The following is a 144,179-nucleotide window of genomic DNA, read 5'->3' as shown; positions in this document are numbered from 1 at the left end:
GGAATCAGAATCTGGTTTAATATTACTGGAAAATGTTGTGAAATTTGTTAATTTGGTGGCAGCAGTACGATGCAACACATGATTAATATAGAAAAAATAAATAAGTCAATTATGGTAAGTATGTGTATCTATATTAAATAGTTAAATAAAATATAGCAAAAAAACAGAAATAAAAAATTGGGAGAAAATGCCACAGAAGTACACAGTACAACAATAGTTTGAAACTGCTCGGCACCAGTCTCCTGTTCCAATTAAGTGGTACTGTATCTCAAATAAATGAAGGGAATTCCGGCTATTTTTTGAACTAGTTTTTGTTCTTAAAGAGTTGTCCCAAATAAGAGGCCGTCCTGATTAACTGATGGTTCAATTAACTGGAAACCTCTGTATTTACTTTGATTTAGCAACTAATTTAATCTAATTTCAGTTATTTGAAATATCTTGGGTTGTTCAAATGTATTAAATGAAATTAAAAGTACTGTAGAAATCCAAGTTGCTGTTGGTGTGATACAATCTGACTTGTTTTTCCTAAGTCATAAATTACACTCCTAATCTTTCCAATTTTGACAGTGAAAGCCACAGGTTAGAAATTATAACCATCTTCAGAAACAAAATGTTCAAACTCCTGGAGAGCTACTTTTCAATCCATCTCACTATTGATTATTTCTCCTTCTATGATCGAAATACAATGTAATTAGCTCTATCAGCTGGAGTATGTGCATTGGACACATTTATTACAAACTAAAATAATGGCAAACAGCAGTCTTCCGAGCAGGAGAGGGTTGTTTGGAATGGTGATTGGCATTTCTTCAGGAACCTCTGCTGAGAGAGAAGGAACACATAGACAAGTCCTCACATCAAAGCCTGAATGACATTTAAAGACTTCTCTTTGATCTGGATGAACAGTAGAATGGCTGTAATACAGGGCACCAGCACATTTGCTTTCTAATATTCCATGTCTTATAGACAGTGCAACATTGTGTGATTTGTAAGGGAAGAACTGACAGATCAAAGGAAAGGATTGTGGCAAGAAACGTTGTCATAAAGAATGCAAGACAAACAGGATTCAGGCACCTGGAGGCTACCATGCTCTTGTGGAAATCATCTTGGAATAAACTTTGTGGCATTTGATACAAGAATTTGGCACTTACGTCCCTGGTTTGTATCTGGTTTGTTCCTACAAACATAAACTAAAGTATTTTGATAAAAGAATCTCCCTAATAAAAAACTGTTTGAAGGTCTTCATTTTGCGAATTACAGTTATTCATTGCTACTCCTGATACTATTTTGCAAGCAGAAACAGAGGTGGCTACCCATGAAAATAATTTGTCAGATAGTTTCTCAAGAAAAGTATTTTCAATCACTATGCAATAACAGTGTGTCAGTAGACATGGTGGCTATGGAAAAAATTAGTAAGACAAAGAAGGTTTAAAGGAGCAAATAGCATGTTTGAATCAGTCTACAGAATCAATCCATTCATCAGCAGCCTTCTTTCCGTCAAATATTTTGATGTAAGAATATTGCGTTTGTTTTAATTTTACATCTAATGTTTTTTGGGAGCTTTTCTATTCTTCTTTTTCTTTACAACATTTAAGATGATTGTCAATACCTTCAAATTTGTCATGGTTCTTAACTTGTTGAAGTCGTGAAATTGTTTCATCTTCTCTCCGGACTGTTTCTGGCATCTCCAAACCTGAATGTTTGAAACCACAGTGAATAGAACAGTTCTGAACTGTCCTACTGCTTATTTCTCACCAACTATCAGAGACAAAAATCACTGCTGTTTGAACACAAACAGATGCACCTGATGCTCTTTAAAAACTATTTGCTCTAAGCACGGTGTAGTCTCTAATGGAATCAGAATCTGGTTTAATATCACTGGCAAATGTTGTGAAATTTGTTAACTTAGTGGCAGCTGTACAATCCAATATGTGATTAATATAGAAAAAAATAGGTAAGTCAACCAATTACAGTAGGTATATGTATGCATATTAAATAGTTAAATGAAAACCAGTGTAAAAACAGAAGTAATAAAAAAAGAGAAAGAAACTGACCACACAAGTGCACAGTATGATGATAGTTAGAAATTGTTCGGCAGCTGTCTTCTGACCCCATTAAACAGGACAGTGTCTCAAATAAACAAAGGGATTCTGGCTATTTTCTTAACTGGTTTTTGCTCTTAAAGAATTGTCCCAAATAAGAAGCTGTCCTGATTAACCGATGACCCAATTAACTGGAATCCCCTGTGTTTACTTTGATTTAGCAACTAATTTAATCTAATTTCAGTTATTTGAATACCTTGGGTTGTTTAAGTGTATTAAATGAAATTAAAGGTACTGTTAATACCCAAGTTGATGTTGGTGTGATACAATCTGACTTGCTTTTCCAAAGTCATAAGTCATAACAGTGAACACCACAGGTTAGAAATTATAACCAACTTCAGAAACAAAACGTTCAAACTCCTGGAGAGCTACTTTACAATCCATCTCGCTATTGATTATTTCTCCTTCTATGATCAAAATACAATGTAATTAGTTCCATCAGCTGGGGATGTGCATTGGACACATTTATTACAAATTAAGATAAAGGAGGTTTAAAGGAGAAAATAGCATGTTTGAATCAGTCTGCAGAATCAATCCATTTATCAGCGGCCTTCTATCCATCAAATAATTTTGAGTAGATTTAATGACAGTCTCAAAGTATTTTCAATTTACAACTTCCAGAAATGAAAATGCTGTAGTATTTGCTAACTAACCAGCATGCATGAAGGATGAGTAATAAATGCCATCTAGACTTAGACAATATACTTGCTCGGCTTAAGGAAGGACAGTTCACAGACACAGCAGTGTGGTGATAAACAGCAGTTCATGCTGCCGACTTACCTCAGCTGCTGTCCACACAGAGTTTGAACATTTTCCCTGTGTCCAGGCCTGTTTCTAACAGCTGATCAGCTTTCTGGTTCTCCTGAGCTATTAATTTAATTGGCCAATGATCTCTTCACGGAAGCAAGTGGCAAAAATAATTAAAGCAGAGCTGGTAGACATGTTACAGTGGAATGGGACTTACAGGATCGGTCTTCTAGGAGCGAGCATGCACATAGTGAGCAGACTGGCCTCTCATTTGTCATAATAATCAGCAAATAAACATTAACACTCAGACCTCCTCTACCTAATAAAGTGGCCATTGAGTGTATGCTTGTGATCTTCTGTTGCTGTAGCCCATCCACTTCAAGGTTTAACATGTTGTGCATTCGGAGATGCTCTTCTGCACACCGCTGTCCTAACACGTGGTTACTTGAGTTACCGCTGCCTTCAGGTCAGCTGGATTCAGTCTGGCCATTCTCCTCTGACCTCTCTGTCTAATATACGTTTTCCCCCTCAGAAATGCCGCTTACTGGGTGTTTATGTTGATTGTTCTTTCAGACTATTCTCTGTAAACCTTAGAGACTGTTGTGTGTGAAAATCCCAGGAAATCAGTAACTTCTGAGATACTAAACCACTGCATCTGGCCCCAACTGTCTGGTCAAAGTCACTTTGATCACACTTCTTCCCCATTCTGATGTTCACTCTGAACAACAGCTGAACCTTTTGACCATGCCTGCATGCTTTGAATCATTGAGTTGCTACCACGTGATTGGCTGATTAATTGTTTGCATTAACCAGCAGACGTACAGGAGTACCTAATAAACTGGCCACTCAGTGTACGCTTGCAAATTTAAAGTGTGAGTCATCATGGTCAACACAGTATAACACCTTAAGTGCATAAGACGTAGAAACCGTATTAGGCTACTCAGCCCATCGAGTCTGCTCTGACACTCCATTATAGCTGATTCATTATCCCACTCAACCCCATTCTCCTGCCTTCTCCCCATGACCTTTGGCACCTTTGCAAATCAAGAACCTATGAACCTCCACTTTAAATATACCCAATGATGGCCTCCACAGCCGTCTATGGCAAATTCCTCCTCTTGCGATTCAGCGCCGACCTGATTTCCCAATCTACCTGCAATTTGAAATTCCATATAGCCAATGTTCCCTCTAATTTGTAATAACCAGTGTGAGCAGAAATCTTGCGCTGTGCAATTTTTTGCCCTGTGACAACAGCATGTGTGCTCTGAATTTTATATATAGAGGTATTCATTTTAACAGCAAAGCACTGTCAGTAAACACTTTAATCTCCTCTGGGTTTGATCATTTTCCCTTTCGTTCATCTGCACTCTTGTAAAACATAGCCTGTAGCGAGTAATGAAGGATTTTCTCACCGGAGCTTTTGCATATCATTCATATGTGATTTGTTTGCTAAATTACACTTAAAAAATTAGTTTCCAAATATCACACCACTTTTTCCCAATTACAAATTCTTCAACAACTTTTCAATACACACGGCTTACACCTTTTTCTGTATTGTATATAAATATTTCTTGTAGTTGCACGTTCCTGACCTCATGAGCTTTTGGTGCAGCATTTTCCACTGTTTCATTAAACCATTCTGCTTTAAATGAACTAGCAGTTCTTTTGTGCTTCACGTTCTTTGCTCCTTTGAAATTTGACTTAGTGAAAGAGTAAATTCTTCAATAAAAACAGTATAAATGCTAGCTCTAAAATCTGCAGACAAATCATCACAAACTCCACATTGTCAACACTGACCGCATCAGAAACCGGAAAAGGAAATGTGATTGTGAAATATACTTATCATCCCAACAAGGTAGAGGGTGACAATCCTCTGTGCACAGTTTAACTTCCTTTGTGCATCAGTAGCAAAAGGTGTGTGTGCGCGCATTCACGCACACGCACACACCCCTTAGGGGGAACATTGCCCATGACTATTGTAACATTGCCCTTTCAAAATGGATTTTCTACTTCCCATTGTCATTTGTACCCCATATTCTGACTACTGTTCAGAAACATGTATATAATATAACATGGTTATATTATAGTTGGTCTTTGTGATTAATATAACACAGTTATATTATAGTTGGTATTTGTGATTAATGTTCTTCAGTATTATCCAAGGAAAGTAGATGGTGACATTGAGAAGTATCATAACTGATTTGATTGTATTATTTTCACTTTAGAGTTCAACGTTACAGCTGACACCTTTTCCTAACCTTGTACAGTTGAACAAGCTCTCAGCTGGCAAAATACATCCCTCCCACAAGAAAAACATAATTTAAAGAAGTCACCTTCTGCTTTCAGCTCAGTTGTTGATTGATTTTGTACTAGTGTTTGGCTCTTCCTGGATCTTATTAAGGTTGTCAGCACCTTGAGGGAGAGATATGAAGGATACATGACCTGACTACTTCTCATCAACACAAGCCAGTTATGAATTTTTGTTACATATTCCCCTTGGGGCCACCATATGATGAAAGCATCCAAGGTAGCTAAAGAGAGGAGAAAGCAATGGACATAGACGTTGAGAGAACAATTCTCCCACTTGAACCTCAGCAAGAAACATTATATTAAGCAATTGTGCTTTAGTGTGGACATCTCAATTTGAAATACATCCCTCACTAAAGCACAATTACAACTTTACAATATGTCAATAACACCAAAAGGCAGTGAAGGTGACCATGACCATGAACCCTCACCCATCAAAATTCCTCCAGGCTTTCAATGGAGATATTTCTGAGTGCCTCATAGTTTTACTGTCTATTGCTAAATGAAAGTGGTTGGTGTGATCACAAGTACATCATTTTGTAAGGCAGGCAGCAAGGACAAATAACTTATCAAGATTTTTAGCTCCTGCTAAGATTAGAATACAACTTAGTCCACGTAAGTAATTTTTAAATGGGCTTAAGAGGGATAATAAATCAGCCATGGTGGTATGGCAGAGCAGACGATGGGTCAAATGACCTAGTTCGGCTCCTATTGTCCAAAGGTGGCAGGTGTCATCTCTGAGATGCACAACACTCACTCAAGGTCCATCCGGTGCTTCCACTCACTCAAGGCCCATCTGATGTTTGCACCCACTCAGGGTCCATCTGCTGCTTGATCACACTCAAGGTCCAGCTGGTGCTTGATCACAAGCAACACCTGGAATCCAAGTGCGATCACAATCTCTTCATTCAGCAGCAGTACTCGGTATGCCTGCTGTCCATTTACATGTATGTTTATGTGGGTTGTGCACCAAAGTCATTATTCACTGTCATTCACAACCACTTGAGGCATCAGGACAATTCAAAGGGTGGCCTTTGAGGGAAACACAGAGAATAATAATTCTGCTGCACATCCCAAGCATTGATATCTACAGTGCCTATAAAATGCATTCACCCCCTTTGGAAGTTTTCATGTGTTATCGTTTTGCAATATTAAATCACAATGGATTTAATTTTTTTGACACTGATCAACAGAAAAAGGCTCTTTCGTCTCAAGTGAAAACAGATCTAAATTGACCTAAAGTGATCTAAATTAATTACAGATATAAAACACAAGATAATTGATTGCATAAGTGTTCAAACCCCTTTAATATGACACACCAAATATTCACTGGTGCAGCCAATTAGTATTAAAAGTCACATTAGCAGTGAAATGGAGATCTGTTTTTGGAGACCTGTTGCAGTCAAAGTGTTTAAACTGATTGTAGGAAAAATATACCTATATCTGGAAGGTCCAACTGTTGGCAAGTCAGTTTCCTGGCAAAAACTACACCATGAAGCCAAAAGAACACTCCAAGCAACTCTGCTGAAATGTTATTGAAAAGCACAAGTCAGGAAATGGATATAAGAAAATTTCCAAGACACTGAATATCCCTTGGAGTACAGTTAAGTCAATTATCAAGAAATGGAAAGAATATGACACCGCTGTAAATCTGCTTAGAGCAGGCCGTCCTCAAAAACTGAGGGGACTAGTAAGGAAGGCCATCAAGAAACCTATAACAACTCTGCAGGAGTTACAAGCTTCAGGGCTGAGATGGGAGAGACTGCATATACAACAACTGTTGCCTGGGTGCTTCACCAGTCGCAGCTTTATGGGAGAGTGGCAAAGAGAAAGCCACTGCTGGAAAAAAAAAACTGACATGAAATCTCAGCTAGAGTTTGCCAGAAAGCATGTGCAAGAGTCTGAAGTCAGCTGGAAGAAAGTTCTATGATCTGATGAACCCAAAATTGAGCTTTTTGACCACCATCAAAAACACACCATCCCTACCGTGAAGCATGGTGGTGGATGCATCATGCTGTGGGGATGTTTCACTGCAGCAGGCACTGGAAGGCTTGTGAAGGTAGAGCACAAAATCAATCCTGGTGCAGTCTGCAAGAGGACTGCAACATGGGTGAAGATTTGTTTTCCAGCAAGAAAATGACCTCAAGCGTAAAGCCAAAGCTGCATAGAAATGGCTTAAATACAGCAACAAAGTTAATGTCCTGGTGTGGCCAAGTCAGAATCTAAACCTTAATCTAATTAAGAATTTGTGGCTGGACTTGAAAAGGGCTGTTCACTCATGTTCCCCATGTAATCTGACAGAGATTGTGCAGTTTTGTAAAGAAGAGTGGGGAAAAATTACAGTGTCCTGATGTGCAAAGCTGATAGAGACCTATCCACACAGACTCAAGGCTATAATTGCTGCCAAAGGCACATCTACTAATCACTGACTTGAAGGAGGTGAGAAATTATGCAATAATTCATTTTGCATTTAATAATTATAATTTAGGCCAATCTGTAGAAACCTGTCTTCACTTTGACACGAAAGGGTCTTTTCTGTTGATCAGTGTCAGAAAAAGCCAAATTAAATCCACTGTGATTCAATATGAACCTTCTAAGGTGTGGGGTGAATACTCTTTATTGGCACTGTATATATGGGCAATATGAAAACAGACACCTCTCTGCTATCATATGAAATACAAATTGGTAACCATTGAATTGCGAAACCAATGATTCCAGCAATGGACTCCTCTTGCGAACCTCTAGATTACTGATTGAGTAGATGTCATGATTCTTGGTGGTCTGCTCTGATCTTCAAAAACATCAGCATTTGCATCAAAACACTATTCAACGCCATTACCTGCCTGTGCTGTATGATGTCCGCAGTCATCTGCTGTGAATGATGAACCCTTTTAGTAAGATGATATCTTGCACATCAAAAATATGCCCAGATATTTTGGTCCCTATTTTTGAATGGTAAAGCTCTTAAAGCAGGTAGGACAGTAATCAATTTCTCTGCCCGTTGTTAGGATACTTTGATTAAATTGCACAGCAGTCCCTTGAATAGGTTTTTGATTAATTTATAGAATTAGTATGAAAATTCTTGCAAACAAATGAAATGTAACTGCAATAAAGAAAGATTTGATATGATGAAAGGGCATGGTAAATAGCTGTAATTGCAGTTTCAAATGCTAATCTTTATAAACAGTGGTATAATTATTCTACTTAGTCTTTTCTTATCTACATAATGGAACACTGAACTGTGAAACTTGTGGGGAATCTCAGATGAATAAAGTTTTTTGTAGCTTGATAAAACTGAATGAGTTAGGCAAATAAATGTAAAATGTTTGGTGACATCTTGTATTGTGTAGTAAAATCAAATTATAACATTAAAATCAGTCGAGCAATTTCATGCAAACATTTGTTCCCATAAAATTCAGTTTATTTAAAGATGCAAAATCTTTTGTACATTTGCCAAGGTTTTTTTTCTGAATCTAAGTGCCTGCTGAAATTGATTTCCCGAGGTGAGTTAGCTTGATGGTTCAAAGAATTCTGTCTAATTTACACTAAATGAGAAAATGAATCAAACCCTCCAGCTGCATCAGTGTGGGCAACAGTTCAAATTCTGGCTGTTTTAATTAACAAAGTACAAATTCCTGTGTGCTTTATTCCATGTGGTATGACCATGGGATGATTGCTTTCTTTCCCTCATTGACTAGAAAGACAAGAGTCGAAGTATATCCCACTCCCGATAATGCAATTCACCAACACCAACCGGAACAAAGGAAACAAGAGATAGCTGACTAAAATCTCCCTACAACCCATTTCAAAACAGTTACTTATGAGATACCAGCGTATTAAAAGAGTGACAGAAATGTTCCTCTTTGACTGTTTTATTTTATATTTAAAGATACTTATTTATATTGAGGGACTTACTGGAGCATTAGGAATACCCCTTTGTGACTGTGAAGGACTTATATCACTTCTTCAGTTGTCTACACCCACTTTCTCTCACCCACTCACAAAAAAAACAATACTTAAAGAAATTCCAAACTTTTGGTTGGGATTCCCAGCCTGGACTGGCAGTCCGTGTAACCTGAGATTATAAAGTTCATTTTGAACTTTACATGAAATGGGATTAGCCAACACTTAAACACTCCATCTGATTTTCCTTCTGTTGATTTCAGTACAAAAGATAATTGGGCAGGATGTAGGATAAGCAATCAATTTCCTGAATTCATACTGCTCCTATAGTGAGTGCACCAAATGCCGACCTCTGCCTAGCTCTATACCTATGTCATTCTCTGGCTAACACACTGGGCACACAACCTGTTCCCAGATTCCTGCCAACTTTTTTTTTTGGTCAGGGAGATGTGTAAGCCTGGTCCTAGATGACCTGTCTGCCCTGTTCCCTCCACTCTCATTAAAATGGAAACATATAGTCCTTTGAAGGTCTAAGATACAGGCTGTAGCAGCGTAGAATTCTGTATTGATACATCATTGGCAATCCAGAACTTAGACCTTTTTTTAATTAGCTGGATCTATCTTGGCTACAAATGTAATGCTAATTGACATCTCATTAACGCTGCTGGCAAAGGTAATGCTGAGGTATGCCTTGAATGTTCCAGGAAATGCTTTCATTATTGTTCTGCCAGAAATATACACAGATTGAGTTTTGTGTGTATTATTTAGAGAACAAGGAAAGATGCTTTGCAGTATCTGTTCCTATTTCATTAAGTGGAAACCAGCCGTGAGGTGAAACTACAAACAATGTCTCAGATACTGGAACAGGTTCAAACTTCCTCCTGCAATCACAAGCAAACCTCTCCGCTTTAAATCACTGAAACACATCCAATGAGGAGTTGAGAGGAAAACAAACAGTGATTGATGGGACTGAGCAGCAGACTGATTAACAGCTCTTGACCTTTATTTGTAGCAACATCCCACAAACACGTCAAGATTCTTACTGACAGTTAAATGTAAGAAAAATATCTAAGCAGGAAAATGAACATGTTAGGCCTTGAATTTCTTCTACCATAATATCTACAAAATGTCAACTGTATAACGGCAGGTAGTGACAATACATTCCTTTATGATAGTCATGGGTCAGTGGCAGCGGTAGCACCTCAGTTGCGCTCCAGACCTTTGAATGGATGAACTTGGCTGCCAACCGAGTGCAGCAATCAGGGTTTGCTGACTGGAGACATGTCGTGTTTTAAAAAGGGCATTACATCATCTTCCTTCACAGGTCATGCTATAAGGTTCTTTGGCGTGATTTCAAAGAAGAAAAAAGTTGTTTTCTTTGGTGTCCCGATCAATATTTATCCTATAAATAACACATACACACAAAAGCACATCGTGTCGCTGTTATCACACCAGTGGATATCTCGCAATGCTGATTTTAGAACTGCATTTTCTATTTCACATTGGTGACTAAGATCAGAGATATTAATACACAATGAAGTACTTAAAGGCATCTGGAGTTGGTGAAAATAATATAAAGCTTTCTTTATATATTGATGCCCTAAAAATGTTGGAAGTTGTTCGGATTTTGGGTTGCTTTGTGAATCAGGTAATATTGATTCTGACTCCCATTATACTTCCTCCTGATTGTCATTTCTACTGACTTCAATCAATGCACAATTTTTATACTTTCACTCAAACTCAATATAACAAGTTGGTCTTAATCAGTAACTTGTATTTCTCTTATGCACAGGATTGCTAAGAGCAAAATGTAGGAGGAAAATCTGAAATTTAAAGGATCATACTGCAAAGACATTATTTCTGTAACTGAAATTGGTTGTTTGAAGCTGGGGGATAGTTTCAATGTGAGTAGACAGCTTCCACCTCCTCTACCAGTGTCGACTGAGTGTATGACATTTCATTTCTGAGTGACCAGCAGCTTCTCCTAACACATAATTGTCCTGACATTGCAAACTGGGCGTGGTCAGGGATCAAATGAAACTTTTAACTTGCCAAAGAATAACCATGCCAGTAAGGATACTGAAGTCAATGGAAATGAAGGGAAAATTTTATCAGGAAGATCAATGTGTTTTTTGGAAGTTATTGTTTTCTGTTCCAGGACACTAAGATTTGTAACACTGTAAGCATTGCTTGGATAGTCTCCTGTGCCCAACCATCTCTGGCTACTGCAAAGGTATCCTTCCCTTCAATAGAAGCCAAAAGCAAAGAAGTTTCCACATCTTACGGTTAGAACATAGAGCACAGAGCTCAGGGAAAGTCCCATCTGTCCACATCATCTGTGTCAAACATAATGCAAAATTAAACCAAGTCACTTCTGCCTCAATATGATCGTATCCCTCCATTCCATGCGTATCCCTGTGTTTATCCAAAATGATACTCTCATACCTGCCTCCACCATAACACCTGGCAGCCTGCTCCAGGCATGTAACCACGCACTGTTAAAAGCTTGCCCCCAAAACTTCCATTTAAATTTTCCCTGCTCGCTTTAAGTGCACATCGTTTAGTATTTCACAGCTCTCTCTTGGATAAAAGGATCTGACTATCTACTCTATATATGGCTCTTATATTTTTATAAACTTCAATCAGATCCCCCTCAGCCTCCAAAACTCTGGAGAAAACAAATCAAGTGTTTCCTACCTCGGCTCCTAGCTCATCCCAGTGCTTCCCAAGGTGAGCCATATCACCTCCCGGGGCAAGTCAGAGTTTCCAACCTTGGCTTCTAGCTCATCCCAGTGCTTCCCAAAGTGAATATTATCACCCCCGGAGCAAGTCAGAGTTTCAAACCTCGGATCTTTGCTCATCCCAGTGCGTCCCAAAGTGAGCCATATCACCCTCTGGGGCAAGTTAGAGTTTCTAAGCAGGCAATAAGGATAAAGTGGATGGTTGGGGGGGGAGCTTGGTAGCAAGGGGGGAGGCAGCTGAGGTATTACAGGCTTAATTTAAGAAATGAATTACTTGTTAGAAGCATTTGATTCTCAGTGCCTCATTATTAATTACAATGATCACGTAATCATCTCTGTTGCTAAGGCACCGTAACCTTAGAATTTGCCTGAAGCACGTTATAGTTGTTGAAAAGCAATATAGTTCTTCTGCATTTTTCATATCATGAGAAACTGCAATATTTCCCTGACCAGTCAGTGCATTATTGCCATTCACTACTGTAGTACAGTGTAAGTTAGTATGATTTCCACACGATCACTCAGTGACACAGTTCCTGTGAATTAGGGTATAGCATTTTATGAGGTAAAGCCCAGAATCTGTCCTTTCAAATGGTCTTGATCATATTGTTCTATCTCAGGGACCAACTGAGATATTGCTGCCCAACTTTATGTACATCCGGCAGAAAGTCAGGCTTTTCCTGAGCTATCCTGACATCATAACTTTCCCCTTTACCAATCACAGCGCTTGAGACTGATCTTCAACAACAGGTGGTTGACTGTGGTCATTAATCCATAACAAAAATGGCAGAAGCACACCAAATGAGAAAGAAGTGTAGACGGTATAGTGTGGTGTATCTGGAAAATGGAATTTTACCATCACCAAGCAATCAAAAACAAGCAATGTACCTGTTGTGTGAAACGTCCAAACTCCTTGAACATTTGAAGGGACACGCTGAGAAAAATCAAACAATAACTTGGCTTATTTTTAGTTATAAAAACTTTCAGAAATGGAAAAACACTCAGACACATGTTTCACAATGAAACAGTGATGGTTTGCGCGCTTCATGCAACATTTCATCGGTCTTTGCTAAATCTGGAAAGCCCCATGTAATTGAATTCTGGAAAGAGTAAGGGAGGCTCTGAGTATGGTTTTACATAAGTCGTCAGACCAAATAATAAAAGCAATTCCACTCAGCAGTAACTCTGTTCAAAGACGAATAGATGAAACATCCAAGAATATGGAAGACGTACAAAGTACCTAGGATAACCAAATTTGCTCTGCATTTGGATAAGTTAACTTTGCCAGGCAACAAATCTTTGCTTCTTGGTTATGTTCACTTCAGAAAAGATGGAAACATGGTTCAAACATCATTATTTGGAAGGGGGCTAGAAACAGAAATGAAGGAGGAGTCAATACATTGGGTTGTTGAGCAAGTTTTCAAAAGAGAAGGTTATTCCATTTACCAACATTCTTGCTTGTACAAATGATGGGGCATCATCAATTGCAGGACACTACCATGGGGTTATTTTTTGAGAAAAAAATAAAATCTAACCTATTAATCATTCACTGTATCATTCACAGATAACATGTTATCACAGAAAAAAAACAAGTGATTGGCTGCACAGATCACTAAGTACTGTTAACACAGCAGTAAATTAAATAAAATCCCATGCTCTCAATTCCCAACTATTTTGTGAGCTTTGTATTGAGAATGAAAAACAGCTTGAACACTTGCAGTTATACACAGAAGTCAGATGGCTCTCAAATAGAAACTGGCTGAGATGCTTTTATGTGCTTTTTGTGATAAAATTCTTTGAAGACTTAAATGCTTCATTCACTAATCAACTCAAGAATATTAAGCACGATATTGCTTAATTGTCAGAATTATTCAAAGCATTTAATGAAATCAGTCATCAATTGCAAGGAAATGATGTGAATCTTATAAAAGGCAAGTGAGTCATTTCCACATTTTTGTCCAATTTAACCCTATTTGAATGCAACATCGGCCGTCGCGATCTTTTCCAATTTCCGAGCCTCTCTGAGTTGGAAGAGAAAGAAAGAATACCAGATGATGAAATTCAAGTATATTGAGCCAACCTGAGGGAGCTGCAACAAGACATGTCAGGGAGATTTCAGGATCTTCTCTCAATCCATTTTCCAGATTGGGCAGTAACTCCATTCCAGAACACTTGTAATGTGGAATTAACAGGAAGGATGGAGGAAGAACTGATGTCGCTACAAAATGACTTTGAACTGAAGCCAGAGTGTTAACAATCATATAAGAACTTATGGTTGCAGAAAGAAATCTCTGAACAGTATTCCGCACTGTGGAAAAACATCAAGATGTTCTTCATTGCCTTTCCAACATCATGTTTAGAGAAGGGTGATTTCAGTGCAGGCACCCAACATCTTTCAAAGCAACAAGACAGAGTGCAAATTACTGAACGTGGGGATCTGAGTGACATTTAGGCTGATGTTGAGAAGCTGATTTCATTGCATCAAGTCCATCCATCTCACTGAGAGGTGAAAAAGAAATGAAGTATTAAATAGTTGGACTGCTAATGTACACTCTAAAATTGTTAATGGAAATTGTTCTTATTGTAATTAAATAAAGAAATAATTTTAATCGTAGCTTTAAATAGATTAGAATAATCTATGTGTAAGTAATTCTTCAGTTCTTCATTGTGTTTATGCAATGGCAGGAAAGGGAGAGGGGAGGCACTGGGGATCTGGAAGGCAAAGGGGCAGTGACCCAAAAAATATGGATTATACCCTTTTGAAATATCCTGGTATACTCATTCTCTTCCACACCTCCTCCCCACCCACCTTCTTATTCTGGCTTATTCCCCTTTTCTTTCCAGTCCTGGTCTTGGCCCAAAACATCGACTGTTTATTCATTTCCACAGATGCTGTCTGGTCTGCTGAGTTCCTCCAGTATTTTGTGTGTGTTGCTCTGGATTTCCAGCATCTGCAGAATCTCTTGTAGTTTTGACTTGTACCTACAGTTAACAGGTATGACAATTTTTAGTAAACTGGATCGAATCTACAATGCAGAAAAGGTAAGCCAGTCACTTCTACTTGACAGTGAATAAATGCTTGTCTGCTCATGAGAACAACTTATTAAGTAAAATCTTCTCCAAAGATTTTTCCAGCCATCATTGACTCGATGCTGCAAGATATTCACCCTTGGCTCTCCAATTAAGGTGATGTATTGTTCACTACAGTGACAAAGGAAGAAAACCTGTGAATGATCAGAGGTTTCATTGAGTTCCTTATACACAACATGAAGTTGAAACAAGAGTCCTTCTTCAGAGAAAGGTTGTGTACTGAAGCCAGAAATGGATAAGAACTGTCTGCCACTTACTGAGGAGAGACTAGCATAGTACTGAATTCTAAAAGGCTGAAGAATACAACACAGATCAGATCTTTTCTAGCTATCCTACAGCATTGTGCCATACCTTTATCACTCCTTGTAAACATAAACAACTTTCCAATAGCTACAAAGAAATAATGAACTACGACTTTGGAACAAAATTAACCAAGTGTTTGAACTGAAATGCGATACTTTGGACTATAAAGTGGAACAATCATCGCTCTTGCCATGGAATGTGCTCATGGGCAATTAGCTGCCTACATTTCACCACTGTGAAAAAGGATGATAGAATTACTTACAAATCAAAAGAGAGGCATATGCGTTGTCTTTGGGGTTTCACTCAATTTCTAAAACTTCAATTGAGGAAGTACTTTACATTTCTGACAGACTGTTTTAAATTGGATATCTAAGTATTCAGTTTCAGATTCATTTCTCTATCACGTTGAAACATACAGTGAAATTCATCGTTTGTGTTAGCAGCTAACTAAGGATGTACCCACATTCTGGTACCACGTTAGCAGAACACACAGGTAACATCAACGACAACAGAACAGCAACAATAAAGCAACAACAGCCAAATGAGCCCCTGACCTCCCTCCTACCCGGCTACCTGCACATGCATGTGCACATGCGGTCCCCTAACCACAGGACAGGCCATCTTCAGGCCTCCAGGGGAGTTGAACTCATGGGTGTTAGCACTTCAGCTTCCCCAGTGGACTCAGAAAGTTTCACAGACCCATGCTTCAGCCATCGGCCCTCAACTTCTGGACTTCCAATTGTCCTTTGTGCGTCCTGCCTGCATGGAACTCTGATCCCAGAACCGACAACGACTCACTGAACTGGGGGTGGGGGCGTCGGCGGCGGGGTTGACGTGGTGGTACCAGGTCCCGTACTTGCTGGTCTGCTGGCCCAACACCTGTCTGTGGATTATACTGATTGACTTGAAAAAGTCAAAAGTGAATTTTGATAATGGCAGTCAACCTTTTCACCCAACAACACGAACTGTCAATGAACCAATGAAGAGTCAGATGGGGACACCATGTAAACATTTCAAAATTCAAAGTTCAAAGTAAATTTATTATCAAAGTAGATACGTATATGTCACCGCATATAACCCTAAGATTCGTTTTCTTACAGGTGTACTCAATAAATCCATAATAGAATAATAACCATAATAGAATCAATGAAAGACCATTTGTCTTTTGTTCAACAACAAACTATGCAAATTAAAAAATAAATGAATAATAATAATAACAAATAAATAAACAATGAATATTGAGAACATGAGATGAAGAGTACTTTAAAGTGAGTCCACAGGTTGTGGGAACAGTTCAGTGATGGGGCAAGTGAAGTTGAGTGAAATTATCCCCTCTGGTTCAAGAGCTTGATAGTTGAAGGTAATAACTGTTCATGAACCTGGGGGTTTGGGTCCTGAACCTTCTGTACCTTCTTCCTGATGGCAGCAGTGAGAAGACAGCATGACCTGTGTGGAGGGGGTCCCTGAGATGGATGCTGCTTTCCTGCTACATCGTTTTGTGTAGATGTGCTCAGTGTTGGGGAGAGCTTTACCCGTGATGGACTGGGCCGTATCCACTACTTTTTGAAATATTTCCTGTTCAAGGGCATTGGTGTCTCCATACCAGACTGTGATGCAGCCAGTCAAAATACTCTGCACTACACACCTATCATCAATCACTTCCATCCAACTTCCAAGGCCTCTCAAAGGGGAGCTGTGTGCAGTGTAACTGGGACACATGAAAACACCAAACCTGTGCCTTTGTTTACTTGCATGGATCAGAGCAAGATGTTCAAGGTATAATTAACACATGTTCCTTTTGCCAGAATAGTGAAGTACTAACTTTCAGATAAGCAACATACTGACAACTTTATTTGAATCATATAGAGGTTAATGATAGCTTTGTCAATCCAGAAAGGAAAGGATAATGAATTGTGGCTAATATTCACAAAACTTAAGTTGCCAGAAATACTTCTGTTGATGAGGCTACAATTTTGTTCAGCACTATTGAATGATTTATGTCCACTAATGTTATAAAAACACACATTCACATCTTCATCCTAGCACGTCCCACGCAGGGAAGCAAGATGTTCTGTCGAGAAGACCCTCAAAAATGAAGAGAAGTATCCATGAAGCTCAGACTAAATACTTTCCTGTTAGCACACAGGAAATCACATCCAACCTTTGGTTAGACCCCAGGTGAGATGGAGGGGCAGATAGTACTGAGGAAGCAGAGAGGCTACAGCATACTCAGACAGATTAGGAAAATGGGCAAAGTGGCAGATGGAATATAGGGGTCAGGAAGTGCATGGTCATGCACTTTGGGAGAAGGAATAAGACCAAAGACTAGATAGAGAGAAACTTCAAAAATCTGCAGTGCAAAAGGACTTGGATGCAGGATTCCCTGAAGGTTAATTTGTAGATTGAGTTGGTGGTAAGCAAGGAATAAGCAATGGAAGCATTCACTTTGAGAGGATTGCAATATAAAAGCAAGGCCTGTACTCACTGCACTTCAGAAGGATGAGGGCGGATCTCATTGAAACCTATCGAATGTTGAAAGGCCTTGATAGAGTAGATTTAGAAAGGGTGCTTCCTATGGAGGGGGATTCTAAGACCAGATGACACAGCCTCAGAATAGAGGAATGTCCATTTAGAACGGAGATGAGGAAGAATTTCTTCAGCCAGAGAGTGGTGAATCTGTGGAATTCATTGCCACAGGCGGTTGTGGAGGCCAAGTCATTGGGTGTATTTAAGACTGACGTTGATGGATTATTGATTAGTCAGGAAATGAAGGGATATGGGGAGAAAACTATTGATTTGGACTGAGAGGGAATGGCAGAGCAGATTCAATGGGACAAACCACCTAATTTTGCTCCTATATCTTATTTCTCATGAGCGGTAGTTTCAAAGCAAGGCTGAACAAATGCAAATAGCCTTCAAAATGGAAAAGAAGTTGAACAAAATTAACCAAAAAGTTTTGAAGTGTGTGACAAGACTTGAGTATTCAAACCTCCCTACAAGGTGCAGACAACACATGAAATCTGGAAGTAGTCACAGATTTTTACAGAGTTAAGATCTACGTTGTAAGAATGGATGGAAGCTCAAGAAAGTTCATATATGTCACCTACAGCTTGTGCATGATTTTCAATATCTGAAAATTAAGACAAATAGAGCTGTAGGATGGAAGCTGGAAAATAGAGGATAGAAATAATTAACTTTCTGAATGATTTCACCCTGGCGAATACTGCAGCAGATGATCATATGTCAACATCCAGCAAAAACAAAGAAGCTTCTCCAACCTCACCAATAAGCTCCCAGAAAGCTAAGAAATTAATGGAGCAGGTGGACTTGTAAATCTTGCAAGTATATAAAGTTACATCCAATGGTAATTTTTCCTCTTTATCTCTGACAATGAAAGCAAACGAGGGAAGTAAATAGTGCAAATAAGTAAGTATAATGCCATACAACATGTGCAGCTGTGAGTTAGAAGGACACATTGAACTTCAAAGTGTTTGAACTCCAAAGTCCTGCGTTTTCTCAGGAGTGCAGATCATTATTGTTTCATTATGTTTCACATGGAATCAGAAAGAACATTAAAGGGGCTGCCCTTTCCTGTAATGGGACAGCACTGGGTATTAGAACAGAAAGGAGTGCTGGAACTGTAGGGTTAGTCACAGAAAGTCAGGAAAGGTGCAGAGGAGATGCTCGAGCATGCTGTTGTTTTTGTTGAAGAGAAAGATTGGTTAGCTTGACATTGTTTTGGTTGAAACAAATGAGAATAATAAAAGATTTAAATGAGGTGTACAAAATCATGAAAGATCCAGCAAATGGATAGTAAAACTATGTTTCTCTGAACTGACATCAGCAACTAAATTTCAGAAGCTTTCTGAAGGCAACTGTCAAAATGTACATGAGAAAATAGGATGTATTAAAAGGGTACATTGGATAGGGGTGTAGGGAGTGTCCAGCGAAGAGTAGCTCCTCTGGTGAAGGGTCTTATCGTGCCCATTCTGGGGCTCCAAGAAGTTGTTTGCATGTGACAGCGGCCACAACCTGATACATCACTATGACAGGTGGGTTAAAGCAGGTTAGGGTAGCCGATGGCCTCAGTCCCTGGTGAGATAGGGACATGCCTGTCCTAGCGTGAGAAATCAGCTCTGGCGGACTGGGCAGATGAGATCTATGATGAGATCCAATGGCCAGGAAAATGGTTCTGCAGCACTCCATGGAGAGTGAAGGGCATGACAAGACACAGGAGACTTCATGGTCATCCACTGCAACCAGGTGAGACTCCAGTTTCTGATGCTTGTTCGTACTGCTAGACTCGGACTTCTAAGGTTGTGGGAGTGGAACTGCCCCAGTGCAATGGCTTTTCCACTTTAAAAACTCTCCTGCACAAGTTTCCTGTCATTGTTGGCCACAGGGAACAACCACCACAAAGGAAAGGAGAGTAGGCGTACAATATATGTTTATTAACATTGAAATCAATGAAAGAATAGAATTAGAAAGAACCATTGAGACTTATATGTGGCTTCTTCCAGAAACTGCCTTAGAATAACAGAATTCCAAAGCGTACACACTTGACCACTGCTACATCACCATCAAAAACTCTCACTGTACCATTCCATGGCCACACTTTGGAAAGTCTGGTCACCCGGCTGTACTTCTACTCCCAGCAGACGGACAGAGACTAAGGAGTGCAATGGTGATAAGCAAGAAGGTATAGTCAAGGAAGCAGAGGAGTGGCTTGAGATGGTGGACCCGACAATATTCAAAGATTCATCTTCTAATCTGAATGAACATGCCACAGTTATCAGCGACTCCATCAAGACCTGTGTGGGTGAGTGTCCGCCTATGATAACATACCAGACTTACCCAAACCAAGGGGCTGCGATGAACCAGGACGTTTATAGACTGCTGAGGACTAGATCTGTGGCATTCAAGACCAGTGATCCAGACATACAAAGAGTCCAGATATGACTTGTGGAAGGCTATTTTAGGAGCCAAAAAGCAACTCTGATTGAAGTATCAGAAGCATGTCAGCTCTGGCAGGGTCTGCAGGCTATTACATCCTACAAGCCAAAACCTAACATCATGAGTGACTATGATGCTTCATTCATAGGTGAGCTCAATGCCTGTTGTGCACACTTTAAATGGGAGAGTAAAACTACACCTGTGCAAATCTCTGCAGCCTTAGGTTGATGCATAAGAACCCATAAGAGGGAAATCAGGGGGCTAAAAGAAGGCATAAGGTTGCTCTGACAGACAAGGTGAAGGAGAATCCCAAGGCTTTCTACAGATACAGTACTGTACATTAAGAAATGAAGGATTGCAAGGGACAAAATTGGTCCATTTGAAGGTCTCTCTGTTTATATATGCATGGAGCCAAAAGAGATGGAGGAGACCTTAAATTTATCTTTTGCAAATGCATTTACTTAGGAGGGAGACGCAGAGTCTATAGAACTGAATCAAACCAGTAGTGAGGTCATGGACCAGATACGGATTGCAGAAGAGGAGGTGTTTGCTACCTCGAGGCAAACTAGAGTGAATAATTCTCCGGGGCCTGACAAGGTGTCCCATCACACCATGTAGGAGGTTACTGCAGAAATTTCATGGGCCATAAGAGAGGTATTTATAAAGTATTTAAAAAGCTCCTGGATGAGGTGCTGGAGGACTGGAGGATAGCTAATACTGTTCGGTTGTTCAAGAAAAGCTCTAAGAATAAATTCAGAAATTATAGGCCAGTGAACCTGAAGTCAGCAGTGGGTAAATTAATGGAAGGCGTTCTAAGGGACAGGATATCAGTATTATGGTGGAGTAAAGGGAATAACAGGGTCATGAGGGAGGAGCTGGCCAAAATTGATTTGAAGGGGACATTAGCAGCAATGATGGCAGAACAGGAATGGCTGTAGCTTCTGGGAGCAATTAGGAAGTAGCAGGATAAATAAAGAAGAAAACATACTCTAAAGGGAGGATGGGGCAACTGTGTCTGACAAGGGAAGTCAAAGAGAGGGAATATAATATAGCAAAAATGAGTGGAAAGCTATAAGATTGAGAAACTTTTAAAAACCAACAAAAGCCATAAGGAGAGAAAAGATGAAATGAACTTGGCAATAGAAAAGAGGAGTGTAAAATAGAGACGAGAGTGGATATCAAACCGCTGGAAAATGACACTGGAGAAGTAGTAATGTGGTCAAGAAATTGTGGACAAGCTTAATACTGTAAGTATTTTGCATCAGTCTTCACTGTGGGAGACACTAGCACTACGCCAGAAACTCAAGGGTGTCAGGGAGCAGGAGTGAGTGTCACTGCTGTTACTAAGGAGAAGGTGCCTGGGAAGCTGAAAGATCTGGAAACTGACTGCATCTCCACTTTTTAAGAACGGAAGGAAGGAAAAAGGAAATTACATGCCAGTTAGCTTGAGCTCAGATGTCACGACATATGCCAATGATATCAAACCTGATTCTGATTCTGATTCAATGGTTGTGAAGGAGTTGGAGTCCGTTATTAAGGATCAGGTTTCAGGGTACTTGGAGGCACATGATAAAATAGGCCAAATTCAGCATAGTTTCCTTAAGGGGAAATCTTTCTTGATGAATCTGTTGGAACTCTTTGAGGAAATAACAGGCAGGATAGACAAAGGAGAGCCATTGGATGGTGTTTACTTGGTTTTCAGAAGGCCTTTGACAAGGTGCCACACATGAGGCTGCTTAGCATGGTAAAAGTCTGAGGTATTACAGAAAAGACACCGGCATGGATGGAAGATGTCTGACTGGCAGGTGACAAAGACTGGGAATAGAGGAGGCCTGTCTAGTTGGCTACCAGTGAGTAGTGGAATTCTGCAGAGACTGGTGTAGGGACCGCTTCTTTTCATCTTGTATGATAATGATTTGGATGACAGAATTGATAGCTCTGTGTCCAAGTTTGTGGATGATATGAAAATAGGTGGAGGGGCAGGTAATATTGAGGAAGCAGGGAGGCTGCAGAAGAATTTAGACAGATTAGGAGAAAGGGCAAAGTAGTGGCAGATGGCAGGAAGTGCGTGCACTTTGGTAGCACAAATAAAAGCATAGATTATTTTCGAAATGGAGAGAATTCAAAGATCAGAGGTGCAAAGGGACTTGTGCAGGGTTCTCTGAAGGTTAACTTGCAGGTTGAGTTGGTGATAAAGAAGGCAAGTGCAATGTTTGGCATTCATTTCAGGAGGGCTGGAATATAAAAACAAAGATGTAATACCGAGGCTTTATAAGGCACCTGGTCAGACTGCTCTTGGAGTATTATGAACCATCCTGGGCCCTTTATCTAAGAATGAATGAGGGGACATTGGAGAAAGTTCAGAGGAGGTTCACGAGAATGATTCCAGTAATGAAAGTGTCAACATATGAGGAGCATTTGATGACTCTGGGCCTGAACTCACTGGAGTTCAGAGGAATGAGGGGGTATCTCAATGAAACTTACCGAATGTTGAAAGGCCTAGAGATGTGCAGGGAATGCTTCTTATAGTGGTGGAGTCTAGGACCAGAGGACACAGCCTCAGAATGCAGGGACATCCATATAGAGTAGAGATAAGGAGGAATTTTTTTTCAGCTAGAGGTTCAGACTTTATTCCCAGGAACATCGGAGAAAGAGGGGAGATCTGACTGAAGGATAGGGGTATAGAGAGGTTTAGTGCCAGCAGGCTTTTCCCACTGAGATTTGGTGATACTCAAACTAGAGAGCATATGTTAATAATACAAGTTCAAATATTTAAGGGAAAACTGAAGGGGATCTTCTTCACTCAGAGGGTGGTATGTATGTGGAATGATCTGCCAGCAGAAGTGGAGGATTTGGGTTTGATTGTAACAATTAAGAGATGCCTGGATATGTACATGGACAGGAGGGGTATGGAGGGATGTGGTCCAGGTCAGGTCAACGTTACGAGGCAGAGTAATAGTTCAGCATGGTGGCCGGAGTACCAGTTACTGTGGTATTGTGTTCTGTGACTCTATAAAACAGATCTAGTTGCTGAAATTTGGGCATCTGTGATCAACACTCACCAACAAACAATGAGCTTTATTCCATTGCATAGGTCAGTCTCATGGTTCAGCGTATTCTTCACTCAGTCAAGATGGGGAACCAATCCTGATTTACTGGGATGTGCAAAGAATACCTGTTTGCTAAGCAGTGAAAGCATTGTATAATTGGCTGACCTACATAACCCTTAACCAACAGTTCTGATCAAAGTTTTGAAATCTTGCCACATCTAGTCATGAACAGAAATAGACCATAATATACCTAATGAGGTAACGAAGCTGCAGAAGTATCCCCATCTTTATTGTTAGTGGAGTCCAGTACATGAGTGCCAAAGACATAGTGTTTGGCATCGTCTTTGGTCAACTGGATAATTCTTCTTGTCCTTTCCCTGGAGTTCCCATCACCACAGCAGTTAACTCCATTCAATGCACATGATATCCAGAAACATCTAAAAGGACAAGCAATAGTAACTGCTCTGGATCAAACCAAATTTTATCCTCCAGCACTTCCCTCAAGCCTGGCCAACAGTGACATTCACCTGATTTCAACTCCTTGAGGTTTCTCCTAAGTTGTTGCAAATATATTTAACTAGAAGGTGGCAGCGCGACACAGTGCGTGCAGCTGTTCCGAATGATATCGTATGTGTAACTAGGGGCCATGCACAATCTGGATTTGATGGAGACAGCCGTGAGAAGCGCAGAGGAACATCTGGAGTAACTCCTGAAATGCCTGCTTCTCTGCCGCTGCTACTGTGTGATCGAGAATCTCCGGAGATGAAGGCCCCAAATCCTTGGCTTTGCATATTGCCTGTTGCCGGGGCCAGGGTCGAAGCGCTCGGCAGAGATGGTGCTCAGTGCTCAGTGTCAAATAGGTGGTCGGAGGCTTGGAGTTTTTCGGATGGACTCGGTGTCGGACTGTGGTCAAATGCTTCCGGAATGCTGCACCGGCAAGTTGGCGGTGCTGGAGGTTTACCGTCTGCGTGAGATGATGGGACTTTCGAGAGACTTTGAGACTTTTGCTGTGCCATGGTCTGTTCTTATCAAATTACGGTATTGATTTGCACTGTTGTAACTATATGTTATAATTATCTGGTTTTTGTTTGTTTTTAAGTCGGTTTGTCATGTGTTTCGTGATATAATTCTGGAAAAACATTTTTATCATTTCTTAATGCATGCATTACTAAATGACAATAAAAGGGGACTGTGTGTCCTCATAATCATAATAGTCTGTGGAGACATTAAAATAGATAGGTGTTCAATTAAGTTTTTCTCATGCAAATCCTCCATTGAGCCAATCTGGCAACCTTCGTGATTTATGTTAGTAACTATCAGGCAATCAATAATGTCTACTAAATCATGTATTAGGCGTTTCATAAGATATATCCCATTTTTAAAGGTGTCCTAACCTACATGGCGCTCACAAGCTAGCAAGAAATGTAGATCCCATCCTGAAAAGATGGATAAACTTAATCTGGACCAAAAGTTTTTGTTCAGACATGAAGATGAAATCATTGTTAAGTACTTAACTTCATCTTTAACTGCCCTTTAACTGAATGACATGTTCACTCAAAATAGTTATCAGTAACACCATGCCAACTTATGAGCTGGAGATGTGGTAGGATATGCAACTCAGAGCAGGACCTATTGTGCAGCAGAGGCATTGCTGATTGGCCTAGAACCATACCCTGATGAATTACTGTCAGTGAAGCTCTAAATAAGGCAGGTGTAGACCGGATGACTCTTTCAACCTTTTGTTTCATAAATAAGATCATGGTTGATCCTATACCTCAAATCTTCTTTCCTACTTGATCCTGATAATTGTCCTCAGAAAGTGCATTCAAAAATATTTACATACAAATTATCTGGATAAATACAATTGCAGATACTCAAACAATGAGTGCACTTTTCTTCACTGAGTGGTGATTTTACCAATTATCTCAACTCTTTTAAAAGCACCTTCTAAGTATTGAACTTTCCACTTTGCAGAACTGCTTAGCCCTCTGCTACTGCACCCTATTATCTCAATCAGCAGTAAAGTGAAAGATGGTATCATCAAGCAGAAAGTAATCACCAAACTCAGGTTTGGTTTTATCAAAATCATTTGGCTTTAGACCTTATTACAGGATTAATCAGACTCTAAATTCCAGAGATGAAATCAAATGCCCTTGGCACCAAATCAACTCTTGACTAATTATAGTATCAAATAGGGTTTGTGGAACCAAATTCAGTTGAAAAGTTTCCACTGTCTAGAATCAAACCCAGCACAAAGTAACATGGTTGCAGTTTTTGGAAATTAATTGTCTCTGCTCCAGTATCAAAGGATTCAATGGTAAAAATAAAATTACTGGGATTGTACACGACCTGATGAAACCTCACTTGAAATAATGTGTGCACTTTAAGATTCCATCTGCAGATTTTTCTCATGTCGCTCAATATCACAGTGGGAACCGACTATTGCTCCTCCTTCGTCAGCGGGCCTAAAGGCAGCAACTATCCAATCCTTTCAAGCTCCCATTCCAGAAAAAAATATTTCAGAAGAATAGTGGTACTCTAATTACAATCACCAATAACACGCATAAAATATTTGAGAAAGTAATTGACTGTGTTGCTAGAGATTTCTAACATCTGCAGAATCTCTTGCATTTATTGTTCACCAATAAATTGTCTTAACATTCTCTGGATAATTGACCTTGCAAATGTGGCCAAATCAATTTTGCTGCAAACTTAATTAAATGTACAGCCTTTGTTATTTTATCCCGAAAACAGGAGAGAAACATACAGAATCTAACAATATTATTTTTTTTTTACTTATTTTATTTAGAGATACAGGGTGTTAAAAGCTCTTCCAGCCAAACAAGCCCATGCTGCCCCTTTTCTCACTGTTACCATCAGGTAGGAGGTACAGAAGCCTGAAGGCACACACTCAGCGATTCAGGAACAGCTTCTTCCCCTCTGCAATCCAATTTCTCAATGGACATTGAACCCTTGGACACTATCTCACTTTTTTTTAATATACAGATTTCTGTTTTTGTACATTTTTTGAAATCTATTCAATATACCTAATTGATCTACCTGTTTATTTAATATTATTATTATTTTTACTTAATGTTAGATTATGTATTGCATTGAACTGCTGCTGCTAAGTTAACAAATTTCACGTCACATGCCGGTGATAATAAGCCTGATTCTGATTCTGATTCCACCATTTAACCTTCTAATCCACCTTTGGACCGTGGGAGGAAACCGGAGCACTCGAAGGAAACACATGCAGTCACGAGGGGAATGTACAAACTCCTTACAGACAGTGCTGGCACTGTCATAGCATTACGCTAGCTGCTACATTTCCGTGTCACCGGTCAGGTCTCCTGCTGTCCTTTCCTAAACCCCCAGGATTGTTGATAGCCAATAATAAAAGACAGAACACACATGAGGAACAGACCATGAAAGCATGGTGCTAAGAACTACCAGAGGCTATTAATACAATCATATTTCATTGCATGTTACAGGAATATAAAAGTTTCAAATGTTTATTGGAGTTATATCATTATTTTGGTCAACTTTGCAAAAAGAAGCATCTGCCTGAGCCAGGAATGTCGGCTGCTAAGTAATTCAGGCCGAGCTATTTACTGTTGTCAATAGCAATAAAGTATAAGGTTTTGCTGATGTCATAGTAATTCTGTCTTTGCGGTATGTGCTTATCTTTGTGGTTCACACTTAGAGCAGGACATTTCAATGCTAAGTGTGTGTATTGTAACTTCTTGCTTCCTGAATTCACCATTTATCCCATCATTTTAAATAGTCAAAAAACTATGTTTGGTGCAATGCTGAATTTCTGATAAGCTTCTCAGACGTTTGGTTGGCCACCAACAGAGTAAATTCAGAAATCTGATGACAATATGACATATTTTTGAAAGGCCGCATTTTGCCTCTTCTAGTTAGGTCTAGTATCACTTAAAATTTGAATTCTACCCTGTCTTCACTGTATGGTGATACCTAAACAAAAGGTAATATTTTTATTGGAATGCAGCATAAATTTGACTTTTTCTGAACAATTGAACAGCACATATGAACAGCTAATATTGCAATTAAAAGTGATGGATGAACAATTTCACAGGATGAAAATTATAGGCTTTTTCCTCTGCTATTACATTCCTACAGGAGCCGAATACAAAAATGACAAGTTTTTATTTTGAAAATGAGTAGTAGCTTAAAATATTGCAACAATTGGACACAACTGTATATAAAAAAAATGCCTTTCACTAAAGCAGCAGTTAAATCTTCAACTTTTCTTGACCTTAAATTAATTCCAAAAGCAATTTGGCTTGCATACTAAATATTCTCATACAGGAAAAGGAAGCTAGCCTAAGTACCTGCAATAATAGCAATCAGCATTCTAGATACTGAACTCTCCAGAGGTTAGGCACAATGTTCTCCATTGGCAGCTGGCAAGTGTGAAGCTTCCTGTTGGTAAATGGACCCCTTAACTTGTTTGTGGTTCACATAAGAACTAAACAAGCTCCCGAGTCTGGTGTTTACTGTATTCCTGCTTTAGATGATGTATGGATATTAAAGTTGGCTTATATTGATAAAAAATCCAAGCATTATTTCAAGCTGGTTTAACTGATCTTATCACAGGGTCTGCGACTGCTTTCAACTGCTCAGCCTTCAGCTGTTTCCCACAGTTGTTTGTTCTTTCATATTGGTCGGGTTCAATTTAGTCATCAGCAAGATCTTGTGCAGTTACACCCAGGACTCTGGCATATGGGCCTGGTTTTACCTCCTGGCAGGCATTAAAAGACAGAACAGAAGGAGCCATTAGAAAAGAGGGGGTTGGGATTCTTGGAAATAATCCTTGTGCTTCCCATCCATTTAATATAGCCCGAATGTTGCATACAGAATGGAAGGGGCATTTTGTTTCATAGGATGGGTGTCTGAGTGACTTTAATCGAAATAGGACCTTCATTTTTAGTTGAACCCCAAAACTACATAAATAATTCAAACTTTTAACAGCACTTAATATCAAAATATGATTGTAATTCTACTGCCTTCACGTTTATCGATTTTTGATCGTTAATCATTAACTCCAGTAGTTGCTTATTGGATGAAATTTGTTACATCAGGTGAATTAAATCCCTGGAATCTTGACAGGGTGTATTTCACATTTACTGCACTGGGCACGCAGAGCACCGCTGATATCTTGACTGGACTAAATGGAAAATCTGCAGGAGATTAACACTTACATTCCTGATGCACACTCCCAACATAAAATGTCAATATAGAAATACTAGAGGCAAAAGCTTATCTGGGATTTTCTAAAATCACATCCCACTATCTTTACCAATCCACAGCCATTTGTTTGTCTACAGCCCTGTGAAGTGACATCAATAGTTAAAAAAGCCATTCTCCATATTTCTACAAAACACGTTAGAAAGCATCATGGAACCAACACGAAAATTGTCAACCTGACATACACTTGGCTCGGTCAATGATAAGATCGTAGTTTCCAATGTAATTGCAGAAGTAGACAACTTGGCTGATTCTCCAATGCACCTAATTCTTCAATTGTATATCCACATAACGGAATACTAACATAACTGAAATACATAGTCAACGGTCATTTTTCTTTTCTGTTAATGTGAGTGACCTTACTGTGCATGAATTGTCTGCAGGAATTTCAAAGTAGCACAGTGATTATATTTAAAAACACTTTATTTTCAGTTGTCTTGAAATCAGGCAACTTCGCTGTAAGTACAAGCATTTCTATCAAAATTGTAAGAACCTTTATTATCAAAGTGTGTCTGCAGTCTACAACCCTGAGATTTGTCTTCCCCACAAACTGTTGCTATCAGATGAATCACTGTACCTGTGACCAGTATGTCTTTGGGCACAGACAATGGACATTTTCTCTTCTCCCTTCTTCCATATGGGCAGGAGATAACAGAGCCTTGAAACACATACCACTAGGCTCAAAGGCAGCTTATTTCTCCACTGTTATAAGACTACTAAATGGCTCCGTGGTATGTTAAGATGAACTCTTGGCCTCACAGTCCACCTTGTTATGATACTGCACCTAATGGTTTACCTGCACTGCTCCTTCTCCACAGCTGGTACATTTTATTTGACATTGTCCTGCCTCAAGGCACTGTGTAATGATCTGGTCTGTATGAACAGCGTGCAAGACAAGCTTTTCATTGTACCTCAGTGCATCTGACAAAAATAAAGTAATTCCAGTTCCAACATCATTGCTGAAACTTGTTCTGGAGCATTGTGGCAAAGTGACTGTGAGGTCTGCAGCTGGACGTGTAGTGTCTACAGAGACTTAAACATTTTGACTGTGCTTGTGAAGAAGTCAAGGTAACTTTTTACCATCGGTGTGCCAAGAGGACACAAACTCAGCATGTTTTCCAGCATTGCAGAGAAACTTGCAGTGTTCCAAAACCAAAGGCATAAACAGAATGAAGAAAATATACTGGGGAAGGAGTGTGAGCAATCATTACCTGAAATAAAGCAGAATCACAAATTAATAATCACCAGATTAGTATTTGAGCCTGGTAAAACCCAAACTGGCATTCGGCCATTAATACAGGCTAAAAGGACTGATGAAGATAAAAGAACTTTTCATCTGGGAAGACTGGTGGTAATTTTGGGGAAATGGGGAGCTGTTTCGTTGGGATGGTTTTAGATGAATCAGAAGGGTGGAGGTGTTCTAATGAACCAAATAACCGTCATTGTGGATCAAGCTTTAAATTAAATAAAGGAGAAAATGGGATATTTAGAAATTACAAAAAGAAAAGACAGTAGTAAAATGGTAAGGGTGACCAAGGTGTGATAGGAAAAGAATCTTTGTCTTACTGACATTGAATACAGTGTTGTTGTTGGGACACCACTCAACCAGCTGATCTGTGTCTCTCCTGTACACCTCCTCGCCACCATATGAAATTCTGCCAATAATACTTGAGTCATTTGCAAATTTAGAAGCATGGAAAACATACAGCACAATACAGGCCCTTCATCCAACAATGCTGTGCCAAACATGTGCTTAAACATACCATAGAACCATAGAAACTACAGCACAGAAACAGGCCTTTTAGCCCTTCTTGGCTGTACCGAACCATTTTCTGCCTAGTCCCACTGACCTGCACATGGACCACTTCCCTCCATACACCTCCCATCCGTGTATCTGTCCAATTTATTCTTAAATGTTAAAAAAGAACCCGCATTTACCACCTCGTCTGGCAGCTCATTCCATACTCCCACCACTCTCTGTGTGAAGAAGCCCCCCCTAATGTTCCCTTTAAACTTTTCCCCCTCACCCTTAACCCATGTCCTCTGGTTTTTTTCTCCCCTTGCCTCAGTGGAAAAAGCCTGCTTGCATTCACTCTATCTATACCCATCATAATTTTATATACCTCTATCAAATCTCCCCTCATTCTTCTATGCTCCAGGGAATAAAGTCCTAACCTATTGAACCTTTCTCTATAACTGAGTGTCTCAAGTCCCAGCAACATCCTTGTAAACCTTCTCTGCACTCTTTCAAACTTATTTATATCCTTCCTGTAATTTGGTGACCAAAACTGAACACAATACTCCAGATTCGGCCTCACCAATGCCTTATACTACCTCATCATAACATTCCAGCTCTTATACTCAATACTTTGATTAATAAAGGCCAATGTACCAAAAGCTCTCTTTACGACCCTATCTACCTGTGATGCCACTTTTAGGGAATTTTGTATCTGTATTCCCAGATCCCTCTGTTCCACTGCATTCCTCAGTGCCTTACCATTAACCCTGCATGTTCTACCTTGGTTTGAACTTCCACATTCAATACTTCACACTTGTCTGTATTAAACTCCGTCTGCCATTTTTCAGCCCATTTTTCCAGCTGGTCCAAGTCCCTCTGCAGGCTCTGAAAACCTTCCTCACTGTCTACTACCCCTCCAATCTCTGTATCATCAGCAAATTTGCTGATCCAATTTACCACATTATCATCCAGATCATTGATATAGATGACAAATAACAATGGACCCAGCACTGATCCCTGTGGCACACCACTAGTCACAGTCCTCCACTCGGAGAAGCAATTCTCTACTACCACTCTTTGGCTTCTTCCATTGAGCCAATGTCTAATCCAATTTACCACCTCTCCATGTATACCTAGTGACTGAATTTTCCTAACTAACCTCCCATGCGGGACCTTCTCAAAGGCCTTACTGAAGTCAATGTAGACAATATCCACTGCCTTCCCTTCATCCACTTTCCTGGTAACCTCCTCGAAAAACTCCAGTAGATTGGTCAAACATGACCTACCACGCACAAAGCCATGTTGACTCTCCCTAATAAGTCCCTGTCTATCCAAATGCCTGTAGATTCTGTCTCTTAGTACTCCTTCCAATAACTTACCTACTACCGATGTTAAACTTACCGGCCTATAATTTCCCGGATTACTTTTCGATCCTTTTTTAAACAACGGAACAACATGAGTCACTCTCCAGTCCTCCGGCACCTCACCTGTAGACAGCGACATTTTAAATATTTCTGCCAGGGCCCCTGCAATTTCAACACTAGTCTCCTTCAAGGTCCGAGGGAACACCCTGTCAGGTCCCGGGGATTTATCCACTTTAATTTTCCTCAAGAGAGCAAGGACCTCCTCCTTTTCGATCTGTACAGTTTCCAAGATCTCACTACTTGTTTCCCTTAATTCCATAGACTTCATGCCAGTTTCCTTAGTAAATACAGACACAAAAAACCTATTTAAGATCTCCTCCATTTCCTTTGGTTCCGCACATAGCCGACCACTCTGATCTTCAAGAGGACCAATTTTATCCCTTACAATCCTTTTGCTCTTAATATACCTGTAAAAGCTCTTTGGATTATCCTTCACTTTGACTGTCAAGGCAACCTCATGTCTTCTTTTAGCCGTCCTGATTTCTTTCTTAAGTATTTTCTTGCACTTCTTAAACTCCTCAAGCACCTTATTTACTCCCTGCTTCCTATACATGTCATACAACTCCTGCTTCTTCTTTATCAGAGTTGCAATATCCCTTGAGAACCAAGGTTCCTTATTCCTATTCACTTTGCCTTTAATCCTGACAGGAACATACAAACTCTGCACTCTCAAAATTTCTCCTTTGAAGGCTTCCCACCTACCGATCACATCCTTGCCAGAGAACAACCTGTCCCAATCCACGCTTTTTAGATCCTTTCTCATTTCTTCAAATTTGGCCTCCTTCCAGTTAAGAACCTCAACCCTAGGACCAGATCTATCCTTGTCCATGATCAAGTTGAAACTAATGGTGTTATGATCACTGGAACGAAAGTGCTCCCTTACACAGACTTCCGTGACTTGTCCTAACTCGTTTCCTAACAGGAGATCCAATATTGCATCCCGTCTAGTTGGTCCCTCTATGTATTGATTTAGAAAACTTTCCTGAACACATTTTACAAACTCTAAACCATATAGACCCCTAACAGTATGGGAGACCTAATCAATATATGGAAAATTAAAATCTCCTACCACCACAACTTTATGTTTCCTGCAGTTGCCTGCTATTCCTCTGCAAATTCTCGTTGACTATTGGGTGGTCTGTAATACAAACCCACTAATGTGGCCATACCTTTCCTGTTTCTCAGCTCCACCCACAAGGACTCAGTAGACAACCCCTCTAATCTGTCCGGCCTGAGCACTTTAGAAATTACTTGGGGTTACCCATAGTCCTCTATTTTTCTAAACCGCACATACCTATCCAGGAGCCTCTTAAAAGACCCTATCGTTTCCACCTCCACTACCGTCGCCGGCAGCCCATTCCACGCACTCACCACTTTCTGAGTAAAAAACTTACCCCTGACATCTCCTCTGTAGCTACTTCCAAGCACCTTAAAACTGTGCCCTCTCATGTTAGCCATTTCAGCCCTGGGAAAAAGCCTCTGACTATCCATGCGATCAATGTCTCTCATCATCTTATACACCTCTATCAGGTCACGTCTCATCCTCCATCACTCCAAGGAGAAAAGGCCAAGTTCACTCAAACTATTCTCATAAGGCATGCTCCCCAATCCAGGCAACATCCTAGTAAATCTCTGAACCCTTTCTATCATTTCCACATCCTTCCTGTAGTAAGGCAACCAGAACTGAGCGCAGTACTCCAAGTGGGGTCTGACCAGGGTCTTATATATATATATGACATTTGAGCTGTGCCTAGCCACGTTATCATAGGTGTAGAGAGAGCAGACCAGTGAGCTAAGTACACATCCTCGAGGTACACCAGTGCTGACAGTGTTGACGAGGAGGAGATGTTATTTCCAATCTGCACTGACTGTGGTCTCCCAGTGAGAAAGTCAGGTATCTAATTGCAGAACAAGATACAGAGGCCCAGTTTTTGAAGCTTATTGATTAGAACCTGAGAGTATGATTGTGTTGAACACTGAGCTGTAATCAATAAACAGCAGCCTGACATGGGTATTGCTATTATCTAGGAGATCCAAGGCTGGGTGGAGAGCTGGTGAGATTGCATCCTCTGTAGACCTTGTGGTGGTAGGCAAATTGCAGCAGGTCCAGCTCTTTATTGAGACAGGAGTTGATGCTGGCCATGAACAACTTCTCAAAGCACTTCATCAGGATAGCTTACAAGTATAAGACTGTTCTCATTTGTAGGGAATGGCATAAAATAAAAACTCTGAATGATCTTTAGCTGAACGAGCAACATTCATAACAAGATGGACAATGTAATGACTCACATTAAAAAATAAATAAATAAATAGTTATGCCCCAATTTCCAAGATTGGGAATTAAAATTCCATGATCCTGGATTTTCATGAGGTGATTGGAAAACCAGAGAAGAAGGGGTGGAAATCGTAACAAATGGATAAAGGCAGCTGAGTGAAAGGACCTTGATTTGAACGACTGGGCAGTACAATCAATATGAAGAACAGCGAAAGAAAAAAATTAAATATTGCAGGGAGTTATCTATAGATCCTCAAACTATAGTAACAAAATAGGGCACAGAATATATGTTATCCACGTTCCATAGACGTCTAGAAAATTTGAGGTGCAGATAACCAAGGTACTGTAATATCATGTGGTCATTATTCTACATAGTCTAGGAAAACAACATTTTCAGAAATAGTGTGGACAAGCTCATGGTGTGTATACAAAGAACGTTGTTTTCTAGAGTACCATCTTGAGATATTAACTAGTGAAAATTTATTTTCAATCTACTGTTGTGCAATGGAAAACGGAAATTCCCATTCTAGTTGAACAGCCATTAAGGAAGAGTTCTAATATGACAGAATATCATAAAAGCACTGCAAAGTAATTCAGTTCTGTCCAAAGAGGGGTTTCAAATCTAACTAAGTAAACTGTGAAATTATGAGGTGGGAGTTACCTATGGAAAATTGGGAAACAGTGTTAAATGGTCTGACAATAGACAAGCAATGACTAATATTTAAAGAATTAATTCTCTGCTGTCTGTGACTTCCTCCTGTAAATCCTCCTGTTTATTGGTGGGGCCTATAGTACAATCACCGCAAAGTAACCATCCTATCTTATTTCTGAATTACGTTTGTATATTCACAGTGTCTCAATGGACATTTCCCCTGGAGATTCTCACTTTGTTCAATTCCACCAACCTCCGTCCAGCCTGCTGTCTCTTACCTCCATCTTTGTCACACTGGAACACTGAGCTACGAGTGCAGTTTAGCCTATCAGACCTACACTTCCTATCCTACCACTGCCTATCCATGGACTTGCTTGGCCTAACCTTTGTATTTGCTTCTGTTGGACTACTACTCTTTCTGCCTATGTCATCACAGTGAGCAGTAAAGGTGTCAGGAAAGACAGGCAGGTGATGGGGCAAATTTGTAGCCATTGGGATGAGATGCAGTGCAATAAAGTTGCAGTGAAATCAAAGCGAAAAGTACCAAATACTGGTCTTAAGCTGTTATACTTAAATGCACGCAGCATAAGGAATAAGGTGGATGATCTTGTCGTACAGCTACAGATTGGCAGGTATGATATTGTGGCCATCACTGAGACGTGGCTTAAGGATGCATGTCTCTGGGAGCTGAACATCCAAAGATACACGGTGTGTCGAAGGATAGGAAGGTAGGCAGAGGGGGAGGCGTGGCTTTATTGGTAAGAAATGATATTAAATCATTAGAAAGAGGTGATATAGGATCGGAAGGTGCAGAATCTTTATGCGTTGAGCTAAGAAATTGCAAGGGTAAGAGGACCCTGATGGCAGTTATTCATAGGCCTCCAAACAGCTGCAGGGACGTGGACTACAAATTACTACAGGAATTAGCAAAGGCTTGTCAAAAGGGCAGTGTTATGATAATTGTGGGGGATTTTAACATGCGGGTGGATTGGGAAAATCAGGTCGGCACTGGATGTTAAGAGAGAGAATTTGTAGAATGTCTGCGAGATGGGTTTTAGTTCAGCTTGTTGAGCGCACTAGGGGATCGGCTGTACTGGATTGGGTATTATGTAATGAACTGGAGGTGATTAGAAAGATTGAGGTGAAGGAACCCTTAGGAGGCAGTGATCATAAGATGATTGAGTTCACTGTGACATTTGAAAAAGAGAAGCTGAAATCTGATGCGTCGGTATTTCAGTGGAGTAAAGGAAATTGAGAGAGGAACTGGCCAAAGTTGACTGGAAAGGGACACTAGCGGGAAAGACGGCAGAGCAGCAGTGGCTGGAGTTATGCGAAAAGTGAGGAAGGTGCAAGACAGGTATATTCCAAAAAAGAAGAAATTTTTGAATGGAAAAAGGATGCAACCGTGGTTGACAAGAGAAGTCAAAGCCAAAGTTAAAGCAAAGGAGAGGGCATACAAGGAAGCAAAATTTAGTGGGAAGACAGAGGATTGGGAAGTTTTTAAAACCTTACAAAAGGAAACCAAGAAGGTCATTAAGAGAGAAAAGATTAACTATGAAAGGAAGCTAGCAAATAATATCAAACAGGATACTAAAAGCTTTTTCGAGTATATAAAGAGTAAAAGACAGGTGAGAGTAGATATAGGACCGATAGAAAATGATGCTGGAGAAATTGTAATGGGAGATAAGGAGATGGCAGAGTAACTGAATGAGTATTTTGCATCAGTCTTCACTGAGGAAGACATCAGCAGTATAATGGCCACTCAAGGGTGGCAGGGCAGAGAAGTGTGCACAGTCACAATTACGACAGAGAAAGTACTCAGGAAGCTGAATAGGCTAAAGGTCGATAGATCTCCTGGACCAGATGGAATGCACCCGCATGTTCTGAAGGAAGTAGCTGTGGAGATTGCGGAGGCATTAGTGATGATCTTTCAAAAGTCAATAGATTCTGGCCTGGTTCCGGAGGACTGGAAGATTACAAATGTCACTCCGTTATTTAAGAAGGGGGCAAGGAAGCAAAAAGGAAATTATAGACCTGTTAGCTTGACATTGGTGGTTGGGAAGTTGTTGGAGTCAATTGTCAAGGATGAGGTTATAGAGTACCTGGAGGCATATGACAAGATAGGCAGAACTCAGCATGGATTCCTTAAAGGAAAATCCTGCCTGACAAACCTATTACAATTTTTTGAGGAAATTAACAGCTGGCTAGACAAAGAAGATGCTGTGGATGTCATATATTTGGATTTTCAGAAGGCCTTTGACAAGGTGCCACACATGAGGCTACTTAACAAGGTAAGAGCCCATGGAATTATGGGAAAGTTACATACGTGGATAGAGCGTTGACTGATTGGCAGGAAACAGAGAGTGGGAATAAAGGGATCCTATTCTGGTTGGCTGCCGGTTACCAGTGGTGTTCCACAGGGGTCCGTGTTGGGGCCGTTTCTTTTTACATTGTACATTATCGATTTAGATTATGGAATAGATGACTTTGAGGCTAAGCTTGCTGACGATACGAAGATAGGTGGAGGGGCCGGTAATGCTGAGGAAACAGAGAGTCTGCAGAGACTTGGATAGATTGGAAGAATGGGCAAAGAAGTGGCAAATGAAGTACTATGTTGGAAAGTGTATGGTTATGCACTTTGGCAGAAGTAATAAATGGGCAGACTATTATTTAAATGAGGAAAGAATTTAAAGTTCTGAGATGCAACGGGACTTGGGAGTCCTCGTACAGGATACCCTTAAAGTTAACCTCCAGGTTGAGTCAGTAGTGAAGAAGGCGAATGCAACGTTGGCATTCATTTCTAGAGGAATAGAGTATAGGAGCAGGGATGTGATGTTGAGGCTCTATAAGGTGCTGGTGAGACCTCACTTGGAGTACTGTGGGCAGTTTTGGTCTCCTTATTTAAGAAAGTATGTGCTGACATTGGAGAGAGTACAGAGAAGATTCACTAGAATGATTCCAGGAATGAGAGGGTTAACATATGAGGAACGTTTGTCCGCTCTTGGACTGTATTCCTTGGAGTTTCGAAGAATGAGGGGAGACCTCATAGAAACATTTCGAATGTTGAAAGGCATGGACAGAGTCGATGTGGCAAAGTTGTTTCCCATGATGGGGGAGTCTAGTACGAGAGGGTATGACTTAAGGATTGAAGGGCGCCCATTCAGAACAGAAATGCGAAGAATTTTTTTTAGCCAGAGGGTGGTGAATCTATGGAATTTGTTGCCACAGGCAGCAGTGGAGGCCAAATCATTGGGTGTATTTAAGGCAGAGATTGATAGGTATCTGAGTAGCCAGGGCATCAAAGGTTATGGTGAGAAGGCAGGGGAGTGGGACTAAATGGGAGAATGGATCAGCTCTTGATAAAATGGCGGAGCAGACTCGATGGGCCAAATGGCTGACTTCTGCTCCTTTGTCTTATGGATTCCGTAACAGAAATCTTATGGAACTGGGGGCTATAACCTCTGGCTGGTCACCCTCTCCTAACAGATGTCATGTACACAGTCAGAGTCTTCCTTTACCCTGACACCAAGAAGGGAGTTCACTATCCTGGAGTCTTTTATAAAGCCATAGAAATGTCCTTACACTGCTGCGCTTCTAGGCTGAGCTTCCCTGCAGTACAGAAGAGTTAGTCGTGGTACAACGGGTCTTTTCTGCGGTGCTGTTGCTTTCCCATATGGAGAATCTTTTGTAAAGGCTGAGATGCTCTTGGCTGGAAGAAAGTGGAGCAGATGCAGCAACTCCCTGGTCCTTACTGAAGATGATCAAGATTGAGAAGAGAGCATATGTGGGAGAACTGTTCTGGTTTCCGGCTGATATGCTTGGCATATCATCCAGCCCAGCTGGGAGAGGTGACAGGCAACATACGAGAGGATTCTCTAAAGTTTCAAAAAAGCCTTCTCCAGAGTCAGGAACACATCCTTTACCCCCAAAAACTGTGGGCCATTGAAAGACAGCAATTTGCTGTGTGAATGAGCACGTTTCTGCCAGTAATAAGGCGGAAGTGGAGACCATTTAAGATCTGTGTGTCTCAGATGAGTATCAGTCTGTTCCCATCCATCTCCACCTGCCAGCATACAGCGGCCGACTGATGCCATCATGGAGCTAACTATGTACACTGGAGCAGGTCTGAGGAGAGAAGCTGCCCTAGTTGAACCCAGATTGCATCAGCACCAGGTTCCTTGACACTGAGCTGTTCCAAGGTTGTGTCAAAGTCAGGTAGACATTCAACAGTTGGTTGTATGAGTCAATCTGATACTGCAACCCTTGGAATTGTATCAGCTCTAAATGGCTCAGACAAATGGTTTCCTGTATTCGTTAGGCAGGCACTAATTATTTTTGCCATTACCAGGAACATACAGGGGCACATATTTTTGCAAGCAATTTCCTGAGTAAATTAGCAGACAGACAAAGGGTTCAATCATTACAGGCCAATGTGTGTGAGGGTAGATAGTTATGACGCAACCCCATGCCCACCATATCAAGAGAAGCTGATGACGAATTCATTCCTGCTGGCAGAGACAATGGACAATTGCATTACACATTTTTAAATCTCATGGTCAGACTTTGTAAATTGTTCACAGCATTTACTGCAAACATGACTCATGGCTGGGAGTGACAGTTGTAGCTGATATCTTCTACATTTGAAGTAAAAAATGGAAAAAGTTCCTTTTCTCTGTAGCTCTCCAGAGACTGTGAAGTCCCTATATGGCATGTGCCTGGAGCTTTCCCTGTAGATCTCTGTCACCACTGACCAAGAAAACTTGGCCTCTGGGAACTCAAATTATCCACAAGATATCAGAGAGGCAAGCAGTGGTGAAAAAGAGTCACGGAGAAATGGAGCTGTAAAGGAATATAGCACAAGGACAGGTGCTTTGCCCCACCAAGCCCATGAAAATCATCCATCACCCATAACACTGGGGTTTCTACCCTGGGGTCCATGGACGCCTTAGTGAGTGGTAGAGGTCCATGGACGCCTTGGTCGGAGGTAGGGGTCCATGTTATGAAAAAGTTTGGGAGCCCCTGCATTACACTAATCCTGCATGAATCATTAATCTTATTTTTAAAATTTTTTCCACATATCCATTAACTCTTCCCAGATTCCACCATTCTCCTACAGAATAGGGACAATTTTCCATGGCCAGTTATGTCATGGTCCGGTCCGTGAACTCCACATTCTGGTTCACGGTCCAGTCTGTCGATTCCTTATTCCGGGTTTTCCTGTTTTCCTTTGTTCCATTGGGTGTCTTAATTGAGGTGCCTGATTCTCATTTTGGGCTGGCACATAAATACCTCTCAAACCAAGGATTCCCTGCTGGACTGTTCCCTTCCCCTTTCGTCTGAAACCTTGCCTGCATACCTGTCAAGTTCAACTGCTGGAGTGAGACCGGAGCCTTGCCACACCAAGATAAGGAACTATCTATCGTTGAGTTTGGAACTATCTCTTTGTGTCCCTGTGTTTAGTGTGTGTGTCAAAGAAGAGTCCTGGCCCTAGGTCCTGTTCCCAAGGAGGGGTCCCGACTCTGTGTAAAGCGCCAGCCCTGAGCCCTGTTACTAAGGAGGGGTCCTGACTCTGTGTTCTGTGTTCCTGTGTTCCAAGTTCCAGGTGCCATGTTCCAGTCCTGTCCAAGTTAAGGCTTCATGTTCTCATCTTGTCCATGTCCTTCATCCAGTCCAGGAGCCCCTCGGCAGTTCCCTCGGTAAGTGTCCTCAGCAGTCATCCCGGCCCTGCATCCTAGAAAGGGTCCCAGTCCTGCACTCCAAAGAGGAGTCCCTGCTCCTTACCCAAGCTGAATCCAAGAGCCGAGCCAAACCTAGTCCAAGAGCCTCGGCCTGCCCTGGGGTACCTCGTCCAAGGCTCTGGGTGTCCAGTTCAAATCCAAGACTCTGTGTTCCTGTGTTCCAAGACCAAGTCCAGGCACCATGTTCCACCCCTGTCCAAATCTGAGCTTTGTGTCCTCATCTAGTTCCGGTGCCTCACCCAGCCCAGTGCTGGAGATTCCTCGTCCTGTGCTGGGGTACCTCGTCCTGTCCTGGCCAAGATCCTAGTCCCTAATCCTAGACTAGATGCGGGTTCCGGTTCTGAGTCAAGACCCAGGTTCCGGGTCCTTGTCCAGACTCTGGTTCCGGAGTTCCTAGTCCAGGCTCGTCATTCCTAGTTCCCCGTCTGGGTCCCGTGTCTCTAGTCCAAGTCCTAGTCCAGGCCCTGAATCCTAGTCTCGTCCAGGGCCTGTGTCTCTGTCCAGCGTCGTTTCTTCCTTATTCACCTTGCTATCTCGATAACACTAGTCCTGTTTCTAGTACTTCAGTGTCTGTGTCTTGCATTGAGTCCTCTCCCAACACCCCCTTATGACAAGTTAACCTAACAATGTGCATGTCTTTGGAGTGTGGGAGGAAACTGATAACCCCAGATGAAATCCATACAGTCCAGGAATAAGTGTAAAATCTGTACAGACGACACCCGTGGTCAGGATGAAACTCTGGCCCCTGGCACTGTGAGACAGTGACTCTACTGGCTGTACCACACACCCAAAGCAGCCCAGTGCCCCTGTGTCACCACCCTATGGCCCCTGGAGCTTCCAAACTGCAGATTCACAGCCTGTGAAACTCGCCCATGTAGCACAGAAATTATTGCAATACATGAATAAATTTTTGGGTGACGATACTGCTGAATATTGAGTCCTCTGTGCTCATACAGGCTTCCACATTTCCAATATCGCAGCAGTGATTACTCTGGGACAATGCAGACTACTATATATACAAAACAGATCTGAAGAAGAAATGCTTTATAATTCTGTTTCACATAGCAAAGCGATTTCTGATGACCTTGCAGATTTATTCAATCATATTTCATGTCAGTTAAAAGCCGACAACTCTCCAGACCATGTCAGTTTGTCGTTTAATCCCCTTTGACCAATTTGAATGTCAGCCGAACACACCACAGTTCATTAAAGGCTAACAGACTGGAAAACCACTTTATCATTATAAACACTTGTATCAAACTTCACGCTCTTGTGTTTTCATATGTATTAACTTTGTATTTTAATAGTGGAGTATAACAATGCACTACCAGCACTTTAGCATTCAATATTGAACACTGCCTTTTGTCACCTAGTATGCAGAATCTAACAGCTCACAGAGTTTTAACATGGATATTAAGTTTCATGAAGCAAAATCATAATGAGATTCTTCTCAATTTTTGTTTAACTTCCAGATTAATTGTCAGATGCTTTGCTGTAAGATGTCACCATCAACTACTCCTTCAACTATTTTGAGGCTTGGTAAAATACCGTTGAACAAAGTTGTTTTCTCTTCTGTCCATATTTAAGACCTGAAGACTTTGGTGTGAATGACCATTTCTGGATGGGAATGGGTCCTGGTGGACTGCCAGCCCCTCCAGAAGCAGCAGCAGAAAGCCCAGCTGATTACAACAGTTAGGCATCATTAAATTGCTGCTGGCTGACTTCCCAAGGAATTGGCTAGGAATTATCTCTGAAGCAGAGACTAGTCAATCAGCTTGTAGATCATGCCCAAGGTACGTTGAGGAAAGGGGTGGATTCATCAGCTGTAAAATGTTGCTCATTCAGAAAGGGTGCTGTGCCAAGGCAGAGGGTCCAATGCTTCCTTTGTGCAGACAGAAGCACATCTCTGCTCTTCTAGGGAAGGCTCTAAATCCATCAGGCCATGCCTCTTTGTGGGTCTTAGCTGTTTTCTTCATGGTAGCTGTTTGCATTACAGCTGACTTTCCAGTTTGAAAGCTTTTTCCCCTTTTCTAGGCCATTCCTTGGTGTCAAGTATGACATGCCTCAGTTCCAACACGATAAACTCTGAGGAGGCTGAAGAGTCTAATCTGGGATAAGTGGCCATTGAGATGATACTGGTGTGGCAGAATTCTGACTGGCAAACATTCACAAGGCTCTCCATTGACTGAAGTCCAACATTATGCTGGAAATTGTTTCTAGGAATGGAGAAAACCTTGACAAAGGACTTTTCTTCCTAAAAACACTTAATCCTTAAAAGTGAGCAAAATCCAGGGAGAAAATTTCTACTCACATGTTATATTCCATCCATGACCTGATTACCAACCTCACTTCCCGTTCTGATACCAGGTTGTCAAACTGAAATATTAGCTTCGTTTCTCTCCCCAGATATGTTGCTTGACCTGTTGGCTATATCTGCTATTTGACTTGCTGCAACATTTTTGAGTGTTTCTCAGTGTTATTAGAAACTTAACAGTCTAATCACTGCTTTATGACATTTGCTCCTAACAGTCATTCATTGACTATTTAATTTAAAAAATAATTGGCTCCGCTCTCGGAGGCCATTTCCATCTGCTTTCTACCTTCAGGCTCTTCTGTCATACTAAATCTAATGACATCTCAAACCTCATACCATCCTGATGGCAGCTTGACTTCAATGCTTGTTCAGATGTCTGCCTGTCATTGGCTTGACTTCAGCTGTGTAGATTGCTTTGGCCATTTGCCATAATGTTGCTTTAGAAGCGTCTGTTAGTGGAGGCTGTTAAACCATTTTAATGTGGCAAATGGGAGATCACCCCTGTTTTATTCTGGGCTTGGTCTCACTCCTTCCATCTTACTCACTTCTGTTCTGTTCTTCATTTTCAACCTTTAAGTAACAAAGAACCTTCTTTGGTTCTACATCCCTTCAAATCCAGCCTCAATCTCGACTTTCATTGCTACCAACCAGCCCATTTTGTAACCTTGGGCTTTTCAGATGCGAAGTGCCAGTTTGCCTGGGAACCTGACAGAACAAGCCTGAGACATATGGTCATGGATGATACTAGGAAAATGGTGGGAAGCTAACCAGAAATCAGTGTGGAGTGGGCCCAGGGCCCGACACTGATCTGGCTGGACAGACTCCTGAATGGGTGCAGCAATTGCCTAACATGAAAAAATTGTGGGTGGTGGGTGGGTGGGAGGAGGAGGGTGTTAGAGAAAGGGAGCTCCTGTTGTTTGAAGTTCCAAGGGTCATTCTGATTCCTTTCTAAAATATTCCCTTTGTAATGGCTGCTGTGAGCAACCAAAGATTTATTCAGATGAATCTTTATCCTATTACTGATCAGATGTTCATGTGTTAAGCCTGCTGCAACAAAACAAATTTCATGTGTCATATATCAGTAGCAATAACCCTGATTCTGATTCTTAATCTGAAAATGCCATTTGCCTTCTTAACTACTTGTTGGACTTGCCTATAGGCTTCTTCCAATTCATGACTAGAACCCTGTACCTCACTCAATTTTATTGTACATAGCCTGGACGTTCAAGGACTCTTCATGCCATGTTCTAAATATTTATTATTTATGTATTATTAATATTTCTTTTTTTCTCTCTTTTTGCATTTTCACAGTTTGTTGTCTTTTGCACACGGGTTGTCTGCCTGTTGGTGCTGTCTTTCATCGATTCTATTATGGGAATTGTATTTACTGAGTATGCTCACAAGAAAATGAATCTCAGGATTGGATATGGTGACATATATGTACTCTGATAAAAATTTACTTTGTACTTTGTAATCTCTCTGCACTCAGATAATAAAATAATCAGTCTTTTGATTTCTTTTACCAAAGTGCAAAACCTCACACTTCCCCATATTTTACACCAGTCATCTATCTTTGCATCAATTATAATACCTTGCCAAACACAGATAAAATGTGTAATTCACTATGAAGTTCTTTGATATGTGCTTAGGACATGAAAGGCATTAATTAAATTCAAGTTAAGTTTCTTTGATCTGAAAGTTTCTTTAATTTGAGAAGTATTTTGCTGCTGGTCCATATTTTTGGCAGAGTATGTGATAGAAATTGTCATGCATGGTGCAATGAGCATATTTTGTCTAAGACGATAATTAAACAGTTGGGTCTTTGTGCATGCACAATTCAATGCCAATTGTATACACTGCTGAACACAAATGTCACAGAAACATGAGCTGTATGAATATCAAGGGTAATTAGTTTGGTCAAAAATTAGTTAAGCAATGAATATTGCCCAAGCCATTGGGGTGGATTCTGCTTTTCTTCTTCAAATGACTCTCCAGTAGGGCTGAATAGACCTTGTTTTACAGTCTCCTCCAGAAAAATGTACCTGCAAAAATACAGCCTTTCATGATTATATGTCTGAAATGTGACCTTTGATTCGAAGGCCTGGAGACTCAGCTGATCCCACAAACAACAGGACACACCCACTGGTATCTGCCTGCACCAAATAACTCAACATTCATGATTATTGCTCAGATAATCACTTCCAAATTTTAAGAAACACTCTGACACAGTTTGCATGTGTCGCGCACCGTCTCCAGTCTCCCTACCAACGAGCGTGCAGCCCTCAGTGATATGATGAAAACTAACTCATATATAAAAAAGAGGCACATTTTTTTATGCTGGCAAATACTTTGTGATATTGCTCATAAAATGTAAAAGAGGAATTGCTTTATGGCATCAGGGGACCAGTTAGCATATCCTTGGAAGAGATAACTACAGCTTCAGGTTTTCAAAAATTATTTTCTGTTCAGCGGTTTGACTCTGCCTTAAAATGGAAAAATAATGTGTTCATATTTAGTTATTACTATTTACTTGTATAACCACATAATTTTACATCTACCTTTAGTTATTAAATCCATACTGTGACGGGAGTCCTTGAAGAGAATGGTTTGGACCCAAGTGCTGGAGTATCTGAAGCAAGGATAGACATGGTATCAAACTGGATCGAGAACTGAGCACAAAACAAACTCTAGCCAATATCATCAGTAGGGTTTATGATTGAGCACCAAACCTCAGTTCAGGTACTCTTTAAATACTCAATTCTTGGTGGCCAAAACATGATTACCAATTAGCGGGACCATCCTGAACCCTTAAAGGGGGCTCGCCTGTTATCCACACTCTGGGGAGTTAAAGCGTCTAAATCCCGGAAGCTGATGTGATTGGGAGCGTCTCGTAACAGGACTCCCTTCCCTACACTGGCTGCTCATAGAGATGATGATTGCAGTCACGGATGAGAGCAGGATCCAAGATGTTTCATTTAGGCACCCAGCACCTCTCCTCCAGTCCGAATCCTTCCCAGCCCACGAGGTATTGCTGAATCCTTCCCAGTCCACGAGGTATTGCTGAATACCCAAACAGTACACAAGTCCAAAAGTCTTTTCACCATGAAGCCCTGTTTCCCCTTCGATACACCTGGGTGGCGGCGGGCTGATGGTGGTGGGGCGAAGGGGCTGGTGCAGACAGGTTTTAATTTAGAGATGTGGAAGGTGGGCTAGATCTTCAGGGTCTTGGGGAGCTGTAAGGAGTACTTTCCTCAGAACCCTGAAGGGTCCAATGAAGTTGGGCACCAGCTGTCTAGATTCCACTCAGAGAGACAAATCAAAAGTGGACAGTCAGACTTGTTGCTCGGGCTGCAATGCGGATCCCTTTCTTCTTCAGTTCACCTTGGTCTCTGTCTTCCGGGTAGAGGCCAGCAAAATCTCTCTTGCCCTAATCCATTTTTGTTTGCAATGTTGGATGAGATCCTCAGCTGCAGGAACCCCAGTGTCGGCTTCCTGTTCTGGAAAGAGAGGCGGAGGACAACCAAACTGGCACTCAAACAGTGACATCCCATATGTCGAATGCTGTAAGGTGTCATGGGTGACCTCTGTCCATGTCAAATGGTCACACCATTCATCAGGTCTTTCTGAGGCCAAGCATCTCAAGGGTCCATTCTAAATCTTAGTTGGTCCGCTGTATCTGGCCGTTGGACTACGGGGGAAGCGCTATCAGTTTACAGAATGCCCTCCAGAAATGTGATGTGAATTGTGGACCAGGATCTGAGAGAATGTCCATCATGGATCCCGAAGCCCTGGACAAGGACAAAATCTCTACCTCAGATGGTAGCTTCTCCAAAGCAATGAACTTGCAAGCTTTTGAAAACCAATCAACAATTACCAAGATGACAGTTGTCCTCTTGGTAGGTGTAAGACTGTGACAAAATCCATGGAAACATGCGCCCAGGGTCTTTCAGGAACAGGTGGGGAGTGGAGGAGCCCAGAGGTCGGGTAGGGGGCTCCTTGTCCGAGCATACACCTCACATTCCTTCACGTACTGCCAAGCTTCTTTCATCATTGCAGGCCACCAATTCCTCCTCTTGATAAACTCGAGGGTCTTGACAATCCCTGGGTGACCAATTATTTTTGGTGGATGTCCCCACTGGAGCTCCAGGGACCGGATGGAAATTGGGATGAACAGCTGATCTGGAGGACCATCATCAGGAACCTCTCCTTGCACTTGGGCCTTGTGAGCAAGAGCTGATTCCCCAGTGAATTGGCGCCACCACCTTGGCTCAGGAAACATGTGGTAGGCTGCTCCTCTTGTATGGGTTTGTCAGACTGATGGGACAAGGCATCTGGTTTCTGGTTCTTTGACCCCAGTCGATATATCAGGAAGAAATTAAAGCAGTTAAAGAACAAAGGCCACCTGGTCTGCCTGAAATTCAGCCTCTCAGCCTCCTGAGAGTAAGACATGTTCTTGTGGTCTTTCCAAATGATAAAAGGGTTCTTAGCCCCCTCTAGCCTGTGACACCATTCCTCCAAAGCTAACTTAACAGCAAGAAGCTCCCAATTCCTGACATCATAGTTTCTCTCTGCCTGGAGAAGAATGCACACGGGGGCAGTTTATTGTCCAAAGGCGATTGTTGAGAGAACACTGCACCCAATCCGATGTCTGAGGCATCCACCTCCACGATGAAGGAGAAATGAAGATGGAAGTTGGTTTGAACCACTGTTTAACCTCTGTAAAAGCAGCCTCCGCTTCAATAATCCAGACAAAAGGTCCCGTGGATTTCTTATTTAGCACTGTCAGCGGAGCTGCCACCGAGCTGAGCTCAGTGGACTGAGGTGGGGGAGCAGGACTGTGATGCCATAAGGACCAGGCTCGGACTGACTCTCTTCGACCTCCTGAAGTGGTCCGACTTTTGCTCTGCCAGGTGATTATCAAGATGAATGGACTGGTTGACCAGAACCTCTAAGTTCCCTTCTGGCTCTTTCAGGATGAGGACAACCTTCAACTTCACCTCAGAGTCATTGGCAGTTAGATTGGCCAAGGCCTTCCCATTCAAGTCACTCCCTTGGGCCAGGGTCCAAAATTAGATCACGTAGTTGGCCGCTGATCATCCACCCTGATGAACCCTTATTAGGTGGTCCGAGGCTCAGCCGACTCCAACAGTGTGAAGGAACACCTTCCTCATGATGGCCATGAATTCCACCAAACCCAAACAAATCTCTCACCTGCTTTGTCAACACACTGCCCCAGTCCAGGGCTCTTCTCGTCAGAAGCGAGACATTGAAGGTCATCTTTCAGCACTCCGAAGGGAACCAGGACGGCTGGAGTTCAAACACTAATGAGCTTTGGATGAGAAAGCCGCACGAGGACCTGGGTCACCATCAAATCTCTCCAGGGTCTGGCTCTACAGAGTGACTGATTGACTCTCCTGAGCGACTCTGACTTATTTGCAAAAGCTGACAAGCCACTACCTGGAGAACCTCCCAGGCTCTGTCTGGAAATGATCCTACTATGGTTGCTCAGAGCAGATGAAAGACTCTGACACTCCACTGGGTCCATACGGGCTCAATCATACCATGTCAAGAGTCCTTGATGAGAATAGTTTGGACTCAAATACTTTAAAATACTCCTGAAAACTCATAGCATGATTTAGGCCATACTTGACTGAATGGTGTTTTGTTTGCTAACATTTGTGTGAAATCGTTTACCTTGTTAAAGATGCTTTTTTATGTAATTCTCTACTATTTTGCAATGGACACTGTTTGCCACTGGTTTTAATTTGTCACATAAATCCCTGTCTAATTGCAGCTTTATTGTAGAAACAAATCTTTACTATAATCCAAAGCAAAAGCTCATCTCTAGACTTCAAAGACTAGATTTAATACTTCCCTTTGCAACACAATCCTTGCAACAGACCACGATTAGTCAGGGTAGGCAACAACACCATTATTCTCAACACAGGCACCCCACTGGCCTCCTCCTCTTCTCCCTATGCACTCACAACTGCGAGGCCAGGTTCTGCTCTACTTCCAGCTACAAATTCATAGCTGATGCCACTTTAGTCAGCTGAGCCTCAAAAGACATTGAGTCGGTGTACAGTAAGGAGATAGAGAGCCTAGTGACGTGCTGTCATAACAACTAACCTTGGCCCAGTGTCAGCAAAACAAAAGAGCTGGTCATTGACCTCAGCAAGGGAGACAGTGTGTATTTTTATATTACCTGTGCTGAGGTTGAGAAGGCTGAACGCTTCAAGTATCCTGAAGAGAACATCACCAATAATCTGTCCTGCTCAAACCATGTAGATTCTATGGCCAAGAAAGCCACCATTGTCTCTACTTCCTCAGAATGCCCTTGCCATGTTTTATCAATGCTCCATAGAAAGCATCCTGTCTGGATACATCGTGGCCTGGTGTGGCAACTGATCAGCCCCCAAATGCCAAGGAACTGAGGAAACTCATCACATCACAGAAACCAGCTCCCTCTTCATGGACTCTGCCCACATCCTTATTGCTCACAGAGCAGCCAACATAATCAAAGATCCCCCTGCCCTCCCCATCCCAGACAGTCGTTCTTCTGCCCTCTCCCATTGACTAGTAGATAGAAAGGCCTGAAAGCAGGTCTCTTTCTATCCCACTAGGCTAAGACTATTGAATGGTATCCTAATGCGATAAGGTCATCTCATGTCTTCACAGTTTGCCTCGGTGTGGCCTTGCATCTTATTGTTTGTCTGCGCTTTCTCTGTACCTGAGACACTTTATTCTGCATTCTGTTATTGTTTGCCCCTGTACCATCTCAAAGCACTATGGAATGATTGGTATGGATGACATGCAAAACAAAGGTTTTTACCAAACCTAGGTACCTGTGATAATAACAAGCCAATTTATCAATTTACTAGTGCAGCCTGAGCACAAAATAACTGATTCCTATCAAGGGTCACTATTACACCAGTCATTTAGTCTTTTTCTTGCATTTTGTACTCAAGGCAAACAGTTTTGTAAACAACTATCATTGGTGTTACCTGAACACAGGCAGGCGAGGCTTTAGCCAAGAAATTACTTTCGTATTTGGCACACAGAAAAGAAAATTAAGTAGGTCTTGGCACTAGTGCTCCACAAAAGTGGTTCAGTGGTGAGAGGTCATGATATTGTGATTAAGTCAAGGTACAGGTAGCAAGCAAAGCAGATTCATGGTTATATAGAAAAGCAGAAAGGTGGGCAAGAGGAAGAGGTTCACCTTAATGAATATCATGGAGACATCACGAAGGAATAAAGCATTATGAATTGCAGTCATAGAAGTGGGCTTTTGTGCCTTTATCTTGCGTGGTCTCAATAATATGTCAGCATGATAGCAACACTGAAGGTTTAAACAAACAAGGGTAAGCTTACAACTGAATGGAGACGATAAATTCCAAGGACAAGGGAGAGTAAAATGTTGTTATAAAAAACACTGTAATAGAAAGGACAAAGAGATTTCAAGAGTGCCCCAGTAAAGAAGCTGTTTATGATGAGTCAAAGATTTGGGAAAGGAATGACAGTGAAATGATTGAATTGTGAACATGAAGATTCAGCTTGGATCGCAGGTAAGGTATCTATTTATTTATTTATTTATTTAACATGATAGTGGGAGTAGTCCCCTCTGGCCCTTCAAGCCACACTGCCCCATTGACCCCTGACAGCCCAAATTAACCCCAGCCTAATCACGGGACAGTTTACAATGACCAATTAACCTACCTGGCATGTCTTTGGACTGTGGGAGAGAACCAGATCACCCAGGAAAAACCCACTCATTCCACGGGCAGGACATACAGAGACTCTTTACAGACAGTTCCAGGATTGAACTCCCAAATCTGATAGACTGAGTTGCAAGAGCATCGCGCTAACCACTATGCTACCGAATTGGGGGAGTGTTGCACTGTGACACATGATGTCTTCAACAAGAGATGAGAAACAGAAGCTTTATAAAGCCCTCCAGTAGTGTTAAATAGTCCATTACACAAGTTTAAAAAAGCAGAGGGGAGCTACTGATCCATTGTCCAACAATACCAGATAAAACAGAATTACCGAGTCATTATCACATTACTATGTGTGGGTGCCTACTCTCGGTAAATTGATTACTCTTCAGAATTATTTGATAGGTTGTCAAGTGCTTAAGGCCATTCCTAAGACTGATTACTCTACATAAATGTACTTTTCTTAAATTTCTGGGAGAGAAGGTCATATGAACGTTTGATGATGTACGCATTTCCATCCTAACTAATTGTTCCTAATCTGTTGCATCAAACAAATTGCTTGGAGGCCTTTCTCTATTTAATATATTTTCAAATAATAAGCAAGCTGAATATATGCTGCTCAATAGTGTATAATATCCTTGCAACTTTCATTTAGTCTCTCTGTTTATGAAGCCCCCAACTAAAAATAATCTTCTTAAATCATATTTTGATGAATAAAAACTTACAAAATCAATACAAAATGTTAATTTGTATTCTACACACAAAAATGTTTTCTACCAATTCTTTACTTAACACACAAGTGGGTTTCTAATAAAAGTGTCATAATTGATTGGAATAATTAAAGCTGTGCTTACAGGTCATACAAACAAGCAGACTTTAATATAACAAGCATGATATGACCACGAAGCAGCATTAAACAGAAAGAGTATTCTGTCTATCAAGATTGTTCTTCCACAATCCATATACAATTTCACACACATTGAAAACCTGGTTAAGAGACGGTAAGAAGGTTTCTCTTGTCCTTTTGGAAAAATGAACAAAAATTCCTCCCTATCTCTGTGTTTCTCAACCATTTGAGATGTTTACACATCCATAAATCTGGCATTTTGTACACCCATGATTTCTTTATTCTTTCGTCTTGGATGACTGTACTTTGAGACAATCAAGCTTCAAATCTGCAATCTCCTCTGCTCTGTACTCTCTTTTTCTCTCTTTTTGTCATCCTCAAACCATTCTCCTTCACTACGCTTTTGGTCTACTGATATCTTTCACTGTGATTCATTTTTTCGTGTTGTTAGAAATACCTTAGCGTACTTTTCTAAAGTTAAATGTGCACTACTAAAATAGGTTACTGCTGATTCCATTAAAAGAATTATCTTTGACTTTCTACTTAACTCTGTATGAAATTTAGTTGGCTCAAATTGTAATTTACACAAGATTAAAATAGTTTACTTAACCTTAACAAAACTTTCACGTGGTAAATACCAGATTCTGTAAGAACTGCATTTTGCCAAAGGAAATCTTCACATCATGCACCTATTTTTTGTTTCTTGATTTGACATGCATGACCTTACATATGCTTATAATAAAATCTATTCCATTGGCCCTGTGTCTAATTCAATTGGTTGCATTTGAAAACTTTCTCAGTTTCACAACGTCATCCATGAAAGCCTTAATGGATTCTTTCCTGCAGACAGGTAATGGAAGCTGTAACATCAACTGTAAAGAAGCTTGTATAACCCATGTTTTCATTGTCACAGCTCTATTCGGGATTCCACGCCAACTTCCTGCACTCAATTCACAATAAAAGGAGATTAACTGGTTCTTTGTAGGCAAGATCCAGTTTTGCATGCTTTGTTTGTCAAGTTTGTCTGTATGACCTTTAGAAAATAGTACATGGATAATAACACACTTCTAGATATATTAAAGGTGAAGATACCAATTCAGTGGAAGCTCTTTTAACTCATTCAGTGATAATCGGTCATATTTATAGTTCATATTTTGAATCTTAGCAGATCCTTTTAGAAATGAAATCTAATTCTCCCCTCCTGGTGTTAATTTCTCCAGGTTTTTGCCATGGAAATAATCTTGATTTGTCAGTAAAGAACAGACTCTGGATGCTGCTGTCCATTATGCAGTTCTCCTCTTTAAGCTACAGAAATGCGGCTTCTCCCTGTTAACATCCACAAGCATCAGCTTATTCCCATAACCGCAAGAACACCGTGATGTCCAAAAATCAGGTTAATTGAGATTAGTGCACATCCCTGGCTTTCAGGAATCAGAATCTTTCTTCTCCCTGGTACCTTTTCTCCTGCTTCGAGCTCCGAACAGTGGCACAAAATGCTGTATTAATCTACAATGACATTTTCAGCTTCGCTATTCTGAATAACAGTCTTAGTTACTTGCAGAACAATTAGCTTTTACAAAGCCTATATCCCCTGAAATCATGCTATTTAAAATGCCAGTGTTCTTTGTTCTCTCTGGGATCTGTGACCTGAGACCTCAAACACAATTTCATACATGTGCTCAGATGCTACACTCAGGGAAGGTCAAGGAAATACTGACTCTTAAGTTTCATAGCCTCAAAGGATCGTTTCAGCCTGTCACTGACCTCTGCCACATCTTACAATTTGCTGCTGACTTCTACATCCTGGAGGTCTCCCAGATTCCATACACAAAGAGAGGAAAATTCAGCTTTATCGCAGAACCCAACAGAGCTTAAGTACTTTGGGTACATTGTGCAGTTCCCTAAAATGTGGACATTCGGAGAATGCGTTGATAACTTCAGTTACCTCCTTGGATTCTGCTGCCACAAGAGCCTCACTGCAAACTAGATGGTCTTCATGGTCCCTTGTACAGGACACAGTTCTTTATCATGCTGTCCCTCTAAACCATGGGAAACATCCTCTCACTTGTTTGAATGTGAGGTACTGGCACTTGTCCAGGTGATACTATTCATCCTTGGAAACAGATTGAAAGAGCCAGTCGGGAGCATAGGGGACAATGATACTACAGCTGTTTGAAGTGATGTCTTTTTTTCTATCAAAGGATGACTAATTACACCGTGTGATAATCAGTATGCTCTTGCATCCAATGAATGCTATCATGATCGGGGATATGAGACTCCACTGACATGATAGGAGACACCAAAAATATCCCAGTAGTAAAAGATAATCGAGCTGTGGGAATTGAAGAATATAAAATAATCTCTACCTTCAGAGAAATATACCAAAGAAACAGAAGGTCAATAATTCACCTGTATCTGCTCTCCTAGATGCTAGGGTCTGGAACGAATCCCCAGGGCCAGATGGTCTGCATCCTAGAGTGCTTAAGGAAGTAGCCCAAGAAATAGTGGATGCATTAGTGATAATTTTTCAAAACTCATTAGATTCTGGACTAGTTCCTGAGGATTGGAGGGTGGCTAATGTAACTCCACTTTTTAAAAAAGGAGGGAGAGAGAAACCGGGGAATTATAGACCAGTTAGCCTAACGTCGGTGGTGGGGAAACTGCTGGAGTCAGTTATCAAGGATGTGATAATAGCACATTTGGAAAGCGGTGAAATGATCGGACAAAGTCAGCACGGATTTGTGAAAGGAAAATCATGTCTGACGAATCTCATAGAATTTTTTTGAGGATGTAACTAGTAGAGTGGATAGGGGAGAACCAGTGGATCTGGTATATTTGGATTTTCAAAAGGCTTTTGACAAGGTCCCACACAGGAGATTAGTGTGCAAACTTAAGGCACACGGTATTGGGGGTAAGGTATTGGTGTGGGTGGAGAATTGGTTAGCAGACAGGAAGCAAAGAGTGGGAATAAACGGGACCTTTGCAGAATGGCAGGCGGTGACTAGTGGGGTACCGCAAGGCTCAGTGCTGGGACCCCAGTTGTTTACAATATATATTAATGACTTGGATGAGGGAATTAAATGCAGCATCTCCAAGTTTGCGGATGACACGAAGCTGGGTGGCAGTGTTAGCTATGAGGAGGATGCTAAGAGGATGCAGAGTGACTTGGATAGGTTGGGTGAGTGGGCAAATTCATGGCAGATGCAATTTAATGTGGATAAATGTGAAGTTATCCACTTTGGTGGCAAAAATAGGAAAACAGATTATTATCTGAATGGTGGCCGATTAGGAAAAGGGGAGGTGCAACGAGACCTGGGTGTCATTATACACCAGCCATTGAAAGTGGGCATGCAGGTACAGCAGGCGGTGAAAAAGGCAAATGGTATGCTGGCATTTATAGCGAGAGAATTCGAGTACAGGAGTAGGGAGGTACTACTGCAGTTGTACAAGGCCTTGGTGAGACCACACCTGGAGTATTGTGTGCAGTTTTGGTCCCCTAATCTGAGGAGAGACATCCTTGCCATAGAGGGAGTACAAAGAAGGTTCACCAGATTGATTCCTGGGATGGCAGGACTTTCATATGAAGAAAGACTGGATGAACTGGGCTTGTACTCGTTGGAATTTAGAAGATTGAGGGGGGATCTGATTGAAACATATAAGATCCTAAAGGGATTGGACAGGCTAGATGCAGGAAGATTGTTCCCGATGTTGGGGAAGTCCAGAACGAGGGGCCACAGTTTGAGGATAAAGGGGAAGCCTTTTAGGACCGAGATTAGGAAAAACTTCTTCACACAGAGAGTGGTGAATCTGTGGAATTCTCTGCCACAGGAAACAGTTGAGGCCAGTTCATTGGCTATATTTAAGAGGGAGTTAGATATGGCCCTTGTGGCTACGGGGGTCAGGGGGTATGGAGGGAAGGCTGGGGCGGGGTTCTGAGTTGGATGATCAGCCATGATCATAATAAATGGCGGTGCAGGCTCGAAGGGCCGAATGGCCTACTCCTGCACCTATTTTCTATGTTTCTATGTTTCTATGAATAGCTGCAGAGATAGCAGGCGTGTCAGCTGCAATTTAGCAAAACTCTCTGGGTTCTGCAAAGGCCTGAAGTATTGGAAAAGTACAAATATCATGCTATTACTCTATAAAAAGGGAGACGAAAAGGAGGAATCTAAGGGTTGGTTAGCCCAGGATCGGTCTTTGGGAAGATGTTAAAATTCATTATTAAAGAAAGAACTAGCAGGATATTTAGAAAGTTGTGAGATAACTAAGCTGAATTAATGTAGCTTTATGAAAGGAGAATCATGTTTGGTAATTTTTTGGAGCTCTTTGAAGATTCTGGGGAAACTTGTAGATAGAATGTGTTTAGATACCTAGATAAACGGTTACTAAACAAGGTGAGAATACATTGTGTCTAGGGTAGTACATGGGCAGGGGAGTGGCCAACTAAAAAAACAGTGTTCTCCCTCATCGTTCAGTGCAGGGGCCTTAGCTGTTTACAGTCTGTGTCAATAAAATGGATAAAGGGACAGGATGTCTTGCTACATATTTCCTGACGAGGAGAGTGCTGATGAGGAGGGTGCTGACGAGGAGGGTGCTGACGAGGAGGGTGCTGATGAGGAAGGTGCTGACGAAGAGGGTGCTGATGAGGAGGTTGCTGATGAGGAAGGTGCTGACGAGGAGGGTGCTGATGAGGAGGATGTTGATGAGGAGAGTGCTGACGAGGAGGGTGCTGATGAGGAGGGTGCTGACGATGAGGGTGCTGACGAGGAGGGTGCTGATGAGGAGGGTGCTGATGAGGAAGGTGCTGATGAGGAGGGTGCTGACGAGGAGGGTGCTGATGAGGAGGATGTAGATGAGGAGGGTGCTGACGATGAGGGTGCTGACGAGGAGGGTGCTGATGAGGAGGGTGCTGATGAGGAAGGTGCTGATGAGGAGGGTGCTGACGAGGAGGGTGCTGATGAGGAGGGTGCTGATGAGGAAGGTGCTGACAAGGAGGGTGCTGATGAGGAAGGTGCTGATGAGGAGGGTGCTGACGAGGAGAGTGCTAATGAGGAGGGTGCTGATGAGGAGATTGCTGATGAGAGGGTGCTGACGAGGAAGGTGCTGACGAGGAGGGTGCTGATGAGGAGGGTGCTGACGAGGAGGGTGCTGATGAGAGGGTGCTGACGAGGAAGGTGCTGACGAGGAGGGTGCTGATGAGGAGGGTGCTGACGAGGAGGGTGCTGATGAGGAGGATGTTGATGAGGATGGTGCTGATGAGGAAGGTGCTGATGAGGAGGGTGCTGATGAGAGGGTGCTGACGAGGAAGGTGCTGACGAGGAAGGTGCTGATGAGAGGGTGCTGACGAGGAAGGTGCTGACGAGGAGGGTGCTGATGAGGAGGGTGCTGACGATGAGGGTGCTGATGAGGAGGATGTTGATGAGGATGGTGCTGATGAGGAAGGTGCTGATGAGGAGGCTGCTGACGAGGACGGTGCTGACGATGAGGGTGCTGACGAGGAGGATGCTGATGAGGATGGTGCTGACGAGGAGGGTGCTGACGAGGAGGTTGTTGACGAGGAGGGTGCTGACGATGAGGTTGTTGATGAGGAGGATGTTGACGAGGACGGTGCTGACGAGGAGGTTGCTGACGAGGAGAGTGCTGATGAGGAGGGTGCTGATGAGGAGGATGTTGACGAGGAGGATGTTGACGAGGAGGGTGCTGATGAGGAGGGTGCTGATGAGGTTGCTGACGAGGAGTGTGCTGACGAGGAGGTTGTTGACGAGGAGGTTGTTGATGAGGAGGATGTTGACGAGGAGAGTGCTGACGAGGAGGGTGCTGACGAGGAGGGTGCTGACGAGGAGATTGCTGACGAGGAGGGTGCTGATGAGGACAGTGCTGACGAGGAGGATGTTGACGAGGAGATTGCTGACGAAGAGGGTGCTGATGAGGAGACTGCTGATGAGGAGGATGTTGAGGAGGGTGCTGACGAGGAGTGTTCTGACGAGGACGGTGTTGACGCGGAGGATGTTGACGAGGAGGATGTTGACGAAGAGGGTGCTGATGAGGAGGGTGCTGACGAGGTTGCTGACGAGGAGGGTGCTGATGAGGACAGTGCTGACGAGGAGGATGTTGACGAGGAGATTGCTGATGAGGACGGTGCTGATGAGGAGAGTGCTGACGAGGAGGGTGCTGATGAGGAGGATGTTGATGAGGACGGTGCTGATGAGGAGGGTGCTGACGAGGTTGCTGACGAGGAGGATGTTGATCAGGAGGATGTTGATGAGGAGGGTGATGACGAGGAGGGTGCTGATGAGGATGGTGCTGACGAGGAGGTTGCTGACGAGGAGGGTGCTGATGAGGATGGTGCCGACGAGGAGGATATTGATGAGGACAGTGCTGACGAGGAGGGTGCTGACGAGGAGGGTGCTGATGAGGAGGTTGCTGACGAGGAGGGTGCTGACGAGGAGGGTGCTGATGAGGATGGTGCTGACGAGGAGGTTGCTGACGAGGAGGGTGCTGACCAGTAGGGTGCTGATGAGGATGGTGCTGACAAGGAGGGTGCTGATGAGGAGGTTGCTGACGAGGAGGGTGCTGACGAGGAGGGTGCTGATGAGGAGGGTGCTGATGAGGATGGTGCTGACGAGGAGATTGCTGACGAGGAGGGTGCTGACCAGTAGGGTGCTGATGAGGATGGTGCTGACAAGGAGGGTGCTGATGAAGAAGGTGCTTACGAGGAGGGTGCTGACGAGGAGGATGTTGATGAGGACGGTGCCGATGAAGAAGGTGCTGATGAGGAGGGTGCTGACGAAGGGGGTGCTGATGAAGAGGGTGCTGACGAGGAGGTTGCTGACGAGGAGGGTGCTGACCAGTAGGGTGCTGATGAGGATGGTGCTGACAAGGAGGGTGCTGATGAAGAAGGTGCTGACGAGGAGGGTGCTGACGAGGAGGATGTTGATGAGGACGGTGCCGATGAAGAAGGTGCTGATGAGGAGGGTGCTGACGAGGAGGGTGCTGATGAAGAAGGTGCTGACGAGGAGGGTGCTGACGAGGAGGATGTTGATGAGGACGGTGCCGATGAAGAAGGTGCTGATGAGGAGGGTGCTGATGAAGAGGGTGCTGACGAGGAGAGTGCTGATGAGGACGGTGCCGATGAAGAAGGTGCTGATGAGGAGGGTGCTGACGAAGAGGGTGCTGATGATGAGGGTGCTGACGAGGAGAGTGCTGATGAGGAGGTTGTTGATGAGGACAGTGCGAATGGATACAGGAAGGTTAAGCAAAGAGGTCAAAGTTGGCACCTGACGTATAATATCAGAATAATGTCAGAATGTATAATGACATATAATGCCAGAACTTGTGAGATATCCACTGAGAAAGGAAAAACAAATATCTAAATGCAATATATCGGTTTCCTCTCTCATTCCAAAGAAGTACCAGTTAATAGGTTCACACACAGAATGCAGGCAGCATCTGTGGAAATGAGTAGAGTCGACGTTTGAGGCTGAAACCCTTCGGCAGGGCTGGAGAAAAAAAGATGAGGAGTAGATTTAAAAGGTGGCGGGGGGGGCGGGTGGGAGAAACACAAGGTGATGGGTGAAACCAGGAAGGCGGGGGATGAAGTAAGGAGCTTGGAAGTTGATTGGTGGAAGAGATACAGGGCTGCAGAAGGGGGAATCTAATAGAAGAAGACAGAAGGCCATGGAAGTAAGAAAAGGGGGAGGCGATGGGCAGGCAAGGACAGAAGGTGAGGGAGGGAAAAGGGAATGGGGAATGGTGAAGGGTGCGCATTACTGGAAGTTCAAGAAATCTATGTTCATGTCATCAGGCTGGAGTCTACCGAAACGGAATATAAAGTGTTGCTCCTCTAACCTGAGTGTGGTGTCATCACAACAGTAGAGCAGGCTATGGATTAATATTTCCAGTTAAATGGTCATTGTAAATTGTCCTGTGATTATGCTAGGGTTAAATAAGTGAGTTGCTGGGCAGTGTGGCTCAGTGGGCTGGAAGATCCTTTCCCATGCTGTATCTCTGAATAAATAAATACAAATGTTTCTGTACAACAGTATGTGGGGGTCCTAATACTTGAAACACAACATGTTGGCACAAAGGAAAACAAATAATTGCGATCTCAGCATTTAGTACAATGTACAGTATGTGGAGTAGAAAAGTAATTGATGCATCTTTACAGAACGCCGGTGAGACAGTCCCTGGGGTCCTGCATATACATTTGGCAACTACGTATAAGGAAGGATGTGCCTGTATTAGAAGCAAGACAGAGAATGTAATTAGGATGATTGCTGGGATGAAGAGGTTGAAGAATGAAGAGAGATTGAGCATAGAAGAAAGTGATTTTGCTCAAACATATAAGCTTCTGAGAGCTGTTTGAAACAAATTATTTTCCACTCCTTTGTTGTTTCTTTCCTGGTCCAGGACATGGTTTTGGCTGGTCAGGTTGCTGGGTTAGTAAATAGAAAGAGAGATTGGATGTCCATTTCCAATTTAACATCATTAGCCAATTCTCCTTTGAGATAGGTGTAGCTGGAATCCTTTGTTCTCCCATCCATCTAAAGCTCCTCAGTGCAGCTAGGACATTCAAGCTCTCTTGTTGCTTCTCCAGCAGTACCGTGCTCATTGACAGCCCCCAGATGCATTGATTGAAAACCAGAAGAACATAGAATAGTACAGGCCCTTCAACCTGCAATGTTGTGCTGAATTAATTAAATTAGGAATAAAAAGTTCAACTCAACTAATCCCTTCTGCCTACACAAAGTCCATATCCTTCCATTTCATGGACATCCATGTGCTTCTCAAAGAGACTCTTGAACAACTCTAGCATGTTTTCCTTCACCAACAGCCCTGGCAGCACATTCCAAGCACCCACTACTCTGTGTAAAAATCTCGCTCTGCACATCTCCTTTCAACCAAGTTAAATGAATGCCCTCAGGGTATTAGGCCTTTCAACCCTGGGAAAAGAAACTATCTATGCCACTCATAAACTTATAAAGCTGTATCCAGTCTCTCCTCAGACTCTGCCATTCTTGAGAAATAAAACCAAGACTGTCATCCTCTCCTTATAGCACAAGCACTCTCGTCCAGAATTCTGGTAAAACTCCCAAAACTACAACATTATTGCAGTAATGAGATCTTTAGAATTGAATGCCGTACTCCAGATGTGATATCATTACATTCAGTGGACACTGCATTAGATACCTCCAGTTTTGACAGTGAGTATAAAAAGCATTGAGCTCATCTGGGAGAAAAACCTTGCTGTCCCCTACAGTATGCTGCCTGGTTTCTGTTTGTAGAGGTGAAAGCATTTGAGCCCTGCTTCAGCTGTCGAGCATCCTTCAGTGATTTACTTTTGGTCCAGAAATGCCACTTCACATGTGAGCTGGCTCTCCAGAGGTCGTACATGGACCTCTTATATTTCCTTTGTCACCGGACCAGAACGCCAATGATCTGGCCCTCAGCAGAGTGCACAGTAACATTAAATTTAAATTCCTAAAGAGCAAAACTTCACTTTTGGCCAAATTAAATTCCTTCTGTCATTTCTCCACCCACATCTACAGCTGACCTATATCCTACCGTATCCTTTGCCAGTCCTCTATGCTATTCACAACACCAATCTTTGTATTATCCGTAAACTTACTAACCCACCACCTACATTTCCATCTGAGCCATTGAGGTATACCTGAGCAGATTGGGTCCACTACAGATCCCTATGGAATGCCGCCAATTACAGACTTCCAGCCAGAATAACTCCCTTCCAGCATACACTCTGTTTTCTGTGGGACAGGGAAATTCTGAATCCAATGGCCAGTTCATCACGGATCCAATGCATCTCGATGTTCTGGATGAGCCTCCCCTGAGGGACCTTGTCAAATACCTTACTTAAATCCATGTAGACAACATCCACAGCTCTACCTTCTTAATCACTTCCACCACCACCTCAAAAAAATCAGTCAGGTTAGTAACACTTAACTTGCCTCACACAAAGTCATGTGGTCTATTCCTGATTCGGCCATGGCTTTTCAATGCTTACAAATCCTCTCTGAAAGGATCATCCCAGTTACTTCCCTTTCACTTATATGAGTCTCAATGGTCTATGGTTTTTGGGATTATCCATATTTCCCTTCTTGAATAATGCAACATTAGATACCAGCAAGTCCTCCGAGATCTCTCCTGTGGCTGGAGAGAATATGAAGATATTGGTCAAGGCCCTGTGGACATTCACCTTAGTATTCTTTAAGAGACCCAACCCTACCTCCTTCTTTTCTCAAAATGCCACGGCATATTAAGAAACTCCACACTGATCTCCCTATCCTCCACATCCCTCTCCTTGGTAAATAATGATATTATTTATGGTATTATTTATTAATGATATCATTTATGGCCTCACCCACTTCTGCCTCCGAGTGCATGTTTCCTCCTTTATCCTCGAGTGATTCAATCCTTGTGCTTTTGGTGAATCTGCAGAGTGCCTCTTTATTCTGACTTACCAAGGACTTTTCATGGCCCCTCCTAGCTTTCCTAATCCCCGTTTTAAATTTTTTCCTGGTTTCTTTATAATCTTCAAGGTTCTGTTTGATTTTATCTTCCTAATCCTTACATATGCTTCCTTTTTCTTCTTAGCTAAATTTACTACTTCTCTCAACAAAGTAAGTTTCCCTTACTTTGCCATCCTCACCCTTCCTTCTCACCAGAGCATACCTGTTCTGTACTCTGTGCAGTTAATTCTTAAACTGCATATCAGGTGTGCACTTGCTCAAATACAGTTGTTCCCAATTAACTTTCCTAATTTCTGCCTAATACTCTTCTAATTTTCCCCTCTCCTGTAAGGTCTATACTTACCTTTATTTGTAGCTTTCTTAAAACTCATCTCTGTAACCTAAATATTCTCCCACTGAAAGATGAGTCACTTGGCCAGGTTCATTACCTAAAAAGAGGTCTAGTATGGACCCTCATCTTGTTGGACTACTAACATATTGATTTAAGAAACTCTCTGAATTCTCCAAACAAATGGTGCCCTGTCTTAACCTTCTGTCAGTGCATATTGGGAATTTGGAGTCACACACGATAACAATCATGTTGTTTTAAGACCTTTCCTTAATCTGGCTCCATACTTGTTCCTCAATGTCCTGGTGACTGTTCAGGTGTGGTTTGGGGTCTGCAGTATAATCCCGTAATGATTGCACCTTTCTTATTTTTGATTTCTTCCCTCATAGTCTCAGTGGATGAACCCTCTCTCATGTTCTCTCTGAGTGCAACAGATTCACTGCCCCCTCTCCGTCGCCTTTCCATGCCCCCTCATCTATCTTTTCTAAAACACTGAAACTCAGGAACTCTAAGCATCCATTCCTGTCCCCCTCTTAATCAAATATCTGTTATGGCTACAAGATCATAGCTGTAGCTATAACACTGATCTAAATTCATCACCCTTACCCATAATACTCTAAGCACTTCAGCCTGTCCATCCCATTGTGTCTATTACTTTCCTCTTGTCTATAATGTGGTGATAACCTCTACCTTCTCCCAGTGCCCTTCACTTTCTGACCTGGTACCATAGTTCCTGCACCCCTGTCAAACTAGTTTAAACCCTCCTGAGTAGCACAACTGAAACTCCCAGCCAAGATATTGGTTCCCCTCCAGTTAAGGTGCAACCCCTCCCTCTTGTACAGGTCACCCTTGCCCCAGAAGAGGTTCCAATGAAACCCTGACCTGCACCAGTTCCTTCACCGTATATATATCAATTCCACCTTCTTGTTCCTACGCTGACTAGCATCTAGTGTCCTGTTCATTAGGTGTGACCACCTCACTGAAGGCCATGTCCATGATATTCTCAGCATCACGAATGATGCTACATCCAACCCCATCTCTTTTCCCTTCACATGGTCAGTCAGGAGAAGAAACAGGACACACTTCCTTCAATGAAGTCCTCAGGGACACTGGAACTCTCCCTCATCTCCCACATCCTGCAGAAGCATAGCACTGCCTAAACCAATCCCAGCTGCTCTAGTAGAGACAATAATTTTCAAAAAAACCTCTCCTGCCTCCTCTTACCTGTGCCTCCTCTTCGCACCAAAGCCCCCTGAGCCAAAGACTCAACACTTATACAGAACAACGATACCTACACCTCAAACCCGGCCAATCCAAAATGGTCACTCTACTAGAGCCTGCTTCCTTTTTACACCTGCAAGAAGCGACTGGGCAGCAAGCTGATAATTGATAAACAATTGTCAATAAGCTGCTTCTGCAACTGCAGACACTGGAGTCGTTTTCCACGTGACATGACTCACGTTGTCTGAACAAAACATGCACTGTACATGTTTATACAAAACAAGCATTTAATTTCCAAAGGTGTCTTCCTTTTTTATTATAGTGTCTGCCAAGTCCCACCACTACCTTGTCATGATGCCTTCCTTAATTTTATCCCTCCATCCTCCACTTGGGTTCTTTCTGCCCTCATGTCTTTACAGCAACCTTTCAATAATCTTCCCTTCCAAGAATCTCCCTTTGAGATTCTCTTGACATCTCCTAAAGACACAATGAGATATTTAATGTCTCCTTCTATTACCTCCCGGTATGCCATTTCCTCTCAAACCTAATCCTGGTGATTCTCTTCTGATGTTGTTCACCCCACACAGTGGAAGGCCTATAGATCTGCAATGAGCGGTAATCAACAGTTTTCTTTTCATTACAACATACTTTCTTGGTCTGCATGAGGAAATAGATCTTTGAGATCTTCGAGATAATCCTGGTACAATTTCATTGACATGAGGGCCATGATGAAAACCTAAGTGTGTGCTGACACCTCCACCCAGTAAAAATCTCATGCGTTGTTCCATATTTTACCATTTGCCCCATCAAGACCATAATGGTGACAATCTGGTTACCGTCAGTAAACCACCACCTTCTGGCACTTTCTCCTCCTCATATCATCTTAGTCTAGTACACTGTCTTGCATCTTATTTCAAAGTATTATGCTGCATCAATCCCCAAACCTCAGTACAAATGCTCTCAGCAAAATATCAGCTTTATACTGAATGGCTCCTCATTGTCAGTGATTTCAATGCAGACCTTATTTCATTTTACTCTCTCCTCTGAGTTAATTGGCTTTCTCTCTTTCCTTCTTTCCTTCCTTAATTCCTCCTATACTCCCTAACCTACTCTCAGTCACCACTGGTACTTGGGATCTCATGAGACACCATGAACCCAATCACCTCAACAAGTCGTTCGCTTGTGATCTTCTTACATCCTTCTCCATTCTGACGAGTTCTACTTCCTTCAGTGTCTGCTGTTGCAAACAGCCAGGTTCACCTGCATCTGCACTTTCAAAACCTTATCATCTCATCTCCCAAACTTTAAAGGTCCATACACCACAGTGTTTCTACCTGCCCATGCAAATATTAGTTTTGGTTTGATGTATGAACTTATTTCAAAGATTACTGTTTCTCACTCCAGTTGCTTCATCTGGTGTAGACCTCATCTGTTCCCTTAAGTCCAACGAATGTAAACGTGAAAAGAGCTGGCAGGAAAGTGGCTTAGACATTTTCTATTTTATATGGCTGGACCAAATAAAGCAGGAAAAGATAGGCCCTGCGCTTATTCAGCAAAACTGCTTTCTGTTCTGATGTTCTCATTGCTTATTTACCATGTCAGAGAGGTCAGCCACTCCACCAGTTCCATGAGGCTCCCAGAAGAGCATCAGTCCAATTTCTCTTCTTTATATTTCTCAGCTCAACTGCATCATAATCTCATTCAAATGCCCATGAAAAAAACAAATTCTCTTTAATTTTGTTACCACTGTGCTACACCAAGGAATAGTAGCAAATTAAGCTGACAGCCAGCAGTACTGGCATGTGAGTGGCAGCCAATACATCTGATAGAAATGCACAGGGTCATGAGAAAAAGGTATAAATATCCGCTTCCTGGGCTGGGGGTATCTTCTTTTTAGCCAAGTTCAACTTTCTAAGCACAGCAGCTGACACACACCTGGCAATCTATTGCCATTGGGTAGGAGGTACAGAAGCCTGAAGGCACAAACTCAGCAACTCAGGAACAGCTTCTTCCCCTCTGGCACTCGATTCCTGATTGGACATTGAACCTGTAAACACTGCTTCAATGCATATTATTTCTGTTTTTGCATTATTTTAAATCTCCATTGTACATATACTGTAATTTATTTATTTATTTATTTATTTTTCTCTTCTATATTATGTATTGCATTAAACTGCTGTTGCTAAGATAACAAATTTCACGACGCATGCCGGTGATAATAAACCTGATTCTGACATCTGGAAATCAAAATGTTGTTTTGGGTGTTACATACCTCATGGATATCTTGTGACTGTCTTATGACCATGGTGTAATGCTTTTTTTTTGTTCGAGGTCACCTGATGTAATTTTCCCGCCAACGGGAGGTCACATGATGACCTGTTCTCCACAGGTATATAAAAGTGAGACCCCTTGGGTGACGCAGTTTGTTTTCCAGTGAGAACGTTAGCCAGAGACTCCGCTCCATTGCGTGTTTTTTTATGCCGCAGTTTCGATTTAAAACTGAGTTCTACATTCTATTGTAAGGTACAACAGTGCTGGACTGGCAATTTCTGCCAGGTTTGTTGATGTATCTTTTCAGCAGTATCGGAGAGTGAAGACTTTATCGAAGTACAGGATCTGAAGGATTAGGAGAAGTCGGGAATGTTCGGCAGTTTAATAAAGGATCGACCTTATTGAGTCTTCGTTGAAGAAGTAGTGACCTGCATCAAAGATAACTCCTGCCAAAAGAGTAAGGAAATTCATGCAAGATTTGCTCTGTAGAAATAAAGGTCAGTTGTTTCTAAGCCGCTTATTTCCTTCATTGTGAATCCTTTGGACAGAACCAGCAGGAAAGTCGCATCTATGAAGAAATCCTTCTCCAGAGAAGTCTCTCCCAATTGAATGTATAAATCTGCTGGACTTTAAAATTTACCATTTTAAGAACTGTATTTGACTTTACCATTTTAAGAACTGTTTTTGCATTTATTTCTTTAAGAACCAGTACCGAGTGGCGATTTGTTAAATGGCCGCATATCAGTTAACTTCCGGTTAAAGTTTTCATTTTTTTTTATTGTTTATCCGTATTTAATAAATGTTTGGTTGTTTTTATATAACCTGACTCGATTGATATTCATTGCTGCCGGTTACGTAACAGAAATTTTGGGGGCTCGTCCGGGATCTTGTTCCAAATTTTTGAGCTTAGGTGCTTGTTTAATTGCCATTCTGATTTGGAAAGGGAAATACCCGATTTGCTTTTAGTTTGATTGGTGTGTGAGTGGTATTCGGCAGCAATGAATTTTGATGACTTTTTTGATTCGCGTGACCTGGAGTTTTTAGAGAATGCGAGAAAACCTGTTGTATCAGAGATAGCTAAGAGATTGAACTTTAAGGGAATTACGAAGGGTACAAAGAAGGCCTTAATTCAAAGATAAATCATGAAGCATTATATAAGTTTGGAAAAATTTGATGATGAGGTGTTAGATATGTTTCCAATGAATACACTGGAAATGCAGTTACATCTTGAACAGATAAAGTTTGAACGACTTAAAGAGGAAATGGCCTAAAGAGAGGCAAATAAAAAGAGGGAATTTGAAGAAAGAGAGGAAAGTAAAATTTAAAGAAAGAGAAGCTGAAAACCAGAGGAAATTTGAGTTAGAGATGGAGAAATTAAGGATGGGAGATCAGTCTTCTGGTTCAAAGAAACAGTTTATTGCTAGTCATGAGGTTATTTTGGCTCCACCATTTAATGAAGCTGAAGTGGACAAATATTTTCAGCATTTCAAAACTGTTGCTTTGAGTTTAAAGTGACCGGAAGAGCAATGGCCAGTGATGTTACAAAGTGTAATTAAAGGCAAGGCACAGCAAGTTTATACAGCTTTAAATGCTGAGCAAGCACTGGATTATGATATTATTAAGCAGAATATATTGAAGGCATATGAGCTGGTTCTGGAAGCATATAGAAAAAATTCAGAAATTTGAAGAAATCTGTGCAAAAAACTTATGTGGAATTTGCCTATGAGAAATCTGTGTGTTTTGAGAGATGGGTTTCCTCTAAAAATGTGAATGGGGAGTATAATAAAATAAAAGAGTTGATTTTACAGGAGGAATTTTAAAGAAGCATTCCTGTTGAAGTGAGAATATACTTAAATGAAAGGGACACTGCTACATTGCAGGAGACTGCTAAATTAGCTGATGAGTATACTTTAATTCATAAGAATAAATTTTCTTCAGGTAGAACTTTTAAAAGGAAAAATAGCACAGAGAGTCAAGGTAAACCAGAAATTAAATCTGAAGTTAGTGAGAAAGGTAAGGATGAAGGGAGATATGTGAAGGAAAGATATTTTGGTATTATTTCTAATTATTGTAAGAAACCTGGACATGTGATAGCTAACTGCTTTCGATTGAAAAAGAAAGAGAAGGAAGCAGTCCCAGATGCTTGTGTGCAGCATATTGAAACACCTGTAAATTCACAGAGTTCGATAAATACCAATGAAGTTTTGTCAGAGTCTGAACAAGTTAAGAGGGGACATAAACATTTTATAACCGAGGGATTTGTATCCTTCAAAGAGGGATCCACTCCAGTGCCAATAAGAATCCTTAGAGATACTAGAGCTTCTCAATCACTTATATTAGACAGTGTGCTAAAGTTTATTGATGAGTCTGATATTGATGAGGTAAACTATATAAGCAGGGTTGGGAGTGCCCTTATGCCAACACATTAATGTAGAGTAAATTTAAGGTCAGGATTAGTTACAGAGGTTGATAAAGTAGGACTACAATCCAGTTTACCTGTGAATGATGTTTCTCTTTTCTTGGGGAATGACTTAGCAGGTGGACAAGTTTTTCCTGAAGTGCATTTAACAACAAATCCTAATTCTGAGAAACCACAGAAGGATTCTAACACAGATTCTTCCTGTGTTGTAACCCGAGCTATGGCTAAAAAGACTGATGTACAGGATGAGGTTGTTACCCATGACTGTTCAACTCAAGATTCAAATTTTGAGGATGTGTCAGAAACTTTCTTACCTACATTATTTGATCAGGATTTTGGTGGTAAGTCTGACCAGGAAGATTTGTCTTTATCTCAGAAGGAGTTGATAGCAGAGCAAAGTAGGGATCCTGAGATAGTTAAATTAAAGGAACAAGCTCTTCCAGACAGTGAAATTGAAAACGTGCCAGTAGGGTATTATTTTGAAAAGGGAGTATTACTGAGAAAGTGGAGATCACCTACAATTCCTGCAAGTGAGGAATGGGAAGTTAATCACCAGGTAGTAGTTCCTAAAGTTTATCAAAATGAGATTTTAACTATGGCTCATAGTATACCTTTGGGTGACCTTCTAGGGGTAAAGAAAACTACGAACAAGGTTTTTAAACACTTTTATTGGTCTAGTTTAGGAAAGATGTGGCGACATTTTGCAGAACGCGCCATACATGTCAAATTGTGGGTAAACCTAATCAAGTTACTCTAGTGGCCCCACTGCAACCAATTCCAGCATTGGTGAGCCGTCTTCCAAAATTATTGTAGATTGTTTAGGCCCATTGCCAAAACCTAAAACTGGACATCAATATTTGCTGACCATTATGTGCACAGCATCTAGGTTTCCAGAGGCAGTACTTCTTAGGAATATAACAGCCAAAACAGTGACAAAAGCTCTTATAAAATTCTTTACTAATTTTGGGTTGCCTAAGGAAAAACAATCAGATCAAGGTAGTAATTTTATGTCTGGATTGTTTCAGCAGATAGTTTATAAACTGGGAGCAAAACAGATTACCTCATCAGCCTATCATCCAGAATCGCAAGGAGCCCTGGAGACATTCCATTCTACCTTAAAAACTATGATTAGGACGTATTGTGTGGAAAATGAAAAGGACTGGGATGAAGGTGTACGTTTACTACTTTTTGCAGTAAGGGAGGCAGTACAGGAATCATTAGGTTTTAGTCCTTTTGAACTTGTATTTGGGCATAGAGTTCAAGGGCCTTTGGCCTTGTTGAAAGAACAGTGGATTAATAAAGAGGTACACATTAATTTGCTAGATTATGTTTAAAGAAAGATTATATAAAGCTTGTAGCTTGGCCAAGGCAAATTTAAAATTGGCTCAAGAGAAGATGAAGACTTGGTATGATAAGGAAGCTAGAATGAGGTCATTTAAATCTGGAGATAAGGTGTTGGTTCTTTTCTCGGTGCAAATGAACCCATTACAAGTTAAATTTCATGGTCCTTATGAGATTAAATCTAAGGTAAATGATGTGGATAACATGATAAAAACCCCAGATCTAAGAAAGACAACACAGCTGTGTTATATAAATATGATAAAACCGTATTATGAGAGAGAAGCTGCTACTATGACTGTTGTGATCAATAAAGAGTCTGATCTTTCTAAAAACTTAATGGATGATTCATCTGAAACTCATTTTAAACCCAACATTATTTCAGCCAGGTTACCAAATTCAAAGATCCTAGAAAATATTGATGAGAAATTAACTTATTTACAGCCAGAGCAGAGAGAGCAGGTGAAACAGTTAATTTTTGAATATAGAGATTTATTTCCAGATGTTCCTAGAAGAACCACTGTAGCTTCACATGATGTAGATGTCAGAGATGCAAAACCCATAAAACAACATCTGTATCGAATGAACTGGGAAAAATGTGAACTTGCTGAACAAGAAATTAAGTATATGTTAGAGAATAATATTATTAGACATTCCAATTCGAATTGGAGTTCACCGTGTGTTATGGTGCCTAAACCAGACAATAGTAATAAGTTTTGTACAGATTACAGGAAAGTGAATGCTGTGACAAAAACTGATGCATATCTAATTCCTAGGGTAGATGATTGTGTGGATAAAGTTGGACAAGCCAAATTCCTTACAAAGATTAATTTGTTAAAAGGTTATTGGTGTGTTCCTTTGATGGATAGAGCTGGAGAGATTTCTGCATTTGTAACCCCATCTGGGTTATGTGAATATAATGTTCTTCCATTTGGGATGAAGAATGCACCAGGTACTTTTCAGAGGATGATTAATAGTGTGATTCATGGATTAAAAGATACAGATACCTATATTGATGATTTAGTTACAGGAAATAATATGTGGAAAGCACATATTACTGCGGTGGAGAAACTATTTGAGAGACTTTCAAAAGCTAACTTAACTATTAACTTAGCTAGAAGTGAATTTGGTCATGCCACAGTGACTTACCTTGGTTATGTTGTGGGTCAGGGGAAATTAACTCCTGTTCAAGCAAAAGTTCAGGCAATTTTAGAAGTACCCACTCCAATTGGTAAGAAAACTCTCAGAAGATTCTTGGGTATGGTAGGATATTACAGAAAATTTTGTAAGAATTTTGCGAATATTGCTCTTCCATTAACTAATCTCTTGAAGAAAAATGAAAAGTTTGTTTGGACAGATCCTTTTCAGGAAGCATTTGATAAATTGAAAACTATAATATGCAGTCAACCTGTGCTCAAATCTCCTGACTTTGAAAAAACATTTTCGTTAGCTGTAGATGCTTGTGATGAAGCTACAGGAGCAGTGTTGCTTCAAAGAGATGATGGTGATGAAGTTGATCGTCCGGTAGCTTATCTTTCTAAGAAATTTAATGCCCATCAAAGAAATTATTCAAAAATAGAAAAGGAATTATTATCCCTTGTTTTGGCTTTACAACATTTTGAAATGTATGTTAGTACTACTCATAAACCACTCACAGTTTATACTGATCATAATCAGTTAGTGCTTTGAGTGAGATGAAAAACAAAAATAGAAGATTGTTAAATTGGAGTTTAATGTTACAGGACAATAATATTTTGATCACTCATATTAAAGGTAAAGATAATGTGATCGCTGATAGTCTATCTAGATGTTAAATGTACAATGTAAATATTTTTGGAGTGGTATTTTAACATTTGTAACACTCCTACTGTATATTTGTAAAGTTCTGAAAGATAATACTATATATTGTGTATGTTGTAAACTTTATACCTTTGTATTTTTTTTGTAAATAGTTAATTGTTAAAATTTTGCTTTTAAAAGACCAAAAATGTTTTGGACGGAGGTGTTACATACCTCATGGATATCTTGTGACTGTCTTATGACCATGGCGTAATGGTTTTTTTTGTTGGAGGTCACCTGATGTAATTTTCCCACCAATGGGAGGTCACATGATGACCTGTTCTCCACAGGTATATAAAAGTGAGACCCCTTGGGTGATGCAGTTAGTTTTCCAGTTAGAACGTTAGCCAGAGACTCCGCTCCATTACATGTTTTTTATGCCGCAGTTTCGATTTAAAACTGAGTTCTACATTCTATTGTAAGGTACAACAGTGCTGGACTGGCAATTTCTGCCAGGTTTGTTGATGTACCTTGTCAATAGTATCGGAGAGTGAAGACTTTATCGAAGTACAGGATCTGAAGGATTAGGAGAAGTCGGGAATGTTCGGCAGTTTAATAAAGGATCGACCTTATTGAGTCTTCGTTGAAGAAGTAGTGACCTGCATCGAAGATAACTCCTGCCAAAAGAGTAAGGAAATTCATGCAAGGTTTGCTCTGTAGAAATAAAGGTCAGTTGTTTCTAAGCCGTTTATTTCCTTCATCGTGAATCCTTTGGACAGAACCTGCAGGAAAGTTGCGTCTATGAAGAAATCCTTCTCCAGAGAAGTCTCTCCCAATTGAATGTATAAATCTGTTGGACTTTCAAATTTACTATTTTAAGAACTGTATTTGACTTTACTGTTTTAAGAACTGTTTTCGCACTTATCGCTTTAAGAACCAGTACTGAGTGGCGATTTGTTGAATGGCCGCATATCGGTTAACCTCCAGTTAAGGTTTCCGTTTTTTTTATTGTTTATCCATATTTAATAAATGTTTGGTTGTTTTTATATAACCTGATTTGATTGATATTCATTGTTGCCGGCTATATAACATGGGTAAGTTAAACTTCCAATCAACACACTTTATTCAGTTTCCTGTCATAAATGGAGACAGTCTTCAGTTTGTAAGGTAAATGGCAAGGAATGATCAGTTTGAAGTTGAAAGAACAGCTTTCAAACAGGCACAATGCCTATAGAACTTGAGACCGGGTATCTGGAGGTTTTGTTCATTACAGCCGGGGACTTTAACCAGGCCAACCTCAGAAAGTCTCTGCCAAAGTTATACCAATATGTCTCCTGCCCCACTAGAGGCCCGAATATACTTGACCACTGCTACACAGCAGTCAAGGATGCCTACTGTTCCGTCCCATGCCCTCACTTTGGAAAATCAGACCATCAGGCCGTACTCCTCCTCCCAGCTTACAAACAGAAACTGAAGCGAGAGGTCATGGTGTCAAAAGTAGTGCCGCGTTGGAAGGAGGAAACTGATGAGGTCCTACGTGACTGCTTTGAATTGGTGGACCGGTTAGTATTCAAGGACTTGGCAGCTAACCTTGATGAGTATGCCTCGGCTGTCACGGACTTTATTTGGAAATGCATGGAGGACTGTGTGTCTCGCAAGACAATCCGGGTATTAGCTAACCGGAAACCTTGGATAAATTATGAGGTCAAGTCACTTTCAAAGGCTGGAGCTGCGGCTTTTAGGTCCGGGGATACCAGTCGCTACACAGAATCCAGGCGTGAACTCCGGAAAGCCATTAAGGGTGCCAAGAGGCAATATCGAGCCAAATTGGGAGCCTAGGCTAACCAAAGGGATGCCAGTAGACTATGGCAGGGTCTAAATGAGATCACTGGGCGCAAAGAAAAGGCTGGGAATATCAATAACTATGGTGCTTCTCTTCCTGATGAACTTAACGTATTCTACGCAAGATTCGAACAGAAGAGGAGCGTCCCGCTCCCTCCAGATGCACCGGACGTGGTGGCATCGAGATTCATCGTCACCGAGGAGGACGTTAGAAGGGCCTTCCTGAAGATAAATCCAAGCAAGGCGATGGGCCCAGATGGTGTCCCAGGACGAGTTCTCCGGGCCTGTGCAAGCAAGCTAACTGGACTGTTTGCTGACATCTTCAACCGCTCCTTGCTTCAGTCTAAGATCCCCTCGTGTTTTAAGAAGGCAACGATAATCCCAGTGCTGAAGAAGAGCAAGGTGGCATGCCTGAATGACTATCGACCTGTGGCTCTGACATCAATTGCTATGAAGTGCTTCGAGAGATTGGTTATGGCACACATTAACCATAGCCTACCGGTCAACCTCGACGCTTTGCAGTTCGCCTACCGGAGCAACAGGTCAATGGCAGATGCCATCTCTCTGGCCCTACATTCCTCCTTAGAACACCTGGAGAATAAAGACGCATATGTAAGGCTCCTTTTCATTGACTACAGCTCTGCCTTTAATACCATCATTCCAAATAAACTGATTCCTAAGCTCCGGAACCTGGGCCTTAGCACTCAGATCTGCAGCTGGATCTTCAACTTCCTCACAGACAGGACCAGGCTGTAAAAATAGGGGACAAGCTCTCCTCTACAATCACTCTGAGCACCGGTGCCCCACAAGGCTGTGTACTCAGCCCCCTGCTGTACTCACTGTACACCCATGATTGTGTAGCCAAGTTTCCATCAAACTCAATATGTAAGTTTGCTGATGACACAACAATTGTAGGCCGTATCTCAGGTAATGATGAGTTTGGGTACAGAGAGGAAATTAAGAACCTGGTGGCATGGTGCGAAGACAATAACCTATCCCTCAACGTCAGCAAGACGAAGGAATTGGTTGTTCACTTCAGAAGGAGTAGCAGACCACACGACCCAATTTACATCGGTGGTGCACAAGTGGAACAGGTCAAAAGCTTCAAGTTCCTTGGGGTCAATATCACAAATGACCTGACTTGGTCCAATCAAGCAGAGTTCACTGCCAAGAAGGCCCAACAGCACCTTTACTTCCTGAGAAATTTAGCCTGTTCCCTAAAACCCTCACTAATTTTTATAGATGCACCGTAGAAAGCATTCTTCTAGGGTGCGTCACAACCTGGTATGGAAGTTGTCCTGTCCAAGACCGAAAGAAGCTGCAGAAGATCGTGAACACATCCCAGCACATCACACAAACCAATCTTCTGTCCTTGGACTCACTTTACACTGCACGCTGTCAGAGCGGTGCTGCCAGGATAATCAAGGACACGACCCACCCAGCCAACACACTTTTCGTCCCTCTTCCCTCCGGGAGAAGGCTCAGGAGCTTAAAGACTCGTACGGCCAGATTTGGGAACAGCTTCTTTCCAACTGTGATAAGACTACTGAACGGATCCTGACCTGGATCTGGACCATACCTTCCAAATATCCGGACCTGCTTCTCGGTTTTTTTGCACTGCCTTACTTCCCATTTTTCTATTTATAATTATAAGTTATAATTTAAATTTTTAATATTTACTAATTTTAACTATTTTTAATATTTAATATTTGTAATCCAGGGAGTGGAAAGCGCAGAATCAAATATTGCTGTGATGATTGTACATTCTAGTACCAATTGTTTGGTGACAATAAAGTATAAAGTATAAAGTATAAAGTATAAGTATAGAAGTTGGGTCACAGAACCCAGACTGACTTCTCAAGAGTTGCAGTGTAAGACGATGGGTTATTTAACTCAGCTTATTTCAAACCCAACAAGCTGGCTAAGTTATTTCGTTCAAGGAGTCTTACAGACCAGAAAGATAATATCACCTAGCACATCAAGTAGATGATCTATTAATAGTTGGAAAGTTTGTATGCTCAAAGAGTCAACTTCACAGCATTAATTGTCTGAATCTGGGAATTGTGTCTCCAAGAAGCTTTTAGACCGTTTGTGTAAAAAGGGTAGCTGAAAAAGAATATTATATACGTGTGAAATCACCCAAGTGGTAGAAAAACAGTGTAAATGTAGAGAGCAGTTCAGTCTTATCAGGAATGGTCAAAGAACATCAAGAAGAATGACAGAAAGATGGTGGATACTCTCATTTGTGACAGGAAGACAGGGAACTAGAATCCATTCTCCTACCTTCAATTTCTACAAAGGATCATTCGTCCATCTGCATCATTGGTATGCCTTTTTAACTGTTAAGGAATTGCGTCCATGTTTTGGAAATCCTTTGATGTTTTAAAAATCATTTGTAATTTGGAAATTACACTGCCTTCGACTTTTGTGATGTTTATCCGCATCTGGTACTTCTTTTAGTTTATAGGATTGTTTCTGCGTTTTAGTTTTAGAAGAGTATCTATTACGTGGTATTTAGTGTCTGGTTTTGAACAGAAGATAGTCACAGTTTAAACACCCCTCAGTGAGCGTACTTGTAGCTATCTATATCGGCTTACGGTCTTCACTGGAGTTTGGAACTTTGTGGTCAGTGAGCCCAACATCAGCACAATTGGCATCCAATGCGGTCAGGTGATACTAAAATATTATTTTAGAAACATTCCTTATGTAGTAGTAGCTCAATTCAGAGCTCTCCACAAGTGCTACAGCACTACACCTAATACTATAAAATGGCCAACATCCAGGTTTCCAGCAGTCGCACAGGCAAATGCTGGTCAATATTATGAATGTGTTAATAATATATCAGAAATATGGGACAATAACCCTGACTGCTCCTCAGGTTGAATGTGATGAATATTTTATTTTTCAAGTCAGAGACTGGAATGTTGAGGGGATCAAATATAGAGAGGATGCAGAACAAAAACCTGGCCCTTAACACCCAGAAGACCAAGGAGATCGTTGTGGACTTCAATCATGCTAGGAGACACACTCACATCCCCATCTACATCAACGGAGCTGTAGTGGAGCGTGTATCAAGCTTCAAATTTCTTGGTGTCCACTTTTCCGAGGATCTCACCTGGTCCCTGACCTCCTCCATCCTGATCAAAAAGGTGCAACAGCGTCTTTATTTCCTGCGGAGCATCAGGAAAGCTCAACTCTGTCCCAGGATACTGACAGACTTTTACTGCTGTACCATTGAGAGCATACTCACCGACTGTATCTCAGTGTGATATGGCAATTGTCCTGTATCGGACCACAAAGCACTCCAGCATGTGGTGAAAACTGCCCAGTGGATTATCGGCAACCAGTTGCCCACCATTGAGAACATCTACCATAAACGCTGCCTGGGCAGGGCGAAAAGCATTATCAAGGATGCATCTCACCCTAACCATGGACTTTTTACTCTCCTCCCATCCGGTAGGCGCTACAGGAGCCTCCACTCCCGCACCAGCAGGCACAGGAAGAGCTTCTTCCCTGAGGCTGTGACACTGCTTAATATCACATCACAGCGCTAAGGAGCATTGCACCCATATTGTACTGTCTCAGTACTTTTATATTTGTGTGCTGTAGCATTTACTATTTATTCGCAGTTATTTTGTAAATAACACTATTCTTTGCATTTCTGGTCAGATGCTAACAGCATTTCATTGGCTTTGTATCTGTACTCAGCACAATGACAATAAAGTTAAATCTAATCTAATCTAATCTAATGAGACAGACCAAACCCTGCTGTACAACCTGCTGGACTCGGACCACCACGATATGTAATACATCCTAGCAATGGAGCATTAATTTGTGTCTGGGCTCAACAAATTGGCCCCTTTTTAGATAGAAACTATGCACCTGGGTGGGGACAACATGCTTATGTGATAGAACTTGGTTACCAATATCTTAATCTCAATGCACAGGGATGTCATGTATTCTTCCAGCACACATGAGGTAGCACCAACACCAGCAAACCCTACTGGTACTAAAGAGGCCTGGAGAACAGACACTTGGGAACATGTACTAGAATTACTGAAAAGACTGACTATAGCCAGTATCAGAAAAATACAGACATTGGTTTCTGTACTGGGAGCTGCTGCAAACCCAGCCCCCACCCCCTCCAATCAAGCTTGTAGACCTTTGATTCTTCAGTGTCTGCAGGCAGTATGCACCACACCTCCAGCTGATGCTGAAGGAATTCTGAAAGGGCTACTTCAGAATGCCAGGATGTTACAGGCCTTCTGGGCCAGTCACACTCCCCAGCATATTCAGTAATTCTTATTAATGTTATTTCCCAAAGTCTTGGTACCACAAGGTGACATCTCTGCAGAGTACTTAGCACTGTACTGAGTGAAATAATCAAAATCCTAGGGCAATAACAGCTTACAAGATCAAAGAACAAATGGCCAGGGCAAGGGCAGACTTCATTCTACACTGTTGCCTCTTTACTGAGGATGTAACTAGTAGAGTGGATAGGGGAGAACCAGTGGATGTGGTATATTTGGATTTTCAAAAGGCTTTTGACAAGGTCCCACACAGGAGATTAGTGTGCAAACTTAAAGCACACGGTATTGGGGGTAAGGTATTGGTGTGGGTGGAGAATTGGTTAGCAGACAGGAAGCAAAGAGTGGGAATAAACGGGACCTTTGCAGAATGGCAGGCAGTGACTAGTGGGGTACCGCAAGGCTCAGTGCTGGGACCCCAGTTGTTTACAATATATATTAATGACTTGGATGAGGGAATTAAATGCAGCATCTCCAAGTTTGCGGATGACACGAAGCTGGGTGGCAGTGTTAGCTGTGAGGAGGATGCTAAGAGAATGCAGAGTGACTTGGATAGTTTGGGTGAGTGTGCAAATTTATGGCAGATGCAATTTAATGTGGATAAATGTGAAGTTATCCACTTTGGTGGCAAAAATAGGAAAACAGATTATTATCTGAATGGTGGCCGATTAGGAAAAGGGGAGGTGCAACGTGACCTGGGTGTCATTATACACCAGTCATTGAAAGTGGGCATGCAGGTACAGCAGGCGGTGAAAAAGGCGAATGGTATGCTGGCATTTATAGCGAGAGGATTCGAGTACAGGAGCAGGGAGGTACTACTGCAGTTGTACAAGGCCTTGGTGAGACCACACCTGGAGTATTGTGTGCAGTTTTGGTCCCCTAATCTGAGGAAAGACATCCTTGCCATAGAGGGAGTACAGAGAAGGTTCACCAGATTGATTCCTGGGATGGCAGGACTTTCATATGAAGAAAGACTGGATGAACTGGGCTTGTACTCGTTGGAATTTAGAAGATTGAGGGGGGATCTGATTGAAACGTATAAGATCCTAAAGGGATTGGACAGGCTAGATGCAGGAAGATTGTTCCCGATGTTGGGGAAGTCCAGAACGAGGAGTCACAGTTTGAGGATAGAGGGGAAGCCTTTTAGGACCGAGATTAGGAAAAACTTCTTCACACAGAGAGTGGTGAATCTGTGGAATTCTCTGCCACAGGAAACAGTTGAGGCCAGTTCATTGGCTATATTTAAGAGGGAGTTAGATATGGTCCTTGTGGCTACGGGGGTCAGGGGGTATGGAGGGAAGGCTGGGGCGGGGTTCTGAGTTGGATGATCAGCCATGATCATAATAAATGGCAGTGCAGGCTCAAAGGGCCGAATGGCCTACTCCTGCACCTATTTTCTATGTTTCTATGTTTCTACTGTAGTGAAAAACTCCACATGTGTGGAATGGCATTAATCGATACCCGATGCATGAACAATTTTGGGTTGTTGAAGAGATCCGGCGTTCCCATGTAGTTGTGGCAGGGTTACTGCTCATTCCCACACAAGGGCAATGAGATACTGGCACAGGGTCCTCTCCTTTTCCCTCTAAAGGGAATGTAGGGTGAGTAACAAGTCATCAAACCAACCTCATTCCTCAGCCAATGGCATTCACAGCATTCTCCTACACCAGACCCTCAGCAGGGACAACATAATCAGATCAGTTCCCTGCAGACTACCTCCTTAGGCAGAGACTCAACCTAGATGGCTATTCACCAGGTAGAGGCCATGACCTTTAGCTTCACACCTTTCATTGCAGAAGAAAATCTTGGACCATTATGCCCCTTCTGCATCAGAGGGAACATTCAATGATATTACGGAGAAGAGTATGAAGCTGAGCACGCACCACAAGGACAGCCTCACCTTTCATCCTCTAAACATACAAAGGGGCAGAGCCCATCTCAAATGCCCGCTCTCTCTCCCACAGCTCAGGAAGAACAAAATGTAAAGAAGGGGAAGGCCAATGTTAACGTAATAGAAACTGCGCAGGATTCTAATTAATATGCTCCATTTGACAAATAGACAACGGACACACCTAGTCTCACAGTTCCATATGTCAAAGCTCATGCTTGGCAAAATCTCAACCCTGCCATTTTGATACAGATGCGGGCATTTTGATGCTAAATTCTGATATTATTCAAGGCGATAAACTTGGGGAGAAGATAGAAAAAATTTAAATTGTGAGTATACATGGAAATGAGGAAGAGTACCCAACTTAAAAAGTTCCTGTACAGATATGTGGAATTAAACAAACAATAGGAATAGTCTTTACACAAGCTTGCCCCAGATCATTCTAAACCAACATTTCATCGGAACACTGGATGTTTCCTGCAGAATTCAATAGGTTCAATAAGTGCATTTAATGTCAGAGAAATGTATACAATATACATCCTAAAATTCTTTTTCTTCACAAACATCCACTGTATCAAACCATTCATACTATAACCAAACCAATGACAAGTGCAAACGCACAAAATTAACAGGGCACAAATATTCAGCAACAGCTATACTGTTATCAGGATAAAATGTTTAGAGTGAAATTGAAACATATTTTGTACAAATACTATGACCACCTACAACATCTTAACCACTGTGGGATGGTGGATATTGGATGCAAATTAGGATGCAGCCCTTTCTCACACCAGAAACAGTTGTGTGTTTCCAGACATAGAGGAAAGCTATCCCTAAAAGAAACTGTGAACTCTCTCTATAAAGCAGGGGTTTTGATAAAAAGAACCTCTTTGATTTAACTCACCTATGTTCAGTGTAGCAAAGCCAGATGGACAATGGCAACTGGTCATCAACTATATTGTCCTGAATAAACACACAGTACCTAATTCAGCAGGTAACAGCCTTTATAACAAATGCTGCAAGGGTTGACTCATAAAATGTAAAGATCTCACATAGATCCAGCCAATGGCTTCTGGTCACACCCAATTCTTGAAAGTATTAGACATTACAAAGCTTTAAAATCAACCATGGGCCCTATTGAATTATGCTAGAGCTTTCATACTTGACAATGTTCAATTTGCAAAATCATTATAAACAGATTTACATTGAAAATGAAAATCCTTTTTTTTTACCCCAGAAGGGTATGAGGCACTGAAGAAATTGATGAATGAAGTTCAGTGAGTAATACACCTCTGAGCAAGAGACCCAACAAAATCTCTTGTTCTGCGAATTTGTGCTTGTCTGAATATCGCTGTAGCCATCTGCTATAATAAGGGAGAAGTAACACAAGACCCCATATGCTATGTCCCTTATAAATTCACCCCAACAGAACAGAAATTTACAGCCTTAGACTGATGTCTTGTATATAGTGTCCCATACACTTACTCCAGTAAGACAAACCCATGACATGGACAACAAGGATTTTGATTCCTGAATACCTTTGGGTGTACCTTATGGATTGTGTGCTGCTGATCATGAAAATTACCATGAAATTTTTCCATCTTGTATCATTTTTGAAATTGTTTTTATTCTATTCATAATTCAAGTCAATTAAAATGCTGCCCACAATGTATGCTGAGAAGTTTTCTATCTTGTCCAGACATACCTGGGAATGCTTAAACAGGGCAGATGCTGCATGACAGGACAGGTTTTAAAAAGGCTATAAAAGCATCGTACACACTGTTCTATGCACTGCGTTTATATGTATATTGGTTTGCGATCATGTTGATGAGCATGCTCTAAGCACATTGCCCACTGTGGGTACTGATAATAAAGAAATTATATTTTCAGGACTATTTGTGACAGCAAAATGTCTGACCAATGCTGCAGCAACAGTGACACTTCATGTTATATTTGAGGCAAGTATATGCTTAAATCTCAAAGAGGAAACGTGACTCCTCTTAGTAAGAAAATCATGAGTTCCACATCAGGGATGTATAACTGGAGACCAAGACAAAGAAAGCCTGAGCTCCTCACACTTGTTTTGCAACATGAACAGTCAACCTAAGAGAAACTCAATGGTTGACAACCCAAACTGGCATTTAGCAGAGTTAATAATCAACCTATGTTGGATTAAGAGCTCAAAAAGAGTGTGTGGTATGGAATACATGTTGGGATTTGGATGCACTGGTGACAAGGTCATCCAGGAAAATAAAAAGAAAATCTGAGTCTTTTAATACAGAGCCAATCAGCCGTTGGAAAATCTGTATTGCACTTTTCAGTGCAAACAGTATGTACAGAAACTCAAAGAGGTCAAATAGGGTTATCAGAGCCATTTAGGAAATGTCCTCAAGCACACAGGAACCAGATGGTAGACCCCAACTAAATAGACTTTGGAAAAAAATTACTTTCTGGCTAAACATGCCGAAAAGGCATGTGTGGGACAAGGTAACAAGTGGGGGTGGGGGCCTCCTTAAGGCATCGGTAATGCCCACATGGCCGGTGAGCCCTGTTGAATGTAGGGACCATATGGAGGAGTGAAGCTCAGGGGTTATTCGACTGGTGCACAATGCTGAGTCTTTCCATATTGGCAAACTCAGCCTTCATGGTTTCCAGCTTTTCTGGGTCCAGTCTATGCGCAAAGGCATGAACTGGTGGGCCAGTTGTGGGAATGTGATGCTCAACTCCATATTTTATGACTGTAGTGGAGAACGTGGGCTTGGTGAGGTCTGGGAATTCACACAGCAGCCGAGTAAGGTCACATGTGGTGGTGCTTGACAGAATCGTTGTGGAGAACTTATTGAGGGAGCAGGGTAATGATCCAAAGTCCTTGACATCCACAATCAGAAGCTCTTAAGATCATCCGACAGTCCTTGGGCACACGGGAACTCTGCACTGGGCAGAGGTCTAGCCATTTTAGCCAGGACAAAGTACCATATGTAATGTCTCCCACAAGTTTGGTTCCTGATGTCACTGGCGGCCTCCAGCGAGGTTTCATCACTCTTTGTCTTCTCATCAATAGGTGATGCTGGCAGCACACTCACTTGAGCACCCGTGTCACACAGGAAGCGATGCCCTGGAAGGGAGTCTGTGATGAATAGTAGATGACCCTGGTAGCTAGAACCCACGGTGTTCACAGACCACTGATGTCCCAATGCGCGGGCACTGTCGAAACTGCAAGGTGGGCGGCACTTCCCAGCATTCCTACCAAAGCGAGCATCGTAAACTCACAGAGCCAGTATCATCTGTTTTGCAGCCACAGACGTCCTTACGTGGTGGGCCTTGCTGATCGGGCTTAATGAGACAGAGAAATCAAGAGGAGTGACAGACCACTGCCTAGCTGAATGTAGACTATTGGCCATTTTAGCAAACTCTCTATCGTCCATCACAGGTGCTTTAGTGAGGGCTACTCGAACTGGATCAGGCATTTGCAGCATGAGTTCTTTAAAAATAAAACGAGGATGGTGATTTCCCAGGAGAGACAATATGTGGTCCATTAGCTCCAATAGCTTAGCATCGCAGAGGCCGGGCAAGGAGACCAACTGTTTGGCAGGCTCAGATTCCAATAGTCCAGAAGTCTGCAAAAGGTGAGTTTTCAGTGATTGGTATTTATCGTGTTCAAGCAGGTATTCTAGTAGATGCCGCATCTGCTCTCAGGATGAGGCTTTTCATTCCAGGACAAGGGAGATGTCCTCCTTTTTTAAAGAAAGGGGCTTCCCTTCCTCCACTATCAACTCTGCTGTCAAATGCATCTCCACCATTTCACGTACATCTGCTCTCAATCCATCCTCCTGCCACCCCACTAGGAATAGGGTTCCCCTGGTCCTCACCTACCACCCCACCAGCCTCCGGGTCCAACATATTATTCTCCGTAACTTCCGCCACCTCCAACGGGATCCCACCACTAAGCACATCTTTCCCTCCCCCCTTCTCTCTGCTTTCCGTAGGGATCGCTCCCTACTCAACTCCCTTGTCTATTCGTCCCCCCCATCCCTCCCCACTGATCTCCCTCCTGGCACTTATCCTTGTAAGTGGAACAAGTGCTACACATGCCCTTACACTTCCTCCCTTACCACCATTCAGGGCCCCAGACAGTCCTTCCAGGTGAGGAGACACTTCACCTGTGAGTCGGCTGGGGTGATATACTGCATCCGGTGCTCCCGATGTGGCCTTCTATATGTTGGCGAGACCCGACGCAGACTAGGAGACCGCTTTGCTGAACATCCACACTCTGTCCGCCAGAGAAAGCAGGATCTCCCAGTGGCCACACATTTTAATTCCACATCCCATTCCCATTCTGACATGTCTATCCACGGCCTCCTCTACTGTAAAGATGAAGCCACACTCAGGTTGGAGGAACAACACCTTATATTCCGTCTGGGTAGCCTCCAACCTGATGGCATGAACATTGACTCCTCTAACTTCCGCTAATGCCCCACTTCCCCCTCGTACCCTATTTGTTATTTATTTTTATACACACATTCTTTCTCTCACTCTCCTTTTTCTCCCTCTGTCCCTCTGACTATACCCCTTGCCCATCCTCTGGGTTCCATCCCCCTTGTCTTTCTCCCCGTACCTCCTGTCCCATGATCCTCTCATATCCCCTTTGCCAATCACCTGTCCAGCTCTTGGCTCCATCCCTCACCCTCCTGTCTTCTCCTATCATTTTGGATCTCCCCCTCCCCCTCCCCCTCCCACTTTCAAATCTCTTACTAACTCTTCCTTCAGTTAGTCCTGACGAAGGGTCTCGGCCTGAAATGTCGACTGTACCTCTTCCTAGAGATGCTGCCTGGTCTGCTGTGTTCACCAGCAACTCTGATGTGTGTTGCTTAAATACAGCAGAACTAGTCAGGCTATTTACCAACTCTAAGTGTGTTAGGAATGTGGTAGAAAGAGGTCTTCCCATCTGGTCAACTATTGGATGGAGGACACACAGAGGTAAACTGTGTCTATATTTGTCCTCATGGAAGAATATTTAAGAATTATTATTACTAGACCATCAGTACAGATATTATACATCCCAGGACATACTGCAGGCCTCTAGCATATCTATGATAATAAACTAGCTAATGAACACACAAAATAAGCTGTTGGGATGTTAAGGGAGGCCAGAGATTTGGTAGTAACTAAACCACAGATAAACATAAACCAGGTTGATGTGTTAAGAATTCTCCTAGATCCTGCTAAACCCAATCCCAAGGATTTACAACAGAGTACGAATATAAAGCTGATAGTGAAGGTAAGGTTTAGGCATGCTGTCCTAAATAAGATAAGTAGTAAATACTTCCTGTCCACCAGTGGGAAGCACAGCTTCAAGAAGTGCACCAAGGATTCAGACACGATCATGGTGACGGACAAGCCGCTGTGTGAAATACGCCGTGTTATACAAGTGACTTTGCTGAGTGATTTGTTGGAAATTGTAAATAAAATCGAGCCTATAATTAAGGAGCAGTCACAAGACAATCAAAACCAAGTACACCAAAGCAGGTGTGGCAGTTGATCACAAATACCCATCTCCAGCATCCCAAGGCAACCACCTTATCAGAAACCTAATAGGTATATTTTTGTGATACTTGACCATTGTATGGGATATACATGGTTCATCTCCACAACTCCTTGCAGTGAAGCTGCAACTGTCCCAGCACAAAGACTCGATATTTCCACAGGCTGGCAGCCCTGCTTGCTATGTGCTGACCAACGGTCTTCCCTCATTGGCAAAGGCTTTCAGGCCACGTGTGAACAAACAGGCGGGTGAGTGGAGCACTGTCCTCCATTCCACTCCCAGTGGAGCGAAGAAATCAGGAGATGAAGGGAGGCCTGGCAAAACTGGTGAGCTCTAGGTGCCACACTTATGCAAATGTCTGTAAACCATATACCAAATGTGAAAGTGAGAGTTCCAAGAATGTTACACGTCATCTCTTAATGTACAGTATCCACCTAATCACTAAATCAGACCAACTATTGCCGGCACCCGATACAACTCTCCTCAGGGAATTGAAAGCGTTTATGAGAATTCAAGAGAAAACTAAAGAACCCGATGAGAAAGTTTGGAGACCACAAAAAGGGAATTGGGTCAAGAAAAGAAATTCCATAAAGATAATTCTGACCCTAGTTTTCATCCTAGATGGAAACCTCCTTGTTTCGTCACCCAGGCTGTCAATGTTGTAATCAAGAGCCAGAGGGGAGATAAGAATCTAAGCATATCTGCCTCTATAGATAACATCACACCAACCTTGCAGTATTTATCCTCCAGAATGAGTGGAACCCCTTATTACATGGGCTCTGGGTGGCAGGGTGGAGATAAGTCTCTACCAAAATGAGGTATATGGCGCTCTTTCCCTCCAGTAGCCTGTCAAGCACCCTTGGGCACCTGCTTAGTTTCCACTCCCCACCTCACCCCCCACTTCCCCCCGCTGCCAGTTAGGGTCACATGAAGCTATGGGAGCAGGTGGTGGATGGTCGTATGAGCAGCTGGTGCAGATCACAAGTCCTGGTTATGTGACCACTGATGCCAGGTAGACAATCTCTGAAGAGCATTGATAATGTTTGAGGGTCACCCATCTTGTAAGGATGCCAGAAGAAGATGAGGTCAAACTACTTCCGTTAAAACATTTACCAAGAACAATCATGGCCATGGGTAGAGAAAAGAGTAAGAGCAACAGTGTGAAAGGTCTTCCCCACAGGCAATGATCAGATTAAAGACTATGACGGCCCACATCATTGGACACAGCATATAATGATGATGAAGATATGAGTCCACCATGGAATCTCCATACCACAACGGGACAGGCAGCAGTATGGTCACATTGTTTATTACACAGACCAGCTGATTGCGCTTATGCTGGCCGGTTTAGCGAACACAGCAGCAGACACCCCAGCTGAAATCTGGAGGAAAACACACAGAGGATGCAGAGGGGGATCAAAAAGGCGAGGAAAGAGGACCGGGTCGAGACAACAGAGACGTATGGAGAAGAGGAGTTCTCCACTTGGACTGCTCGTGGACATACCCGACCAAAACTTGTCCATGGAGGGCTTCCAGACCGTTCGGGCTGACTGGAAGTGCACTGAGAGCGGTAAGTGTTAAGGAGTTGGGGGCTTACTGTTCTGGTTAACAATGGATGGTGCAATCCTGGTCATATTATGATCGAGGAACGTGTTTGTAGCCCGGATATTGAACTTTTTGATGTTGGACTCCGGCCATATTCCACTGAGATATCACACTGGGCATCATGGGAGGTTGTTCCTGTCTGTGGCCATCAAACTTTGCAGCTCCTCCCGTGGAGGGTCAGACACCCTGAGCCAAGAGGCTTGTCCTGGACTTACTTCCATCTGGCATAGTTTGCATATTGTTGTTTGATTGTTTGTGGTTTTTGTATTTCTATATTTATGCTCTATTCTTGGTTGGTGCAGCTGTAACGAAACTGAATTTCCCTCAGGATCAATAAAGTACGTCTATGTCTATGTCTATGAAAAGATAAAACATGTTTAGATCTAAACAGCAACATAAAAATTCCTGTTTACTTGAGGAAGATCTCACAGATACATTGTCCAGGGGTAAAACACAGGGAATTACTTATTGTTTTCAGAGTGAGACAGACTCAAACGACAGGAAGAAACGTTTCTGCTATATCTTACTTCTAGTATTTGTGCTTATACATTGTTCAGAGATACCTTATTTACCAATTGCTTTTCAGCAGATGAACTCACATTTACTCTGGGAATTGTCTCATCTGGTTTGGACACCCCTAAAAAATTTAATGACTCAGAGAATATTACATTAAGGAAATCTGCAAGCAATAATGATTCTATTTTAAATATCACTAAATGTCCCTTACCTTACCTCTTGGTCATATGTGATATTCATCAACAGTATCTAGAAGAAACTCAGCCAAATCATAAGAATATTTCTCAATACACTACTAAATTGAAGTATAATCTGATGAGCGAAGCACCTCCTTACACTAGTTTCCTTTGCAGACCCCATACTAAGCTCCTGACTGGCTTAACACTCCAGCTGAAACAATAGCTGAGACCTTTCCACCTTTCCACCTTTCCATCTGTCCATCTATCTATCTATCCATCTATCCACCTTTCCACCTTTCCACCTTTCCAGCTATCCATCTATCTATCTATCCATCTATCCACCTTTCCACCTTTCCACCTCTTCATCTATCCATCTATCCATCTTTCTATCTATCCACCTCTTCATCTATCCACCTCTCCATCTATCCATCTATCCATCTATCTTTCTATCCACCGCTCCATCTATCCACCTCTCCATCTATCCATCTATCCACCTTTCCACCTTTCCACCTTTCCATCTATCCATCTATCTATCTATCCATCTATCCACCTTTCCACCTTTCCACCTCTTCATCTATCCATCTATCCATCTTTCTATCTACCCACCTCTTCATCTATCCACCTCTCCATCTATCCATCTATCCATCTATCTTTCTATCCACCTCTCCATCTACCCACCTCTCCATCTATCCATCTATCCACCTCTCCATCTATCCACCTATCCATCTATCTAACTATCCATCTATCTATCTATCCACCTCTCCATCTATCCATCTATCTATCTATCCATCTATCCACCTTTCCACCTCTTCATCTATCCATCTATCCATCTTTCTATCTATCCACCTTTCCATCTATCCATCTATCCATCTATCCATCTATCCATCTATCCATCTATCTATCTATCCATCTATCCATCTATCCATCTATCCATCTATCCACCTTTCCATCTATCCATCTATCCATCCATCCATCTATCCATCTATCCACCTTTCCACCTCTTCATCTATCCATCTATCCATCTATCCACCTCTCCATCTATCCACCTATCCATCTATCCATCTATCCATCTATCCATCTATCTATCTATCCATCTATCCATTTATCCATCTATCCACCTATCCATCTATTCATCTATCCATCTATCTATCTATCCACCTCTCCATCTATCCACCTCTCCATCTATCCATCTATCCATCTATCCACCTTTCCACCTCTTCATCTATCCATCTATCCATCTTTCTATCTATCCACCTTTCCATCTATCCATCTATCCATCTATCCACCTTTCCACCTCTTCATCTATCCATCTATCCATCTATCCATCTATCCATCTATCCACCTTTCCACCTCTTCATCTATCCATCTATCCATCTATCCACCTCTCCATCTATCCACCTATCCATCTATCCATCTATCCATCTATCTATCTATCCATCTATCCATCTATCCACCTCTCCATCTATCCACCTATCCATCTATCCATCTCTCCATCTGTACGGGGTCTTTCTTTTTTTGTATGTTAAATTCAAAATGGCTTCTTTGTTATGTTAAACGCTGAGAAAGCTTTGCGCTAGCAGCTTGTTGTGGATTAAGGGGTGATAAGAGGATGTTACAAACCAATTGGGATAGTTGTTATGACTTCGGTGTATCTGGAAGATCTGTATGTGCGGGGTTTTGGGGGAGAAGTCAGGAGAGAGAGAGAGGCAGAGGATGGAGCAGGTGCTGTGATGTCCGCTAATGGGGTCAGACCCTGAGGGGGGCGTTGGGCGAGGTGACGGAGATGGACTCGTGTGGAGCGTCTGGTCGACCACCGTTGTTGGTCCCAGGCGGCCGGTCGAGGTGGTCCGAGGGGTCGCAGGGTGAAGAAGAAGGTTCTTGAGCTCCAACGGTTTTCTGCACGAAGAGTTTGAACTTTGATAAGTGTGGCGCCTTTTATTTTCCTTTTATATTTTATTCTCTATTAATTATATAGTTCCAGTAATATCTATAAACTGTAAATCATTTAATTGTATCTGGTGTATTGTCTGTTATTTGGGCGGGGTGGGGTACCTCACACAGCATCCACACAAACGAATCATCCAGTTTGGCGGGGCCAAGGCTGTTTCCCTAGACGCTAGCGAGCCGGGTGACCCTGAGGGTGGCCGGGGGGGCTACAGTGTGTGAGCTTTGTCCGGGATTGGGTCTGCTGGTATGCTGTGTGGGTGCCCTGTTTAAATCTGTAATGTGTGTCTCAATGGGTTATTTGCTGTTGATTGCTGTATGTGTTGTGGGTGCGGTCTTTGTTCGAGTTCGGGCTGACTTTGAAGAGTTGGAGGTAGTACCCGGGGCTGTCCATGCGGTTGGGAGAGAGAGGAAAGAGTGGTCTGATTTGGAGGTAGTGTGTGCGAATAGATGTTCTAGCTCTGGCAGGCTCTGCCTGGCACTTGGGATAGTGTCCACCCCAAGAGGGGCGGAGGTGTGTGAGACGTGGGCGGAGCGGATCTCTCAGTTGTTAGATGAGTGGTAGTGCTCGTTTGAGGGAGAGCGACAGGGATTGGTTGAAAGTTTGAGTAGGCGGGCTGGTGACGGTGTTAGAGCTGTCAGGTTCACTTACACCGGAGTGACAGCTGTCAGTTATTTGAAAGGGGGGGAAGTTTTCAGTGTGTCTTCTCTGGCTAGGAGGGCAGCTAAATTGCCTGCAGTGCCAGGGGGATCATTTCAGGGGAGCAGCCCCTCCTTCAGTTGTTCAGCTGATCAGAGAGGTGCCGGGAAACTTAGTGGAGGCCCAGTGGGGGAACGGCTTGGGGTCTCTGGGGAAGCACGTTCCCAGCAATGTACCAATGAACTTCCGAAAGGAAAAGACCCTATTCCTGAAGGCTTAGAGGAGCCACGTCCCAGGGTGTCGTTATGGATAGAGGGAAGCGATGCTAAAGCTATCCTCGACCCCGGGGCACAGATCAAGTGGTTGTACAGTTCGTTTTACAACCGGTGTCTGAAGCATTTACCCTTGACAACCGCAAGGGCACCGGAGACTTTGGGTACTAGTGGCAGTAGTTATCCAGAAGACGATGATTGGTTAATGACCCTGGAAGTCATGGAGGCATTTTCTGGGCACCCAGCGTGGCGAGTTGCTTCTGAGGACGTGTGTAGCAGCCTTCGAAGGGATCAGCAGAAACTCAAGACGTCGATTCAGAACAGATCGGAAGACTTGCAAGTTGGGGAAGATCAAGGAAGTGTTCTGACTAAGGTCAACAGAAAACCGAGAGCCCAGGGAGGGGAGTTTGACTGCACTCCCGAGGAGGTAAAGAAATGGAGGACAGATCTCGGAAAAGGGAGGCAGACGCTTGAAAGGAACCTGAAGATGACTATCGCGAGTTTAAATTAAGTGGAAAAACTGAAAGTTGACCTGGAGGACGCCCTCAGGAAGAAACAACCGGAGGCTGAACATTCTTTAACTGCTGCTTTTCAGGTCAGGGAGGAGGAAGCTGGTGGGGTAACTGCGTCCCAGATTGAGATGGCCAGGAACCCTAAGTCAGAACTGCTGAGGCTGTGGCGAGAGTTGAAGGAGTCCCCGAAGAAGCTGACTGCAGGAGGCTGAAGGGGTAGCCCCGGCTAAATGTTTTAGTTTGGAGAAACTTAACCAGCAGCTATCGATCAAGGGAATGAGGAAGGATACGGATTCGAAGGATGATGTGCTGCACATGTGGTACATGCTGCCTTTCGCTAACTTCCCCGTGATTGAGGAAGAGACCTTTGGCCCTTCTCCCATTGAGTCAGGTGTAGTGGGGAGGGCTAGCTGTGGGCAGTCTGAGTTGTGGCAGGATCGGGAAGGAGGAGAGGCAGGGCCCCGGACACGGGACGGGGGGTTCCGAGCTGTAATGGTGGCCTGAGTGAGAGAGGAGTTGGCAAGCAGGCCCGAGGTATCCCTAGTAGTGTCTGAGCCTTTTGGGTTTAGGTGAGGGGCTACGAAGGTCTCGGAAGGTTAAGAAGCACCCAGAGGTTGGCCTATGTAGTGCCCGTGGGACAGGCGTAGGATCCACTGTTTGGGGAGTACTGTCACTGTGTGTATCTGTGTATGTGCGTGTTGTGTGTCTGTAGGACTGGTTGGCGAGTTATTTAGAAGTCATGAGGGCATGACTTTTATTTGGTGGGGGGAGAGTGTACGGGGTCTTTCTTTTTTTGTATGTTAAATTTAAAATGGTTTCTTTGTTATGTTATAATTGGGAATGGTTCTTTGTTATGTTAAACGCTGAGAAAGCTTTGCGCTAGCAGCTTGTTGTGGGTTAAGGGGTGATAAGAGGATGTTACTAACCAATTGGGATAGTTGTTATGACTTTGGTGTATCTGGAAGATCTGTATGCGCGGGGTTTTGGGGGAGAAGGCGGGGGAGAGAGAAAGACAGAGGATGGAGCAGGTGCTGTGATGTCCGCTAACGGGGTCGGACCCCGAGGAGGGTATTCGGCAAGGAGACGGAGACGGACTCGTGTAGAGCATCTAGTCGACCACCGTTGTTGGTCCCAGGCAGCCAGTCGAGGTGGTCGGAGGGGTCACAGGGTGAAGAAGAAGGTCCTTGAGCTCCAACTGTTTTCTGCACGAAGAGATTGAACTTTGATAAGTGTGGCGCCTTTTATTTTCCTTTTATATTTTATTCTCTATTAATTATATAGTTCCAGTAATATCTATAAACTGTAAATCATTTAATCGTATCTGGTGTATTGTCTGTTATTTGGGCGGGGTGGGGTACATCACACAGCATCCACACAAACTAATTACCCAGTTTGGCAGAGCCGAGGCTGCTTTCCTAGACGACAGCGAGCCGAGCGACCCTAAGGATGGTCAGGGGGTCTACACATCTATCCACCTTTCCACCTTTCCATCTTTCATCCACCTTTGCAAATTTATCTTCTGCAGCAGTGAATACAGTTTCTGGTTGGATAGGCACTACTTTAAATTGTGTTTCAGATTTTATTTTGCACTTTTCCAATGACAATTCATCCAGCTATTGAAATTATTATTTTTATATTGCTCATTTTGTTCAGATGTTGCAGCCTACAAGGATGGAAATTTGGTGATCTCTGCCTTTTCTGTAACAGCTCCATTAACTCCAGTACCTAGGCTGCACTGGTATGGATTATATCTTCTAGAACTGCTTTGTTCTCCCTTTTCCCGGGTCCTTTGGTTTGTCCTTGGCCCTGGATGAGTGAAGGGCAGGGACTAACCCTATCTTGTTGTCTTTGCTCCTTTCCCTTCCTTTCCTAGTCTTGATCACTAAAATTACATACAGCTATGCATATTTCTCACCTCACCTTGAGGAGGATCAGGATGTGTCTGTCATGGGCAAACAGTCTATTAACACAATCCCATGGAATGATGAGTCAACAAACATTTTTCACTCGTCTATTTGATACAGTCGACCTTCGCTAATCCGACTACCTGTAATCCGGTTCCTTCGATAATCTGGCACTGATTTCAAATTTTCCGCGCAACTGTAATTTCAAATTTCCCGGGCTACCATACTAATCTGCTGCGCGTTGTTTTGGTTGCGCTAGATCTGTTCACGTGTTGGCACGCTCTTATAAGCACAGACAGGCAATTCCTGCATTTATTAATATTATTTGCATAAGACACGGCTGCCCGTCTCACCCGCCAGCGGTGAGGGAGCTGACGTGCACTGGGTTGGTCCACCTTCTTGCCCGCCTGCCGGCAGTCACACACTGCCCTCCGGCGTCACCCAGCCGGCGGTCCGTTCTCTTCTGCCTACGACCTCAGATCAGACGTGGCGACCCGCTGAATTTAAGCTTATTACTAAACGGAGGGAAAGAAATTAACGAGGATTCCCTCAGTAACTGCGAGTGAAGAGGGAAGAGCTCAGCACTGAATCCTCGGCCGCCTGGCGGTCGCGTGAAATGTGGCGTCTCGAAGACCTCCTTTCTCCGGCTTCTGCTTCTGCTCACTGAGATGTGCAGCCAGCAACATCAACAGTTTTTGAAGAAGCTGTTGTGCCAGTTTCAGTACCAGCTCCTGATGCTTCACTCATTTTTCAAGATGAAGATGTTGGTGATCGTGACAACCCCACACTTGCAGACATGTAACTTTGCCTGAAGGTATATTAAACGTCTCACTTCAGAAGCGGAAGTGCTCAACTGTTCTGTATAAGTTATTTCCTGTACATTTACCTGTACCCTTTATTTTATCTGTGCCTGTACAGTATAATACTTTATTAAAATTTCACTTGCTATTCATTTAATATTTCTGTTTCATTATTATCTAACTTGTACTGATTTACATGATATTTTAAAGGCATGATGAGGCAGTTAGCTATTGCTTAATGTGATCCTTCTGTAATTCGGCATTTTCACTAATCCAGCACTCCTCAGGTCCCAATGGTGTCAGATTAGTGAAGGTTGACTTGTATTACATATTTACTTTCTAAGAGAAGTAACTTTCTATATAATATGGTTCTTAAGACTTTGTAAATATGTTGCTCACTGCTAATGATGACATCCTGGTTTACACCTTTGACTTTTATATTCAAGCCATCTGTCTTACTGTGTCTTGTGTGGTATATTATACATACAACGTAAAAGACTTACCTGGTGAAGGAAGATTGATATCCCGGGGATGTAATACTCCTGATAACCTTCTGTTCTGTTGCAATTTCTTTAGAAACGGCAATGCAATCCTAGTTCTTCCAGGGCCTACAAAGCATTATATTGTCACAAGTTAAATCTATCTGAAAATTGTTTACTTATGATTCGGGTATAGGGATATATTGTGAAAGTGGTACTCCTGCAATGCAATAATTAGAACACTAGGCCTACCAATACTGCCATTTGCTTCATATTTAGAACAACCTGTATACTTAGTTGAAAAAATATCCTGGTCTGACAGCACAGACTGGATAGCCCTTGCTCAGTTAAAGTTTGCTGGGAAAATACATAGTCATGAAGATGTGTCAATTCTTCTCAGTCCTTAACAAAGAACAGAGGACAATGTTACTCAGAATGCAGAGTGGTTCTGTAATTAAAATAGGAAGAAACTTATGCAGATGGTATGGATGGTGTCAGAATGTCAAGTTGCAGCATACCAGTGGGTATTCACTTCCATGAGAGGGACATTACCAACCCCTATGTTCTGGCATCATCTTCCGGGAGCTTAGAACAGGAAGAATCCTCAGCAGGAGAACTGTACTCTTCCTTACATCTGTAAATATTTCAAATGCTATGTACATAATTATATTGTGAAAACATGTTGATGAATATATTTTTCTGTAATTAAAATATGAGATGACTAAACCTTGGGTAAAAGAAGGCAGCAATACACCATCAGTAACTTGTTTATAAAACTCTTTTTCAGAGAACCTGAACAATTCATCAAAAGCACTGTAAACACCCCTGGGAAGGAAATGAACTACCTTCAGCTTAGTGAAATTCATTACCAATGACCTGATGAACAACAGTAACAAAGACGGTGATCAACTTGCATCTAGGAAATGGCAAGAACTGTTTGTGAAGAATAAAATCTTAGAAATGGGCATGTTTGGACATTGATGGGCTGCTGTGCCTTTTATGGAAAAGTTATAATGGTAACAATCCCTTGAGGTTTCAGAAGTGTACGTAGCTGTAATTAAGGAAGTGAATAATTAGTGAGAAAATCACACAGAAACCCCTACATGGCCAAATAGCACCGCTCAGATTGAAGAGAGCATTTCTAGCGATGATAACTTACTAGAACAGTTGGTGCAGTAATAGTTTGCTCCCAAGAGGAGTCTTGGCAGGAGTCTGATCCCAAAACTGGTATGTAGAGAGAAGCTGGGTTAGAAAACCTCACTTAGCAAGAGGGGGGCTGTCATGGATATTCGCATCCTGGGCCATGGGCATCTTCTCTTTTTGCCAAGCTCAGCTTCCTAAATACTGCAGCTGATAATTCTAGAGATCAAAGTGTTTTTGGGTAAGTTAAACTTTCAACCAATATTCTTTGTTCAGCTTCTTGTCATAAACTGGAGATGGTCTTCAATTTGTAATGTAAATGGCAAGCAATGATCAGCTTTCAAACAGACACAATGTCTATAGAATGCAGTAAATTGGGTCACGTAATCTGGACTGACTTCTCAAGAGTTGCAGTGTAAGATGATGGGTTATTTAATTCTGCTTATTTCAAACCCAACAAGCTGTCTAAGTTATTTATTTCACATTTACACTGTGACAGAAAAACAGTGTAAATGTAGAGAGTAGTTCAGTCTTATTAGGAATGGTCAAAGAACATCAGGAAGAATGACAGAAAGACTGGGAACCAGAATCCATCCCTCTGCCTTCGATTTCTGTCACAGGTCATTCATTCATCTGCACCATTGGTATGTCTTTTTAACCGATAGAAGTTGCATCTGTGTTTTGGAAATCCTTCACGTTTTAGAAATTGTTTAAAATTTGGAAATGTTTTTAAGATAAAAAATCTTTGTGAGATTTAAATCTTTTTAAGAGTTTTGTCTGTGTTTGAGACTACTGTGTTAGCTGGAAATATCTCTTCCTTGTTGGGGGGGGGTCCACCGCTCAAATAGTGCACATTAGCAGCTAAATTCACCATGGAAGTTAAACAAGAAAGTGAACTAGTTTTTGAAGAGTAGCTGCTACAGTATAACCTCCTTTTAATGAGTGTACCCATAGCAATCTATATCAGTTAGGGCTTAAAGTCTAAAACTTTGCAGTCAGGAAACCCAATATCATCACACCCTTTTCAAATTACTGATCTATCAACTGACGCAACAGGCATTCTTCAAATCCTTCCCCATCTTTCATTCTTCAGTCCTGATGAAGGGTTCCGGCCCGAAACGTCGACTCATCATTTTTGACATATTTTTAAATCTGCATCACCTCTCCTCTCAAAATAAACTACTTTCCTGTTCTGCTCTTGTAGACTATTATCTTATCCCCAGTTTCCCTTCCCTCTTCAGAGTCCTTGAACACATTATAATTCCAAAATTCTTATTTTATGTGATGCCTTTTGCTGGCATCCCTCCAATCAAGTCTCTTTCCCTGTTGTAATGTCAAATCACAGAGGACATCCAGGGTGATTGTGAGATAGGCCATCAATGCCTGTTTGCTGCTCTCAACCTTCTGGAGCCTTAGAAGGCATTGACCACAGCATCTGCGTCCTCCTCTCCACTTTCCTCAACAAGGACTTCTGTTCTATCTTCTCCATTCATAGTCAAAGAAGCAACTTCAATGGCTTCCCTTCCTGTGCCCACCCTGATTTGCTCAAGGTAGATAGGCAGAACTCAGCAGGGATTCCTTAAAGGAAAATCCTGCCTGACAAACCTATTACAATTTTTTGAGGAAATTACCAGCAGGCTAGACAAGGGACATGCAGTGGATGTTGTATATTTGGATTTTCAGAAGGCCTTTGACAAGGTGCCACACATGAGGCTACTTAACAAGATAAGAGCCCATGGAATTATGGGAAAGTTACATACGTGGATAGAGTGTTGGCTGATTGGCAGGAAACAGAGAGTGGGAATAAAGGGATCCTATTCTGGTTGGCTGCCGGTTACCAGTGGTGTTCCACAGGGATCAGTGTTGGGGCCGCTTCTTTTTACATTGTACATCAACAATTTGGATTATGGAATAGATGGCTTTGTGGCTAAGTTTGCTGATGATACGAAGATAGGTGGAGGAGCCAGTAGTGCTGAGAAAACAGAGAGTCTGCAGAGAGACTTGGATAGATTGGAAGAATGGGCAGAGAAGTGGCAAATGAAGTATAATGTTGGAAAGTGTATGGTTATGCACTTTGGAAGAAAAAATAAATGGGCAGACTATTATTTAAGTGGGGAAAGAATTGAAAGTTCTGAGATGCAATGGGACTTGGGAGTCCTCGTACAGGATACCCTTAAAGTTAACCTCCAGGTTGAGTCGGTAGTGCAGAAGGCAAATGCAATGTTGGCATTCATTTCTAGAGGAATAGAGTATAGGAGCAGGGATGTGATGTTGAGGCTCTATAAGGCACTGGTGAGACCTCACTTGGAGTACTGTGGGCAGTTTTGGTCTCCTTATTTAAGAAAGGATGTGCTGATGTTGGAGAGGGTACAGAGAAGATTCACTAGAATGATTCCAGGAATGAGAGGGTTAACATATGAGGAACATTTGTCTGCTCTTGGACTGTATTCCTTGGAGTTTAGAAGAATGAGGGGAGACCTCATAGAAACACGTCGAATGTTGAAAGGCATGAACAGAGTTGATGTGGCAAAGTTGTTTCCCATGATGGGGGAGTCTAGTACGAGAGGGCATGACTTAAGGATTGAAGGGCGCCCATTCAGAACAGAAATGCGAAGAAATTTTTTTAGCCAGACGGTGGTGAATCTATGGAATTTGTTGCCACAAGCAGCAGTGGAAGCCAAGTCATTGGGTGTATTTAAGGCAGAGATTGATAGGTATCTGAGTAGCCAGGGCATCAAAGGTTATGGAGAGAAGGTGGGGGAGTGGGACTAAATGGGAGAATGGATCAGCTCATGATAAAATGGCAGAGCAGACTCAATGGGCCGAATGGCCGACTTCTGCTACTTTGTCTTATGGTCTTATGGTCTAAGGTAGCAAACAACTCCTCCTTTGAAATCTGTACATAGTCCATGAAGTTGATGCTGCCTTGCCTCACTTCTATGGACTCTGTATCCGTCTCCCGGTAAAAACGGATGCAAAGAATGCTTTTAAGATCTCTCCCATCTGCTTTGCGTCCACACATGGGTTACCATTCTCATCTCCCAGAGGATCAATTTCCTCCCTTGCAATCCTTTTTCTCTTAACATACAGTATCTGTAGAATCCTTTGGGATTCTCCTTCATCTTGTCTGCTATAGCAACCTTACGCCTTCTTTCAGCCTTCAGGATTTCTTTCTTGTGTTCTCTTGCATTTCTTGTACCCCATAAGCACCTCACTTGTTCCTACTTGCCTATCCCTGTTATGCACCTCCTTTTCTCTCTTAATCAGGGCCTCAGTATCTCTTGAAAACTAAGGTTCCCAATGCATGTTATCTTTACCTTTTATGCTGGCAGGCACATACAAGTATTGTGCTCTCAAAGGCCTCCCACTTTCCTGTGTCATTCCCTTATAGAAGATCCAGCATCACATGCTCACTTGTTGGGATGAAAGAAACTTTCCTGGACATATTTGACAACTCTATCCCATGTAATCCCTTTACAAAATGTCATTCGCAGTCAATATGTGTAAAGTTAAAATCTCTACTATAACAGACCTCATGTTTCAAGCAACAATCTGTGATCTTGAGAGATAGATAGGGTTTATAGGAGTGAGGCAAAGTGGCATTAACTTCATGTACCCTGTACAGATTACAGAGGAGGAGGTGTTTGCTACCCTGAGGTAAATCAGGGTGGATAAATGCCCAGGGGCTGACAAGGTGTTCCCTTAGACCCTACGGGAGGCAAGTACTGAAGTTGCTGGGGCCCTAGCAAAAATATTTAAAATATCTTGGCGGCAGGAGAGATACCAGAGGATTAGAGGATAGCCAATTTTGTTCTGCTGTTTGAAAAAGATGCCAAAACAGAAACCAGGAAATTATAGTCTGGTGAGTCTGACATCAATTGTGGGGAAGTTATTAGATGGTATTCTAAGGGACCGGATATTGAAGTATCTGGATAGACATGGACTGATTAAAGATAATCAGCATGGCTTTGTGCAAGATAGGTCATATCTAACCAATTTTATAGAGTTTTTTGAGGAAGTTACCAGGAAAGTAGATAAAGGCAAAGCAGTGGATGTTGACTACATGGACTTTAGCAAGGTGTTTGACAAGGACCCACATGGGAGGCTGATCAAGAAGGTTCAGTCGCTCGGCATTGAGGATGAGATAGTAAATTGGATTGGACATTGGCTTTGTGGGAGAAGCCAGAGAGTGGTAGTAGAGAGTTGCCTCTTTGACTGGAAGCCTGTGACTAGTGGTGTGCCACAGGGATCGATACTGGGTCCTTTATTGTTTGTCATCTGTATCAATGATCTGGATGATAACGTGATCAACTGGATCAGCAAATTTGTAAATTACACCAAGATCTTCTAACAAATTTGTTCCTTTAAGTCCTGCGGACAGTTGGGTGGTCAGTAATATAGCCCCATTAGTATGGTTATATCTTTCCTATTTCTCAGTTCCACCCACGATGCCTCACTAGACCAGCTCTCCAGTCTATTCTGACGGATCACTGTTGTGACATTTTCCCTGACGAGTAACACTACCCCTCATCCTTTAACCCCTCCCACACTCTCACGTCTAAAACAACAGAACCCCAGAATACTGAGCTGCCAGTTCCGCCCCTCCTGCAACTGAGACTCATAATTCCAGGTGTTGATCCATGCCCTGAGCTCATCTGCCTTTCCTACGATGCTTCTCACATTGAAATATACACAGCTCAGGACTCTAGTCACACCATGCTCAACCTTTTGATTCCTGACTTTGTCTGATGTCTTACCAATATCTGTCTCCACTAACTGTTCTGGCACTCTGGTTCCCATCCCCCTGCAACTTGTGCAGCACTAACAAACTGTCCCACTTGGATATTAGTCCCCTGAAGTTCAGGTGCAAACTGTCCCTTCTGTATAGGTTCTACCTTACCTGGAAGAGAGCCCAATGATCCAAAAATCTTAAGCCCTCCCTCCTATACCAACTCCTTAGCCATGTATTAAACTGTATGATCTTCCTAGTTCTAGCCTCACTAGCACATAGCACAGTAGCAATCCTGAGATTTTTAACTTAGCACCTAAAGCCTGGAACTCCCTTTGCAAAACCTCGTCACTCATCCTACCCATGTCATTGGTACATACATGGACCATGACTTCTGGCTGTTCCCACTGAAGAATGCTGAGGACTCAATCCAAGATGTCCCGGGCCCTGACACCCATGAGGCAGCATACCATCTGGGAATCTCATTCTGGCCCACAGAACGTCCTGTTCATACCCATAACTAACAAATCCCTTATCACCACAGCGTGTCTCTTCTGCCCCCTTCCCTTCTGAGTCACAGAGCCAGGCTCAATGCCAGAGACCCGGCCACTGTGATGTTCCCCTTCCTGATGGTTACCCAGTTTCCTGTGCCCTGCACCTTGGGTGTAACTTCCTCTCTATATATCCTATCTATCACCCCTTCAGCCTCCCAAATGATCAAGATTTCATCCAGTTCCAGCTCCAATTCCTGAATGCAGATTGTTAGAAGCTGCAGCTGGATGCACTTCTCTCAGTTGTAGTCATCAGGGACACTGGAGGTCTCCCTGCCTTCCCACATCCCACAAGAGGAATATTCCACTATCCTGCCTGGCATCTTAACGGTGCCAATGGAGCAGATATAAGGAGGGGAAGGAAAAATAACTTAGCCTGGATCGTTTCTGTTGCTTGCCTCTCTGATTGAAGCCTCTCTCTGCTGAAGCTTCAACTCTGTCCACTCCTACGACTGCCGCTGTGACAACGGCCACCGCACTTGCCCCTACCTTCCTTTAACTTGCTGTTGCTAGTCGATCCCAAATGCTGACTGGTTGCTGGTCAAAGCTCTACTACACTGTTGCAATCCACTGCTGCCTTTTTCTACTCGGGCAGTGGACCTGAGTGAAATCCCATCCTCACAAACTTCCGATGTCCGGATTAGTCGCTAGTCAAAACTCTAGAACCGAACTGCATCATTTTCCACGTTTCATTAACCCCACCAGGCTTGACCTCAGTGCCACTTCTGAGCTCTGCATTCTTGCCACGTTATCAGATCCAGCATCGAGGACTGAATGAACAAAACGTTCTTCCAATGTAAGAGAAACTAAAGGCATCATAGACTCCATTCTCACCTTTTAGTTACTCTCTGGCAATTGACAAGGAATAAAACAGACTGTTTGACAGTGATGTAAATTTTAATCCTGAGCACTAGCTAAATGCTAATTCCAACTTCACAACATAGCATACCAAGGCCTGCCTCAGTTCATCTTCTGCCAATACCTTCATTCAGAGCTTTGCTACATCTAATTAACATCATTACTTTCCCAGTACACTACACCTCCTTTCCATCACTCAGGGCAGGTTTGAAGTGTTAAATGAACCACTCCTGTTCACATTTTTTTATGTTTTATGTTGTTACACTATGCAATTTATAAAGTATTGTGAAGCTTACTGATTTATGATGACTGAATAAAATGCACAAAATTACATCCTCCCCAACAGATCATTTAACTCAGCAGCAGAGTGCTGGCTAATGCTCCAATTGAAGCCTCTTCTTTGTCTTCCACTTGTGCTTTACAAGAACCATGAGCTTTATTTTTAATAATTTTGGCAAGCTTGTATTAACAGTGCTCACTGTCGGTCAAAGAAGGCGAAAACACTGCAGATGCTAAAAGTCAAAAATAAAAATGAAGACTGCAGGAAATACTCGGTAGATCAGGCGGCAACCTAAGTTGAAACATGAGGCTTGTTTCTTTCTCCATAGACCTTCTATTTTGGGTCAAAGTCTGTATTAACAATATGTTGTGGATAACCGATAATCAAGTGTTACAGAAAGGAAGTGTGAATCCCATAAAAGGAGCAATGTGGAAAATTCAGTATTGCGAAGGAGGAGCAGTGCTTGTGGTGTTACTGTGCTCCTCATAAAGGAAATCTCATTCCGCTTGGTGTTAAGGCATCCTGTGGATCTAGTTTAACTTATACAGGTGTGGGATTTACTTTGCACATTTTGTTCCACAGAGCATCTACCCAAAGAATCATTTCTCAAGCCCCCCCGCCTCCTTTCTCACCATCCACACATGCACATATCCATCTGCAGAAAGTGAGGCTTTACAGTAGAGTCTGAGGTTTAACTACATTCCGAGTACTGAGCTGCCTTCCAGTTTGACATTTCCTCATATTGCTCCTGATTACATTGAAAAGGAAATAGAGATGTTATATGCTTTTGCTTTAAACTTTTATTTTAACGCAAGCAATGAGAAAAGCAATGAAAGGCAGCCTTGCTCTTTTAATAACTTAGTTCAATTGTGGGGTTCTGCCCACCTCCAAAGTGTGCTTTACTGAGCATGAATTATGCTTTTCAAAATGTTCAACAGATGTGTACTGCTTATGATACTGCGTAAGACCACTGAAGTGACCTGGACAATGGATTTTCATTTTTAGCCAGTTTTGCACAATTTCATTTCCCCCGCCCCCAGTTTTGCTTCAACTGATGCAGTTAACCTCAGGGGGTCTTGCAAGATGAAAATGAATTTTGACCTTTGACATACCGCTGAAGTTTAATCTGATTAAGGAACTCTATAATTGTAGAGGTAACCAGGAATAAGGCCTCAGTGATAACCACAATATGCAATTTAAACTTTTTCAGCTGAATTAGCTCCCATATTCATTGAGCAGCCTCACTGTCCTGTTAAAATCTGATGCTTCAACATTTGAAATTTATATTTCCAAACAGTAGTACACCAGGCCTTAAAGCACGTCAGCTGAAATAAGAAAAAGTAATGGATACCAGCAAAGATCAGACTCAGATTGAACACATAACACATCGGATACCTGCAGCCATTTAGGAATATCTAGGAATAATAAAACCATTAACACTATAAGACATAGGAGCAGAATTAGGCCATTTGGCCTATCAAGTCTGCACTGCCATTTCATAATGGCTGATCCAATTTTCTCTCAACGACATTCTTCTGCCCTCTCCCCATAACCTTTCTTTCCCTAAATAATCAAGAATCTATCAACCTCCACCTTAAATACACCCAATGACTTGGCCTCCACAGCCGCCCGTAGCAACGAGTTCCACAGATCCACCACCCTCTGGCTAAAGAAATTCTTCCACATCTCCATTCTAAATGGACCTCCACCTCTATTCTGAGGTTGGCCCTAGACTCCTCCACTATAGGAAACATTCTCTGCACATCCACTCTATCTAGGTCTTTCAACATTCGATAAGTTTCAATGAGAAACCCCCCCTCCCCCAGTTTATTCTTCTAAACTCCAATGAGTACAGGCCCAGAACCATCAAACGGTCCTCACATGATTACCATCTCAATCCTGGAATCATTTTCATGGACCTCCTCTGAACACTATCCAATGACAGCACATCTGTTCTCAGATAAGGGCCCCAAAATTGCTCACAGTATTCCAAGTGAGGCCTCACCAGTGCCTTATAAAGCCTCATCGTTACACCCTTATTTTTATATTCTAGTCCTCTTGACTTGAATGCCAACATTGAATTGTCTTCCTCACCACCAGCTCAACCCAGAAGTTAACCTCCAGGGAATCCTTTGCATGGATTCCCAATTCCTTTTGCAACTTAGATTTTTGAATTTTCTCCTTGTTTTAAAAATAGTGTATACTTTTATTCTTTCTACTAGTGCCTGACCATACACTTCTCGACACTGTATCCCATCTGCCTCTTCTTTACCCATTCTCCTAATCTATCTAAGTCCTTCTGCAATGTCACTGCTTCCTCAACACTAACCGTCCCTCCATCTATCTTTGTGTTGTCTGCAAACTTGGCCACAAAGCCATCAATTCTGACATCCAAATCATTAACATGTAATTTAAAAAGACCTACCCCTGCCAAACACCACTTGTCGCCGGCAGTCAATCAAAAAAGACTCCCTTTATTCCCACTCACTGCCTCCTGCCAATCAGCCAATGCGTTACCTTTGCTAGAATCTTTCCTGCAATATCATGGGCTCTTATCTTGCTAAGAAACCTCATGTGAAGCACCTTGTCAAGGCCTTCTGAAAATCCAAGTACACAACTTTCACTGATTCTCCTTAGTCTATCCTATCAGTTATTTCTTCTAAGAATACTAACTTAAGGAAAGTTAGAAACAAGAGATCCCCTTAAGGAAACCTAACTTTGGCCTATTTTGTCATGTGCCTCCAAGTACCCCAAAACCTCATCCTTAACGATTGACTCCAACATCTTCCCAACCACTGAGGTCAGACTAACTGGCCTATAGTTTCCTTCCTTCTGCCTCTCTCCCTTCTTGAAGAGTGGAGGGACATTTGCAATTTTCCAATCTTCTGGAACCACTCCAGAAACTAGTGATTCTTGAAAGATCATTACTAATGTTTCCACAATCTCTTTAGCTACCTTTTTCAGAAGCCTGGGGTGTAGTCCATCTGGTCAAGGTGACATGTCTACCTTCAGACCTTTCAGCTTCCCAAGCACCTTCTCCTTAGGAAGAGCAACTATGCTCACTTTGGCCCCCGATACTCTTGAATTTCTGACAGACTGTTAGTGTCTTCCACAGTGAAGACTGATGCTAATTACTTCTCAGTCTACCCACTATTGCCTTGTCTCCCTTTACTATCTCTCCGGCATCATTTCCCAGCGGTCCAATGTCCACTCTCACCTCTCTTTTACTGTTTATATATCTGAAAGACTTTGGGTATCCTCTTTTATATGTATCTATCCTGCGCCTTCCAATTGCTCCTGGAATCTCCAGACATTACTGCTCTACCGTCATCCCTGCTACTGTCCCCTTTCATTCAACTTTGGCCAGATGCGCTCTCATATCTCTGTAATTCCCTTTACTTCACTGTAATACTGACATCTGACTTGAGCTTCTCCTTCTCTAACTGCAGAGTGAATTCTATCATATTATGATCACAGCTTTCTAAAGATTCAGCAATGATATTAATAATGAGAAAAAAATTTATAAAGTCACCAGCACGTTTTTTAAGTTAAAGATTTTAAAGATGAGAGCTATGTGTAGCTGCCTTTCCTATTAACCAATTCTTTACTAGTCAGAAAAGGATAATTTTTTCCCCTGATACTCAATCACATCCACTTAATCTAATTAACTTTCCCGCCAATTGTGCTGTACCAGATTCTGGTGCGCTAACCCAGGAGATTTAAACAAGGCAGGGGAAAATAAAAGTGCTTTCAGGGCTGCGTATACCATCAATTGTGTTTCGCTTTTTTTTTCAATTATGGAGACAAGAAACAGTGCGTATTTCTCGGGGGAACTGCCTTGAAGATGGCAGTGTAGATAATTATATTTTTAGGTATTTGTTTGAAAGAAAAAACAATATGTGGCTTCCTGTTCCAAATGGCCATAAAAAGCACTGAAGCTATTGCTATAGATTTCTTTATGATCATGTATCGTAAGTATGAGGAACGGTGAGGAGGCAGGAAGTTCAGATTAAGGAAGCTATAATTATTGCCTCTGGAGAATCATATCCCATTTCATTACAGAATTCTGTTGTCAATAAGGTAATGAAACTGCAGAAATGTATAAAAGAAATTGGAATTGGAATATTATTGCCACATATTCTGGGGTATAGTGACAAGCTTGTTGAGCATTCTGTATGTACCGATCAAATCATTATGCAGTGCATCGAGGTAGTTGAAGGTGAAAGAGTAACAGAATGCAGGATAAAAAGCTACAGCTAAAGGGAGAGTGCAGTGAAGGTAGACAATAGGGCAGACGATAATCAAGAGTTAGATTGTGAGGTCAAGAGCCCATCTTATCACACTAGAGGACCACTCAATAGTCTTATAACAGCAAGGTAGAAGATGCCCTTGAGCCTGGTGGTGGTACTTTCTGCTTGGTGGTAAAGGGTGGATGGTGTCTTTGGTAATGCTAGCTGCTTTACTGAGGCATGAGAAATAAAGACAGAGTCCATGGAGGGGAGTCTGGCTTCTGCGATGTGCTGAGCTGTGCTCAGAACCCTCTGTTGTTTCTTGCAGCCACGTGCAGAGCAGTTGCCATACCAATCCGTGCTTCATCCAGACAGAATGCTTCCTATGTGGCATTGACAAGGATTGATGAGGGCCAACAGGGACTTGCATATTTCTGTAGCCTAGCCTCTGTGGAAGGAGAGGTGTTGTTGAACTTTCTTGGCTTTGGCATCTCCGTGGTTGGACCAGGGAAGAATATTTGTGATGCTTACTCCAACAAACTTGATGCTATCAGCCCTCTTAACCGTGACATCATTGATGAACACAGGAGCCTGTGCACTGCCCCACCCTTCCTGGAATCAATGACCAGCTCTTTTGTTTTGTCGACATTGAGGGAAAGGTTGTTGACATGGCACCATATTACTAAACTCTCTATCTCCTTCCCGTACTACAACACTTCATCATTTGAGATACGGCCCACAACAGATGTAACATTTGCAAGTGTAGATGGAGCTAGTGTAGAGATATTAACTCGATTTCACATGGATATAGTTGCATTTAATATTGTTGGCAAAATAAAATTCATTCTAATTCCTCCATGAATTTAATAAGTGTGAGCAGAAGCAAGTGATAAAATGGCTTGTTATCAACAAGCAACTGTTATTATTTTTTCTCTTTCTGTTTTGGGGGTATTGAATTGTTAAGAATCATTGCTGCTGGTTTCAGGTTAGTCATTCACATTGCTCAGGACAAGTTGAGGAAGTTTTTCCAAGTGCATAGATGACAATAAATCATGACAATAATCTCTGCCACTGGACAACCTCCAAAGCGTAAACCATTGCTTACTGGCATGAACACAGCAAAGCACTTAACAGGTTAACAACAAAGTTGCACTAAGAATCATTTTCCGCTTCCTTGTCCAACCCCTGGCCTTACAGCCACAGAGACCAAATTCAGGGCCTGTTCTGTTGTTTCATTTGAAAACAATGTGAAAGAGATTTCAGTAGTTAAGATGTTCTTCCTTCATTCCAACTAGTTTCTCATCCTCCATTATGGCATACTGAGTACTGACTCTTCTTTCCGATTTGAGGTTTTAAATAAGGTAAATAGAGAGTAGGTAGAGAGAAACTGCTCAAATGATTAGATAGTTCAAAGACCAATGGATATGTGTAAAATTCTGGTAAAATTTACAAAGATATGATGGATAAAATGGAGGAGTTGGGATCTGGAATTCGCTGCCTGTAAGGACAGAGGAAGCCGAATCGATTAGAAACTCAAAGGCAAATTGTGTAGACACCTGAGAGAGAATAATTTACAGGGCTTTGAGCAAAGAGCCAGAGAATAAGGCTGATAGAATTTCTTCATCAGCAATGGTCATAAAACCCACTGGCTGAATGGCCTTCTTCTGTACCATATGATTCTATCTGAAAAGAGCAAAAATGTGTCTGCCTGTTCTTTTTCAGCAGAAATATTTATTGCTGAATGCAACACTATACCACAGACCAGAAGGGTACAGCATGGAATTGCTGATTTGCTGTGTCAATGCTGAAATCTAAAAAAAACTAAAAATCTCTTGCATTCTTCCCTATGCTACCTCATGTCATAATAAATATCGTAAAAATAACATTTTCACACTCTTACATTTGCTTTACCGTAGTTTTTAATACAGAGCAGTCAATTCAATAAATGTGTTCTAAGGTGCATTGATTGATTTGGAAGACAATAGGGTTAAATACGACCAGCAATTTTAATCCAATTCACTGATATGTGGCAATTGGAGATGATGCTTGAATGCTCCTGGCTCCTGTGAAACAGTTCCTTGCATGAAAATCAGTACTTTAAAACAAAACTTACAGGAAAAAAATTACTTTATAGCATTTCCTCATGGCCTGGTTCCAGTGCTGTATTTCTGGGTGGTCCAGAAGGCCTGGGAATCCATGTCCTTGTCTCACAGTTTTCATCACTGCCTAAGTTACTACTTTTCAGAAACTGCACTATTTCTGGTTCTTGCTGAAAAAGCTGTGATGGGTACATTATAGCATTTTAATCTGGCATTTTATTTATTTTGAATCAATGCTCTTAAATAATAATTTGACTGGTGTTGCTGTTTTTCATAATGAGTGATGAGTGAGGGACACTTTATAGAGTGGGAGATAATGCACAAACTCCTTATCTGCACTTATTGGAAAGGTGCCCGATTTGGAAAAAAATAAACAAAAGATACAAGTCCTGAAATAGCATGAGATAATGCTGTGTTTTTAAGTGCTCTGCAAGTGAATTTAATTGCATTTGTGAGTAAATCATGATAATACGTGCATCTTGCTGCAATAATTACATGTTTGTCAAATTCTATCCCATACTTCTGGTTGCAGAAACATCAGCTCACACCAGATGCACAATGCCACTCGGCGTTTTATTGTGAGCCACAACCGGGTCACATTTACTTGCTTTTGGGTAGTTGTTGGCCACTCACTAAGAAGTATGTTTTGATAGTGTTTCATTCACAACAGTTGTCCAATTTATAGAGTAGCTTACTAATTTTAAAGTCTGCCACCGAGCAGTCTGGAAGCTAACAGCTGATTCACAGTGTCATTATTTTGTGCAGAGATATTTTGTGATATCACTGGACAACAAGTTTTTCAAAAATGTTTTTTCCTCAGATTTTTTTATTTTGGTTTATAATAGACCACCTCAAGCTGAACACAAATATGATTTCAGACTATTTGTATCATGTAACTTTGAAGGTATGAGACGTGAATTAGCTAAGATAGACTGGCAAATGACACTTAAAGGATTGACGGTGGATATGCAATGGCAAGCATTTAAAGGTTGCATGGATGAACTACAACAATTGTTCATCCCAGTTTGGCAAAAGAATAAATCAAGGAAGGTAGTGCACCCGTGGCTGACAAGAGAAATTAGGGATAGTATCAATTCCAAAGAAGAAGCATACAAATTAGCCAGAGAAAGTGGCTCACCTGAAGACTGGGAGAAATTCAGAGTTCAGCAGAGGAGGACAAAGGGCTTAATTAGGAAGGGGAAAAAAGATTATGAGAGAAAACTGGCAGAGAACATAAAAACTGACTGTAAAAGCTTTTATAGTTATATAAAAAGGAAAAGACTGGTAAAGACAAATGTAGGTCCCCTACAGACAGAAACAGGTGAATTGATTATGGGGAGCAAGGACATGGCAGACCAATTGAATAATTACTTTGGTTCTGTCTTCACTAAGGAGGACATAAATAATCTTCCAGAAATAGTAGGGGACAGAGGGTCCAGTGAGATGGAGGAACTGAGCGAAATACATGTTAGTAGGGAAGTGGTGTTAGGTAAATTGAAGGGATTGAAGGCAGATAAATCCCAGGACCAGATGGTCTGCATCCCAGAGTGCTTAAGGAAGTAGCCCAAGAAATAGTGGATGCATTAGTGATAATTTTTCAAACCTCGTTAGATTCTGGACTAGTTCCTGAGGATTGGAGGGTGGCTAATGTAACCCCACTTTTTAAAAAAAGGAGGGAGAGAGAAACCGGGGAATTATAGACCGGTTAGCCTAACGTCGGTGGTGGGGAAACTGCTGGAGTCAGTTATCAAAGATGTGATAACAGCACATTTGGAAAGCGGTGAAATCATCGGACAAAGTCAGCATGGATTTGTGAAAGGAAAATCATGTCTGACGAATCTCATTGAATTTTTTGAGGATGTAACTAGTAGGGTGGATAGGGGAGAACCAGTGGATGTGGTATATTTGGATTTTCAAAAGGCTTTTGACAAGGTCCCACACAGGAGATTAGTGTGCAAACTTAAAGCACACGGTATTGGGGGTAAGGTATTGATATGGATGGAGAATTGGTTAGCAGACAGGAAGCAAAGAGTGGGAATAAATGGGACCTTTTCAGAATGGTAGGCAGTGACTAGTGGGGAACCGCAAGGCTCAGTGCTGGGACCCCAGTTGTTTACAATATATATTAATGACTTGGATGAGGGAATTAAATGCAGCATCTCCAAGTTTGCGGATGACACGAAGCTGGGTGGCAGTGTTAGCTGTGAGGAGGATGCTAAGAGGATGCAGAGTGACTTGGATAGGCTGGGTGAGTGGGCAAATTCATGGCAGATGCAATTTAATGTGGATAAATGTGAAGTTATCCACTTTGGTGGCAAAAATAGGAAAACAGATTATTATCTGAATGGTGGCCGATTAGGAAAAGGGGAGGTGCAACGAGACCTGGGAGTCATTACACAACAGTCATTGAAACTGGGCATGCAGATACAGCAGGCGGTGAAAAAGGCGAATGGTATGCTGACATTTATAGCGAGAGGATTCGAGTACAGGAGCAGGGAGGTACTACTGCAGTTGTACAAGGCCTTGGTGAGACCACACCTGGAGTATTGTGTGCAGTTTTGGTCCCCTAATCTGAGGAAAGACATCCTTGCCATAGAGGGAGTACAAAGGAGGTTCACCAGATTGATTCCTGGGATGGCAGGACTTTCATATGAAGAAAGACTGGATGAACTGGGCTTGTACTCATTGGAATTTAGAAGATTGAGGGGGGATCTGATTGAAACGTATAAGATCCTAAAGGGATTGGACAGGCTAGATGCAGGAAGATTGTTCCTGATGTTGGGGAAGTCCAGAACAAGGGGTCACAGTTTGAGGATAAAGGGGGAAGCCTTTTAGGACCGAGATTAGGAAAAACTTCTTCACACAGAGAGTGGTGAATCTGTGGAATTCTCTGCCACAGGAAACAGTTGAGGCCAGTTCATTGGCTATACTTAAGAGGGAGTTAGATATGGCCCTTGTGGTTACGGGGGTCAGGGGGTATGGAGGGAAGGCTGGTACAGGGTTCTGGTTGGATGATCAGCCATGATCATAATAAATGGCGGTGCAGGCTCGAAGGGCCGAATGGCCTACTCCTGCACCTATTTCCTATGTTTCTATCTTTCTATGTAGGCATTTGGAGAAAGGAGAAAGTAACTGTTCCTGAGTATAATGCATTTAATTGCATAACGGTGCTGACACTGTGCAATACTTCAACTAATCTAAAAATGTTTTGTTGATGATTTTTGTTTGTACTCAGTGTCTAAGGCTTCTCACTTGAGTGTCCAACAATAATCAGCCAGCATTGATGGATTCCATTTGCCCTGATATCTTTCACTATGACTGCAATGTCCCAGCGAAACCTTTCACCGTGCTCGTCACTGACAGCGCAAAGATTTGTAGGGAAGAAGTCTAAATGGGAACGCAGAATCTCAAGTGACATGTTGCGCTTATATGCTTGAAGCATGTTACCAACCAGCTACACGTAGTTTGGTGCTCTGTAGTTGCCAAGAAAATTTTCAACAACATTCTTGAATGCCTCCCATGTGATTTTCTCCGGTCCCACTAGAAGTTCTTTGAATTGCCTATCATTGATGACCTATTTGATTTGTGAACCAACGAAAATGCCTTCCTTAATCTTGACTTGAATTCTGAATTGAAATAACAAATATAGTTAATTTCAAAAACAAAAATTGCATGATAAGGTAACTTCATGGTGATTTTCAGGATCAGCAGCACAAAATCCATAACAAGTATTTTTGTTGTCCAGTGTATTCACTGCCACCTCCCCACCTACTGCTTCTTCGCAATGAGTGATTTAGCAGTTCAGTAGTGCTACCAATGAGACAGCTGAGAAATCTGAGGCACTGAGCACGATTTATCCTGGACACTGAGGAAAGAAGGGAGGAAGGAAAACTGTAGTTTTTCACCCTAAACTTCCTAGTCTTTGGCTTACTTCTGTCATCAATGACGGATACAGGTATATGCCATTTGTCGCAGTTTTCTGAGGGAGGTCAAGGAGAAAAAGGATTTGTAAGGAATTCAGGCCTTCCCAAAAGTTCATGGAATATAGACTGAAGCCATGTTGGATGCTGTCAATGGCATGTTTCAGAGGAAATCAAATAACTCTCCTATTCCTAGGCAGTGTGCCTTGCCTATCATGTTTGTCCACTGGGCATATGAAGTGCTAAATTTAATGCTAAACGGCGACTCCTTTGCTTGCATCTTCAGAAACAGCTCTATTTCCATCTTTAATATCTCTATTTTCCCTTTTCAGGGTTATTTTGAAGACCCTGACCTGCAGTTACATGCTGACTTTGGTTCTTTGCAGGAGTGGGATCCATTCTTGGGGTTTCACAACGGGCCGTTATCCAACATGCCAAGGTTGCGGCCTAAGAGTTGGGCTCACCTTCAGAGGCGTAGGATCTCGGGGCTCTGGAGACGGGCGGATCAAAGGAGCTGGAAGATCTTTGGCTGTGCACCCAGAGACCTGAAATCTTTGGGCACAAAGCTCAGAAAAAGCAATGTAATGGACTTTTAACATCATAAACCAGCAAGTTGTTTGTTATGTCTCCCCTCTCACTATGAAATGAAAACATCTCTTTCTCCCTTATTAGGGAGAGAGAGAACCTGTGGTATGTCAAATACCGGGTGAAACGTGGTGTTTGGGTACTGCAAGTTTGTGTCTTTGCTGTTGATCTTGCCGTATGCTTGAGTGCACGGTGGCGGGTGCCAATGCTTTTTTTTGCCAGTGGAGGGAGGAGGGGGAATTGTTGCTTGCTGTCGCTTACAGGTGGGAGGGAGGGGAGGTGGGAGGGACTCTGGGGATCTAACATTTAACTGTCATTCATTCTTTAGGGAAACTCTTCTGTTTCCGTGGATTTTTGTGAAGAATGAGCATTTCAGGATGTATATTGTATACATTTCTTTGCCATTAAATGTACCTTTGAAACCTTTGAGTTATTCCCTCATTCCCTGCTTTTGACTTCTGCTCATGTTCTCACAGATGGATTCAAAGATTCAAAGTACATTTATAATCAAAATATATGAATTAGCTAAGATAGACTGGCAAATGATACTTAAAGGGTTAACGGTGGATATGCAATGGCAAGCATTTAAAGATCGCATGGATGAACTACAACAACTGTTCATCCCAGTTTGGCAAAAGAATAAACCAGGGAAGGTAGTGCACCCATGGCTGACAAGGGAAATTAGGGATAGTATCAATTCCAAAGAAGAAGCATACAAATTAGCTAGAGAAAGTGGCTCACCTGATGACTGGGAGAAATTCAGAGTCCAGCAGAGGAGGACAAAGGGCTTAATTAGGAAGGGGAAAAAGGATTATGAGAGAAAACTGGCAGAGAACATAAAAACTGACTGTAAAAGCTTTTATAGATAGGTAAAAAGAAAAAGATTGGTCAACACAAATGTAGGTCCCTTACAGTCAGAAACAGGTGAATTGATCATGGGGAACAAGGACATGGCAGACCAATTGAATAACTACTTTGGTTCTGTCTTCACTAAGGAGGACATAAATAATCTTCCGGAAATAGTAGGGGACTGAGGGTCTGGTGAGATGGAGGAACTGAGGGAAATACATGCTAGTAGATGGTCTGCATCCCAGAGTGCTTAAGGAAGTAGCCCAAGAAATAGTGGATGCATTAGTGATAATTTTTCAAAACTCTTTAGATTCTAGATTAGTTCCTGAGGATTGGAGGGTGGCTAAAGTAAACCCGCTTTTTAATAAAGGAGGGAGAGAGAAACCGGGGAATTATAGACCTGTAAGCCTGACATTGGTGGTGGGGAAAAAGCTAGAGTCAGTTATCAAAGATGTGATAACAGCACATTTGGAAAGCGGTGAAACCATCGGACAAAGTCAGCATGAATTTGTGAAAGGAAAATCATGTCTGACGAATCTCATAGAATTTTTTGAGGATATAACTGGTAGAGTAGATAGGGGAGAACCAGTGGATGTGGTATATTTGGATTTTCAAAAGGCTTTTGACAAGGTTCCACACAGGAGATTAGTGTGCAAACTTAAAGCACACGGTATTGGGGGTAAGGTATTGATGTGGATGGAGAATTGGTTAGCAGACAGGAAGCAAAGAGTGGGAATAAACGGGACCTTTTCAGAATGGCAGGCAGTGACTAGTGGGGTACCGCAAGGCTCAGTGCTGGGACCCCAGTTGTTTACAATATCTATTAATGGCTTAAATGAGGGAATTAAGTGCAGCAAGTTTGCAGATGACACAGAGCTGTGCCGCAGTGTTGGCTGTGAGGAGGATGCTAAGAGGATGCAGCGTGACTTAGGTAGGTTAGGTGAGTGGGCAAATTCATTACAGATGCAATTTAATGTGGATAAATGTGAGGTTATCCACTTTGGTGGCAAGAACAGGAAAACAGATTGTTATCTGAATGGTGGCCAATTAGGAGAAGGGGAGGTGCAATGAGACCTGGGTGTCATTGTACACCAGTCATTGAAAGTGGGCATGCAGGTGCAGCTGGCGGTGAAAAAGACGAATGGTATGCTGGCATTCATAGCAAGAGGATTCGGGTACAGGGGCAGGGAGGTACTACTGCAGTTGTACAAGGCCTTGATGAGACCACACCTGGAGTATTGTGTGCAGTTTTGGTCCCCTAATCTGAGGAAAGACATCCTTGCCATAGAGGGAGTACAAAGAAGCTTCACCAGATTGATTCCTGGGATGGCAGGACTTTCATATGATGTAAGACTGGATCAACTAGGCTTACACCCTCTGGAATTTAGAAGATTGAGGGGTGATCTTATTGAAATATATAAAATTCTAAAGGGATTGGACAGGCTGGATGTAGGAAGATTGTTCCCGATGTTGGGGAAGTCCAGAATGAGGGGTCACAGTTTGAGGATAAAGGGGAAGCCTTTTAGGACCGAGATTAGGAAAAACTTCTTCACACAGAGAGTGGTGAATCTGTGGAATTCTCTGCCACAGGAAACAGTTGAGGCCAGTTCATTGGCTATATTTAAGAGGAATTTAGATATGACCCTTGTGGCTAAAAGGATCAGGGGGTATGGAGAGAGGGTAGGTATAGGGTTCTGAGTTGGATGTTCAACCATGATCATACTGAATGGCGGTGCAGGCTCGAAGGGCCGAATGGCCTACTCCTGCACCTATTTTCTATGTTTCTATTTTTCTATGTTTCTATTAGTCTACAACCCTGAGATTTGTCTTCCCACAAAAAAAAAGAAACACCAGGGAACACATTCAAAGAAAGCATCAAACACCAAAGAGACAAGAAAGGAACAACTCGTGCAAATGGCAAAAAATGAGCGAAAATCACAGAATATAAAACAATCTGGGAATTTCCAACTTAGTTCAGTTCAGTTCAATTTAGCACTGTGTTGTTCATTGACTGCAGGCTGTGGAGCCAGTCTGCACTGATCAAAATCGCACAAATGGCATTAAAAATGAAGTAAACAGAAACCAGAAACACATCATTACATGAACTCCAGAGTCCAATACACACACTGCAAATCCACAAATCAATCCGTGCTTTGCTGAAGACCATCCTCCGACGGTATTGAGTGAGTGAGAGCAAGAGAGAGAGAGAGAGACTGGCCAAATGCAGGCACCCTCCTCCAGCAGCAGTCAGCAAGAGAGACTGATCAAACACAGGGAGATGGTGCTGAACACCCACTTGCCTTCCAGTCTCATCCTCGTTGGTTGCCATCTTGCTCAGTGCTCTAATCGATGAGATTGGTGAGAAGTGGATTGATCGTGACTTCTTGGCCTCCAAGTCGCACACACTGCTCGAAACCTCACCGAACTCCCATGGAGACCACTAAGCACCAGGTCAGCCAATCAGCCCGAAAACACAGCATCAAAATGAAAATCCAGTAGTAGCTGAATCATATTTGGAAAGTGAGTTCTCAACTCACTTACCAGTGGAAGATGAAGAAGTAGTTTTGTGGTCTGTCTGAAGGATGTTGTCTCTGGTCGTGTTGTTTGCTGATTCCATCTTCTTCAGCTGACAGAACACCATTATAAAGTTTCCATAGAAACGGTAAGAGCCAACTGAAGTTGGTGGAGAAGAACCATTAGGGGGTGACATTGAGAATCTTGAATCCACACAAGAGGAACATAAGAACATAAGAAGTAGGAGCAGGAGTAGGCCGTCTGGCCCGTTGAGCCTGCTCCGCCATTCAATAAGATCATGGCCAATCTGGCCATGGACTTATCTCCATCTGCCTGCCTTTTCCCCATAACCTTTAATTCCCCTGCTTTGCAAAAATCTATCCAAACTTGTCTGAAATATATTTACTGAGGTAGCCTCCACTGCTTTATTGGGCAGAGAATTCCACAGATTCACCACTCTCTGGGAAAAGCAGTTCCTCCTCACCTCTGTCTTAAATCTACTCCCCTGAATCTTGAAGCTATGTCCCCTAGTTCTAGTCTCACCTATCAGTGGAAACAACTTTCCTGCCTCTATCTTATCTTTCCCTTTCATAATTTTATATGTTTCTATATGATCTCCTCTCATCCTTCTGAATTCCAGCGAGTACAGTCCCAGGCGACTCAACCTCTCCTCATCTCTGGAATCAATCTGGCAAACCTCCTCTGCACTGCCTCCAAAGCCAGTATATCCTTCGCCAGAGAAGGAGACCAGAACTGCGCACAGTACTCCAGGTGTGACCTCACCAGTACCCATTTGCAGCATCACCTCCCTGCTCTTAAGTTCAATCCCTCTGACAATGAAGGCCAGCATTCCATTTGCCTTCTTGATAGCCTGCTGCGCCTGCAAACCAACCTTTTGTGATTCATGCACAAGAACTCCCAAGTCCCTCTGCACAGCAACATGCTGTAATCTTTTTACCATTTAAATAATAATCTGCTTTTTCAATTTTCCTTCCAAAGTGGAAGACCTTGTATTTACCAACATGGTACTCCACCTGCCCGGCCTTTGCCCATTCTCCCATGGCATCACCACCTCACCACTATGCATACCCTCGCCCATTGGTCACTTCTTGCCCCAACTGTGGGAGAGTCTCTGTTTCCACATCAGCCTTATTAACCAATTCAGAACCCACAGACCAGAGTAGGAGCAAGTTGCCCTCAGTTTTTGAGGGATTGCCTAAGAAGCCCAATGCAACACATTAGACATGTCCTCAGCATGCATAGGCCTTTGTCTCCTCGTATGCCGTGAATAGTCACGTCTATCACTGCTGTCACTGCCAATGATATCTGTCATGGGAAGACTGGTAAAGACAAGCCCATGGTTGTCCCATATGTTAGTTCACTGAGTACCTATCGAAGGGCAATCTGGCAGCTACAACCTTCAGGCCTTGTCTATTGCTGATACGACCAAAACATGCTTGGTGAACGTCGAAGTTCCTCACCCAAAGTGCCTTGTGCAACTTTGTTAATTTCAGTGCTTTCTCTGTGCTGGACAACACTTGGGACAACACTTAGAAGAAATATTAATTCATCAGCCTATGGAGAAAAGAAGATCGTTTTACTATGATTTATCTGGTGCCATGGGAGTTTGGACAAGAAGGTTCAGTCATTTGGTTTTCATGATGAAGTAGTAAATTGGATTCAACATTGGCTTTGCATGCAAAGCCTGAGAGTGGTTGTCGATGGTTGCTGCTCTGTGTGGTGTTTCTCCTCTATATCAATGATCTGGTTGATAATGTGGTAAACTTAATCTGCAAATTTGCAGATGACACCAGGTCTGAGGGTGTAATGGACAGTGAGGAAGGCTATCAAAGATGCAGTGGAATCTAGACCAGCTGGAAAAATGGCCTGAGAAATGCCAGATAGAATTTAATGCAGACAAGTGTGAGGTGCTGCACTTCGGGACGACAAACCAGGGTGGGACTTTACCCGGTGAAAGCCAGGGAACTGAAGAGTGCAGTAGATAGAGGCATGTGGGTATACAGATCCATCATTCCGTGAAAGTGGTGTCACAGATAGATCATAACAGGAGCTTTTGTCACATTGCCCTTCATAAATCAGGTACTGAGTACAGGAGTTGGAACGTTATGTTGAAGTTGTATGAGATATCGGTGAGGCCTGATTTGGAGTATTGTGGAGTTCTGGTCACCTACCGCAGCAGGAAAGTTATCAATAGAATTGAAAGAGTGCAGAGAAAATTTACCACAATGTTGACCTGAGTTATAGGGAAAGGTTAAATGGGTTAGGACTTTATTATCTGGAGTGTAGGAGAGAGAGGGGAGATTTGATAGAAGTATACACAATTATCAAGGATATAGGTAAGGTAAATACAAGCTACCTTTTTTTCAGTGAGGTTGGGTGAGACTAAAACTAGATGTAATGGGTTAAGGGTGAAAGGTGAAATATTAAAGGGGACCATGAAGAAGAATTTCTTCACTCAGAGAGTGGATAGAGTGAGACACAAGCTGCAAGCAGAAATGGTGAACGTGGGCTTGATTTCAACTTTAAGAGAAGTTTGGATAAGTTTGGATGGCAGCGGTATGGATAGCTATGTGCCAAGTGCAGTAATGGTCTGGCATGGACTAAATGGGCTGAAGGGCCTGCTTCTGTGTTGTAATTCTCTAAAACTCTCCAATTATTAAAACATCATCTATGAGACAACTGTCCAAGTGCAGACAAGATATTAATATAATGTTAGTTATGATACAGAAAAGAATAATCCACCATGGAGACCAGTTAAGCACACTCATATTCCCTTTGGCCCTACTGCTTCCACAAAGTACTCTTCTGTGGCTGCAGCCAGTCTGATGGAAAGCTATTCACTTTCAGTAATGTCACCTGCAGACGACTGCAGAGGAATGCACTGAGCAATTCCGGCCCTGGAGGGGGTGGTATTTGGAGGTTTTCGATTGAAGGTTGCAGCGCAGGCATTGCATGAGCAGCAATGGTGGCAGGTGAGATGCTGACATCCTGAGAAAGGATAGCATCTTCATACTTGATAATGTCAGTGGGACACTCTGAGAGTCAGGTATCTGCAGTGATCCGCATCATACATCTGTCATCAAAGCCTCTGGATCCATGCCAGTCACAAATGATCACTTTTCACTTCACATCCTGTCATACCAGGCAAAATTCCAGACACAATGACTCATATCCACGATCTTCCCACATCTCCAAGCTGGACTGGCATGCAATCTCTGCCTCTAACTAGCTGGCACAAACTAAACTTTTGGCCCTAATGTTTCCTTCCTGTGCCAGATATCTCACCACATGACATGTATGTTTCTAATACAGTCCATTCAAATGGTGCATTGCCTGTGCCTAAGAGGAAATTCAGAGTCAAGAAAAATGATGAAACATGTTGCTCTTTCTCCACTACCTCCTCCTCCTGGGCAGATTGGTGCTGCCGAATGGCTGGGAACTGGAGTGAGGGTTGGCCAGTGGGATCATCAGACACTCTGCAGTGATAAAGGTCTAAAACAAACAGCAATGTAATGCTGAGTGTGTGGTGCTGTTGACAAGCAGACTTGCAAATACATATCGACAGGAAAGTCATTGCTGGGAACATTTAGCAATGGAATGATTTGGTCGATAATGGCATAACCAGTACATCTACTGCATCCTCATTCTGCATCAGCCTGGGTTCCCAAAAATCCCAAAAGGGCAATGTTAAGTTTTGTAACTTCAAAGCATTAAACTAACTCAAAGGAAGTCACAGGAGTCTGAGGATACAAGTCTAACATGGTCTATACTGTAAGAGAGGCACACAGTATCACATGGTAGTGTGATGACATATGCAATTAACCTGTAATTAATTATTTAATTGAAAAAGAATGCTTAATCAAACAACATATATACAAGATTATTCAAACAGTACTGAAATATTAAATACCCTGCTCAGCTATAAACCAACTCAATAGAGAATGCATCGCAACTATATACACAGTATACTATATAATATAACTACTAAATACAGACGTCCACAACATAGTAAATTTTAACTTGTTCCATTGAAGCTTGAAGGTTTAGTCATTGCGGAGGATTTCTTATTTGTGTGGGATAACGTTGCTCCTGACAAGGCAGATCCTTCCTCTTGACAGGTGAGACCTGTGGCTGTGAAAACAATCTCAGGCTCTTGGGCCTCCTCCCTGGTGGTTGTAGGAGTCGATACTGAAACTGCACAAGGTGGTTTGACATCTCTGGACACGTTTCTTTTCCCTTTCTCTCTCTTGACCTACTTTGATCCCTTTTTCTTTCTCATATTTCTTCTCTCTTCCACACCATTCTCTTTCTCATCCACAGACTTTCTCTCTCTCTCTCTCCCCTCTTTTTTCTTCTTCTAGTTTGTGCATCGTGTTCTGGGAAGGTGCATTTAGTTCACTGGAGCATTCTGTTAATAATCCTTCAATTGCTCCCTTTACCATCTGATCTGTCGTCTTGGTTGCCCCATCCAAAACATCATTTGATAAATCCTTTGCTTTTGTATCTCCATTGACTCCTTTCTTTTTGGCCTTCCATTCATCCAGCTGGGCTTTGTCTTTGCATCTACTTTTATAAGCAGCTTTTTTGTCTCCCACTTGAAGTTCATGCAACAAACTTAATGCACACAGAGTGGATTCTGGATTTTACACTCACAAAAGGCAAATGTTCGCAACTTTCCTGAAGCTCCTTGAACCTACTGAAAATCAAGTCTCATTCTGGAAGTAACTGCCTGATTAACGTATTAGAAGCTTTCTCAGACATAGTACTGACAAAATCTGTTGTAATCAGACCACTGCTATCATCACTTTCACAATTCCTTTGAGCAGCATGGTCCTTCCTTGGTCTTACATACTTTCCAACCAGAGGAACAGAGGTTGGCATCAAAGCCTGCTTACTCTCTGTTGGGCAACAGATCATGGTGTAGAGCATGGAGACAGTTTTGGCATTATCTAGCACCTTTCCTAATTCACTTTCATATAGTTTCATTGCAGGGAATGTGACATGCAAGTTGTGGATGGATCTTCAATCAAGTTGTAATTGTCTCAGCCAATCATGTCCCCACAATGATGATCCTCCTGTTTTTACCAGATACAAGCTCAATATAGCTTGTTGGTTGTTGTATTTCACTTTTATAAATGTCATTCCCACAGGAATTATCTTTTCTCCAGTGTAATTTCTTAGTTCGATATCTGCAGGCTTCAGTTTGGTATCTTTGAAATGCCATTCAAACTCATTGTGTGGAATGACTGGTACAGCTGAACCAGTGTCTAATTCCATTTTAATTAATTTGTGTTTCACCTCTGCTGTAAGCCATATTGTTTGCTAATTGTTCATTTTCACACCATTAATCTTAAGGCTACTCAGTCTGTGTCACACTAATCATTGTCAGATTTTTCATCAACAGCATGCAGATTAGTGCTATTTTCGAAACTGCAACTTCAACTTTTATCTTTGTCTCTTGTCCGTGTTGATAGCCCTGAGATGAACTACCAAACCTGGAACACTGGTGGACCACTGGATACTTTGACCCTCAGAAGAGTCAAGGTTTAAAGCCATGACTCCAGCCAACATAGCTCTCCAGGTTATTTGAGGTTATCAAGCCTCTAAACCATGACAAGAGTCGGGTCCTTTTGGAGGTTGAACAGTAAATGAAAGCAAAAAAAAATCCGATATTTTTTAAAATGTTAGAGTTCTGGAAACACACAGCAAGTCAGGCAGTATCTTTGGAAAGACAAATTGGGCTAAAAAATTAGGTTGGGGATCTCCTCCGTCTAGGTAGCTGGCATATCAATTCCCATAAGCCATTGCCCTAAATGTGTTCTGATGCCAAGTATTTCAGTGTTTCTAATCTAGCCCATTTAAACATTGTCATTTCTGCATCTCAGGCTCTTGGTTCAGAAATTTCAACCAGATTGAGTGTTGCCTGTGTTTTCTGTTGTAATTTAAAGAATATCCTTCAAGTTTGTGCAGTTCTTTGTCATTTGTTTAAACGTGGAATTGGTGGTTGTCATCGGGGAGCCATACATATGCTTGTCTGCTGGTCTGCTTCTTGCTCAAGCCATCCACACTTGCTGAGACTATTCACAGGAGCAGCACCTGCTTTCAACTGAGTGGAGTGCAATAAGATTTACAAGTCTCCGAGTCATTTTAGTTTTTATATCTTTCAATTATATTTAAATAGAATTAGATTTATATATTTTTTTTAATATTTAATAGGTTTTGAACAGCTTTGAAGGATTCCAATGATATTATTCGCAATATTTCTGTCAGAGTTTTGACAGTTCAGTAGAGAACATCTCATTCAGCTCCTTTCAAACTCTTACACCATTTAATTAGATCTTGACTAATCTGTGTACAAATTCATTTATCTCAATTACCTGCTTCATCTGGATATTTCTCCATCTCTCTCCCTCCCCCGTTCATATGTTTAAGTTGCTTCAGAATCCAAAGATTTCCAGGGGACAAAATTCCATACCTCTGCTGCCTTTTAAATGAAATTATTTCCCTCTTTAATTGCCCAGATCTATTTTAGAAATTCTGTTCCCTTACATTTATGACTCCCAGTTTTCTTTGTGGAAATACAGTGGCAAGCAAAAGTTTGGGCACCCCGGTCAAAATTTCTGTTACTGTGAATAGCTAAGCAGGTAAAAGATTACCAGATTTCCAAAGGCATAAAGTTAAAGATGACATGCTTCTGCAATATTTTAAGCAAGAAAACTTTTTTATTTCCATCTTTTACAAAATAACAAAAAAGGAAAAGGGCCAGAAGCTAAGGTTTGGGCACCCTGCATGGCAGTACTTAGATAATACATAGAAAAACCCCTTTGGCAAGTATCACAGCTTGTAAATGCTTTCTGTAGCCAGCTAAGAGTCTTTCAATTCTTGTTTGGGGTAATTTTGCCCATTCTTCCTTGCAAAAGGCTTCTAGTTCTTTGAAATTCTTGGGCCGTCTTGCATGCACTGCTCTTTTGAGGTCTATCCTCAGATTTTCGATGATTTTTAGGTTGGGGGACTGTGAGGGCCATGGCAAAACTGTCAGCTTCTGCCTCTTGAGGTAGTCCATTGTGGATTTTGAGGTGTGTTTAGGATCATTATCCTGTTGTAGAAGCTGCTGGTATTTAATTGAATTTGTTCTTCCCTCTATCAGTGAAATGTTTCCCCTGCCACTGGCTGCAACACAAGCCCAAAGCATGATCGATCCACCCCTGTGCTTAACAGTTGGAGAGGTGTTCTTTTCATAAAATTCTGCACCCTTTTTTCTCCAAACATACCTTTGCTCATTGTGGCTAAAAAGTTCTATTTTAACTTCATCAGTCCACAGGACTTGTTTCCAAAATGCATCAGGCTTGTTTAGATGTTCCTTTGCAAACTTCTGATGCTGAATTTTGTGGTGAGGTCGCAGGAAAGGTTTTCATCTGAAGACTCTTCCATGAAGGTCATATTTGTGCAGGTGTCGCTGCACAGTAGAACAGTGCACCAGCACTCCAGAGTCTGCTAAATCTTCCTGAAGGTCTTTTGCAGTCAAATGAGGGTTTTGATTTGCCTTTCTAGCAATCCTACGAGCAGTTCTTTCGGAAAGTTTTTTTGGTCCTCTAGACCTCAACTTGACTCCACCGTTCCTGTTAACTGCCATTTCTTAATTACATTATGAACTGAGGAAATGGCTACCTAAAAACACTTTGCTATCTTCTTATAGCCTTCTCCTGCTTTGTGGGCATCATTTATTTTAATTTTCAGAGTGCTAGGCAGCTGCTTAGAGGAGCCCATGGCTGCTGATTGTTGGGACAAGGTTTGAGGAGTCGGGGTATTTATAAAGCTTTGAAATTTGCATCACCTGGCCTTTCCTAACGATGATAGTGAACAAGCCATAGCCCTAACAAGCTACTTAAGGTCTAAGACCCTGGTAAAAGTTATCTGAGAGCTCAAATCTCGTGGGGTGCCCAAACTTTTGCATGGTGCTCCTTTCCTTTTTTTTCACTCTAAAATTGTACAAAACAAAAATAATACACTAATCTTGCTTAAAATGTTGAAAAGAATGTTTCACGCTGAGTGCAGGTCAGTGGGACTTGGTGAGAGTAATGCGTTCCACACGGACTAGAAGGGCTGAGATGGCCTGTTCCCGTGCTGTAATTGTTATATGGTTATATGGCATATGTTTAACTTTATGACTTTTGAAGATCAGTTCATCTCCTACTCACTTAACTATTCACAGTAACAGAAGTTTTGACCGGGGACCCCGAACTTTTGCACGCCACTGCAGCTGCTTTGTATCTATCCCACTGGTTTATGCTGTGATCTCAAAAGTTCTGAAATTTTTAAAATACTTAAATGATGTAGTTTTAAAATGTATTAATTTTAACACAGTAAATAAATGTAACAGCCAATGTTTGCATAGTAGGACTCACAGGCAGCAAAGGAATATGTCAACTTTTACAGTGATGTTGGCTAAATGTCAAATATTGGCTAGAACTCTGAGAACTCCATTGTATTTCTTTGGATAGAGCCATGGAGTTCCTTACATCCACTTGAGAGAACAAAATTGAAAACATGACCCATGTCCATCAAGGGAAATTAAATTGCCCAGTTTGATAACAAATGAGGCAGAGGACATGTCGTTACAGACAAAAGCACTAGTAACATCCGAACTAGACAAGAATGCTTTTATTACCATTTCAACCATTGTAGCATTCCTTGTTCAAAGTGTAATGTCACTCAGTCATTCTTGTTTTCTTTTCCTCTTGTCTCAGATGGAGCTTTATGCCAAAAGGATTATTCACTGATGATGCTCTGCTTACCTGACTGCTTCAGTCATCACAGTGGATGTGGCTTTGTTGGAAGCCTTTGCCTAAGTGAAAGAGGAAAGGAAAATGCAGAAGCCCGAAGATTCAAAGATTCAAAGATTATCAAAGAATGTATAATTTATACAACCTTGAAATTTGTTTGCTTAAAGGCAGTCACAAAGCAAGGAACCTGAGAAAAACAATAAAAAAAATAAGACCAACCCCCAGTGCCTACAGAGAAAGAGAAAAAGAACAAACAAATCACACAAATAACAGAAGGAAGCAACAACACAACATCTCGAACCAAATTGAGTCCTTAGATCCAGATCCATGGAGCAGGCCGGAGTAGGCCCAAAGCCTCGGTATTCAGTTCCGCATATTAATGGGCAAATTGCCACAAAGTTCACAGGCACGAAGCACAGTAACCGGGGACAGTCTCACAGCCATAGCATTGCTGAGAAAGGAGTCACCAGTCTATCTGGGCAGTCGTTTAAATTGTCCAAACCTTGCACTAGGGCCCTGCCCTGCCACCAAGTATCACTCCAGGCCTAGATTTGGCTGCCAGAGAAGCCATTCTTGACTTCTCCAAATCAGCTCAACACCCCGAGCAATCCAACCTCTCCTGTACATTGCCTTTGATTCTATCTAGGATGGCATTTAGATTGTCCAAATCGCACTTCACATTAGGACCCAGGCCTCATTGTGGCAAATTGCTCCGGGCCTAGAACACACCACCCAGTAATTTGTTTTGGACCTGGATTTCACTGCCAAAGAAACATTTTCAACAGCTCCATATCGGCTCTGCACTAAGAGTAATCCACCTTTGCACCCAGGTTGGGTGGACGGGCATTAGAACTCCTCTGTCCCGTCTTCTCCCCTCCGAATTGTCTACTGCAACCAGTATGACTCCAACTCAAATTGCTTCAATTTTGCAGCACTCCAGCAGGGCACATCTCTCAAGTTTGCTTTGCCTTCGTTTACCTCTTCATTGCTTGTGGTGATAGCTTACCACAATTTACTTCAAAGAAGTGTTACTAGTAATATTTTTAATCAAGTTCCTTTGCTTTCAAGCTACCGGTGCTCTGTTGCACATCTTCGGTAGCGTCATATTTAACCAGAAGTCAGGCATTCAGAGCACCAGATACTGGTGCTAAAGTAGACAGCAAAGCAAGAATAAGCAAAGATAATTAGAACAAGCTCTCAATGTGCTTCTCTGCATTTTGTTGAAATGCACTAAAAAACACATCCTGTTACTTTCAGAGACCTGGCAGGCATCTAGCCAGATCACAACAAATATAATTTGTTGGAAGTATTGCGGGCAGGGAAGTACCTTTATGCTCCCTGTGTAAACTTAATTATTGAGCCTTTCCGTTCTACTTTTCATTTCCTAGGCTTTTATTTCAAATCCTCTGACCGTGAATGGCAAGAAGAACCTGCCAAAACTCTGCAATGTGTTATTAGTTTCTTTTTCTTGAAGTCAACTGTCTTATCACTTTGAGAAGGATTTGAGCTGACATCCAGTGAGACCAAGGACCAGATCATGCTGACTTTTTCCAATGGTTCTAATTGGAATGCCAATGTTTAGCCATTAATACCTCACAAAATCTGGACCTCTGTGCAAGGCAGTAAAAAAGGGAAGTCTGGAAGGTACTGACACTTTCATCAGGCTGAATTTAGCGATTTATTCTACTGTTGGGTTTCCCATGAGGCCAATAGTGGGGCCCAATCTTACCTCTCAGATTCTGTGCCAGGTCAGAGCAGGAGTAGATTCTTTAGTTTGGAGTTAAGGAGCAAAAATGCAGGAGATAGTTGAAAATGAATTTGCTAGTTTAATGTCTCTTAACATCAAAGATCATTAAAAACTAATAAAATAAACAGCCAAGAATATAGCCAGCAAAGATATCAACCCAGTTTTCCTGCGTGCCAAAGGCTATGAGGAAGAATTTGCAGAGTCCCTACAAAGCATTGCTATGGTCCAGTAAGCATCCCACTAGAATGCAGGATATCGATATACATCACAGGTAAAGACATGACAATAGGCAGTGACTTCAGCATGATCATCTCAATAAATCTGTCTGTCTGTGCAGAAGATTTTAATGAAGTTTATACCCTCACAGTTTCTAAAAACTAAATTGCATGCTCATATTCTGCAATACAATGATGATTTAAATGAATCACTACTGAAATACAATTGAAACACAGTGCAAGAGTCAGTGAACTCACTCAGAATAACACAACTTTGTACAAGAGCAAGAATTTTATTCCATCCATCTATTTTGACAAGTTATTTATTCCAACAAAGTGGTTCTCAAGGAGTAGACCCCCAGAACAGGCACACACAATATAAACCTCTTCCTGTCCTGTTCTGCTATGCCATGAAGAAATTTCAGGTAATCTATTCATCAACATAAATCTGTTAATTTTTCACAAGAGCAATTTTTATGTCATCCCTGTTCAACACTGGTAATTAGTGTCAAATTGGACAGTATAATATTGAAGAATCTCTACTATTAAGAATTAGATTGAGTATGCTCTAATTCAAATATTATCCTAGATCAAAGGAGGAAACAGCTGTCACATCTGTTTCTGCCCAACTATGGAAAGCAAGATATAAAGGAGCAGTGTTTACATACAGTAGCATAGCAGTCAGCGTAAGGCTTTAAAGTGCCAGTGACCTGGGTTCAATTCCCGCTGATGTCTGTGTAGAGTTTGTACATTCTCCTGTCACCGCGTGGGTTTCCTGCAGGTGCTCTAGTTTCCTTCTACGTCCCAAAGACCTACGGGTTAGTCAGTCAATCTGTCACATGGGTTTCATTGGGTACTGTCGGCCCTTTGGACGGAAAAGGCTGCATCTCCAAACAAAATAAAATAAATAAATATTACACCTCCCAACTTTATATTAGTAAAAAGCACTAATTAATCTGCTTCTCCATTAGTGGTGACACTTCCACCTTTGAATTGTTTTTACTCTGTAGGCATTGCAGTCTGAGCCAGGATTTACTCTCCAGTCCCCAGATGGCTTTGTGAACTGCTGCAGTCCTTGAGGTGTGGCTGTACCCACAATGCCACTGGGGAGGGAGTTCCAGGCTCTTGGTCCAGCAATAGTGATGGAACGACGATATACTTCCAAGCCAGGATGGTGTGCGGCTTGACGGGAAACCTCCAGGTCGTTGCATGCTCACGATTTGCTGCACTTCTCCCAACTGGCGCATTCATAGAATTCAGTCTCGGGAGTCTTCATCGTCTAACTCATCATCTCCTTTCCACCCTGTTTCTTCAAGTATTCTTGGCCACCTTCATTCTTATGTCTCAACTTCATTTTGTCATTTAGTAACATTTTCCAAAAAGACAAGGATTTCCACTTTTCCGTACCATGCCTTTGGGAAGTTTTCAGCCGCCACAACTATTTTCACTTTTTACTGTCTCATTCTCTAAATTTAAAATATATTGAAGAAGGATTTTTGAACTAATGTGCACAATATTGTACGTCATGTCAAATCAAAAGAAAAGTTCCCAAACTTGTCAACAATTTACTAAAAATTTAAAACCAAAACTGTGAGGCAGAAAAAGCATTCGTCCCCATTGTAATTAGAGGGCCCCCCGTTTACTATGAATTCTTAACAATCAATTCATAAGAAGAGTCTCAACAGACCAAAAACAAAATGAAGATTAAAAGAGCTTTCAATACAAGTCAGGGAAATGATAACAGAGAAAGACAAATCTGGAGAAGGGTACAAGATCATCTCAAAGGCACTGAACATACCTCAGAGCTCAGAGCAGTCCATCGTAAGACCACAGCCACACTGCCGAGGTCAGGCCACCCCTTTTAAATTTAGTCACCAGGGAAGAATTGCACTTGTAATAAAGACTACGGTGATGCCAACAGTCTCTCTGAGTAAGCTGCAGAAGTCAGTGACTGCAACTGGAGATGAAGTTCATGGCTCAACAATCTCTAAGGCCTTGCACAGAAAGGGTTTTTTTAAAGTGAACAATAGCCAGATCGGAAATGCTGATCGAGTCAGCTAGATCCCAAAGAGAACTCTGATAGGCCAATCAGATATTTCACTGCTGCTCAGTGATAGAACACAAAAAAATCATATGTACAATTAAGAAACATTAAAAAGTAGTAAAAATACTGGAAACACAAGGAATTCGGCAGATGCTGGAAATTCAAGCAACACACATCAAAGTTGCTGGTGAACGCTGCAGGCCAGGCAGCATCTCTAGGAAGAGGTACAGTCAACGTTTCGGACCGAGACCCTTCATCAGGACTAACTGAAGGAAGAGCTAGTAAGAGATTTGAAAGTGGGAGGGAGAGGGTGAGATCCAAAATGATAGAAGAAGACAGGAGGGGGAGGGATGGAGCCAAGAGCTGGACAGGTGATTGGCAAAAGGTTTAGGAGAGGATCATGGGACAGGAGGCCCAGGGAGAAGGAAAAGGGGGAGGGGGGAAGCCCAGAGGATGGGCAAGGCGTCCATTCGTCCCCCCCATCCCTCCTCACTGATCTCCCTCCTGGCACTTGTCCTTGTAAGCGGAACAAGTGCTACACATGCCCTTACACTTCCTCCCTTACCACCATTCAGGGTCCCAGAAAGTCCTTCCAGGTGAGGCGACACTTCACCTGTGAGTCGGCTGGGGTGATATACTGTGTCTGGTGCTCCCAATGTGGCCTTCTATATATTGACGAGACCCGACTCAGACTGGGAGATCGTTTTGCTGAACACCTACACTCTGTCTGCCAGAGAAAACAGGATCTCCCAGTGGCCACACATTTTAATGATTGTTTCGCTGAACACCTACGCTCTGTCTGCCAGAGAGAGCAGGATCTCCCAGTGGCCACGCATTTTAATTCCACATCCCATTCCCATTCTGATATGTCTATCCACAGCCTCCTCTACTGTAAAGATGAAGCCACACTCAGGTTGGAGGAACAACACCTTATATTCCGTCTGGGTAGCCTCCAACCTGATGGCATGAACATTGACTTCTCTAACTTCCGCTAATGCTCCACCTCCCCCTCATACCCCATTTGTTATTTATTTTTATACACACATTCTTTCTCTCACTCTCCTTTTTCTCCCTCTGTCCCTCTGACTATACCCCTTGCCCATCCTCTGGGTTCTTCCCCCCTCCCCCTTTTCCTTCTCCCTGGGCCTCCTGTCCCATGATCCTCTCAGATCCCTTTTGCCAATCACCTGTCCAGCTCTTGGCTCCATCCCTCCCCCTCCTGTCTTCTCCTATCATTTTGGATCTCCCCCTCCCCCTCCCACTTTCAAATCTCTTACTAGCTCTTCTTTCAGTTAGTCCTGATGAAGGGTCTCGGCCCAAAATGTCGACTGTACCTCTTCCTAAAAATACTGGAGTCATGATGATCATGATGAAGTCTGCTGGAGAGAGACATTTATACACATGCTGTCCTCCATAATTCAAAGAGATTGGAGGATAAGGTTGCAGGGTGACAAAACGTGGCAGGAGCACTTGGAACTAAAAGCTAATCCCTACCGGGAGAAAACAGCACCTGTTCTTTCCCCACTGTTCTCCAGCAGTTTAACGACTAAGTCCAGCCAGAACATAACTCACAAGTGCTCTTGAAAGTCAGGTATTAACCCAACCTACCAACAACCAAGCACTGCCAACCTGATCCCCTTCATGATAGCTTATGAAGAAGCATGTGTCTTCCCTCCCAGAGATGATAGGTGTTTGTGTACTCGACTCTTGAAGGCTTGGACCCCATCGTCACAGATGTTTCCAACCACAGCACCTGGAAGGCTGTTCCAAATTCTGATAGCACAGTGAAGGAAGCTTCTATCCAGTGTGTAGGTTCTCGCATCAGGCATAGAAACAGTATGAGCAGGCGCAGATAAACTTGATCATGTTGTGCGCCGTCTCTCATAAGATGAAGGCAGCATGGTGCAAAGGTCTGCAGGGCTGTGGCTGGTGTGCATTTTGTATAGCACAGTAGCTGCAGCAACCCGTCGTCTGTGGTGTAAGCTACTGATGGCTAGCTTCTCACGAGCTGAGGCTTCATCTACACCTATAATCCTGAGAGCCTTTCTTTGAATGGAATCAAGCTGGCTGAGGATACTCTGTGAGGCATTCATCCATGATAAGCAGGCATTCTCCATGATACTTCGTACCTGGGCTTTGTAAGCCGTGGCTCTGTCCTCTTCGTTTAGTTTGGATGCTATTTTCCGCAGAGTTCCAAGCCTTTGTCTGGCCTTGTTTGAAATAGTGGAAAGGTGTTTATCCCACACCAACTTGCTGTCGATATTAACACCAAGGATTACTAGCTCCTTCTTTAAATCCAGCTTGCAGTTCCCAAAATACAGGTCGGGGTTAGATGGATTCCTCTTCCTAGACATCACCATCGCCTAGCACTTAGTAGGCTCAAAGGTGACATTCCAGTCATCTGCCCAGACTTTCATCCTGTCAAGATCCCTATTCAGGCCTGCTGCCACTGTATTACTCTATCTTGCTCTAATTGGTGCAAATAGTGTGGAGTCGTCAGCGTACAGGTATAGCTTGTTATTGCATGCATCAAGCAAGTCCTCAATAAAGATGGAAAACAGAAGTGGCCCAAGTATTGAACCCTGTGGTACAGATGCATTGATGGTTGGAGAATCTGAGGCCTGACCAGAGATAACAACTTTGATGGTCTGTCCATGAAGGTAGCTCTGCAGCCATCTAAGCAGCTTTCCAGATATTCCTTTGGGTCTCAGCTTAACACAGAGTCCATTATGCCAGACCTTGTCAAATGCTCCTTTGATATCCAGGGCTCTGACACACACTTCTCCACCTTTGTCCAAGAAGGTGTTCTATATTTGAGGTAAGGTGGTAAGGAGATCGGCTGTACTGTGATCAGGTCTAAATCCATACTGCCTACTTGAAATTAAGTTGTTATGGAGTAGGTAGTTCTGAACTTATTTGTGGACTGCTGCGTCCATTACCTTGCTGATGACACTGAGTAAGGATATGGGGCGGTAGTTTGTAGGATCAGTTCTGGAATCCCACTTGTGTACTGGTGTTACTGATGCTATTTTCCATTGTTCTGGGAATACACCACTCGAGAAGCATAGTTGGAAGAGGTGGCAGAGAGGACTTGCAAGTTCTGCACTGCATTCCTTTAAGACCCTAGTGGGAATCTGGTCAGGGCCAGATGCTTTATCAGGCTAAAGCTGTTGCATCATTCTCCTGATGTCTTTAGGTTTGAAGATGATTTTGTTCAACGAGGTGGTAGTAAGCTGCTTGACATCTGGTGGCTGGCCATTAGCATTTGTGAGTTGACATTTATCTGCAAAAGCCCAACAGAAAACATTGGCCTTATCCTTTGTTGTTGTATGTACAAACCCACTGTGCTCGATGACAGGGATGTCAGAGTGGCCTGTTCTTCCAGAGAGGGAGTTCACAGCATTCCACCACTTCTTGCTGCTAAGGTTACCACTGGTTAAGTCATTTTTGAGTCTGATGTTATGGTTTCTTCTGGCCTGTCTCTCTGCTCGGTTGTATGACTGCCCAGCCTGTGTAAACTTCTCCTTATTAGCAGGGGCGTTGCACTTCTTTAGATGGTGGTAGAGATGATGTATCATCTTTGCTGCTGGTCTGCACTTGTCATCAAACCATACTTTATCACCAGTCTTCTTAGTAACAAATTTGCTGAGAACGTGAATATCCATGGCCTCACATATAACTTCTGTAAGCTTGGTGCAAGCCTTCTCAGGATCCTTGTCTTTGAGAATGCTAGACCAGACAGTTGATGAAAGATGACCGCACATATCCCCAAAGTTGGCTTTGTCGTAACACCAAATTTTCCTCTCGTATGGCTGGTCACGGTAAACTGGAACATCCAACTTCACTAGCACGGGGTTGTGGTCTGAAGAACCCTGCTGTTGCCTTAGCGGGTAGGTCTGTCATAACAAAGTCAAGGATATACTCCCACCCCACCCCCTTGTTGGGTCTGACACAATCTGCCAGCTAATTGTAGTGTGTGTCGGTCAGCATTGTCAGTTGTTCGGCTGCCCAGCCAGTCCTGGTGATGGACATTGAAGTCCCCTATAAGCATCACAGACTGTGCACTGAACTCTGTCAACTTGGGGAAGGTGTTACTGTCCAGATATTCAAGGATGTCATTGTTGGCACGAAGAGGTCAGTAGACAGCACCAATTAGTAGTTTCTGTGATTGAAGAGCCACGGTGAACCACATGAGTTCAAGGTCTTTCGGATCTCGTGGTCAGTTATGGTGTATTGCAATACCCTCCAAGCAGTAAACAGACGTTCCCTCCTGATCTCTGCAGCAACACACTGAGTAGCCAGGGATGGTAATGCAGTCCGATCCACCTGGGACTGATGAGTTGAGGGTTTTTGTGGGAAAATGGCAAGGAAGAAACCCTGGCTTAGCTCAGAAAGAAGCATACCCTCACCCATAAAGACTTTGTAAAGTGTCATTTACAAGATACTGAAAAGATATGGAAGAAAGTCTTAGGGTCAGATGAACTAAAATGGAACTTTCTGGCCTCAATGCTAAGCAGTAGGTGCACGTCAGCCAGGTAACATCATCCCTACAGTACAGTATAGTGGAGGTAGCATCATGCTGTTTTTCAGCTGCAGGGACTGAAAATCTGATCAAGATTGATGGAGAGATTAATGCTGCTAAACACAGAGAGATCCTGGATAAAAACCTGCTAGCCTCTGCCAGAAAGCCTAAACTGAGGAGGAAGTTCATATTTCAGCAGGTCGACGGCCCAAAGCACACTGCCAGAGCAACCAGTGAACAGCTTCAAGTGAATGAAGAAAATCGTTGACCCAGTCAGTCCCGACAAAAAGCAAACACCTCTAGCAAAACCACAAGGTAGCTGTCCACCGCCACTCCCCAACTAACCTGGCACAGCTTGAGCCATTTTGCAAGGAGGAATGGACAAAACTTGCTCCAAATCACAAAGCTAATAAAGACACTGCTGGCTGTAATAGCTGCGAGAGGTGGTTCAACTGAGCAAAAGGCATTTTGAACTCCTGGCATTTCATTTTTTAAATTTTTAGTTTACTGGGCTCTACTGTGATAAAAGGAGCCTGTGATTCGCAAATAAAAATTCTCAGTTAAATTGATCAAAATCCCTGGTTGTAATACTCAGTTATGCAAACAAAGGGTCGGGGGCTGAATAATTTACAAAACACTGTATTTAATCTGAGTCTGGTTTGTGTCCTTAACCAAACCTCAAACCACACCCATCATTTCTCCAATAGTGGACACTATAATACTACTGAATAATTCCTCATCAATGGTCTTAAAAAAGTCACTACACCACATCAAAGAGTTCACCCTTAGTCCCTTACACACCATGTTGATTCTGCCCAATCCTGTCATTATTTTCAATTGCTCTGTTGCCAATTCCTAAACACTACAATACAACATCTTCCCTCCTCCTGATGTCAGGCTAACTAATCTAAAAATGTTAATGCTATATTGTCTCAAATAGTGAAATTATGTCATTTCCTCTTCGCTCTGTACAAATCATTCTCGAATCTACAGACATTTGAAAGATGAGGGCATCACAGAACATATATCATTTTTATACTAATATCCTTCAAAATGATCAGGTTATAATTTTCCCTAGTTTCCATTCAGGTGATGAATTTTCACCAATGGATAATTTTGTTAACTCCTCACTTACTCTCAACCTGCATTGCTTCATGTTCTGTGTCATCAGATACAAATTATTGACATCATTTATTTACCATTTCCTTATTCTCCAATGTAATTTCTGCTGCCTCTGTCTGTCAAAGATCACTTTAACTTTTGACAATCTTATTCTTTTTACAAATCAATGCTAGCCCTTGCAATCTGTTTTAATGTTTCTGACTACACTATTCATCTGTTTCATTTTACCTTTCCTTTTCGCTACCATAGCCCACCTTTGCTGAATTCTGAAGCAAGTCAGTCATCAGGCACACTGCTACTTTCTGGCATTGTTGTACATATTTTTTGATAGGACGTGGACTACTTTTCCAGTTAATTTTTTTTTGTCTTAGAGTAGGACACAATATTACTTTTCAAATATATACTGATTGTTTTAAAGTTACCCATCGATGCTTTGCTGTCACAATGCTTGGTAAAGTTTCCCAATCTTTCATAGTCAACTCACACCTTGTTCCTACATGGTTTACTTTCTTCATATTAAAATATGCTCTCAGATTCAAAACAAAATCACCGTCAATGTTTATACAATTTTCTACCACATTATAATTACTGTTCCTAAGGGTTCCTTAATTAGCAGATCAGCAATTAATCCTTTCTCACTACACAATGTTAGATCGAAAATACCTGCCCCTTCAATGGATCTACAACATGCTGGTTCAGAAAACTATTTATTATGCACACCATGAATTTATTCTTTTTGCTACTTTGGTTTGACCAGTCAATGTGTAAATTACAGGCCCCATGGTGATGATATTACCCTTTTCACACCTACCTCCAATTTCCTGATTTGTGCTACACTTATTGAATACCATTTCTATGCAAGAGGCATTTTGCAGCTTTGTCCTTCCCTCCAATGACTGTCTGAGCTGACCGAAATTATTAGATTTAACGGTGTTACCAAAAACCAACCAGTTTAATGAAGAGTCTTAGCATAAAGCATTTCCTTCCATCAATGCTGCCTGACCCATTTAAATTCCTCCAGCTTCTTTAAGCATTGCTAGACATTTTAAAATCAATACAAAGATTGTATTTTAGCATATCCACCTGAACACACACCATATAATGTCTCAACTATTGTTAAAACCTTCATTCATGCCTTTGTTATATTTAAACTCTACTTTTCAAAGATCACCACTTCCAATTCTCTTGCACGCTGACTTTTGCTCATCCAAAACTTTGCGCATATTCTAAACATACAATCTTTTACACTCATGATCCCTGTACTTGCTGAACAAAATGTTAATTTGCACTGGAAAAAAATCTGTTTTAAAATTCTCGGCCTTGTTTATAAATGGATGCTATCTCTATGATCTGCTCAACCTCACAGAACGTGTCATGCCTGTTCTGCTTAAGCTTCAGCCATTTGTCACCCATATATGGCCACCCATGCTTTCAGACTAAAGAAAGAAGGACCAGAACTTCTCCGATTCTACAGCCATCCTTCTCCTTTATCATGGTACTTCAAGCTCCTTTTTAATCTGTTTTAAGCCCAATTTATATAACTTAATGCCAAGGTTTTTGGTTTGCTAATCTTCCAATGAAACATTTTAATTTATTAATGCAATTTGTTGTTGTTTTTTTATAAACCACAAAATAATTACTGTACATTAACTTTAAATATTTCTTTCTCAGTTCTGATGATTTCCTTATGAATTCTTTAGCTTGCTGTTTGTCATTCAGTTATTTTCTTTCCTTCCCACACAAATCTTACCTTGCTTTTGTGACCTCTGCATCTCTATTTCTGCACTTCTTTCATTTCCCCTTTCAGTAAGTTTTTATGTTCCTTCTCCAGTGCAGCTCACAATCTCTATGTGGTTCTCACAAGTGCTTATTAACAGGTGTACTCCATTGCTTTATGAAACCAATCTTAAGGTGTGTCAGTACAGTTATTAAAGTCCACATGAAGGTTCTTAACTTGAAATGTCAACTCTGCATTTCTCTCCATCGATCCTACCTGACCTGCTGAGTTCCTCCAGCATTTTGTATGCTGCTTCAGATTCCAGGATCTGCAGTCTCATGTGTCTCCGAGTTATTAAATCCATCAGTTCAACATTTGCAGGTGGTGAAGAAAGCAAATTAACTGTGGCGGCACTAACATGTTGAGAGCCAATATTAAGAAACCATCTGACTCCTTATAAAAACATAGCTGAAGGGTTTTATTGAGTTTTAGTTACCATATTCCTGGAACCCTGAGGGCGACGGGTTTATTGCTGAAATTAGAGGGATACAATGTAAGGTATGGTGACTGAAGATTTATCCTAACTCCTTTTTTCCCTTTGTTCAGGAAGAGTCTATCAGGCATTAGATATAATATTTGAGCAAGCAGTTTGTAGAAAGTTAAAAACGAATCAGACAACTTGAACATGTCGTGACAGATATTTGGTACAATGGCACTAGATGTGTGGAGTATCCTGTGATCCAGAAAGGGATGAGGATGAAGTAATCTGCATTTATTTTTGTAGAATTAGGAGCAGTCCTCTGCTCCTTTTTCTTCTACAGTTGTCAACTAGTGATACGTCTGCTGGTCAGGGTCAATCACAGGTGTTGCATCCTGGATGTCCAGACACACGAGCCGGGGCAGTACGATCTGGAGAGCAAGCTGTTGCCCGTATAAAAGGTTTCTCCACTCCACGCATCTGATAGACATAGACATAGAAAATAGGTGCAGGAGTAGGCCATTCGGCCCTTCGAGCCCGCACCGCCATTCAGTATGATCATGGCTGATCATCCAACTCAGAGCCCTGCACCAGCCTTCCCTCCATACCCGCTGATCCCTTTAACCACAAGGGCCATATCTAACTCCCTCTTAAATATAGCCGATGAACTGGCCTCAACTGTTTCCTGTGGCAGAGAATTCCACAGATTCACCACTCTCTGTGTGAAGAAGTTTTTCCTCATCTCGGTCCTAAAAGGCTTCCCCTTTATCCTCAAACTGTGACCCCTCGTTCTGGACCTCCCAAACATCGGGAACAATCTTCCTGCATCTGGCCTGTCCAATCCCTTTAGGATTTTATACGTCTCAATCAGATCCCCCCTCAATCTTCTAAATTCCAACGAGTATAAGCCTAGTTCATCCAGTCTTTCATCATATGAAAGTCCTGCCATCCCAGGAATCAATCTGGTGAACCTTCTTTGTACTCCCTCTATGGCAAGGATATCTTTCCTCAGATTAGGGGACCAAAACTGCACGCAATACTCCAGGTGTGGTCTCACCAAGGTCTTGTACACCTACAGTAGTACCTCCTTGCTCCTGTACTCAAATCCTCTCGCTATAAATGCCAGCATACCATTCTCCTTTTTCACCGCCTGCTGTACCTGCATGCCCACTTTCAATGACTGGTGTATAATGACTCCCAGGTCTCTTTGCACCTCCCCTTTTCCTAATCGGCCACCATTCAGATAATAATCTGTTTTCCTGTTTTTGCCACCAAAGTGGATAACTTCACATTTATCCACATTAAATTGCATCTGCCATGAATTTGCCCACTCACCTAACCTATCCAAGTCACCCTGCATCCTCTTAGCATCCTCCTCACAGCTAACACTGCCGCCCAGCTTTGTGCCATCCACAAACTTGGAGATGCTGCATTTAATTCCCTCATCCAAGTTATTAATATATATTGTAAACAACTGGGGTCCCAGCACTGAGCCTTGCGGTACCCCACTAGTCACTGCCTGCCATTCTGAAAAGGTCCCGTTTATTCCCACTCTTTGCTTCCTGTCTGCCAACCAATTCTCTATCCACATCAATACCATACCCCCAATACCGTGTGCTTTAAGTTTGCACACTAATCTCCTGTGTGGGTCCTTGTCAAAAGCCTTTTGAAAATCCAAATATACCACATCCACTGGTTCTCCCCTATCCACTCTACTAGTTACATCCTCAAAAAATTCTATGAGATTCGTCAGACATGATTTTCCTTTCACAAATCCATGCTGACTTTGTCCGATGATTTCACTGCTTTCCAAATGTGCTGTTATCACATCTTTGATAACTGACTCTAGCATTTTCCCCACCACCGACGTTAGGCTAACCGGTCTATAATTCCCCGGTTTCTCTCTCCCTCCTTTTTTAAAAAGTGGGGTTACATTAGCCACCCTCCAATCCTCAGGAACTAGTCCAGAATCTAAAGAGTTTTGAAAAATTATCACTAATGCATCCACTATTTCTTGGGCTACTTCCTTAAGCACTCTGGGATGCAGACCATCTGGCCCTGGGGATGAACCCAAAGACACCGATACAGTTCGGCAGCAGCAGCATCACAGGAGTTGCTGTCAGCATTGAACTCAATGTAGGACTGCCTTAGGGACTCCAGCTCCAGATTTTTCCCTTGGGATTTACTTCTGAAGCCTTCTCTATGAGTAGATAAAGCCACAAGGCAACGGAGGTTTGAGATCAGAGTTTTCCCTTTCCTGGATGAGTTGCCAACGATGGCTGACAAGTCCCATCTGCCCAAACTCACTGGTTTTATGCTGCTAGCAACCCGCTTTTGCTCCTTCTCCTGTCTGTAGAAATGGTTCCACTGGGTTTAGTGGTTAAGCCACATGTGAAGGCCAGGAGCTGGACTTAGTTGTCAGAGGCTATTTGAGATACACGCCGTTGGGAGCATTTAATAGGTAGTGGGAGCTTGTCCCCATTTCCACCCCTGACTATAACAACCTTAGGAACATTCAGCTAGTGAAGCCTGTCTTTCAGAAGAAATGTCTTTCAATAGAGCTACACTATATCCAGGAGATGACCAGTGCTGCCTGAAGGAATGACTGTGGTTATTTTAGCATGGTGATTTTAGGAGAATCTTTGCTGTTGAATTCATTACCGATGTTCATATTTCAGGCCCATAAAGTGACTGCAACGATGTGAGAAGTAAACTACAATGTGTTATCAATTGCATGCATTGCTCTGTGTGGCAATTTCTTTTGTGTGAATTTTGTGTAACTCTTCTTACAATTGCCAAAGCCTCTTCAGGACACTAAAGTGAAACAACTAAAGAGGCCTAAATCAGGGGCGCATTTGTGTCAAAGCAGTCAAAACGTTATTAGTTTTAGTGTAAAAATATCAAAGGGAAAAAAGAGAAGGTGAAGGAGGATTATCTGACCAGCTAAAAATACAATAAAATTGACGGAATAAAACAACAAAAGTGCCAATTAAGTGAGAGTGAAAATTGTAAATAGTGTTATGTACCCCGTAACTGGGTTGCCAAACCAGCAGAAATGGACCACTTAGTTGGAGTCTGGATTACTGGAACTAAGTTTTATTAAAGAAATAAGTAACACAGTACTCTAATCGTAAGGATATAAATGCAACAGGTAAACAAATGCAACAAATGATAAAGCACACTTGTACATAGAACTAGGATAATAGGATCAATCAAGCTCTATCGCAGTCTAGGGGTAAAATGATCAGTCTCAAGTGACACAGAGTTCAGTTCAGCTGAGCACAGTTCACAGCAATCACTGTTGTGCCATTGGAGAGAGAGAGAGAGAGAGAGAGAAAAGGATGATATGCAAATCGAATTCAGACAGACCTTGATGTTCTCCGCAGTTAGCTTTTGGGCGAGCCTTTTTTTAATGTCTTCTGAGGTCACCGACTGTGACCCCTCCGTTCCGGATACGATCGTCCTTCCACGGTGAACCCGGCACCCAGGCAAGGGCGGACACACACACCAGGTTCCCGCCAATCGTACCTTTTCACCCTGTGCATCTATGGTTGGTCCCACGAGCAGACTTCCAAAACTCTCACCAGCTTGTGGGGGTACACCGCACTTTCAGGGTCTTGTTATCTCATGATCTCGTGGTGTCTGTCTTGCCTTAGCGAACCTGTTCCTTTTATCCCCCTGCTGGGGTATCGCCTGTCCATCAAACTTCAAACAGTTCAGGTTCAAAGCAACCGGTCTGACAATACTCGGAACTGTGTCTCTTTTCATTAATCTCTCTCGTCTCTCATTAGCATTTCTGAATGCTGCTCCATTGTCTCACTTATCTCTCTCATTAGCATCGATCTTCTGATAACTTGGTCTTTCGTCACACCCCTATCCTTCAAAGGATTTTTACCGAGGTAAAAATTATAGACATGAATACATTATTAGATACACACAAATATACATGGTCATCAGCTATTTGGCTAATACAGAGAACTTTAAGTTGTCAACACCTTGACAGACAGTCAGCAATCACATTTTCCGTTCCTTTTATATGTGTTATTTTAATAATCCTCTAAGACCAGGCTCCAATTTAGCAGACTTCATAGTGGCCAAAAACACTAATGAGTTGTGATCAGTGTAACTTCTCAGTGGTTTTCGTCCCGGACACAGATAACAAGAGTCGTCCCACACCAATTTAGCATTCTCTGGCAAGAGCTTAGTAAGAGGGAGAGTAATATCGGCAAAGTCTTTTTTTGCAAAACTTCCGATAGTACCCCACCATCTCCAAGAACCTTCTCAGGGCTCTCTTGTCTGTTAGGGTGAGGACTTCCAAGATAGCCCGCACCTTAGTCTGCATCGGTGCCAGCTGCCCCTATCTTACCACAAATCCTATATAAGTGACCTTCGCGTGGCTGAATTCACTTTTTGCGAGGTTCACTGTCAGGCTGGCTTCAAACAGCTTTTTAAACAGTGCCACAATGTGCTCCTCCCACGTGTCACTCCAGACCACTACATCGCCAATATACGCTTCTGTGTTCTTTAGCCATTTTGTCACTGAATTAATCATCCTGTAGGGGTGTTGCTCACTAGGCTGACCTGCTATGACAACAACACCATGTCCCGGCTCTTTGCATCGCCTCGGGACATCCGGACATACGTGAGCATGCCGTTTAATTGGCTTTATCGGCAGCTCGCTTTATTCGGGGATAAAGTGAGAGAACTCATCAGCAAAGTTGGCCAACACAATAGAGTTCTCCCATCTGGTCGGCACCACACTTATCTTTTCAAAATGGGTCTTTCCCTTATCAGGTGGCACCCTAGCCTCATTAATTTTCATGATAACACCAACTAGATCTGCTTTCTGATCGTGGTAGGCTTTTAACATGTTAATAGCCTGTAATTGTGTTAGCTCACGTCTGCAATAGTCAATAGCATCCTTCCTCCTGTGCGGCCAGTAAAACTCTTTCGTGATTCTACCAACTGTTTTCCTCACCCCAAAATGTCCACCGAGGGGTATCTTGTGGGCCAGGTTAAAATTCTCATCCCCATAAATTTTTGGCATCACCCCCCATTCCTCATCTGCAGGCACGGTACTTGGTCTCCATTTCCTCATTAGTACTCCCTCCTTCACATAATAGCCCACTGGCTCCCTTGTTAATTCTGCTTCGGAGAGAGCTGTCTCCGTCAAAACCATCAGCTCCTCGTCTCGCTCCTGTGCCTGTGTAAAGTCCTTCCTTGCTAATGATAGGTTTACCTTAACTCCCTCACTTCCTTCCATTTTACTATGCTCCTTCTTTTCACTTTCTAACCCCTCCTGGCACAAGGCTGGTAAAAATGTCTCCGCTAAATCTATATTAGCTTCGGCAGCCTTTCTGGACATGCGCCAAGTCACTGCGCAAATGGGATAAACCTGTGAGTCCATGGGCGGGTCCTCAATGCTGGCAGGCTGGCTTGTCAATCTACTGCTGGGTACACCTCTCCGCTGGCAAGGTCATTACTGAGTAAGACCTCCACGTCTCCCATCGGTAGTTTGGGCCTCACCCCGATCATGACCGGTCCGGAGACCAAGTCGCTTTTTAGGTGTATCTGGTGCAAAGGTACTGCTTCAGTCCCCTTCCCAATGCCTTTTATCACCCTGACCTCCCCAGTCTCGGTCTCTGAACTAAAGTCTAACACACTCTTTAATATCAATGACTGACAAGCTCCAATGTCTCTCCAGATCTGCACTGGAACTGGGTTTAGTCCCTCCTTCAGCGACACCAATCCGGTCGAGATAAACCTCTCGCGCCCTTCCTGAACTTTATCAGACCTCTTCTCTCCTAATGGTTTGTTTACCAGCTCAATACAGCCAGTCAGAACCGTCACTTTCCCTTTCCCCGTCTCCTTCTTTGGGGCAAAGCACCTGGACGCAAAGTGTCCGGCTTTCCCACAATTATGACATATGACCCCAGGAGACTTCCTACCAAACTGCTCCCGATCTACCTTATCCTTCTCACTAGTCCCCAGCTTACTTTCTAACTTTTCTGGCGGACTCTCTCCGCCTTCCTGACTACCCTTCTGGTAGCCTTTACTCGGGGTAAACTTTGTTTTATGTGTCAACGCATACTCATCCACAAACTTAGCAGTTGCGGCTATGGTGTCTGCCTCTTTCTCATCTAGGTAGGGTCTCATACCTTCAGGGATACAACCTTTAAACTGCTCAATTAGGGTTAGCTGTAGCAGTCTGTCATAATCCCCATTAACCCCTTTCGAGGCGCACCAACACTCACAATATATCTGCATCTCACGGGCAAACTCTAAATACAAGTGGCCCTACTGCTTCCTCGCATTCCGGAACCTCTGCCGATATGCCTCCGGGACCAACTCATAGATCCTGAGTATGGCCTCTTTCACCACATCATACCTCTGGGCATCTTCTGCGGACAAGGCCGAGTAAGCTTGTTGGGCTTTTCCTTTAAGTACACTCTGAAGCAAAACAGCCCACTTATCCCTCGGCCAGTCCTGACTTGCAGCAACTTTTTCAAAATGGAGAAAGTACCGATCAACATCGGTATCGTTAAATGGGGGAACCAGCCTAACCTCCTGGGTCGCCCTGAACTCTCCACCTTTGTTCGGCATGGGCCCCTGCGCTGCCGTCATCTTTAACTTCCCCAGCTCAATTTCCCTTTCCCTCTGTTTCTCTCTCGCTTCTCATTCTAACTGCTTGTCCCTCTCTTCTCACTCCAGCTGTTTTACCCGGAACTCATGCTTGAGTCTCAATTTTTTAATCTGCAGCTGTATTGCGTCTCTACCAGGTTTTCCAATAGATACCACCTCCAGCTCCCCTTGGAGAAACACACCTTTAGATACATAATGCTCTATGATAGCTCTGTGCATCTCCGTTCTCCTGATTGTCAACTTCCCCTTAAAAAGATTCAATCGTTTGGCCACAGTTGCCAATTCTGATTTCCTGGCATCCTCTAATGCCTCCAAGGTCGGCGCCTTTAGAAATTCCTCAATCTCCATTTCTGCTGTTTGCCCTTTCTTTCTTCCGGGAATTTTAACCCAATCAATTTACCCCGTCCCAAATTTAGTGTTCAAAATCCCGGATGAGCCCCCACTTATGTTACATACCCCATAACTGGGTTGCCAAACCAGCAGAAATGGACCACTTAGTTGGAGTCTGGATTACTGGAACTAAGAAAGTTTTATTAAAGAAATAAATAACACAGTACTCTAATCGTAAGGATATAAATGCAACAGGTAAACAAATGCAACAAATGATAAAGCACACATGTACATAGAACTAGGATAATAGGAATCAATCAAGCTCTATTGGAGTCTGGGGGTAAAATGATCAGTCTCAAGTGACGCAGAGTTCAGTTCAGCTGAGTACAGTTCGCAGCAATCGCTGTTGTGCCATTGGAGAGAGAGACAGAAGGATGATATGCAAATCGAATTCAGGCAGACCTTGATGTTCTCCGCAGTTAGCTTTTGGGTGAGCCCTTTTTTAATGTCTTCTGAGGTCACCGACTGTGACCCCTCCGTTTCGGGTACGATCGTCCTTCCGCAGTGAACCCGGCACCCAGGCAAGGGCGGACGCACACACCAGGTTCCCGCTGATCATACCTTTTCACCCTGTGCGTCTATGGTCGGTCCCACTGCAGACTTCCAAAACTCGCACCAACTTGTGGGGGCACACCGCACTTCCAGGGTCTCGTTATCTCATGATCTCGTGGTGTCTGTCTCGCCTTAGCGAACCTGTTCCTTTTATCCCCCTGCTGGGGTATCGCCTGTCTATCAAACTTCAAACTGTTCAGGTTCAAAGCAACCGGTCTGACAATACTCGGAACTGTGTCTCTTTTCGTTAATCTCTCTTGTCTCTCATTAACATTTCCGAATGCTGCTCCATTGTCTCACTTATCTCTCTCATTAGCATCAATCTTCTGATAACTTGGTCTTTCGTCACAATAGAATGTAGACTTTGAATGAGAAATAGTTGAAACGAGATAGAAAGAAAAGTAAGAGCAAATATCTGCTACATCAAAATCTGTCACTCCTTGAATGAATACACATACAAGAAATAATTTGAAACTATAGAAAGCATGTAGCATTTAACATAAATGAGAGTCAGCGTAAATTTAATAATAAACACGAAAAAGTCTGCAGATGCTGAGAAATCCAAAGCAACACACACTAAATGCTGAAGAAACTTAGCTGGTCAGACAGCATCCATAGAAATGAATAAACAGTCGGCGTTTCAGGCTGAGACCCTTCACCAGGACTGGAAAGGAAGGAGGGGAGACACCAGAATAAAAAAAGCGGTTGCAGGGGAGGGCGAGGAGGATAGCTGCAGGTAATGGGTGAGGCCA

The 144,179-nt window shown here is 42.3% G+C and overlaps 1 pseudogene; it reads right to left on the bottom strand.

Moving 5' to 3' along the window:
• Positions 1-56,889: 56,889 nt before the first annotated feature.
• On the bottom strand, positions 56,890-130,364 carry LOC140200939 (uncharacterized; annotated as a pseudogene).
• Positions 130,365-144,179: the final 13,815 nt, after the last annotated feature.

This window comes from Mobula birostris, chromosome 7, assembly GCF_030028105.1.
Source record: "Mobula birostris isolate sMobBir1 chromosome 7, sMobBir1.hap1, whole genome shotgun sequence".
NCBI lineage: Eukaryota > Metazoa > Chordata > Chondrichthyes > Myliobatiformes > Myliobatidae > Mobula > Mobula birostris.
The sequence above is the reverse complement of the archived record's forward strand: the minus strand, read 5'-3'. Positions and strand labels throughout refer to the sequence as shown.